Here is a 121,896-nt window from a genome sequence, read left to right as displayed (position 1 = left end):
AATCCAAACTCTTCTTCTTCTTCTTCTTCTTCCCTGGGTGCCCACTAAGCTTTTCAGAAAGCGGCCAGGGCTGTTGTAAGACAGGGTTTGTTGTTGGCTGTGCTAATGCAGATTAAAGGGTTTTCCACTGGAGGGTGGAAAGCACCTGGGATTTCCCAGAAGTTGTTAGGAAGGAGGTGTTCAAATTGGCTCCATCTCATAGCAGATATTTTGCAATGGCGAGTTTCCACACACATCACCAGCCACTGAGCTCAGGGGATGGACACACACGCTGAGTTTGGCCCAGCTGAGCGAGCGATTTGGCCATCCCAGCCTTGTGGTTGGGGGCCACATTCAGGTAGCAACATTCCACAAGCACTCTGATGCTCGGGTACCTCCTAGTGTTCTGGGCCAGGGTGCCGTCAGACTTCCTTGCAGTCACATGCTCAACAAAACATTACATGTTTCAAAAGCCCACAAAGATAAACACCACTAGCACCATTTCTGGTTTTTTTTCCTGTTTGTTTCTTGTTTCTTTCAGAAAGAAGAATTGTTTCAAAAGCTCCGACAACATTGGCCGCGCTAACATTTTTTTCATGCAGAGAAAACTCTGAGTACTGTATTGTTTTGTCATTTGTCTTTACAACATAGGCAAGATGGCAAAATTAACACAAGAGGGCAACAGAAATGCTAACACACACACACACACACACACAGGAGAAAGAAGAGAGCAGCTGAGAATCCTCTGAGGTGCAGGGGTCTAAGCAGGCTCGCAGGGCCCAGAATGGCCTGTTGCATTGGGGCAGGAGTGAGTGGGGGTAGGGGAGATGGGAGATGGGAGGGCAAGGGACAGGACAGATGAAGAAATGAAGAGCGAGAGACGCAGAAGGCAGAAGGGGCCACATCCACCCCCTTCAATTGCAGCCAAGCAGCACAGCATACTTTGATAGGTCGGAGGGAGCAACCTTTTTGGCTTCGAGTCTACTGTGGGAGCCATCGCCCGTGCAGCAGAGATCCATGTAAACCTTGTCGCCTTTTGTTTCGTCCCGAGACACAAAGACACAAAATACAGCAGCAACATTTAAACAGCAAATAAATAGGTACCCATTTAGAGGTAATTTCCTTTCCTTAAAAAAGCGCCTCACTCCTTCCTATGTGTGCACACACAAAAAATTAACAGTGTACAATACTGTGTCACCTCCCAAAATTATAAGTATACATATTTCCTAGCAATGCAGTTTGCTGCCAACCCAGATGATGATATGCAACATCAATTTCAAATGGTTTTTTCTGCTACCTCCCCCCCTCCCACACCACCCTCTTTCTGAATACAAAAGCCAGCGTGGATTAAGCAATCTACCTGCCCGTTCCTTTCTATCCAATCCGGGGGCTGCCAGAAGCATCAATTCATTTATGGTACCTACATCTCCAACCTGCATTTCCCCCTGTGAAAAATGTAAAATACTGCTTGTTCTCAGTTCATTCAAAACAAACAAAACCAGAGTTATTATGTGCGTGAGAAGATTCTCCACACGATGACATTGCGGCCCTGAGGGAATGGTGCTGCCATTACTTTCCCCCCCTCCCCCCTTTCCTTTTTCCATTTATAATTGAATGCAGGAATTGGCAAATGGAGACACAGTTGATTTTGAGAGCATGTGGCTGGGTTGATGTGCCGCGCTTCAAGTGCACCCCCTGTTCACATTCACACAAAGGAGGGCTGGCACAGTCAGGCGAGCGTCGCTTCAGAGGTGGTCTGATGGCACTAGAAGGGGGTCCCCTCAGGCATGTCTGCAAGAGAAGGGGGGGCAGATAGGGGGAGGAAATTAAAAAGGAACTCAGGGAAAAGGTCAGTCTCCTTAAATACACACTTCGTGTCCCTAGAGAACGGTAGTTTTCTTAGGAAGGAGCCAGGAATCTGTAAAGAGGAATTTTTGGCACCTCACTGGACTACAGCTCCCACAATTCTTTGGCTGCCGAGAGCTGAGTCACTCTGAATGGTCATGGCAGCCCCTCGGGCCGACTGGGCAAGGCAGATGTTGAAATGAGATCACGCGTCGCTCTGTGGTGCAGAAAATGCTTACAGAGAGGTAAAATCTCTGGAAGCTTTGAAACCGTGGGGAAAATGTATTTAGGGGGGAAAACCTGAAGTTTTACAGAAAATGAAAAATAAATGTAATGTTTTCTTATCCTATTTAAACTTATTTTATTGCTTTAACAGTATAAAATGTATGTATGGAGAAATGCCCACCACCCTAGAATTCTTCCCAATAATCCATCTTCCACTATATCCATGCACTCCAGATGTTATGGACTACAATTCCCATCAGCCCCAGCCAGCATGGCCAGTTGGCCATGCTGGCAGGGGCTGATGGGAAATGTAGTCCATAACATCTGGAGTGCCAAAGGTTCGCCACCACTGCACTATATCCTTGTCACAGGAGCCCATCTGCAAATCTGTAGCTGGCAGAGAAAACTGGCACGATGACCAGGGGTGGGGGGTGGGGGGGTGGGCAGCAGGTAAGCTCACAATTTCAAGCTGTGGAGCTCAAGGAGTGGTGAAAGTGTAATAGATCATCCCCATGCTAAAAAGCTAGGAGTGAAGAAAGAGATTTGGCAACTGTGTGAAGATCAGGCTAGCTTGGGCTATCCAGAGGAGGAAGAAGACAAAGTAGAGGGAGAGAAACTCTGCAGGCTTACGGGAACGTCTTAGAAATAGAAACAGATTGCCTTCCACTGCTTGCAGAGGTGTTTGGGAGGCAATGCATTTTGCAAGCTGCTTTAAACATACTTGAAAAGCTGGCCGTCAAACAAATAAATCTAGACGGAGAGATGTCCTGGCCGCCCAGGCCCTCACCGGGATGCCTTGGACGGCCCATATCCAACCGGTGCTCTATCAGTTGCATTGGCTCCGGGTGGGAGACTGAATCAAGGGCGAGCTTCTAGTACTAACGTTTAAAGCCCTGAACAGTCTGTGACATTCATATCTGTAAGACTGCCTTTCCCCATTCGTTTTGCAAAGAACATTACTCTCAGCAAACAGCGACTTACTGGAGATCCCTGGCCCAAAAGTGCCCAGCTGTCCTGGACCAGAGCCACAGCCTTCTCAACTCTGGTGCTGGCCTGGTGAAATGTTGAGACAAGAGCCCTGCGGGATTTATCGCAATTCCACAGGGCCTGTAAGATGGAGTTTTACAGTCCTATAGCTGAGGACGGCAATGGTTCCCCACCCCAACTTAGCTGGCCTTTCTTCTTCTTCCCTTCCCTTTTCCACTGCTTATTGATCTTGTCAGTGCATGGGTACGGGGTGAACATAGCAATTTAAACTGTTCCTCCTTGTGGAATATGATATTTCAAGGTGCCAGGTTTACTGTTTTGTTGTTTTATTGTTTATTGTCTGTTGATGTATCTTGACAGTTCTGAGGCTGTCGAGATGGGAAAGGGTGGCATACAGCACTATTCAATAAAACAAAAAAAATGAACAAAACAAACCCTGGCACTTTTTTTTTTAGGAAGCTGCCCACTTACCAAAGCACAGGGCCATGGAGCTATACGAGTCCGTCATAGAGGGACAGCGCTTGTACAATCGAGGGGTCGGCCTTTGATCCCTCCTGGAACTCCTGCAGAGTGAGCTTCCCATCAGCATTCTGGAACAGAGAAGCAGAAAGGCAGCAACACAAGTCTCACAGAAAGGCTGTCCACCCCTCAATTTTCTGCTCGCACTGTCTTTCCCTTGGCTGCAATACTGGTTTTATTGCTAAATTGCTGTCATTTCTGGTGCCCCTGTTTGCCTAAACTTGAAGAAGAGTTCTGTGTGACTCAACAGAAGAAACTTGTGTGGTTCAAAAGCTTTTTATTTAGGGTCAAGGCCCAGCTAAAGGGACCACAGCATTCTTCTGGATCAATTTAATGAGCTTCAGGACACGGGGACAGAAATCAGCAATCAGCATAAGGGACCTTAAAGGTAAAGACCAGCACTGGGTCATTACAGACCCATGGAATGTAGTCCCATAACAAAATTTACTAGGCAGACTTCATTTACAGGGTGGTTTGCCATTGCCTAAGGGATCTTAGTATTGTAATTGCAGGGAATAGCAAGGGAGCTCTGGGGAACATTCTCCTAGCAGCTAGCTGTACAACTCCCAGTGAGGTGTCTGGCCAATTATACACTGCTGCTCTGCCCTGCAGCACGGGAACTTTTCCTTCGGGGAGGGATTTCCTTGCAGAGACGCCCTGTGATACGGCACTGCAGATCCCCGAGCCACCCAACGCCTTTGCAAGTGGGGTAGTTTAAACAATACGCAGGGAAAGAGGAATAAGAGAGTGAATAAAATCAACCGAATGGGGACATGGGCCATCAAAACAAGGTGGTTTTAACCTGAGCAGCCAACTGGGTCTTCAGTGGCCAACTGGAAGCTGTGCTGGGCAAAAGTCCCACCTGGCTCCATCGACTATCTGAAAACATTTGGTGGGTACCAGGTAAGGTGCTGGTGGACATAACGGTGCTCATGGGCACTATGCTGGGGGCGCCTGGTAGATATGAAGCATGCTGGGTTCATGACCCCCAGAGCTGTGTACTCTGATTGGCAGCAGTTCTTCACCCTTCTGAGAGTGGAGATTCAGGGAACTGCATTTTTTTTTAAAAGTCAACCTCTCTTCACCATCTGTGCATTTTCTAGATTCTTTTATCCTCCTGCAAAAAGCACTAAATTTTGGGGAAAGGCTGGTTTGACATTTAACTACACAAATAAATAGGACACACACACCCCAAATCATCTTTTTTTTAAAGAGCATCATGATGCAGAGAGTCTCTTCTGCCTCTGGCCCTACCTGTGGAAGAATGATTCTGCATTCGTAGCCCTTATAGAAGAGATCAACTACTTGAGGTCCTATGACCCAGGTCTTGGCCCTCCTACGGGTTTGATCCCCAGCTCTGCCACTTGAGCTGTGGAGGCTTATCTGGGGAATTCAGATTAGCCTGTATACTCCCACACACGCCAGCTGGGTGAGGGGGGAAGGGCAAGGAGATTGTAAGCCCCTTTGAGTCTCCTGCAGGAGAGAAAGGGGGGATATAAATCCAAACTCTTCTCTACTTCTTCTACCTTGCGAGTGAACAGGGGAAATGGATGGATAACTTCTACAGCCTTGGCACCAGAGTCTCTGTGCAAGGAGCAGCAGTGGCGTAGTGGTTAAGAGCAGGTGCACTCTAATCTGGAGGAACTGGCTCTGCCACTTGAGCTGTGGAGGCTTATCTGGTGAACTAGATTAACTTGTGCACTCCAACACACCTTGGGCTAGTCACAGCTCTTCGGAGTTCTCTCAGCCTCCCCCCCCCCCGCCCCGGGGTGTCTGTTGTGGGGGTGGGGGTGGGGGAAGGGAAAGGAGATTGTAAGCCTCTTTGAGTCTCCTACAGGAAAGCAAGGGGGGGATATAAATCCAACTCTTCATCATCATCATCAACTGGGCCAACCATGACCACCAGCCTCTCTCAGCAAAAGGCTCCTCTGCTAAACTAGCAACTGGTCAGGTTTTCACGGATCTCCAATGCCTGGAAACCCAGACCACCTGCGGTCTGCTGGGGATCCTGGATCTCTTGCTTCGCTTCCACATGAGCAAGTTGTCTTCCTCTAAGGCCCCTTCCACACACGCAAAATAATGCGTTTTCAAACCACTTTCACAACTGTTTGCAAGTGGATTTTGCTATTCCGCACAGCTTCAAAGAGCACTGAAAGCAGTTTGAAAGTGCATTATTCTGCATGTGCAGAATGAGCCTATGGGAAGCAGGCCCAAAGGTGATGTGGGGCAGCTACACAGCCAAGTCTAGCCTCACCTAATGGATCAGATGCAAATGGATCAGAGCAATGCATGGGGGGTATCAGCCGTGGCTGCGCGCATTTGGCTGACACGCCTCAAGGCTACACCTGAAACAACTTACTTTGTCCATCATGGCAAAAATCCGGTCCACCCTCTTCTCTGGTGTATTCTCCTCCTCTGGAAGCTCCACAGTATTGCCCTGTTGGGAGCAGGAGATTAAACCTGTCAGTAGAGGAAACCTGTCATTTTCTAGCATTCTTCCCTGCAGGCCTGGAATATCCATTCCCACCCCGACTGCTTCTACATCAGTCTCGTGACTCTCCTACAATCCCACGTTGCCCACGTCACTGTAAGGCTCTTACAGTGATTCCTACCTTCTGCACAGCTCCAAGCTCCTAAAGATAAAGGCATTCCCCTCTGCAAGCACCAGGTCATTACTGACCCATGGGGTGACATCGCATTACGACAGGGTGGTTTGCCACTGCGCTCCTCAGTCATCTATACTTTGCCCCAGCAAGCTGGGTACTCATTTTACCAACATCGGAAGGATGGAAGGCTGAATCAGCCTTGAGTCGGCTGCCTGAGACCAACTTCCATCTGGATCGAACTCAGGTCAAGAGCAGAGCTTTGACTGCAATACTGCAGCTGACCACTCTGGGTCACGGGGCTCCTCCCAAGCTCCTGGGTGGCTCCAAACAGGAACGAAGCAGCGGTTGAAGGAGTGATCAGAGAGTTAGAAGCAGGCTTAGAGGCCGCCTAGCCCAACCCTCTTCTTGAGCAGCAGTGGCGTAGGAGGTTAAGAGCTCGTGTATCTAATCTGGAGGAACTGGGTTTGATTCCCCGCTCTGCCGCCTGAGCTGTGGAGGCTTATCTGGGGAATTCAGATTAGCCTGTACACTCCCACACACGCCAGCTGGGTGACCTTGGGCTAGTCACAGTTCTTCGGAGCTCTCTCAGCCCCACCCACCTCACAGGGTGTTTGTTGTGAGGGGGGAAGGGCAAGGAGATTGTCAGCCCCTTTGAGTCTCCTACTGGAGAGAAAGGGGGATATAAATCCAAACTCTTCTTCTTCTTCTTCTTGATGTCGGACTGTTATTCAGCCCCAGACAGATGCCCCAGCCTCTGGTAACTGGTGCCATTTTTTAATTCTTCTTCCCTTCAACTTTACTGTAAGTTAAGCCCATTATATGTGGATGTCCTTGTTTCTGTCCAGCTGAGTCTCAATAACTTGGCTTGCCATAACCAGTCCTGCAAACTTAAATGCTCAAAGCCTACTAGCCCTAAGAAGTTCTACTAGCCCAATTGCCAGAGCATGTCCAAAAGAAGAAACATCTTTCCTAATTTACAAAGCTTCTTTGTCCATTTATCTGGAGGCAGTTTTTTCTCATCCCAGGTGACCAGTGGAGTGGCTGTTTATAGGATGTATAAAAACACACAGGGCTCAGGAGTCCCCTGGCCCTCTTTCTGGAAGTTAAAAGCCAGGAGAGTCACGGCCTGAACGGTCGCTCACATACTCACCACCATCTGGTAAATAGCGTCTACAATGTCCAGCATCTCATTCCTGGTGATGTACCCATCATTGTCCAAGTCGTACAGCTTAAAGGCCCCTGAAAGCACAAGGGAAGGAAACGTTATGGCTGGATGTTGGAGGAGGGAGGAAGCGGTCGCTGGTAGCAGATGGGGAGTGCAGACAAGTCCCCTGCAAGAAGGTGATGCACACATCACAGACTGCAAAGATGGGTAAGATTGGATGCAACCAGACAACAGATATCTCTGATGCAAAACTGGCAGCCCCTTTCAAGGGACTAGTTCACATGTGCATGCATAAGACTTCTGGATCCAGGCTGAGGCTGAACGCTCTGGCCCCTGCCTGGTGGAATGCTCTCCCTCCAGCTGTCCGGGCCCTGCGGGACCTCGGTGACTTCCGCAGGGCCTGTAAGACGGAGCTATTCCACTGGGCTTTTGGAGGGGCTGGCCGTGGCTCTATTGCCCCCCATTGAAACCGGAACTAAGCTGCCTTTTCCATCTGGGTAGGGCCCTGATTCCATCCTGGGCCCTGCCTTCTCCTCCCTTCTCTTTTGGCCTTTAGACCGGGGTGCCTGTGTGTGTGTTTTTACACAACCTTGTTGTTTAATTTGTATCTGTCCGGGCCCTGCGGGACCTTGGAGATTTCCGCAGGGCCTGTAAGACTGAGTTGTTCCACCGGGCCTTTGGAGAGACCGGCCGCTGAGGGTGCCCCTGCTCCCTCCTCTTTACCCCCATGGGCCCTAATACCATCAGGACCCATTATTTCGCATTAGGAAGGTTTTGTAAGGGCGCGGGCGATGGTCTAAGATACTACTGTTGTTTTAATTATATGCATGTTTTTAGCTGATGTTTTATCTGTACACCGCCCTGAGCCCTTCGGGGATAGGGCGGTATACTAAATTTAAATAATAATAATAATAATAATAATAATAATAATAATAATAATAATAATAATAATAATAATAATCTATTGTTTTAATTTTAATGCTGAATTTTAATGAGTTAGATTTAATGCTGAATTTTAATGAGTTAGATTTTATGTTGTATTGATTTACTGTTCTGGAAACAGTCATGTTGTGAGCCCTTCGAGGATGAGGCGCCCTATAAATTTAATAAATCAAATCAAATCAAATCAAATCCACTGTGTGTGACCGGATGGAGCGCAGCGGCTAAGACAAAGAGATATCTCGGGATACCTGTTATGCTGCTGGACTGTTCAATAACGAGACTCTGTGTTCAGACAGTTTCTTTATTATGAAGCAAAGGAATAAGCATGTAGACTTCTGATGCCAAAATTAAAGCATAAGCGGCACAGCGCCCTCCATTATACCCCATGCCATGCCCCCAAGTCACGCCACCCCACCCCGACTACTGTTCCCAAAGGGGGATGGCACCCCACCAGTCCTATGGTCCAGAGACAAGGCAGCCTCCCCTGGGATGAAAACAACCTCTATTCCACACCACTGATAGAACCACGACAGCAGGTGCCTCACGAGCTGATAAGGGAGTGCTCGGGAAGCAAAAGGACAAAGAGTGAGAAAATACCACACCCCCGAAATCTAGCCCTGCTGTATGCTTAGAACAGCTTGTTAATTATAAGTGCAGATGGGTCATGACAAGAGCAAGGTGCAACTCATTTCCCTCTGTTTATCTTCAAGGTCGTTTCCTTAACATCCCACGAAGTGAGAGTTGCTGTCGGTACTGTCCCAACGCTATGGACTCAATCCCTCATATCCTGCTTTACTGTTCGAGGTATAATGATATTAGAACCGATCTGGGAGCTTTACTACCTCTAGAATTTATGTTTCTCTCAGACAAACTAAAAATGTCTAAGCTATTGAACAGCCCTCATGTAGAAATTTCTGAAGCAGTTGCGACATTTTTAATCCATGTTCTACATGATATATCACAATGATCCTGTTTTTGTACTTGGAATGTATGGTACTTCTGGTTTATGCCTAATAAAGGTTTTTGGATTGGATTGGATTGTGAGAAAATACAACCACAGTAATCAAGAGGGAGTGTGAATGAGGGAGAGGAAGGATCCCACATCCCGGGCAGGAGACATGGCAGGATCAAACCAGACATGGGCTGATCAAGACAATGTCCACTGTGCACCCTGAAAGACTGAACACAGGAAGTGGCCTTATATGGAATCAGACCAGACCATCAAGGTCCGTGTGGTCTACTCAGATTATCTCTCCAGGGTCTCAGGCAGAAAAGGGACTTTTGCATCACCTGTGCTGTTATGCTCTTAACTGGAGGTGCCAAGGATTGAACATGGGGCCTTATGCAGCCAAGCAGATACTCTACCACTGAGCCCTGGCCCCGAAACCAGAGGTGGGATCCAGCAGATTCTCACCAGTTCCTGAGAGTGGGCTACTAATTATTTGTGTGTGCCGAGAGGGGGTGACTAATTGGGTCCACTTTTCCACCTCCACGCCCTCGCCTCCCCAAGAGGCATCCTGCCTTTGAACGTGAAGGTTCCATATAGCAATGGCGACTAATAATGGAACTCCCTGAACTGGGTTAATCCCTTCCAGGTACTGCAATTCATGGATTCTCAGCCTTTCGTGCCTTTTATCTCACCAGTCTCTATCGAAGAACCTGTGTGTTTCACCATTGCTGTGCTCAGATTTGTGAGTTGAGGCATTTTCTATAATGGGATGATGGTTTAGAAATGACCTGGTGCAAAAAAAAATTGGGGGGGTTGTGGTGGGGTGGCTGCCCATGGGGGGGGCCATCCAACTCAGGTTTTGCCCAGGGCTCAGGTTTGCCTAGGTACGCCTCTGCCCCCTTTGCTGAGGTGGGGCTGGCGAGGGAACCTGTTACTAAAATTTTTGGATCCCACCACTGCCCAAAACGTTTGGCCCCCAAATTTTTTGTAAATGCTGCCAATGAGCTTATCCTCCAAGCAGTGTAATTCTGCAGTCTGCCGAGGTCAAGCTGTAAAAGAGTGCCTGGGTGCAAGTGTGACGCGAACAGGGGCAACATTTAAAAAAAACACCTGGGGTGCATATGCTGGTCTTCCCAGATGCTTGGCTGCTGGTCTGAAAGTCAGCATTCTCCAACCAGAAAATTTCAAAGAGAGACTCTAACAGGAAATAGCTGATTCAAAATTCATGATCAGGTTTCATTGTACTGATCAAGGGCTCAATTGTTCTGGCACGTTTCTCAGACTCCAGAGTTGCTAAATTACTTTCTACAGTGATACTCAGGGCGTTTCCCCACTCTCCATGATCCCCCCTGAGAGCAGTGCACGGCATCCCTGGTGAGTGCCCGGGCATCCCCACGACCCCGCGCTCTGCGTGGGGTCATCAAAAGGCGCCGTTTACAAGAGCGCCAGGGATGCCGTGCGCTGAGGGCGTGAGACAGCAGCAGCGTCGGGGCGGCTGCGCTGTCGCTGCCCCTGTTGTGAGGAGTGCCGAGGGACACCGCGCTACTTGAGGAGAGTAGTGCAGGGCTTAAGGCAAGTGGGGAAAGGCCCTCACTCAGTGGCTCAGGAGCTATGTGTGGTTCTTTGGAACACTGTTCCACGTGGCACCCACTTCCTGTTCCAAGGAAGTCAGCAATTTGGGGTGTTGTGTGGTTTCCAGGCTGTATCCTCTGAAGATGCCAGCCACAGATGCAGGCGAAACGTCAGGAGAAAATGCTACTAGAACACGGCCATACAGCCCGGAAACCCCACAACACCTCAGTGATTCCGGCCGTGAAAGCCTTCAAAAAAACAGTCCGCAGTTTCTTTAGGACTTGGAATAATTTCAACATTATTACGGTCTCCAAGAGAAAACTCTTAAAAATGCAACACAACTGGCCCATGATGATTATTGGTTGCAATCATAGATCAACCAGGATTGGCACTGGGGACGATGGGAAGGTTTTGTCTGTGCAGCTCGGTTGACACTTGCAACTGAGTGAGGTTGAGGAACGGGACACACCACGATGTCAACCCACAGGTTTCCAATAAAGATATAATAAGTAAAATATATCATGATTGATCAACAACCCCAGCAAATCAATGGGCAGCCCCATCCAAACGGGAGGTGGGGGGTTGTGGCGCCACTGCAGGGGTGCCCCACTGCTCCCACAGAGGTTTCCAGGCAGAGTGGGGAGGCTCACGAAGCAAAAAAGCCCCCCTCCCCCACTGCTAAGAAGCCTCGATGGGCCGCCATATACCTATGCCACCTTTCAGGAGGGAGCTGGCAAACAGCTGCTCCTCCACTAACCATGCCCTACTGGCACCACCCCCTGGCAGTGGTAGGGGCCTTTGGGATGCCAGTGCAGTGTCCAAGTTGGAGAACACCCGACGTGCATTTCACTTCTTACACCTGGAAACCCTAAGGGATCAATGTTACCAACTGCAGCTACCTTAAATGATCCCTGTGTTTACCTGCAATATTTTTTCAACCCACAATTAATTGCGGGGGGGTGGGTGGGTCTGTAGGGGTTTTTTCCTGGCCTTCGGTTCATGAATTTTTGCCGCGTGAGGATTCACTTGACTGCATCTGATCTTATGGGCTCAAGCACAGAAAACCTTTTGCTACATCACATCTAGGATCTTAAGAACCCTTTCCAGGGATCAAAGGCTGGCGCAGTGTCCAGTGCTGCGTCCCAAAATTGGGGGGGAAGGGGGGCACCACAGCCGTTCAAGGTGAAGGAAAAGAGATCCCACCTAAACATCAGGGGAAAACTTCCTGTCTGTCATGGCTCTTCGACAGTGGAATGCACTGCCTTGGAGTGTGGTGGTTTTAACAGAGGCTGGATGGCCATCTGTCAAGGGTGCTTTGATTGTGTCTTTCTGCACGGCAGGGGTTTGGACTTGGGGTTTCTTCCAGCTGTATGAACCTAAGAAAATGGGGCTTACTTCTGAGTAGGCCTGTCCAGGTTTGCTTCCTAAATCTATCTGTCATCAAGGTGCCCCAGAGGTGCAGTGCTGAAACAGACCAACTCAGATCCCCTTTTCAAGTTCCAAATTTCACTTACATCGCAGTTTTTCATCCAGAGTTCCTCGAGAAGTGACAGACAGGGCCTGGATGAATTCTGAAAACTCAATCCTTCCATCCTGAGAAGAGAAAAGAATTGGGAAGCTGAAGAGTGACAAATGTCAAGCAAGCCAGTCAAACAAACTGCCTTTTTTGTGTTTTGAAAGCACAGGTGTGCTGTTGTTTTTAGAACAACCAAAGAGACAAAAGTTTAACTATCAAAAGGTTTGATAACAAAAAAAACCACACTCGTTATTTTGTGTTGTTAGTTTTTCAATATTTGGATTTTGATCCAATATTTGAAGGGGATAATCCAAACCTTAATCTTTGTGACACCTTGACCCATTTCTGCACAAATTGCAAAACAGGAAACACAGTTGCAGGCCCCGAGTATTTGCTAAAGGGAAGAGGCTTGCACACCCTCAATAGCGTTATCATAAGCCGTAATACGTATAGGGTTCTAGATTCTATATGGTTCTAGATTCTATAGGGTTCTAGAGCTACGTATAGGGTTCTAGATTGTAAGTTGTTGCAAGATAAAATATTGTAGACAATTATGATTTTCCAAAGTATATAGGATTTGGGGTAACACTTTTGCAATGCAAATGCAAATCACTCCCTGGACTGAAAAACCCCACATGCAATACAATGCAGTCAACCACACTTTTGCACAGCAAGTTCCACCCAAACACTTACTGATTGGTTCCCCAAACTGGGACATGGACAATATATACCCCACTAAACATTCCCCTATCACTGGACACAGTGTGTAGCACACTCCTCTCTATGATACACCTCTGAAGATGGCAGCCACAGATGCAGGCAAAACTTTAGGAACAAGATCTACCAGACCACGGCCACAAAAACCAATTCCTAAGAAAACCAACACATTAGCATGCCTCTCCTCCCCTGAGGGGGCTGTTTGTTACAGGCAAGGATATTTTACTTGGGGGAGGACTGAAACAATTATCTCCTTTGCTCTCAGCTCCACAGTTCTTGCTTGCTGGGCATCGAAACCCACATGATGGCCGATGAAGGCCAGCCTCTGCAGACAGCCTTCCAGGAGTGGGTGGTTAAGCTTACCTGTGATATGGCCTCATTGCTTTATGAGTTTATCTGCAGAGTCAGATTTGAGAAGGGTAGTTCACAAGGAGCTCTGGCCTGGATAAGCTCAGGCTAACCTGATCTCAGAAGCTAAGCAGGGTCAACCCTGGTTAGTATGTGGAAGAGAGACCTCCATAGAATACCAGGGCCATAACACGGAGACAGGCAGTGGCAAAAAACCTCTGAACGTCTCTTGTCGTGAAAGCCCTATGGAGTCGCCATAAGTCAGATGTGACTTGATGAGAAAAAAAATCACTGAAAACGGGGGTTTAATGGCATATGCTGTGATGCCCCTATTGACTGGGGTCTGTCCTGCTTTTGTGGCAAACCAAAGTTCCTATTTAGAATCTATTTTTTTACTTTTTAAGGACGCCGTCTGAAAATTCTGGTTGTGCAAGTTACTACGGTGGTTGTTCTATTAGGGTTCAGTACTCTCCCTGGCACCTCTTGAACTTAAGATCTCTGACCCGGCCGTGGGGGCTTCTTGGTTCGAGCGTGTGCACTAAAATGCCAGAGCAACATGTGGCACTTTGTGCACAGGTAGATTTTAAGTTGTTGCAAGATAAAGTATCGTAGACAATTATGATTTTCCAAAGTATCTTTAGCCAGAAGAAGCCATATCCTTTTTTGCTTTTAAATGAATGAAGGGCAGGTCATGCCACAGGAAATTAAAAATCACACGTAGAGTAGAGCCTCCTGCAATGAGTCCTGTTGGGCTGATAGCACGTCGAGGACAAGGACTATTATGTGAAAGCCCGGATTTTCATTTGCAAAATGTCACAGCTGTTCCAGTACTGCAGCACGGGGTTGAACTAGATCCCCTTTTCCTCCATCACTGTGTTGGCCCTTGTCCCAAATGGAGCCTCCAAGAATAATTTTAGGTCCACACAGATTTTACTCTCTTATGTCCCTTTTGAAACAGAGATGAGAGGATCAACCACCGGTGGCAGGAGGGGCAGCGTGAACTGGAACAGAGCCGGGTCCCGATTAGCACGGAGCTTTGCTGCTGTTTGCCAGTGAAAAGGCTTAATCTGATTGTCAACGTAAAAAAAAATGGTTTAACTCCTGCTGCAAATAATTCTGGAAGCTTTTTCTTGATCAGGGCGGGCAGTGAAGGAGCTTGCCTTGCCTCATGGACGTCTTCTGTCAGTCCTGTGAGACATCTTTTCCTACAACTCCCTGCTTTTCAGTAATTCACTTAATTTCCTACAGTCTGTAACCTGAGAGAAACGACCGGCTCCTGGGACTAGTCTCGGAGGCAGCAATTTCATAGTGGAGGTTTTTATTTGCTGCGCTTCTAGGTGAAAATCTGAAAGGAACTGCACTGTTTCTCATTTCTAGGGAGGGGGGTTGAATCAGCAAAGGTGCTGGCATTTCAGAGGATGCTTACTTCAGAGAATAACTTACTTTGTTTTCATCAAAGACATTAAAAACAAAGGTGGCAAACTTGGTTGGGTCTCCAAAGGGAAAGAATTGCTTGTAGATCTTTTGGAATCCGGCTGCATCCAGTTGCCCACTGGGACAGTCCTTGATAAAGCCTTTGTACCTGGGAAAGAAAGAAAGAAAGAAAGAAAGAAAGAAAGAAAGAAAGAAAGAAAGAAAGAAAGAAAGAAAGAAAGAAAGAAAGAAAGAAAGAAAGAAAGAAAGAAAGAAAGAAAGAAAGAAAGAAAGGAAGGAAGGAAGGAAGGAAGGAAGGAAGGAAGGAAGGAAGGAAGGAAGGAAGGAAGGAAGGAAGGAAGGAAGGAAGGAAGGAAGGAAGGAAGGAAGGAAGGAAGAAAGGAAGAAAGAAAGAAAGAAAGAAAGGAAGAAAGGAAGGAAGGAAGGAAGGAAGGAAGGAAGGAAGGAAGGAAGGAAGGAAGGAAGGAAGAAAGAAAGAAAGAAAGAAAGAAAGAAAGAAAGAAAGAAAGAAAGAAAGAAAGAAAGAAAGAAAGAAAGAAAGAAAGAAAGAAAGAAAGAAAGAAAGGTCAACCCATCAGTCCAATTAGCCTGGGGTCAAACGATACATGATGTTTGAATTAACTTTCAAGTTTTTTTCCTTATAAACAAAACCCTACACTGCTACCAATGTCAGCTGGGATGATGGTTTGTGGAGGAGAGCAAAGCCTCCCCCCACCCCCAACTGTTTTCCTGACCTGGAAAGGCCCCATAGAAGTGTTTCTTGCACCACTGGACATTCAGGGTCAGAAATTTCATTATTCACATTGTTTCAATACTGCGCTTCCAATGAAAACACTTTTGAGGTGACTCACAACATCCATTAAAGCAAGAAAAAAATAAAGAATGAGAGCCAGTGGCATAAAAATCAATAGAACAGCAACAAGTTAATTAGAAATGGCAATACTCCACCTTTGGGGGGGCAATAAACATCTAAAAGAGACAAAAAATGTCAAAAGCTGATCAAGGATCAACAAAAAAGTAGGATTATGATTGATCAGTATGTCTAGCTCAGGGGTCTGCAACCTGCGGCTCTCCAGATGTTCATGAACTACAATTCCCATTAGCCCCTGCCAGCATGACCAACTGGCCATGCTGACAGGGGCTGATGGGAATTGCAGTTCATGAACATCTGGAGAGCCGCAGGTTGCAGACCCTTGGTCTAGCTGCATGAGATCATGCCATTGTGCACAGCTTTTCTGTATGTAGCACTGGGATATGTGTTCCAATATGCACCTACCAATAGTGACTATGGACAACTTATTTTATTCATTTATATTTATTTACTGTATTTTATAGCCTGCCGAGACTCAACCCGGATCAAACCTCAGAGATTGCAGATAGCAAAATACATCCAGCAAACTATGCAACGGGTCTAGGATTAAAAAGTTGGGAAAGGGAAATGCGAAAGGAAAAAGTATGAGACACAAGACAGTGAGTCCATAGAAAAGATACACATTGAACACTCTTTTACTTTGGAAGGGAATACCAAGGTTTCCCTCCCAAAAGAAGTTTGCCTGGTGCCCTCTTCACACGTATTTAAGGGCAAGGTTTAGATTTTATTGCTCTACAGTTCCACACTGTCTGGATTCATTGATTGATTGATTCATTTTTTCCTCTTAACCCCCCCCCCAAAAAAAAAAACAAAAAAAAAACTGGCACAGCCTGTTTTTAATTCAATTGCCCTGAGCTGCCTTCTGGATCCAATCCCCAAAATGATGGAACGGAAATATCCGAAACAAACAAAACCTCGACCCAGGAAATTACAGGCCAGTCAGTTTGACATCTGTTCCTGGTAAATTAATCTATCATTAAAGATAAAATTATAAAACAAGTAGAAAAGCAAGACCTGCTGAGGAAGAGTCAGCATGGCTTTTGCAGAGGCAAGTCCTGTCTTACAAACTTACTAGAGTTCTTTGAGGGTGTAAACAGGCATGTGGATGAGGGGGAACCAGTGGACATTGTCTACTTGGATTTCCAAAGTTTTGACAAAGTTCCTCACCAGAGACTATTGAGAAAACTCAGCAATCAAGGAATAAGAGGGGAAGTCCTCCTATGGACTAAAAACTGGTTGAGAAACAGGAAGCAAAGGGTGGGTGTAAATGGGAAGTTCTCACAATGGAGAGATGTAGGGAGTGGTATCCCCCAAGGATCTGTTTTGGAACCGGTGCTCTTTAACCTATTCATAAATGACCTGGAAGTAGGGGTAGGTAGCGCGGTGGCCAAGTTTGATACCAAATTATGTAGGGTGGTGAGAACCGCAAAGGACTGCGAAGAGCTCCAAGTGGACATTTATAAATTAGGTGGGATAAGAAATGGCAAATGCAGTTCAATGTAGCAAAATGTAAAGTGATGCACATAGGGGCAAAAAATCCCAACTTCACATACACACTACAGGGGTCACTGCTATCAGTCACAGACCAGGAAAGGGATTTGGGCGTCTTAGTTGATAGTTCCATGGGAATGTCAACTCAATGCATGGCAGCTGTGAAAAAGGCAAACTGTATGGTGGGGAGAGGAATTAGGAGAGGAACTGATAATAAAACTGCAAAGATTGTCATGCCCTTATATAAAGCAGTGGTGCGACTGCACAGAGTCCGCACTATGAGGAGAGGCTGTAGCCTGCATGTGAGCTCCCAAAGGTATCTGGCGGGCCACTGCGAGTAGCAGAGTGCTGGACTAGATGGACTGTGGTCTGATCCTTCAGGCTCTTTCTTATGTTCTTACCCCTGAATCCGCAGCCCATCCTTGTCGAAGACCTTTTCCAGAGGGTGCGTGGCCAATGAGAGAGAAGAGCAGCCCTGTGGAGGTTCGTGCAGCTTCTGTGCATTTTTCGGCATCTATGAGCCACTGTCTCCCATGTCCAAACAGGGACAGGCCCTGGTTGTCATAAATCACACCCTAGAATCTGCAGCAGGGCTAAATCGAACAAGCATCCAAAATATTTATAATTCGCCCTTTTTCCTGGCTGTTACTTCTGATTTAGGTAACGCAGCAGCCAGCATTAGAATAATATTTACAGGAAAAGGGAACTTGATGGATGCTGCAGCTGTCATGGAGGGACTCTGGCTTACCTTGACCAGGGCATTGTCAATAAAAGTTTTTTTGTTGCACAGTTTTGTTCTTCCTAGGAAGACTCCTTTAGCCGGGCATTGCTCTTCTCCATATAAGCTCACTTACGGGGGAAACAGGCTGGCTGGCCCACCTATCCTCTGATGAGACGCAGCCTCCCTCCTGAAGTCAGATGATGTTTTGCATCCCAGGATTTGGCTGAATCCTTCAGATGTTCTGCTGATGGACGAGAGCCAAAGATCTGCCCTCCAAACTGCTGCTCCCACAGCTATAGTTTCAGAGGGTAACCAGGCTGGTCTGCAGGAGAACAGCTCAATTTGAGTCCGGTAGCACTTTACAGCTACAGCTGTCCTTCAGCAGGGACCGACTGTGTTAGAAAAACACTCTGGAACGCATGAATTCACCCCCGTGTGTCAGGTGTTCCCAGTTAACCCTTTCCAGAGGTCTGAAATCTAACAGAAAACAAGACTTCGGGGGTATGAGCTTTTGAAAGTCAAAGTTCATGCCTTGAAAATCTTGTTGGCCTTTGAGTTTACTTTTACTTTAATTCAACTTCTGTCTGGCCCTACCCCAGCCAAAGGCTGGGCTCAGAGCGGCTTACAAATAATAAAATACAGTATTCATCCTACAAGATACATACCCAATAGAAGTGATGGCAAACCTTTTTGAGACCAAGTGCCCAAATTGCAACCCCAAACCCACTTATTTGTCGCAAAGTGCCAACACGGCAATTTAACCTGAATATACTGAGGTTTTAGTTTAGAAAAAATGGTTGGCTCCGAGGTGTGTGTTACTCAGGAGTAAGCTTGGTGAAGCAACCGTGCAACACTTCAAATGGGTGAATCACAACCCTAGGAGGGTTTTCTCAGAAGCAAGGCCAGCTTAGATATGTGTGTGTGGGGTGTGTGTGTGTGTGTGATTTTCCGCTCCCCCTACATGACAAACTGTACCCGCGTGCCCACAGAGAGGGCTCTGAGTGCCACCTCTGGCACACGTGCCATAGGTTCACCACCACTGCCCAATAGTATACATCACTAAAAACAGCTGAAATACTGAGCCTGTTAGACAACTGTCTCAATACAAAAATGCAGAAGTTTGGTGCCATATTATTTCATATCTTTCATTTCTGACAGGTTTTATGTAGTACAAATAGCCACATATCCAGCTCCCATTCTTTTAGCTTGTTCAGTGAAAGGGAGAAGAAGGAACAGAGAGGGAGGAGAAAGGAAATAACGGGACAGATAAAGGTGGGAATAAGGGGAAAAGACAGATAAAATGAAAAAGGGGAGAGAGAGAAGGGGGAGGCCAGGCAGTTGGTAAGACTGTGGTGCCTCAACTGAAGGGCTCGGATCTAGTGTTCATCTGACCCACGTGGCACTGTGAGAGTCTCTCGACCCCGGACATAGCCTTTCCACAGCTCACAGTGGGCTACAAGTAGGGTTGCCAGCTCTATGTTGGGAAATAGCTAGTGATTTTGGGGGTGGAGCCCGGAGAAGCCAGGATTTGGGAAGGAGAGGGATGGTACCATGCTTAAGAATCCACCTCCAAAGCACCCATGTTCTCCAGGAGAACAGATCCCTGTACTCAGGAGGTCTGTTGCAAAAGTGGGACATCTCTTGGTACCACCTGGAGGTTGGCAACCTTAGTTACAAGGCCAGCAAACTGTCCACAGCAGGGGTCCCCAAACTACGGCCCGGGGGCCAAATGTGGCCCCCTGAAGGCATTTATCCGGCCCGCCAGGCATGGCGGCGATGGCTCCATTCATGTGCAGTGGGGGCTCGAGGGAGAGGAGGAACCGGCCCCAACAGCTGTTGATTGTAGTTACATGATGGCACCCCCAAATCTCCATGAATTTTCTGACCCAGAGTTGGAAACCTTACATGTGGCAACGCCTGCTCCGCCCTTCCCTCTCGGCTACTCCATGTGTTGCTCTCAGGCTTTCTGTTCCTCCCCACTCCCATTGGCATCAGCCAGGCTGGTGAATTGCTCGCTGGCTGCTAGGGAGGAAGAACCCAGGAAGATACCTGATCCTGGGTAAGATGGAATGCTTCATTGGGAAAGTTCTGCTTTTTTTTTACAGGGGAAGGTATTCCACAGCCTCCCCAACAATATTTGGAGCCCACCCTGTACTTGACATACTTTGGTCACTGTTCTAAAAATAGACCACGACAGAAAGGCTGAAAGGTGAAATCAAACATTTTACAATCATTTGTGCATAGGAATTTGTTCATAGTTTTTTTTAGTCCGGCCCTCCAACAGTCTGAGGGACAGTGAACTGGCCCCCTGTTTAAAAAGTTTGGGGACCCCTGGTCCACAGAATACAACCCACAATGCTTTGGAATGTTCCATGTGCATCACTCAAGCAGGCGTGGTTTGGATGGCAAATGGACAGCAAGATCCACGCAGTGGTGGTGAACCTTTGGCACTCCAGATGTAATGGACTACAATTCCCATCAGCCCCTGCCAGCATGGCCAATTGGCTGATGGGAATTGTAGTCCATAACATCTGGAGTGCCAAAGGTTCGCCACCACGGACCTAGGGGAAGGAAGAACCTTACAGAGGTAAACCTTGCTCACCCTCGGTAACCAGGGTATTATTTTCTGACACTGAGAAAATAATATTCCTGCTATCAGATTTTGATGATTATACATCTTGCAGACTGTCAGCATATGCCCTGACAGCAGAGGTATAGCAGGGGAAAATGGCACATGGGGGGAAATGGTGCCCCTCCGGCCCACTTACCTGAGCCAGCAGCAGCTCCAGGCAGCCTGGCAGGGCCTGGCAGGGCTGAGGGGTGCCCGGCTGCAACCTCCACTGGGCCTGCCAGGGTGGGGTCGACTGGAGCCCTGCGATGGCTCTGCTAGGTCGCTCCTTCAGCCAGCAGAGCCTCCGCCGGTTGAAGGAGCAGCCTAGCGGGGCCAGGGCTCGCCAAGGGGGGAAGGGTGTGGGGGCGATTTTCTACCCTCCACGTGACTGAACAAAGGCCTGGCAAGGGCATTTGTCCCCACTCGCGGAAGCTGCACCACTGCCTTGCAGCAAAGACAATAAGGTCCAATGTAGTTTCTATGACAGCAGTTGTCCAAAATGGATTTTATTGGTTGATAAGTTGTCCGGACTGTGTTTATTACCATGTTTCCCCGAATATAAGACAGTGTCTTATATTAATTTTTGCTCCCAGAGATGCGCTATGTCTTATTTTCAGGGGTTGTCTTATATTTCTGTATTCTGTTCGTCAGGCATGCTTCCAAACAAAAACTTTGCTACGTCTTACTTTTGGGGGATGCCTTATATTTCGCACTTCAGCAATACCTCTACTATGTCTTATTTTCCGGGGATGTCTTATATTCGGGGAAACAGGGTAATGTTTATTGTTTTAAGGCTGTTTATATTACTGTAAATTTTGTCTCATGATGTTTATATCCATATTATAAAGTGTCATATTTGTTGAAGGTAGTTTGTAAAGGCCTATGACAATATACAAATATGCACTATTTGTATGTGGATACTAAACATATATATTTAACATTTTTTAACTGGTTTAGTTAACTGATAAACATTTTACTGTAATTTATAATGCCAATAAAGGCTTCTGTCTGTCTTTCTGACACTGCACTGTACTGTACTGGGAGGGTGCTCAGAGCACCACGAAGGCCAAGTCCTTCTCCCTAGCTTTAAGCAAGACAGTGGAAATGCAGAGAGCTCCTTCTCATCATGCTGAGACTCAGAGATTTCAGTTTTCTAAGACTGGCAAAATCTTGAAGGTTGGCAGGGGCAAGCTGGCAAATGCCTGTCTCAGTAATTTTTTTTCTGCCCCACTCACTGTGAAATAACAACATCCTCGCTGTGTCTCTAGCGTTGTACTAGAAAAGGAAAGATGCTAGAAGATCTGAGATCAGATTTTTGCAGCATTGAAGAAGAAGAAGAAGAAGAAGAAGAAGAAGAAGAAGAAGAAGAAGAAGAAGAAGAAGAAGAAGAAGAGGAGGAGGAGGAGGAGGAGGAGGACGAGGAGGAGTTTGGATTTATATCCCCCCTTTCTCTCCTGTAGGAGACTCAAAGGGGCTTACAATCTCCTTGCCCTTCCCCCTTCACAACAAACACCCTGTGAGGTGGGTGGGGCTGAGAGAGCTCCGAAGAACTGTGACTAGCCCAAGGTCACCCAGCTGGCATGTGTGGGAGTGCACAGGCTAATCTGAATTCCCCAGATAAGCCTCCACAGCTCAAGTGGCAGAGCTGGGAATCAAACCCGGTTCCTCCAGATTAGATACACGAGCTCTTAACCTCCTACGCCACTGCTGCTCACAGCAGCTGCTGTGCCATCATGTGAAAAAGGGCATGAATTTTTTTCACTCTCATACAGTTTTGCTAATTGAATTGCCCCCCTCCTGGAGACATAAACATGCTAAGGAAAAAAGACAGGCAAAGGAGGAGTGCCTGTCTTTTTTCCTTTTCAGGGCTAATAACATGGCTTTGGATGTTTGGGTGTGTGGGGTGGATCCACTAGTTTACATTAATGAAACCATGTGGATGTAGGAGAGCAAAACACTGGATACGGCACCTGATTGTCTTTCTAAACTGCTGGGGAGACCTGATCGCACATCTTTTTCACCTCTAAGATGGGACAAGACATTTATATTTTTAACGTTGTTGGGAGGCAGAGGTTTCCAGGATCTTTTTATGGCTATTAGATACGATGCATAAACAGAACCTCCATGTACAGAGGCAGTACATTTGTAAACCACTGGGGACAAAAAAAATCAGAAAAGGCCCAGAACTTTTGTGTGCTACCCAGAGGCAAAGGTCAAGCCACTCGGCCCCATTCTGCCTCCTTGGTCCACTCGGTTCTGCCTTGCCTCTGGGTACAAAAACATTCAGGGATGATCGCTGCATTGTAAAAAATGATGGCAGATCTCATGCGCTCTGCTGAAGCATTCAGAACACAGCAGCGTGGCCAGGGCAACTTCGCCAATAAATCATCGTTATCTGTGTCTGCGAGAGAAGCCCACTGCGACTGAGCCCCTGCTGGCTTGACTCAATAGACATCACAGAGATGTTTGCCAACCGGGGTCGTGCAAAGCGACAACAGCTGCAGCACATGGAGTCACAGACATTTGCAAAGGTTTTCCTCATAGTGTATTTCTAATGCATTGGGTGTAATTAGACTACTAGTATTATTAGACAAATGGACCCACGACGACTTGTGTGTCAGGACCATGCCTGTCAGTGCCTAGATGTCTTGCTGTGTGGGAATTGCAAATGTTTTCCTGAAATGCTTTCCTGTTTCCCTCTTCCCTTCCTGGCAATCTCCCTGGCGCCAGCTCATCTGCGAGAAGGTGTGAACAGTTCCCAGGTTCTTTGAAGCTCTGTAGTACAAATGTTGTAGAAACTGTAAGGGACATTTGGTGTGGGGCGAAACAGGGGGGGTGGGGGTTGAAGGATATAGGTCCTGGATCTGAGCTCTCTAGCTCAGATCCTGCTTTCTATTGTTACTCTACGTGTTGCAAGAAATAAACTGCTTTGGGGCTTTCCTACAGTCTCTGTTATTTCCACGTTCGAGAGTCTGACGTTGTGGGGGGCATCACATTTCCCCATGCAATGGTAAACCAACTCCAAATATCCCTTGACTTGAAAACCTTACAGGGTTGCCATATGTCACAAGTGACTTGAAGGCAGAAGCATATCTAGGCAAACTGGCGCCCCGGGACAAAACCTGAGTTTGGCACCCCCGGTATGGGTGGCCACCCTCCCCCACCATGACCAAACAATGATTTTTTTCACCAAATCACAAAATACCTCCCACCCCCAGCAAAACATACATGGCTCTCTCCCCACCAATTCTCTTTCCTAATTTTATCCTCACACCAACCCTATGAGGTAGGTTATTAGCCTGAGAAACAGCTCCAAGCCAGTGCAAGTGGGTATTAAGCATGTAAATCTCTCACAAATCACTCCCAGCAAAACATTTACCAAACAAATGTCAGCATCATCTCTCACAAAACACTTCCAGTGGAATCCACCCCCAAACACCATCACTTTCAATGTTGTTTTAACTGGGGACCTCATATTCTCCATTTAAGTTTGTTGCCAAAGGAGGTGGATTTAAAAGGAGAATCTGGGGAAATGTGGAGGGTGCCTGCTGTCTTGTGTGCGACTGTTAAACACCAAACTTTCAGGGTATCTTTAGGAGACTCTCCTGATGATACCACCCAGGCTTGGTGAAGTTTGGTTCAGGGGGTCCAAAGTTATGGACCCTCAAAGGTGTAGCCCCCATCTCCTATTAGCTCCCATTGGAAACAATGGGGGATGGGGGAACTCCTTTTGGGAGTCCATAACTTTGGACCCCCTGAACCAAACCTCACCAAACCTGGGTGATATCATCAGGACAGTCTCCCCAAAAATCCCTGATATTTTGGTGCTGCTAGCCTAAAAACTGCACCCCTGCAGGCCTAAAACTGAAAAAACACAAAAAATACAAAAAAACACAAACGAATCTGAATTTTTTTGAGGGGGCCCCCAGGTGCGCGCCTGGTGCAATGCACACATCCTGGCCCCCTGGTAGCTACGCCTCTGTACACCATTCCTAACCTCTGCACTACATTGGCTCTCCTTGTGATAGAGACATTTGTAGATGGAATCTGAATTAGGGAGTCTGAATTTTCATAGATGAAAATCACCTTTTGGGCAGTGGACCCTGACGCATATGGAATCCACACCAGGGGCACCTCTGTCCCTTCCGTTCTACCACATGCAAAGGTATAACTGTTGGGCTGTGTCTTTTCTGTTGGTTCTCACCTGATTGCCTTTTTTTTTTTGCAAGGCTGTGTGTAACTGAATCCACTGTTTGCCGTTCTGCCGCTGTGTAATTGTGATTGTCATTTTAAATTGATTGTGGATTTAATTAATGTCATGTTTGTCATCTGTTGACTCTTTGTGAGCATCAACCATTATGTCTGAACGTTGGTGAGCACATACTGCAAGTAAATAAATCAGCAAGGAAGCCTGGGTGGGGGGTGGCAGTGCTCCTGCTCCAACCTCCCATGATTGTTTTAAGGATCAGGCAGAAGATGTGAAAAAACATAAACCAGGCTCTCAGCTCTGTCATGATATAAAAAACAATTGTTCAAAATGGTTCATCCTCTAGTCAGCAGAAAGCTTGCTCAACAACAAGAACTGGAGCCAGCCAGTCTGGGGGCAACCAGCAACAGTTAACCTTTAATATGACTGGTGAATTCAACTGTGACTCTGGTCCAATGAAAGGCTGTTGCCAGGAAAAGTACCCTGCTTGAATGTTATAAGAAGCTAAGCATTGTGTATACAGTATCACACTGTATTCTACTTTATTCAGAAGTATTCCTGTTTATTTAGACTTAGTCTAGTGTTATAGTCTTGCTGAAGTGTTCTGTATAGCCTTGTAGTATTATCTAATATAGTCTTGTGTAATCTTGCAACTGCTAAGTGAAGCCTTTCTGATTGGAAAGAACATGTTGCGTGGACAGTTTTCTTTTCCTAAGTGCTAGGAGGCTGCAGTGAGTGCAGGAAGACTACTAGACCTTCTTGTCTACTTTGAGTAGCTCCGCTTTAACTCTGCTGATAGGTTATGGGCCCAGACTCCAGGTCTTCTTGGGAGTAAGAGAAAAGACATAGTCCAAATTGTGAGCTGTGGTGCAGCAGTTTGGAACAGAGCTGAGATGGCATTTGCAGGAGCAAGTATGCCCTTCAAGCAACTCAATGCAAGCAATTACTTGCCCTGGCCTTGCAAGATGCAGAACTACTTAATAAGAGAAGACTTATGGATTGTGGTGGAGACAACTCCAGCAGCTGGTGATGCAGCTGGTAAGCGAGAAAACAAGACAGCCCGAGCCTCAATAGTCCTAGCTGTGGAGAATTCTCAGCTCCTGTATGTTAGAGACTCTGGAAGTGCAAAGGAGTCCTGGGAAGCACTCAAGAAAATGTATCAACAAGATACAGCTGGATCAAAAATGCTAACAGCCAGAAGATTGTACAACTGTAAGCTAAAGGCGGGTGAGTGCACATCTTCTCACCTATGCCAAATGAAATTGTTGTTTGCTCAACTAGAAGACCGAGGAATGACTTTTCCTGAGTCACATAAAGCCTACATAATCTTATCCTCTCTGGATGGAAGCTGGGATCAGCTAGTCTACAGTTTGCAGAGTGTTAAAGAGGAGGACCTGACTCTGTCCTTCATGACTTAAAAACTGCTTGAAAGTCAATAGCAAAGAAATTATAAAAAGGAAAGTCAAGCCACAGAAAGAAAACCAGAGAGAGCCAATCCTGGTAACAGACATCACTTTGATGTGAGACCTCCTGCAACTCCAGAGACAATGCCTGTCAAAGCCAATGCGGTGAGAAGGTGTTTCTCCTGTGGATCCATAGATCACCTAGCCCAGAATTGTCCAGATGCCAGAAGTAAAGCGGCGACACAAGGCCAGAAGGTGCAGAAATGGAGATCTACAAACTACAAGAAAAATGACCAGTATGAATCTGCTATGCTGGTGACCAAGGCTTCTGATGAGCAACAGAGTTCCTGGTTGATGGACAGTGCTTGCACAGCACACTGGGTCAACAACAGAAATCTACTCCAGGATGAGACTGCAGCAACCGTTTCTCACATGAGTTTAGAAGATGGCTCAACTACTGAAGTAACAGTGCAAGAGACCACATATGTGCCTTCCCTGGGCAAAAACTTGCATAATGTCCTGTTTGTTCCACAACTTGACTTTTGCCTACTGAGTGTGAGACGTTTAACTCAGGAGGGGTATAGAGTTGAATTTAAAATGACATGTGCTTTGTGAATAAGCGAAATTTTAATTGTGCAAAAGGACAACTGAAAGATATGTTATATCATATGATTCCCAAGGGTAGTGGGAGTATAAAACGACTGTCTAGTTTGACAACTATGTTCATGAACTGCACCATGTACTTGGACATGCAGGGTGGTTCACGATTAAGCAGCTAGCAAAGGTCTGTGATGTTGATGTAAAACCCTGTAAATACTACCTAGAATGCTCTGTGTGCAGTGGATGTAAGGTGAAGTCCTATCCTATACCAAAAGTGAGCAACAGACAGTCAGAAAGGCCATTTGCCTTGGTACATGCAGACTTGTCAGATCCTTTCACACCTAGTCAAGGGAAAGCTCAGTATATACTCTTAATAGTAGATGATTACAGCAGGTACTCATATTGTTTACTGCTTAAATACAAGTCAGAGCTGTGTGAAAAATTCAAAAACTGGGTTGCCATGATAGAAAGAAAATTTCCCTATAAGGTGGCAAGTCTACACACTGACCATGGAGGGGAATTAATGAGCAATAAATTCCAGGCTTGCTTGGAAACCAAGGGGATTGTGCACAGATGAACCAATTCTTACACCCTGCAGGAGAACAGAATTTCGGAGAGACGGTTAGGGGTTCTACAAGTGATGAGGGAGTGTATGCTCCAAGATGCTAAACTTCCTTTTCATTACTGGAGGGAAGCTGTCTGTGCGGCAACACACGTGATCAATAGGTTATGGAGCTCTAGCATAAACGAGACTCCCCATTTCATGCTGTTTGGGAAGAAACCATCCCTAAAATATCTAAGAAGGTTTGGAAGCTTTGCAAATGTGTTAATTCCCAGTGCACAAAGGCTGAAGGGAAAACAGAAATGGCAGCGATTAAGATTTGTGGGCTATGCTCAAAATTGTTAAGTTACAGATTTACTTTGGCTTATGGAAAAGTTGTAATCTCAAGAAGTGTGTAAAGATGTTGCTTTTTCCTTTCCCAGCTCTTGCGACCTTGGCAACTCGAGCATTCCTCGAGTTGGGCTGTGTGCCCGGTGAGGCAAGCTAACCTTGCTACTCCTTATCTATGTGTGTGAAGCTAGTTTTGAGTCTTTCATGGGAACCCCAATCTGGGGGCTCGAAGGAGGGATTCGGACTCGTAAAAGCAGTCTGTTTGTTTGGGAAAAGTCAGATTCAACATCTACGTGTGTGTATGTAGACTTAGAATAAAGATCCTTCCAATGGTTACTCTATTCTGGTCTTTCTGGTTCTCTGCACATGCTGAATCTCATACAACCTTCCTGCGTTGTGAACCCCTGATGTCGTCCAACATGCAGAGGTTGAAGCCCCATTAGATCTGAGAGGGGCCAGTAGCCAACCCCAAAGAAGAGAGGTTTGGTCCCCAGTCTCGAACATGAGGAACCTCGCGAGTCTATCTCCTAGTCACCCTCTCAAGCCTAGAAGCTTAGCCCGTGGTATAGCCTTCTTACACCTGAAGAGCAGGTGACTGAGGCTGCCAGGATGGCTAAGCATACGGTGTCCGCCCAGGCAGCCTAGGAGGTCCGCCAGGAGGTAATCTAATAATCCAAGGCGGAGGGTGTCGATGGATCGAGCCCCTACGTGAACAACATGTCTGTAGCGCCAACATATGGATTACAAACCACGATCATGGCGCTTCCTGAGGAGATGGGATTGTCCACCATTCATGGGAATACCCAAGAGTCCTTGGAAGTTCCTGGAGCTATCTGGAGACCACGCCGTAACCGAACACACTGGCAAAGTGGCGTCCGAAAGAGCCCGCGACTCCCGCCTCGAACTACTGAAATTGACTCTACCGTCAGCGGAGGTGTTTTACGACGAGCCCGTGCCTCCACGGCGCTCCGAGTCCAACGAGCCTTCCCAGATGACAGCGAATCCAGGAACTAACAGAAAGGGATGAGGAACTCCTCCGGGCTACTGCCCTTACTGACCAGCGACCGGTGCCAACAGCGCTGCCAGAAGGCGCAACAATGGAAGCCAGATGGAAGGACTGAAAGAAAACCCAGCGTGATTGGAATTGGGCTGAGGAATTGGAGAAGGAGCGGGGAAGCCTTCAGGAAGAGTCGACCAATAGCGCCAGTTGTTCCAGGTGAGATGGACAAAGGAGCGAGAGGCGGCAAATGCGGCGGTACTTACAAGATCTCACAGTCCATGATAAAGTTATGGAACAATCCGGATCGACCTTCAACATCAAGCGTGAATGTGTGAGAGAAGGTTACAAACAGAAGCGAAACAGCGGCAGCGGCACAGCGAGACTGGCGGAGCATATCAAAGAAGACGAGATGCCTAGAGCTGAAGGGGTTACCATGGCGTGGTGAGCAGAGCTCCTTGAGCGAGCGAGCCCTCCAACTACAGCGTGAAATTTGGTGGGGCGGCAGCCCCAGCAGCACCAGTGCCAATGGTTCCTGTGGCTAGGGATGGTATTCGATTGGCTCAGCCACCACCAAGGAGGAATTCAACAGTTGCGCCACGCTGCCGCACAGGCCCGATGCAAGAGGTTACCTTCGCCTATTCCGGCCGTTTATTGGAACAGCGTGAAACTGCCTTACTTCATTTGCAACTTGATGCTCCTTATGCTGGGTGATGACATGTATAGATCGAGGCGAAAAAAGTGCGATGATATGGATCAGTCCTAGATGGTGAAGCGTGTGGTTCGGTAGAGCTACATGAAAGTGGGGCAGATGGAAACCCACTCTGTAGCTGAGCTGCTGCAGGGTCTCTCCATCTTTGCTTCCAGGATCGGATCGAGAAAAAATAAAAAAAAGCGTTCATACGGTCAAGACCATCAGACAGGGCAGCAGCCCTTTGCTGAATTTGCCCTTGAATTCCGAGCAGCAGCCAGTAAACTCCTGATTGGCGGGCATTATGAAATCACGGTATTATTTCTTTGGAGCTGTAAGCGATGATATTGGCGGTGTTATAGCTCGTGACCTCAAAGCGATGTAGGAGAATGGATTACAATTCCGGGCGTTGATTTCCACCCGTCTCACCGTGCCAGATCGGGAAGCAACCCCTCAAAACCACCAATGAAACAACAGGCCTCGCTTGCCAAAAGTCCGGTACGACCCTGCTGAGACTACATCAGACGCCGTCGCGGTTGGGTCTGTGTCTTTATTCTGCGGTCCGGGTCACCTGGCTGCCAACTGCCAAAGGCAAAACTCCTACCAGCTCCACCAGCACCCAAACGCCAAGGCTCCACGCCAGTCCGGACCGAAAATACAGCAGGGCACTGCAAAACATGGCTTGAAAGAGGCGAAGATGATGATTTCGTTGATCCCACGATGGGGGGGTGAGCCTATCGTCGGCCAGCGGATGGAATGCTGCGCCAGATGCGGTGAGTGTGGTACCCCATCATTTAATGACTTCTCTTGCCAACCCTACCAAAAACACGTGCATACTAGCACGTGCCCTAGTTGACTCTGGTTGCTCTCACTGCCTGATGAAGGGCATCAGGTGGCAAACAACTTGGTCTGGAAGCATAGCATTGGTCAAACCCATTACCTTCACCCAAATGGATGGCAGTCCATTGGGACTGAAGAACCCTTCGTTTTAGAGACAACCGGTGCTTCTGATGTGCAGAACATTGGGGAGTGGCGCAGTTTCATTTTAGCCAGTGTAAAACACTATAGTTTGGGAATGCGGATTTGTTATCTCCTTGTGAACCCGCGATACTATGGAAGCAGCGCATTGTCGGTTACCGAACCCCGTCGCGAGGATCACATGCATGAAGAACCGCACAAGAACCTCAGAAAATCCCTACCGATTCTGATCCATGTTAAGCGTTGGGCTGCCAAGTTTTTTTGTGATCCAGACCAGACTTGGAAGGCTTTTAAATTACTTCCAACCAGTGGCCAGGTGCTGGCGCCTCCTTAACCGCTGTCTCTTTGTCACCACAGTCAATTGAGTTCGGGACCTGAAAATTTTTTGATAAGTAAGCACGGCACAAGTTTGTCATCTTTATTTTTTTTTTCTGCAGAGGCGGCTCCTAAAGCTTTGTCGAGGCATCTACATACACCACAAGCGGTACATTGGATCAAGTGTTTCAGCTGGAGTTCAGTGGTGAGCGCCAGTCTTAAGCTTAGTGAAATGATTCCTGACAGGCAGAGGACCATGGAAGGCGGTTTTGCAACCCGAAGGCTCTTACCCACTGGTGCGTAATAAATCAGTCAGAAGGTAGGGCAAGCTTAGCAAACTGGGAATAAAGAGTCGCGATAAAAATTAAATGAAACCTAGAAGCGACTGAAGTTCCTTGCTTGAATTAGTTGAAGACCAATCCTGCGGCCTTAACTTTAGCGGATCCATTTCCAGACCTTCAGGTGAAGTCGATAACCCAAATAATCAATGGATGACTGATGGAAGCAACGTTTGGATAATTTTGCATAGAAGTCGAGGAGCCGTTGCAACACTGAGCGGACCAACTGTTAGATGTTCCTCTAGGTTTCTTGATATATCAGAGCGTCTAAATACACCACCACATACAAAAAATCCTGTAGCACTTCATTAATGAGAGACATGAAGACTCCGGAAGCTCCAGATAATCCGAGGCATTACGAGATATTCATATTGGCCAAATTTAGTATTAAAGCTGTCAAATGCTCTAGCCTTACGTGATGCGTGCCGATATGTATATGCTTCACGTAGATCGAGTTTAGTAAAATCGTCCTTTACGAGGGCATCAAGCAGATCCTTGATCGGGAAATGGATATTTATTTGACGTGAAACTACGTGAGCCCTCTATATTCGGTTATACAACCCTAAGTGTACCATCCTTCTTCTTAACAAAAGAACCCGACGCGGCGTGGGTGCTTTAGTGGCCGCGGATGAATCCACGTTTTAAATTTTATCCAAGAGGCTGGTAGCTTGGTTCCTCTACCAGGCTCATTCTATAAATCCTACCCAGCAGGGCTGGCACCGGGTACCAGGAGAATCTTGCAATCAGTGTCTCTATGGAAATTTAGCTGGTCACACTCCTGTTCCTCAAAGACTTTGGAAAGATCCCAATAAACCTGGGAACTCCAGCTACCATCAGACGGGTGACACTTACGTTTCTGATGGATTCAGAATCGGTAGGATTTTCTGAGGAGTTCTCAGGTGGTTCCCTTCATGCATGTGATCCCCGCGCGAGTTGATAAACCCGGACAATGGCTGCTTCCATGGTATCGTGGAGTTCATGAGATAACAACCAAGGCATTCCCAAAACTATGGGGTGTTTGGCATTGGCACCAAAATGAAACTGCGTGGCTCCCAATGTTCTGCATCATTGAGAGCACCCGGTTGGGTTCTAAAACGGCCCAGACCCCTTCAGTCCCCTAATGGACTGCCATCCATTTAGGTGAAGGTAATGGAAGCGACCAATGCTATCGCTCCAGACCAAGTTGCTCTGCCACCTGATGCCTCATCAAACGTAGAGAGCAACCAGGAGTCAACTAGGGCGAGCCAAGATATCTGTACGATATTTTTTTGCGGGGTTGGCAAGAGAAGTCATTAAAGTGATGGGGGCACCGTCACTCGCATCTGGCGCCAGGTCTCCATCCGTCGGGGCCGACGATAGAGCTCACCCATCGGGATCCTCTGAAATCATCATCTTCTTCGTCTTCAAAGCTGTTTTGCAGTGCCCTGCTGTATTACGGTCGGACGGCGTGGTGGAGCCTTTGCGGTTTGGGTGCAAGGGCTGGAGTAGGAGTTTTTTTTGTTTCTTTGGGCAGTTGGCAGCCAGGTGACCCGGACCTCCACAATAAAGACACAGACCCAACCGGCGACGGCGTTCCGATGTAGTCTCAGCGAAATTCGTGCAACCCGGACTTTGCTTAAGCGCAGAAGGCGGTTGTTTAAGCTGGTGGTTTTGGAGGGTTGTTTTCGGATCTGTACGGGTGAGGCAATTTGAAATCGCGTTCCGACTGTAATCCATTCTGCGATCATTTGAGGCTCCTTTCCCAATTTTGAGCGGCATTCAGAGTGGGAACACGTTCATGCCAACTCAGAAGTATTTCTACTTTCCTTAACTGAGCAGCCAGCAGGTGCTGAAGTTAGTGATCAGAACACACCAACTTCCCCAGATCAAGGTCACTCTAATATTCCTAAAAATATGAAGGAAAGAGAGAGGAAGAGCAGTTCAGATACTGAAAAAGGGGAAGAGAAACAATATAGTGTGGATTCCAGGGGATGGGGCGGTTTATAAATCGAAACAATAAATAAATAAATAAATACTAGGTTTGCCAGGTCCCCTCTGGCCATTAGCAGGGGGTGATGGAATAGTGTTGTCCACTTGGGAATCTCCTGGAAATTTGGGGGTAGAGCCTGGGGAGGACAGGGGACTCCATGGGGTGCAATGCCACAGAGGCCACCCTCCAACACATCCATTTTCTCCAGGGGACCTATCTCTGTTATCTGTAATTCCAGGGGATCCTCAGATCCCACTGAGGGCTGGCATCCCTGATATATACCTTCTGCTCTGGGTATCAAGGCCATCAGAAGCTAGGCCTACGACCACTAAGAGCAGGGCTTACTCAATGGCAACACTCATTCTTTAGAAGAGGGGTCCCCAACCTTCTTGAGCTTGCAGGCACCTTTGAAATTCTAATTCAAGGTAGTGGGTGCCCCAACTGGTTCCCTCAGGAGATGGAGCCAGGCACAAAATGGCAGCCAAGAAGGAGAAGGAGAAAAATTTGGATTTATATCCTCCCTTTCTCTCCTGTAAGGAGACTCAAAGGGGTTTACAATCTCCTTGCCCTTCCTCCCCACAACAAATACCCTGTGAGGTGGGTGGGGTTGAGAGAGCTCCGAAGAACTGTGACGAGCCTAAGGTCACCCAGCTGGCATATGTTGGAGTGCACAAGCTAATCTAGTTCACCAGATAAGCCTCCACAGCTCAAGCGGCAGAGTGGGGAATCAAACCCGGTTCTCCAGATTAAAGTGCACCTGTTCTTCACCATTACATCACGTTGGCTCTATCCAACTCTATCCAAAAGTAAGGTCATGTAATCAATATTTCAAGCAAAGTCTGTTTAACAGATCTGAACAGCCTGTTTAGAACTATGTTCTTGCATGCACACGTCTTCTCTACTGTCATGCTTGTTGTGATGAAGCTCTAACAAAAAGGAAAAACCTACCACAACAATGACTACCAAAACTTATAAACTGACAATATATTTAGTACAAGAAAGAGCACTCTTAGTACAGATGTTTTGAATGCCCAGCCCTCAAAATATTTGGAATCATGCAACAGCCAGTTGAAATGCATAGGCTAGAACAAAAAAAAATTCCACTATGGTCAGGCTATAAAATTTGTGTTACTGACCACCCTGCTGTGAAACAAAAGTGGACCTGGAAAGCCCCGTTAATGTTAATTATTCTGAAGAAATTGTGACTGATATACCTTTTTGGCACACCTTTAGCCAGGCTGCGTTTGAGGCTGTTGCCCCAGGACCAACCGTAGTCTTCCATTCTTATTGTCTCTTCTCTTCAGTGCGCTCCTGACATGTTTTTCTTTGTCTCTTTGTATATTGCTCACTGTTTGTGTATATATACACTCGATACTCATATGTGCATGTCTTCTGGTCTTCTGACTAAATATGTTGTATTAGATACAGTACCTTGTACTAAATATACTACCTTGTTTGTTTATAAGTTTTGGCAGTCACTGGTGTGGTAGGTTTTTGCTTTTTGCTAACACCCAGTTCCGCCACACTTGCTCTCTTTATTTGTTTTGTTGTTGTTGTTGTTGATGAAACAACATTATTAAAAACCTGCCAAGCTGATCAGGTCTGCAATGGCGAATCGAAGCCCTGCTGGGCAAAACCTCCATGAAGCTCCGCAACCTTCTAAAAATACTCGGCAGACACCATGTTGGAGACTGTTAATCTGGAATCCCCTTCCTTGGGCGCCTGCCAGGAGCCCTTGCTGCTGGCATTTACATGATGTGTTTAAAAGCACTTGAGTGGTTAGTGGTTTTGTTCAAGTCCTATCACAAGCCAGCAGCATAAACATAATAAGGCTGCAGTCTTATTGTTACACTCAGTTTTTGGTATTTTAATTGGTTTGTGCTGTTTTATTATAAACGGTCTGAAGGGCTGGAGATCAGGCAGGATATGAATGAATTAGATCAAGTGAGCAGCGCTAACGGGCAGCTGCCATTTCACACAGACATCCCCTAGCAGTGCAAGAAATGACTTTTCTTCTTTTTGCCAGCCCTGGACACAACATTATTATTTCTTGGATTTATTATTAACATTCTGTCTTTCACTCTGACATCAGTCTGCCCCATCTGTCCTAAGACCAAATGCTTCAACCTCTGAGAAGTTGGAGTGTTTATAATCATTCTACAATGCTTCCTCAGCTAAGCCAACGGTGGCTGCCGAGAGGGGGTGGGGTGGGGGGCTGGATGCCAGAGCTCTTGTGACCAACAGCTACCCTGTTTCTCCAAAAATAAGACAGTGTCTTATATTAATCTTTGCTCCCAAAGACGAGCTATGTCTTATTTTCAGGGGATGTCTTATTTTTCTGTGTTCTGTTCGTCGGGCATGCTTCCAAACAAAAACTTTGCTACGTCTTACTTTTGGGGGATGCCTTATATTTCGCACTTCAGCAAAACCTCCACTACGTCTTATTTTCCGGGGATGTCTTATATTCGGGGAAACAGGGTAGTAGCTTTAAATACCACAGTTTGCACTTCTCTCTGGAGGCTTTTATTTCCTTTTCTCCATCTGATTGAAGAGGTAAGCCAGCGAAACCACTATTTCTTCCTTATATACTCTTAAAGCCTATTGTATACTATTTCTTGAAATGCCATTACAAGTTTCAATTTAATTCAATTCTTCCTTATATGTGCCCTAGTATAGGTGGTATTGCCACTGTTTTCTACCACCTTCAGTCTCAGAGAGAACAGTGGGCTATAAAAGAAGAAAGAAGAAACCACCATGGCACTTGGCAGGTCTGAGAGTAATTTACCTGGTCGTGGCAGGAATTTGAACCATGGCCCCTTCCAGGTACTTATGTCCACCTCATACATATAGACTCATGAGTCATTAAAGACAAATGTTTCTTTTATTTCTGAAACTATGCCGACAGACCATATTTCATGGCAATGGCTCTGCACCCTGGTTTCCCACCCCCAACAGTTCCCAGTATAACTGACCCATTCTCCCAACCTTGCTTGAGCTCTAGTGCCTCAAAGACACCCTAAGACATGATCAAAATAAAACCTTAAATCCATTCTTATCATGAAGGTCAAAGGACAGGAAAAGCTATCCATGCTACAGCTCTGACTCTCTCCTCCCAAGGCAGAATCTGAAATAGAGCAGACAAGCAGGGCCCAAGAAGGACAGAGACTGATTTCTTCTGAAAATTGTGGACCTCAGCCTGCTTAATTCAGACCATTCCACTTTTCACAGAGGGGGGTAAGTGATGGATTTGAACATGCTCTCATTTGCCAGGAGAAGGGAGGTGAAATTGTCTCTACAACAGAATGCGGACCTCCTCCACCGCCCACAGCAAGTGGCTGAATCTTGGGTGAGAAAAAGCTGAGACAGCCGCCCCCGCCCCCCCCCCATCTCTGCAGCACTCAGAGTCCTGTAAGGCTCAGCAAGGCGGCTAAAGGAGGGGAACGCTATGAGCACGTGAGCCCACTGCGGGAGGTGCCCCCGAGTCAGCAGCAGGAGTTTTCAGACAGTTTCTGTTCACAGGAAATTTCCCCAAAACAATTTCTTTGCCATTTTGCAAAGGATCATATGGCCCAAAATGGATACTGAGGCGGTGTACCTATGCCACTATGCAGAAACAGTCTGTGGAAAAAAATCCTGGTGTAGGGGAAAATATTATGTCAAATTTTCCTTGATATGCTAGTTTTAGTTCAGCCTTCTTTCTGATATTCTGGGGGTTTTTTTACATCCCAGGGTAGGTTTTGTTTTTTGGGTACAGAAAGCAACGTGAGTTTCCACCTGCAACCAAGGTCTACAGTTTTGGCATCCACACTTGGGCCTTCATGTAACCTCCAAGTACAGAGAATGCCTGCCCTGAGACTAAGAGGATGCATGCAACACTTCTCAGCAGTCGGCTTGCCAACCTCCAGGTGACCGCTGAAGATCTCCTGCTATTTCAACTGGATTCCAGGCTACAGAGACCGGCTCCCCTGCTAGAAAAATGGCTGCATTGAAAAGCAGGCTCTGTGGCGTTATGGCCCACGGAAGCCCCTCCCTGCCCTCCTCAGATCCCAGACTCTCAAAATCTTTGGGTATTTCCCAACCCAGAGCTGGCAACCCTACTCCGCAGGGACTGGAAGCAGCAGCAGCAGCAGGCATGCATGTTGTTATCCAGTTACATCAGAGAGGAAGGTTTTCTCCAGCCCTCACTGGAGAGCCAGTTTTAACAGTTTAATAGTTAAAGAATAAGCTCTACTGCCGTGGTGGTGGACTATGGCACTCCAGATGTTCATGGACTACAATTGCCATCAGCCCCTGCCAGCATGATGGGAGTTGTAGTCCATGAACATCTGGAGTGCCATAGGTTCCCCACCACTGCTCTGCTGGCTAAGCCATGAGCCTTTACTTTATGAGATACCAAGTCAGACCACTGGTCCTGCAAACCTGTTTGTTCCAGTCCTGCGGTTCCCAATCCTTTTGAGCCAGTGGAAACATGCAGGGGGCACTACAGTTAACATGACTGCTAGGGTGGGTTGCAGAGGCACAGTGGGAGAAAATGGCACCCAGGGAAACACCTGTTCCGGGGACCTCGCCCCCCCCCGCCCCCACTCCTGCGCTCCACTTAACTAAGCCAGTGGGAGCCTGCCGTGGGCCGAGGGGTGCCCGGCAGCAGCCTAGCCAGGTTACTCCTTCGGCTGGCAGAAGCTCCGCCAGCTAAAGGAGCAGCCTGGCAGGGCAGGGTCAAGAAGAGAAGTGTGAGGTGATTCTCAACCCCCAGCCACGTGACCAGCTGGTGTGCACCTGGGGACGTGTGAACCCCCCTTTTCCCTGTGAGTGCTCCGCTTCTGGTGGGTTGGGTGCAGACACACGCAAAATGGCTGCCGTGGCAGCTGGGGACAGTCACAAAAAGGCTCAGCTTCTTCCTATGATGGAGGCAACTGTTTCCGAATGGAAGCTCTCTGTAGACACTAAGTGACGGATGCTTCAGAAGCAGGCCTACGAGAGGTGGCAGCAGGACCTGGCCTCAGGACCTCCTGCAGGCCAATGATGAACTTGGCCCAGCACTGATTATTCTGTCTGGCAGCAGCTCTCTCAAGAGTCAACCAGATGAGTTTCCTCCTAACCCGAGATCCCTCAATAACTGGAGATGCCGGGGTTTGAACTTGTGCACCAAAATGGCGTCTATCAGATCGTGTGGGAAAAATTAAGAGTATTTTAAGGTTGATCTCCTTTCAAAAAAATCCACAGACAGAGCTAATGCACATGGTGAGAGAAAGCTTGAGAGAAGGCATACAGAGAGGAAGTTAAAAATAACTGAGGTGGTGTTGATAGTTTGCAGTCAAATGGAAATACAGGGGAGGGCGGGATGCCCCCAATAAGCATGTGGACCTCTGAAAAGAGATCTAGTATAATATGTTTTGCCTCTGTGGGAGAAGGAAGAGGAACTCGATGCAGGAAAAATAGCAGCGCAAGCTTGGCACACTCAGATTGCAGGGAAGACCTGTGGGCAGAATCTCAACCCCAAAACACTGATGTGTGGCGACTGAGCATGTCAGTGTAACATTTTTTTTTTCAGATTGATTCTTCTGCAAGTACAGGTAGGTAAACAAAATTCAACAAGATGAAATGTGTGCACACAACCCAGTTTACAGGGCAATGCTAAGCAGCATTGTAACCTTCTAAACCCACAAACAGGCCTACTTATGTACTCTATGTGCTTCTATGGAGCAATCAATGGCCCATTATGCAGGGACTGCTTACCTCGGGACTCTTCTCTGTGCAGTGGGCTTGCAGTGGGCTCTCCTGATTTTTGTCTGTTTACACACAAGGAGACACTTCCTCCTAGGTGTGCAGTTTTTCAGCAGAGAATTCTCCTGGCCTGGTTCTCTTAACTCCACCCATCAATTTATTCTTAAAGGCACTGACCTTATTACAGGGGTCAGTGCTATCAGTCACAGACCAGGAAAGGGATTTGGGTGTCTTAGTTGATAGTTCCATGGGAATGTCAACTCAATGCATGGCAGCTGTGAAAAAGGCAAACTCTATGCTGGGGATAATTAGGAGAGGAATTGATAATAAAACTGCAAAGATTGTCAGGCCCTTATATAAAGCAGTGGTGCGACCGCACTTGGAGTACTGTGTTCAGTTCTGGTCGCCTCATCTCAAGAAGGATATCGAAGAGATAGAAAAAGTTCAGAGAACGGCAATGAGGATGATTGAGGGACTGGAGTACCTTTTTATTTTTATTTCTTTTTATTTTATTCTCACTGTGTGGTCTTTGTCAAGACACAGTATCCTGATACCATTTAGGTTTGAGGCCTCTCCTGTGCCAGGGTTTGGTTATCCAGATGTAACACATAACCTTAGTTAATTAAAGCTAGCCTGTTGTACTACCTACCTACCTGAGATTAAGCTTCCTTAGCAACTGCTAGCTACACCTCATGTTTAGTAGCGCAATCCTATACAGATTTACTCCAGCCTAAATTTGCTGAAATCAGTGGGTTTAGGATTTGAATAACTCTGCATAGGATTGCACAGAATCCCCATGACTTACAGTTAAACATGTCCATACTGCGTGATTGTTTGTACAGTTAAGCACCTTTGCCCCTCTCGTTTTCTGCTTTGGCTTTCTATCTTTAAAATGGGCCATACAAATGACCTCCTTTACCAAGTTGTTGAGAGTCCCAGCCAAATAAAAGGCAACAAGGCACCTTAAAAATTGAAAATGCTCAATAACGGCTCCAACGCCCAGGATATCCGGAATGTCCAGAAGGGAACAATGGAGGGAAGGAGGGAGGTTTCTGCTCTTCGAAAAGGCTCCCCCCTTTTCTAGTTGTTAGTTAATAACCTCCTCCATTCCCCCATCCCAGCTCTGGGAATTAACCCTCCACCTTCTCCAAAACAAGCTGTGCAGGAAATATGTCCTTCCCACGTCTTGATGGAAACCTGGCCAATGGAAAACAGGGAAGGAATAAGCAGGGAACACAAGCAGAGAACCAGGAGATCGGGGGCGGAGGTGGGGGAGAAGAGATTACCAGGGAATGTTATGCAACGGGGCCACCCAAATCCGTCAAGCAACGATTGAACAGTTCGTGCTGAGCATAGCTAGGTGGGGAGGGAGGGAGGGGAGGCCAAGGAGAAAACAATGAGAAATGATGGAGGGAAGCAAATTTTATTGTTTTTCCGATTACTGCAGCCATGACTCAGTGAGGACGGCAGAGGGGCAGTAGGCAGTGATGCATTTGGCAACCATTTGGGTGGCGGCAATAGATTCTGTGGGGCTTTGCAGCCAGGGTGGCAGGAAAGTACATTTGGAAGGAGAAACTCACACAACCCACCCCTGGTAAAATTACCACTGGGCAGATCTACACTGCATGGAAGTGGGCCTTTTCCCATCCGTTGGTTTTATGGCACAGAATTTTCAGAACACTTCCAGGGAAAAAAGTATGAAAAAGGCACCATCGTCTCATTCGCCTGCCAGTTCACAAGCACATGCCACAGAAACACTAATACCTCACTAGGGGCGATTCCGAACACGAGTAAAATAAGGTTCGACCCAGTTCCCTGAGAAGGGTACTGACCTAGGTCAACTCCATTGTTACTCCCCACAGCAGCTGAGTTCATCCCACCAGAGCTGAGCTCAGAGGGCGGGATCACCTCAGCGCCTCTTCTGCTCTTTGTTCCCAATTGGCTGTCGTGTTACCATGGGAACGTGTACGTGCGTCCGGTTTTTTTAACATAACGGCAACATAGCCACAAATCAGTACTCTATATAGATAAAAGCAGAGTGTAAACATGTGCGGTTTATATGTATGTCCATCGCTTCATATACAAGAAGGATTTTTTAAAGGCGCGCTTTTCTGCGCTGCGAGTCTTTCGTTCTGAGCATGCCCAAAACACTGAACTGTGATTGGCTGACCGGAGGGAACAGTTCCTCGATGATTCCCCACTTTACTGGCTTCGACCTGAGTTCGAGCTAGGTTCGCTGAAAAAGTTGTACCTTCCTGGTGGAGTCGGAAATTGACAGTTTGGGGGGGTGAGGCTGGGACAGAACCGTCTTGAACTCAGCGACTGTGGGGAATACCTAAGTCGAACCTAGGTTGAACCTAGGTCAAACCTGCCAGTGCGGAATCGACCTAGGGTTCTAGAGCACCATCCAGAGCATCCGGGATCTTGCACCCTTGGGGTTTATATTAGAATAACCTAATCATTTTTAGTCCATACTAGGCACTCCTGCTGAACTTTCTGGACAAAGGACAAGATGTTTTGGCTGCTTTTTTGTCATGGAAGTGACTTGATCTTTGTTGGTGACACTCTAGCATTTAGTTAAACTCTATCATTAAACTACAGAGTGCTGGCCAAATGCTAGAGTCGCCAGCGATGTCCATCTCTTCTGGTCGTGCTGGAAGTGACGTTGACACATCACCAGTGATGTAATAATGTCCTCTAAAAGCCCCTCCCCCCATCCCTGTTGTGAGTCTTCCCCTGGTTGTCAGTCTAGAACTGGCAACCCTAATGGGAATTAAGTTTTGAGCACAGGACTCCCTGGCCACGTCTATCGACCACTCATGCAGGACATAAGGAACAGGGCCTCGGTTCCCTTTCTCTTTCTCTCTTGCCTTTTTCTCCCATGCTATCCTATTGCTAGGCAGAAGGCAGAAATGTGTTTTAGGTCCAACACACACAGGCAAAGCAGAAAGTTTTATTTTATTTATTTTTTATTTATGCCACCCTTCCCAGCTGCCAACTTACCAAAAGACAATAAAACCATAAATTAAATGGTGGCTAAAAAGTCTAATCTTATATACACTAAAAGTCCTGACCTTAATGCTATCCCAACCATACCGGAAAAAGGCCCCAGAAGGAAGGGTAGGAAAGAGGGACGGTAAGCGGTAGCTGCCTCAGTCTCACGCTTGGTGGAGCAGGTCTGTCCGAACTGCACCAGGAGACTGTCCCGCCGGCACTTCCAGGAGATGGAGAAGCCAGACAAGGAAGTGGTGGCCACTGTTTGTGGTTGCCATTGCTTCTCCCTTGCCACAAGGGCAAATAAATGGCTGCCCCCCTTCTAGGATGTGCTGCTTGTGGCCCACCCCTCACCAGTGGCGTATCTGCCTAGGGACAAGGGGTACCCATTGTCCCTGGGCGCCACTCTTCTGGTCACGTGGGGGGGAGTAGGTGCAGGAGGTGGGCACCCTAGATCTTGCCCATGTCCATGGTGACATGGGCGGGGTCGAGGGCAGTGGGGGCGAAGCCTGGGGGCATCAGGGGGCAGAGCTAGGGTGGTGGGGGGCAGAGCCTTGGGGGGTGTCCTGGATACAATTTGTCTCCGGGCGCCATTTCCCCCTGGTACGCTTCTGCCCCTCACCCAATCTCCCCTTCTGGTGGGCCTTGGCACAGCTCAGTGATCTCTGGAGAGACATCCTAACTCCCTGGAGGAGAAGAGGAAGAGGAGTAGGCTCCATCTCTGCATGTGGTGAAGCCCCCACCAAGGAAAGGAGGAGAGGTAGGAAGGCCTAGTCCTTCCAAGGGAGTCTGACGCCATCGCTGCCTTCTCTGCCGTTGCTGCTAGGGCACAAGACAATTCCCAAGACGCAGGGACCCCAGCAACTGTCCACTGGCACCTGATGCAGTCCATGCCTGCCATTCAACACAGCTTTCCATTTCTGTTTGTTGCCATATGAGGCTACAATCTTGACAAAAGATTCGGGGTGGAGAGGTCACAGAACCCTTTTTGCTTTGGGCCTTTTTTCTGCAGAGAACTCCTCAACAGCAACAGAGACCGGCATCTTTTCATCTCTGGGAGAAAAGCAGCCGATGGCAGAAAAATGGCTCTCTAGGAAAGGGATCAGCACCCGACTGCTTTTTCCCGTGGCTGCTTTTTGTTAACAAAACCCACGCTGGAGGTATCGTGTTATACAGACAGTACAACAGTGGACATTCCTCTCTTTCCTCTAAAATATGTATCTACAAGAGCCCAGGAAAACTCAAAATGTGCAAACAAAAACAATTTCTTATCTACATCCAATTTGGGGTTTCGCACATTCCTAAGTAGTAACGGAGATTTGAAACCTGCATAAAACTCTGGTTTATTAATCATTTTGTGGTTGTGGAAACGGAATAACTGCCCATATAATCTGCATTCATATGTGATGGATAACTGGAGTTCTGCACAGATCCAAAAAGTTTATCTTTGCTAGAAATGAGGGAGCTTCAGCTTTCGAAGTGGGGGCTCCATATTGGAAAAAAAAATCTTCTCCTTGGGTTTCTCATGGGAGTCTCTTCATATGCTTACCGCCATGGAAATTTACCATCATCTAAAGATCAGACCAGGAATACCAATCTCTCCTGAGTGCTGCACAAAGCTCCTGTTCCCCTCTATACTTTGGGATCACGCCCCTGAAATCTAGCCCTGCTGTATGCTTAGAACAGCTTGTTAATTATAAGTGCAGATGGGTCATGACCAGAGCAAGGTGCAACTCATTCCCCTCTGTTTATCTTCAAGGTCGTTTCCTTAACATCCCACAAAGTGAGCGTTGTTGTCGGTACTGTCCCAACGCTATGGACTCAATCCCTCATATCCTGCTTTACTGTTCGAGGTATAATGACATTAGAACCAATCTGGGAGCTTTACTACCTCTAGAATTTATGTTTCTCTCAGACAAACTAAAAATGTCTAAGCTATTGAACAGCCCTAATGTAGAAATTTCTGAAGCAGCTGCCACATTTTTAATCCATGTTCTACATGATATGTAACAATGATCCTGTTTTTGTATTTGGAATGTATGGTACTTCTGGTTTATGCCTAATAAAGGTTTTTGGATTGGATTGGATAACTGGAGTTAATTTCACATTGATAATAAACCAGATTCATATACATTTCTCCTTATATACAGTTAAGTCTGCCTTTGGATTACAACCACTGCCCCCCCCCATCCCATGTTAGTGCAGCCCCCATCCCAGACCCTTCCTGAGAAAGAACAGAACGTGCCCATTTTACCATTCAGCTCTGTGTGCTGGCTGGCTGGTTACCCACAAAAAAAGGGGCTGTGGGTGTGTTACCGCGCTGCTCAGGATAACACTTTCCGTTCCAGAGGTATCCCGCTCTCGGCAGCGCCCAGGAACCCAAGCAAGACCCGACAAGGCTTGGATAAATAAAAGTGATTTATTGAGATGCTGACCTAAGTGTCAGCACCTCCCTTCCGCACAAAACACTGCGCTGCCTAGCAGCCTTACAACACCTTAAGTACACTTTCTCCCGTCGGGAGCCCGGGAGAATCAAAGACAGCCCACCACCATTCATTAACAGAACTCAAAACAACCAATCATTCATTTGCAAGCATGCAGAAGGAACCAATCAGAGTCCGGATAAGCATTCCCTTCTTTGAGTTTTAGCCATGAGTAGAGGCTGAGCGATGACGTGTCTACCACTGGCGTGGAAAACACAAAAGCGTTTCCCCAGGTGTCCGAGGTCAGGGAAGCAGAGGGTGATGACGCAGATCTTCCTTATCTTGCCTGCGTTGGCGGGATTAGGCAGGGCGAAGCGCTTCGACTGAGGTCTTCCCTTTGTCCGCTGCGTGCATCGAGACCTATTACACGTGAATAGGATGTGCCCAGGTGGAGCGGAGATGGCTCTCGCTGCCCAGCAGGCTAAGGAGGGTTCCATACAATCGCAAATACAGGGAAACTTCCGGCAGCAATCCTATTTTCCTACCTAATACAAAACCAAGTTTCTACCTAAATAAATACAAAGCAGGAATAAACTCCTCCCAATCGCTTTTTTTTAATTCAGACATAGTCCGAGCTGGGGATTACTCTCCTGGCCTCGGGCTCGCTTATCAGGGTGGGATTTAAAAAAATTATGATGTCTTTCCTTCCAGCAAAAGAAACGGACTGGGTGTTGATTCTTCAGTGTCTAATGACATGCTTTTTAGTTCAGTGTGGAACAATGAATGCCTGCTATTGCAATGAAGGGGGTGCACACGTAGGTATATAAGCAAGCATGTTTGCAAAAAGATCCAAGAAAATATTTCTGCGGAAGCGGACAGGAGCAGCCGTGGAGGCCGGCCGGTGCTGGATTTATCTTGCCAGGGCAGATGTCTGTGGAGATCAGGACAGCAGGAATAGTGTTTGATGGTGGGGGGCTACATGAGGGACACAGGCTTGCAAACAGCCCCCTTCCTGCTCATTTGTGGCAAACAAAGATAACCTTCAGGTAACCAGGAGGGAAGTTCTTGAAATGTGATCAGAATTTTTCTTCAAACTGCCGATGTCCTTCAAAGAATTCACATTGGTCCACGTGGGCAGGCAGCTGTGTATTTTTTTTGTGATCCTCTTGCTCGGAGACTGGTACGCTAAGCTGACCAGGGGAACTGGGTGTGTAGACTCCTTGTATCGTATCTTGAGTTCATCTGCCATTTTGTGAAATGTGATTGTCTCTTCACACTGCCCAGAAACCCACAAACTCCCCCACCATTTCTGCACTTAATTCCCCTTTCATTTATTAATGGCTGTATCCTATCCTGTCCTTTCAGAAGCTCAGAGCAGAATATTTGGCTCCCCTGCCTCTTATCCTCACGACTTCCTTTGAGCTGGGTCATGTCAGAGCCCTTCGGGGATAGGGCGATATATAAAACTAAACAATGAATGAATGAATGAATGAATGAATGAATGAATGAATGAATGAATGAATGAATGAATGAATGAATGAATGAATGAATGAATGAATGAATGAATGAATGAAGTCTTCTTCGCCAGGAAGAACTGCTACGTTTCCAGCGGGGGCTTCAAGTAAATGAAAGGAAAAGCCGCCGTTTCCTCATAACAGAACTCTCTTCTTGGTCAGCCTCTTCTTTGTATGTGTAAGTGCTTGAGAGCCAGCAGGGTATACTGGTTAAGAGCGGCACAGTGTAATCTTGAGAACCGGGTTTGAATGGTGGACTCTCATCTGTTGAACTGGATTTGTTTCCCCACCCCTCCACATGAAGCCTGTTGGGTGACCCTGGGCTAGTCGCAGTTCTTCAGTACTCTCTCAGCCCCACCTGCCTCACAAGGTGTTTGTTGTGGGGAGGGGAAGAGGAGGAGTTTGTAAGCTGCTGTGAGACTCCTTATGGTTGAGAAAAGTGGGGTATAAATCCAAACTCTTCTTCTTCTGACATGTTACTTGCAAAATGGTGTAGTGGTTAGACAGTTGGTTTAGAATCTGGGAGACCCAAGTTCAAATCTACACTCATTGATGAAGTTCACTGTGATAGCGGAGCCAGAAGTGATTTCATTCCATTTCTGGTCTTGTTTTAAATAAAGATGGAACTGTGTTTTATTTCTGTATAAGTTAGGTAGGAACAAACTGTATTAGATAGAAAGTAGGAATTATAGCTATTATTTGTGCCTGCATGGAACCTCCTTGGCTCAAGGGAGGGATCCACCCCTGCTCCACCTGGGCATGTCCCTTTCATTTATGCAAAACCCTGAATGGGCCGTTGACAAAAGGGGACCCTGAAAGGCGCCAATCAATGCCTAATCTCACCAGCAGGCAGATAAGGGTGCCATCATCGTTAAGTTTCGTTTCCTGACCCCAAGCACCTAAAGGACTCTTTTGTGTTCTTCCCGCCAGTGCCTACAGTCATCGCCTCGCCCTGCCTTTGCCATGAAATTCAAGGAAGGGACTGCCAGCTGGACTCCTGGTGGTTCCTATGTACCTGTAGATGTATGATTGGTTGTCATGTATTCTGTGAATGAATGGATGTAGGCTGTCCTGTGTTCTCCCGGACTCCTGGCGGGAGAAAGTGTATTTAAGGTGTTGTAAAGCTGCTAGGCAGCGTAGTTGCCGTGGTGCGGAGGTGCCGACACGTAGGTCAGCATCTCAATAAAACTCTTTTATTTCACTATACAAGCTATTAGCCGAGGGTCCCGCTTCTATTCCCCCCTAAGCTGCCGAGAGCTGGTTGGTCTGGAGCTATTAAAAGTTACCATGCACCGCAGTAACAACTGGACAGGTAGCCACACCCTTTCAGCCTAATCTACCTCATAGGGTTGTTCTGTAGATTTAATGGCAGAAGGGAGGAGGAAGGGTGGTGCAAAATTCTACTAAGGAAATAACTAACGCCAGAAATCTCTGCCCTCGATAACAGCAATAGGGTTTCCTTTTAAGTTCAGAAGCTTTCTGCTGATTGGCTTCCTTTATTTATAACCTTGGTATATCATTTTCTTTTTTTAAAAAAACTTAAGAAAAACTGGGGAACGCAGGACTGTGAGAGAACGAGCCTCCACCCCTTCCTTCTCCAGCAGCGTGGCTGCTCCTTGACCGAGCCTGAGAAAGAAAAGGTGGGTGACGGCTTTCAGCCCCCTCCCACACCTCTTCTCCATGCACAACATGGTGCTGATTCAAAGAAGCCCCGCCTGTGTGGGGGGAGCACAGAACACGCAGCGCTTGTGCAGTCCAAACTCCTGGTGCCAGTCACAAGGTCTCTGTAAAGTGAAAACTGGCCCCGTCTCTTCTTCACTGCTGCACAAGCTCTTAAGAACTCGACACGTGGCCAAGAAGTGCCTTCTGCTTCCCTTTGCTATGGTGAGAGCAGCAGTGGCGTAGGACCGTGGTGGTGAACCTTTGGCACTCCAGATGTTATGGACTACAATTCCCATCAGCCCCTGCCAGCATGGCCAATTGGCCATGCTGGCAGGAGCTGATGGGAGTAGCAATCCATAACATCTGAGATGCCATAAGGTTCGCTCACTCCTATAGGAAGCGATTAAGAGCTCATGTGATCTAATCTGGAGGGAGCAGGAGTTTGATTCCCAGCTCTACTCCACCTGAGCTGTGGGAGACTTACCGGGGAGATTCAGATTAGCCTGTACACTCCCCACACCACGCCAACTGGGTGACCTTGGGCTCAGTCACAGCCGAGTATCAGAATCTCTCAGCCCTTCCCTCACAGAGGTGTTTGTTGCGAGGGGAAGGGCAAGGAAGTTGCTAAACCCTTTGAGTCTCCCTTCCAGAGAGGGAAGGGGGGGGTATAAATCCAAACTCCTCCTCCTCCTCTTCTTCTTCTTCTTCCTCTTCCTCTTCTTCTTCTTCATGGATGTTGGGAGCAAAGCAGCTTGATAAAAGCGGGGAGGGGGAGGGTTGCCAAGCAATCAGGAAGGCGGATTCCGCATGGGCCAAAAACAGCAGTGTGAAAACGATCTGAAAATGATATAAAATGGTGTAAAAGGGTTAACACGTTTTTCACATTGCTTGTTTTGGCCCATGCGGAATCCGCCAAAGGCTGTGAGTGGGGATACGGGGGCGGGGGGGGGGCGGCACTGCCACATCACTCCCAGTAAAAAACAACAACAGACCGCTTGGAAATGACATAGGTAGCTCTAGGAATTGCCAGAAACACTGTGGTGAAACCGCAGAATTTTTGGCAATTCCTAGATCAGTGGTGGTGAACCTTTGGCACTCCAGATGTTATGGACTACAATTCCCACCAGCCCCTGCCAGCATGGCCAATTGGGAATTGTAGTCCATAACATCTGGAGTGCCAAAGGTTCGCCACCACGGTCCTAGATTTACTGTATGTTTTTTTTAATCAGAAGTGGCCTGACACTGCAGCCAGCATTGTGGGAGGTTCTCCCGGTGTAATTTCGAGTGATGGCAGGCATCAGGTGAAAGCCTTGGCCAGGGGACCTGGAGGCCCTAGACGGGCAAAGAGGTTGGCCTTCAGTGTCTTTAGCTGTTCTCTGCCTCTTTCCAATCACCTCTCTCTTTTCTTCTGGCAATAGTCAGCTAATGCTTGCCTACACAAAAACATATCCTAGAACACATCGGGGAGAAAATGGATAGTTGTAGGAAGGGGCACTCCATCACTGCACGGCCTTCTCTGGTTTGAAGGAGTGTGTTCTCTACGGACAGCCAAGAATAATCACAAGTCTTCCTAATCTGCTGTTTGGCATGACTCCACTGACCTCCGAAAAAGGTTTCCTTTAAAGACCTGAGGGGTGGGAAACGCTGGGCTGGCTTCCGTAGCTGCAAGTAACATTAAGCACATCAAAAGGTTCCTTAGCTTTCAATTCTCATCTTTGCAAGAACTGCGTCACCTTTTGTGCAGCAACAAAATCAAAGACAATCTTGTGAAATCAATATTTTTTGCCCCCATGATTTTTTTAGCTCGAAGTAGCCTAAGGAAGCCTATAAAATCAGAGTAAAAGGAAACCTGATCGATGCAAAATGAAAACCAACACACACAAAGAAGAATACGTAGCCAGCAGCAGCTATCAATCCTAAAATCCTTAAACAGCTGTGAAAAAGTCAGCAAAGATAGGTTTATTCATTTTTTACCCCAGGGGTACCCTTTCAAATTCTGAGAGGGGGTGGTAAGAACCCCAAATTGTGACTCTTGCTCACATTATACTCAACTGTTCAAGATATGTGGGTATTAGGAATTTCTCTCCTGAGGTGGTCCTAGACAAATCTGAAAGAGACTCTGACAACTCTGTTGTGGAGCTCTTGTTAAATAATACAGATGTTGTGCTCTTGGAAAAAGTAGCAAAATTTCTTTTACAAGTGACAGAACTTTCTAAAGTAGCGACCAATGCTAGATACAGTTTCTCTGTCTGTGTTTTGAATGTACTCTTGATTTGTACTTCACAAATGTCTGGTAATGCTCTGGAGCCTATTTTATATGCCTAATAAAGGTTGTTACGGCTCATTCTGCACATGCAGAATAATGCACTTTCAAACTGCTTTCAGTGCTCTTTGAAGCTGTGCGGAATAGCAAAATCCACTTGCAAACAGTTGTGAAAGTGGTTTGAAAACGCATTATTTTGCATGTGCGGAAGCGGCCGTTGTTACGTATTAACTCCAAATTGTCTGCCATAGGAGATGGAACCAGTCCCCAAATGGCTGCCACAGGAGGCAGAGCTGAACGGAATACCATCCTCCTTACACCTCCTGGGAAGAAGGACATCTTGAGGGGGCAATTGAACCACACATGCACTAAGCGAAGTCCAGGTGCTTTCCGGTCTTCCTGATCCTCCAGTAGAAAACCCTTTCATCTCAAGGAGGGCAGCAAATGACAAGCCCTCCCTTACAATAGCCCTGCCCGCCTTTGGAAAAGCTCGGTGAGGGCAAAGTACTGGTGGGCACCAATGGGGTTCATGGGCACCACACTGAGGAACTTTGATGTACTTACTGAGAACAAGGTGGCATACAATTAAAAGCCACAGTGTTTTTTTTAAAAAATTAAAAAGAAGCCATTAAAAAAAACCAAGCCGTCAGACATAAACAGCACGAAAACTATCCATAAAACAGAAGCAGGCCACTGAAAAACTGATGATAAAGCCCCCGAAGTAAACCTCTGGGTATAAAGATGTGTTTTAGCTGCATGCCTCAAGGAAAATAAAGTAGGAGCCAGGCAGGCCTCAAGGGGGAAGGCATTTCGAAGGTGAGGTGCCACCACAAAAAAGGCCCCATCCAAAGAGAGCCATTTGTATCCCATCCTTTCTCTGAGGAGCTCAGGTTAACATATGTGGTTCTGCCCTCCTCCATTATTTCCTCACAGCCACCATGAGAAGCAGGTTATTCTGAGAAAGACAAGAGAGAGCTCCTGGCCCAAGATCACTCAGAGAGCTCCATAGCAGTGCAGGAATTTGAACCCAGGTCTCCCTATGATACACTAATCAGGACTCTAAACACATGAGTGGTTAGAGCAGTGTTTCCCAACCTTTTCGAGGTCAGGGTACCCTTGACCTCACTCTTCATATCTCCCACGGTACTCCTGCCGCACACCTCCACCTTCCCCTCCCATTGCCTGCTTGCCATTACACACCCCACCTTCCCCTCCCAGGGGTGAAGGAGTAGCACTAGGAGGTTGGTGGTGGCTGCTGACCTTAATGGCAGGCCCTTCTGCCCCATGGAGCCAGCTCCATGTCCCTTGCTGGCCGTGGTGGGAATAATCTACACCACAAAAAATGAGAGGCGGTGAGTGGGCGTACTCTTGATGCGTACCCCTGGGACATGCTCACGGCACCCCAGGGTAGTAGGGAACCCTGGCTGAGAATGGCTGGGTTAGAGTATAAATAAGCCCTGGGCTACCCACTGAAGAGTGGAGGCCGAATCAAACCCACAATGCCATGCTCTGGGCTTTCCTGCGCTCCCAAAGAATCACTGCATATACATGGACCTGAATATGAGTGTCTTGTCCCAGGAGCTTCATGTCTTGTACAGGCAAGAGAGAATAACAACCAAATGAGTTAGCCTTGAGGGACTTCTGGTGACCCAGCCTCTTTGTACAAGGTTTAGGTCAGTGATTCCCAAGTGATACCCCCAAGGTATAAAGTAAACATCTCCTGTGAGCCCTAAAGATCAACTTACTCTCTGTGCGAGTCAATGTTCTGGCTTGCCACTTCACAGTCAACTCTACCTATATACTGGATTTAGCTGCAGCATTCACTCACACTGGATGCACACAACAGAATTATCTACCCTTGGATGAGCCTGTCTAGAGCATCTCTGCATGAGTCACTGATCCTATCTTTACAGTAAAGCTAAAAAAGGCAATTCTTGCTTATGGGCAAACCTCATCAAGTGCACTTAAAATTGTCAGTCATAGACTTAAACTACTTGAGACTGAGGGGCTTTAGAGTTCTGTGCAGCACCCAACGCAAAGTTAGGTCTGAACACGCGAGTGACGCAGTGCTGCAGTTTAACAGAAACAGACTAAATGCATGCCATGTAAACTATACCTAGCCATTGGCTGGCCTGATGCAATATCAGGGAATGTTCATAAGCATGCCAACAGTTCAAGGGGAAAGATCAGCCATGGAATGTTTGCTGACAGTGTAATGCTGTGAGTGAAAGCAATGCTCAGCTGGGCTGCGTGAAAATCTTCCCAAGGATCCCGAGGAGGAGGAGGAGGAGGAGGAGCTTGGATTTATATCCCCCCTTTCTCTCCTGTAAGAAGACTCAAATGGGCTTACAAACCCTTTGCCCTTGACCCCACCCCACCTCACAACGAACACCCTGTGAGGTGGGTGGGGGAGTTTTGAGGAAGTTTCGCTGCAATGCTGATCTGACTAGCCCAAAGGTCCCTACCCAGCTGTGGTGTGTGTGGGGGGAGGTGCACAGGCTAATCCTGAATTCCCGGATAAGCCTCCCACAGCTCAGGCTGACAGAGCGGGGAATCAAACCGGGTCACCTTGCTCTTAACCACTGCACGCCTACACAGCCAGTGCTCCCCTCGCCCACTTAACCACTACGCCACTGCTGCTATGCCACTGCAGAGAGGGTGGAGAGAAACAAGGCCCAAGAAGGCAGGGTCAGCTGACCCACAAGAGCCGTGAAAGGCTGGGTGGAAGTGCAAAGAGGCCAGGAGTCAAGATGGAAGCCTTGGAAGAGACCAGGAGGGCCCTTCCACATGGCCGAAGGAGGAACGGTGTCTTGGTGGGAAGAGAGACAAACAGGGGGAGGCAGGCAAAGTTTAACAAGCTGATTCAAATGGCCTCAGGTCCTCCACCTGCTTCCCAATCAACTCTGGCCCATTATGCATGGAGCACTTCCCTCGAGGCTGTTTGCTCTGCAGAGGGGCTGCAGCAGGGTCTCCTTGTTTACATCCAAGGAAGCGCCTCACTGCCTGCTGCACACCTTGCCAGCCCCAACTTCTGGATCGCTCCTGGTGGGTCACAACATTGCTAGTTCTTTTTTAAAATCCCTTAATTTTTAATAGCGATATTCTTCATATTGCTATTGGACGATTCATTATTAATTTTGTTTTTTTGGGGGGAAAGCTGGCCGTCGATCCCCTGGAAATACCAGCGAGGAGTTGTGGTGGGGGTCGGGGGGGGAAGAGACTGGAAGGAGTGGAAACCCCTAAGCTAGGGAAAACATTGGGGTTTGCCCACTCTCAAGAACCGCAGGGCTTCCACTGTAAGTGTGAGCAGGCCTGCAGTCAAAACTCTGCCTTTAAGGAGACATGCCCTCAGTGTGGGGCAGAGCACCAATGTATAATGGGCCTCTATCTCCTCTTGCGATCAGACCCTGGAGCCTGAGCCACCCGTCTGCTTGTTGGAAGTCCAGCCTTTGCCAGCAATGGCTGCAGCAGCACGGCACAGGAACAGCAATGAGATCTGAATTACCAGATGGTCACGTTTTGCCAAGTTTACGATTGCGATCCGATCTGGCCACTCCCTCCCATCGCTCACATGCTAGCACTGATGACTCACACCCCCATCCCGTGGTGGGATTCAAATAATTTAACAACCGGTTCCCGTGGTGGTATTCAAATAATTTAACAGCTGATTGTTTACAAGCACCATTTTAACAACCAGTTCTGCCAAAGTGGTGCGAACCTGCTGAATCCCACCTCTGCCCCCACCCCACCGCTAGCATGTTTCTGCACCAGATTGCAACTGCTTCCAGAAGGGTCGCCTCTCGCTCCCAGATAGCAGCTGGCCGCCTTCCAGGAAGACACAGGGCTCTGCAAAACCAGGCAACCATGCCAGATTGTATACTATGTCCTGGAGGCACGACACCCTTGAGACAATGCAAAGATTAAAATAACAACAACAGCGCTAGATGAAGAAGAAGAAGAAGAGTTTGGATTTATATCCCCCCCTTTCTCTCCTGCAGGAGACTCAAAGGGGCTGACAATCTCCTTGCCCTTCCCCCTCACATACAAACACCCTGTGTAAGAAGTGTCAGGTGGGAGCTGAGAATGCTCCGAAGCTGTGACTAGCTTAAGGTCACCCAGCTGGCAGGCGTTATTGATGGGAGTTAGCGCGGGCTAATCTGGAATTCCCCTAGATAAGCCTCCACAATTCAAGCGGCAGAGCTGGGAATCAAACCCGGTTCCTCCAGATTAGATACACGAGCTCTTAACAACCAAGGACCCAGAAGGAAATGGAATGATGGGGAAGTGAAAAACCAACCTGGAACCTATAAAGTCCTATCAGTAACAAGGGAGGATCTGGGAACACACAGAGTGTGATTTAATCACTGCTGTACAATGGCAGGATCCCTTGCATATGGAAACCGGGCACAACAGCAGAATGGTTGGGAACAGCACATACAGTTGCCAACTACAAAGTGGAGTCTGGAATCTCCTGGAATTACAACTGACCTCCGGACAAAAGAGATCAGTACCCATGGAGAAAATGGCTGTTTTGGAGGATTGGTTCCAAAGCGTTATAACTGACTGTGGTTCTCCACTCCTCAAATGCTGCCTCTTTGGGCTCTACTCTCAAATCTCCAGGAATTTCCAACCCAGAGTTGGCAACCCTAAATAGCAAAGAAAATCTGAATTATGGTGTTGTGGGTTTTCCGGGTTGTATGGCCATGTTCCAGTAGCATTTTCTCCTGACGTTTCACCTGTGTATGTGACTGGCATCTTCAAGATGTTTCAGAAGTGGAATCAACGCATCTTATTAATTGTTGTAAGACATCTTGAGTTTAGAAGGAAATATTTCTGAGAAAATTTGATAAAGGGAGTTTTTTGTGTCTGAAATTAATGGGATATCCCTCCCCAGATTCAGGGCCACTCTCATTTTCCTGGCTTTTACTGATACCACCCAGGTTTTGTGAAATTTGGTCCAGGGGGTCCAAAGCTATGGACTCCCAAAGGGGGTGCCCCCATTACCCATTGTTTCCAATGGGAGCTAATAGAACCCTGGTGGTGAACCTTTGGCACTCCAGATGTTATGGACTACAATTCCCATGTTACCAGAATTGGGGAATTGTGAGTCACAACATGCTTGATCTGAGTGCCATAAGGTTCACTCACTACTATAATAGAAGATGGGGCTGCTACACATTTGGAGGAGGTCTGCTCCCAGTCGGAAGAGAGCACGCCTTTGTTTTAGCCGCATGAGAAAGGGTCCCAGAGTTCGACTGCCACTGGCATCTCCAGTTAAAAGGATCAGGTGATGATAAAGAAGAAAAGTTTGGATTAATATTCCAGCCAGCAATGAATTATACAAACCTAGCCAGAAAAGTAAGAACATAAGAACAAGCCAGCTGGATCAGACCAAAGTCCATCTAGTCCAGCTCTCTGCTACTTGCAGTGGCCCACCAGGTGCCTTGGGGAGCTCACATGTAGGATGTGAACGCAATGGCATTCTGCTGCTGCTGCTCCACGAACATCACCTGGTCTGTTGGAAGCATTTGCAATCTCAGATCAAAGAGGATCAAGATTGAGTAGCCATAAAATCGAGCTTCTCCTCCCGCTAAAATCTGTCCAAGCCCCTTTTAAAGAGCTATCCAGGCTAGGTGGCCATCACCACCTCCTGTGGCAGCATGTTATTCCAAACGCAATCACTGCGTTGCGTGAAGAAGTGTTTCCTTTTATTAGTCCTAATTCTTCCCCAGCATTTTCTGGGCAATGCCAGATGCCCCTGGTTCTAGTATTGTGAGAAAGAGAGAAAAAAATTCCTTCTCTGTCCAGCATTTTCTACCCCAGGCATAGGGTACCATCTGTACCACTTTCGCTTTGGAGCAAAACCCCTGATGATGCTTTTTTTAGGGGTGAGCATGCGGCTCTGTTCTTCCCCCAACATCTGGATGAGCCTAACAAAGCCCCACAGACAATGACATGCAAATCCTGATGTCACATTCTCCTCTTCCTCTCTGTTGCTGGGCCAAGCCAAGGAGACAGGTCTAATACCAAATCCAACCTTTGGCTCTCAGTTTGGCTCTCCACATGGGAGAACATAAGAAAGAGCCTGCTGGATCAGACCAGAGTCCATCTGGTCCAGCACTCTGCTACTTACAGTGGCCCACCAGGTGCCTTTGGGAGCTCACATGCAGGATGTGAAAGCAATGGCTCTTCTGCTGCTGCTGCTATACTGAGCACCCTGATATGCTAAGAGCATTTACAATCTCAGATCCAAGAAGGATGCAGATTGAGTAGCCACAGATGCGACTTCTCCATGGGTTGTCCACACACCAGGGGTGGGAACCTGCGGCTCTCCCAGATGTTCAGGGAGACTACAATTCCCATCCCAAACTACTCTGTTCAGCCATACGGGCCAATTGGCCATGCTGACAGAGGCTGATGGGAATTGTAGTTCCTGAACATCTGGAGAGCCGCAGGTTCCCTACCCCTGGTCCACACCCTTTTTAAAGCTATCCAGGTTAGTGACCATCACCACCTCCTGTGGCAGCATACTCCACGTTTTCTAATCTTCAAGGTCTTCAAGGCACACATTACACCACTATCTGTCACAGTTGACTGAATAAGAAGGGAGAGACTCCTACAAAATATAAATAGAGATGACTATCGGTTACAAACTGCTTACTGACATGTGTACTATTTTTTGTTATGACCTTTTTCTAAAGTTCCATGTTAATACTCAGTGAAAAAGATGAAAGACTTTAGGACAGACTTTTCCCAACCTGGAAGAAAGATCTGAGATGTTCCCCAGCAAACTGGCAGAGTGTGCACTTTGCAGGCCACCAGACCCAAGTTTGAGCCCTGCCAGCCTCAGTCCCTCTGCTTGCAGAGCCAACGCTATACCTTTTTCAACGTAAAGATGACAGGAGATCTGAGAATTCCTCTGTCATTTCCTGGACCATCTTTGTTCAAGAATGCTCCATTTGGGTCCTAGTGCCTACCTAGTTCTATGTCCAAGACACTGGGAACCCAAACGGACCATTCTAGAACAAAGATGGTCCAGGAAATGGTGGATAAATTTTCAAATCTCCTGTCATCTTTATGTTGAAAAAGGTTTAGCTAGAGGAAACAATGCAAGGCTAGATGGAGAGGAACTTAGATGGAATGGAAGTTATTTAACAAAGTTTACCCTGTTTTTCCAAAAGCTTGAAGAAGATAATAGGCAAATAAGAAAGAAAAAAAGAAAAGAAGTATTAACAAGAGCTCTGAATTGCCCACTGTTACAAAACAGCTATTAAAATACTTTTTATGGCTTTCAAATGTTTCCATGTCCTGTAAAAACTATTTTTCACACATTCTAAAATAGAAGGAAAAAGGGCAGAGGCGTAGCAAGGGGGGGAAGCGCCTGGTGCACCGGTGCGTCCTCCGCCCCGTCCCTCCCTGGAACACCCCATCCCGCCCCACCACTCCCCTGGAACACCCTCGCCACACCCTCACAGGGTCGTGCACCTGGTGCGTCTCGCACACACACGAACCCACCCCCTTGGATCTATGCCGCTGAAAGAGGGCATACACTTCAGGGAAAGCATGAAAATGTAATTGAAAGGATCCCCTCCAAAAAGAAAAACTGAAGTGGCATTGCATTATCCCAATACAGGTTCCATACATACATAAGCCTTTATTGGCATAGTCAGCAAAAGTTACATAAATCAGGAACAATTGCATGGATACATGATAGATAAAAGGCCCCACGGGGAGCGCAACAAATACGTTCTACTGGGAACTCTCAACTATCTCCGCAATGAAATTGGCGATCTCTTCACAAAGACCGGGGTCCGAGTAGTTTAACAATAGAGAAAACCTAATCAGATCAGGCAGCCCAGATTGAAAGAAAAAGTGTAGGTTGGTATATTTAGATCTGATGTTATCAAATCTGGTGCAGTGCAAGAGTTGGTGATCTAATCAGGTTCCTAATCTCCAAAAGGTTCAGAAAGTTTGTGAAATTAAGTATAATAATTCCTATTTTGATGGCCCCTTATGTATTACTCTTTACTTTAAAAAATAGTTCTGTGATGCAGCTAGCCTGTGCATCTATTCTGCTAGCAGAGCCATTTTTCCCTTTTGGAAAAAAGTGTTTTTCTGCCAGCAGAAAGCACTTCTACCAGCAAAATAAGTCCAGGCCCTCTATTTCACTTCACATTTGTCATTAGCCTGGTTATTTGTGTGAACTCTTCCTTCTGCCATGTGGAGTGACTGTCTACCTTCAAATGTAATGCCAAGAATAAACCCTGAGGCTGAGAGCCCCCAGGAGTGTAAACTTCCCTCTACAGCTCAGATATTAAAGATTTCTGCATTCCAAATGCAATCCTGGTTTATAGGCAAGAACCACACTGCAAATTGTAGTTCAAATGAAATGAAAAACAGGGGCTTGTTGCCATAGTCTTTTTTCTTATGTAAGTTTTTTTCTTATATAAGTTACTGTAATTGCACGTTTGCAAAGGCTGAACAGACAAAACTTTAAAAAGACTAATTTATATATAACTAGCGGGCCCGGCCACGCGTTGCTGTGGCTCAGTCTGGTGAAGTGGAAAAGAAAGAAAAGGGGAAGCGAACGGTTCGAACATGTGTCATTGCACAATGCTTGCAAGGGAGGGGAGGGGCAAGGACCCCTTCCTCCCCTCCCTCTCTCCCATTCCCTTGCATGGCACCCCGCCCCATCCCTCCCTAACGTTACCCTTCCTCTGCTAGGGTGGGTGGGCCATGTCCAGGTGGTGGACCCTGTCTCTTTCACTCCCTTCCCTTGCAGGCAAATTACCTAGCTTAAAACACGCTGGGAGGCATGAGCTACGTTGTGTTCAAATTTCAGACTGTTTGGTCCAGCAAACCCCCGGACCCTCCCTCACTCCGAGTTCCTTCTTTTTTATGGTGGCAGCAGAGTAAAAAGAAGATCCCTGACCACTAGCCTGGGATATTCTGGGTGGCAAAGGAAACCCCACTGGTCAGTTTAGTGGGAACCTTGATTGTAGGCCACACGTCCTGTTACAACTGGTGGCTAGTGGTGGGATCATCTCTCTCTCTCGCCCTTGAATATAAGTGTCCCCGTTACAGCCTGCTTAAACCCACCAAGGTGTCGAAAGCACCGGGCTAGGAATTGTCGGTGGTGGGGTGGGAATGGAGGAAATGGTTGCTGCCTCCCCCCTGAAAGGCTCACAGGACCCAGAGGCATATTGGGGGAAATGGTGGCCAGAGACACACTTCAGGGGCGAGGCTCGGGGGCATGGCCGCCTACCGCCAAGCCCCGCCACCCAGTCTCTGTGCAGGCCGAGCCCCGCCCCCCTGGCCTCCATGCAGGCCAGCAGGGCCTGGAGAGGGCAAAAGCCAGCCTGCATAGAGGCGGGGGCAGGGCTCGTGGGGGGGGGTCGCCCACCGTCAAGCCCCGACCCTGGTCTTTGTGCAAGCTGAACCCCGCACCCCCTGGCCTCCGAACAGGCTGGCAGGGCCTACGGAGGGCCCTGCGGGGGGCGTGGCTCAAGGCACCCGGCACCCCCCACATGACCAAAAGGCATGTGCCCAGGGATATGGGCTTTGATTCTTAATAAGTTCATAACCTTGACCTAAATCACACCTGCCCTGTCAGAGATTCATCTGCTTGGCAAAGAGGTCCTTGCCCCACTGACAGTGGCTGTTTCCCACTTTTAAAATGATGTCGGCTTCGTCTGGTCCAGGACCTTTTTAGCGTGAGGGTCGTGTTCCTGGGCTTCCCCACTGCCTGAGCAGCGCCAGAATGACCCGCTCTGAGGGGGTGCAAGAGCAGCAGAGTCGGGGCGGCTGTGTTGTAGCCGCCCCTGTAGTGGGGAGTGCAGGTGGACCCCGCACTACTCGGCGAGATTAGCGCGCAGCAAACAGTGAGTGGGGAAAGGGCCTCTGTCGGCCTGGTCCCATCTTTTGTGAACAAAGATCTCATTAGGTGTCCTGCTTGAAGAGTGCCAAACTAGGTGAAGATACGAACGAAGCAGGATCTATATTTTTTAACTAAGTATGGCTAATCTTATCAGATGAGGGGCAGCGGGTGCCTAACCCTTTCCTAATTAAAATGTCTTTTTCTGTCTTTCTCTTATCCACAGAGAAAGCTGCGTTTCTACCTTTAGGGTGAGGGAGATAAAAAAGGCCCTGCTTCTTTTCTCCCACGGTTGGGAAAGCAGCGAAAGAATAGCCAGGACAATTATCTGACAGAAAAGGCTTCACACACACACAAATGAACACACAAACCCCTGCGGTTGCTCCATCAGATTCTCAGTAGCTGCATTTCAATAAAAAGACGAGAATTGATGCATTCCTTGTCATCTCGCCCTGTTTGGCTCACCTCTTCCTGTTTTTCTTTCTCACACATCCTTTATCACATTTTCAGGTGCCAGATCTCCACATAATCCCCCCCCCCGCCCCCGCTGCCTTGTTTGTTTCTTTGCCAAGGCTAGATTTCACTCCATTGTAAACTACAAGTTTCTGAATGGCGCTAAGAAAAGCTGCCTCAACTTCCCCTAGCTGAGTCACTTCGCAAGACTGCACTTCCTGAGGAGGGCAGCACACGTGGGCAGTTCAGCCAAGCAGGTACGCACAGCTCACTTTCCCATACACACAGGTGAGCTCACAAGAATCCAAAAAAGGGGTACTCACCACTGCTGTACTTCCTTCTCTGTAACTGGAAAAGAAACAAGAGAAAAAGAAAAGATAATAAGGGCTAGTTCATCCATTCAACCCCCTCACTTGACTTCCAAGGACACTTCAATGGTCTAGGCTGGTTCACACATGCCAAGAATCCTCTGCACTGGACTGCTGGCAGTCAAATATTTGATGCGGCCTCACCAAAAAGCACTACCTGACAGGTCTGCTTGTGCAGTTATGGCTGCGATTGATGGGCCATTCACACAGGCAAGTCGTCATTCGATGCTCTGCAGTCCTCCATTCATGAAAACGCGGATGTGTGAACCAGCATCCTAAGATGTATCTACGGAGGCTTTTCTTGGGGTACCCATGGCCCTCTTTGGGTTTGTTTCAGGCAAACCCCCTGACCCCGCCCCCCACGGTTGTCTTCAGCTAAATCTGAACTCTGTTACCTTTTCAGCCTTTTCAGCCAGAAGGCTCCAAAGAAAGCTACTTCTGGCACACGCAAAAGTTTGCAAGAGACCAAAGGAATCTTTAGATATCTAGCACATCTGTATACAAAGTCACAGCCCAATTCTCCAAATTTTGAAAGTGGCTTGCTGAGTAGCATGCACGTGCATACACATAGTTTGAAAACCAGAAGAAATCTGTCCAGCCCCTGGGGCTTCCGCTGACTCAAAGCATTGCTGCTTCAACCTCAGTACTGTTTACTCAGAGACTTGGGTTTCTGAGTCCTTTAACAGTCAAAGAGCCATTTGGACCCGTTTTCCATGGGAAAAGAAAACACTTGGAGCCGCAAATAATTTTTGACATTTTAAATAAAGATAACACTGCATATATTGGGTTTTTTAACCTTTTACTCCGCTCATTCTGAGAAGCGCAAGGATGGGGCCAGCGGCTCGGCTCATGGAGCCACAGTGCAAGGGCAGAAGAGCTGCATGCGGCTCTCGAGCCGCAGATTCCCTACCCCTGGTTTATGGGTTTCTGGCTACTGAATCTAAATTCACTTTTGTTGTGATGGTATGGGTCAAGACACCTCACATTCAAGCCCTAAGCACACTAGCTTACATACGTGCCATCAAGTCACAACCAACTGGGGTGGTGTGTGGTTTCTGGGCTGTATGATTCTCTGAAGATGCCAGCCACAGATGCAGGCGAAACGTCAGGAGAGAATGCTGCTAGAACACGGCCATACAGCCCGGAAACCACACAGCACCCCAGTGATTCCGGCCGTGAAAGCCTTCGACAATCACAACCAATTTATTGCAATCCCAAGGGCTTTCAAGGTAAGTAAGAATCAGAGGGGGTTTGCTGTTGTCTGTCAATCTCCTGGACTGCTCAATGATGAGACTTTGTGTTCAGATGATTTCTTTATTAGGAAACAGCATCGGGAATAAGCATTTAGACTTCTACTACCAGAACTAAAACATAAGCAGCAAAGAGCCCTCCATCGCCCCTGACTCCCAGTTCCCAAGGGGGGGGGGTGGCACCCCACCAATCCCATGGTCCAGTGACAATGCAGCCTTCCCTGGAGGAGAAAAAGAGGATCCCACATCCCGGCCGGGAGACATGGCGGGATCAAACCAGAAATGGACTGATCAGGGCACTGTCTTCCCCCATACAGCTTTTTTTTTGGTGGTCTCCCATCCAAGGACCAATACTGCTTAGCTTCTGAGATCAAGCTGCTATGCCCTGGGCCTTTTACTCCCCCAGGGCCATGGGAGCAAATCTCATTGGAAACCATTGGGCTTCCTTCCAAGTAAACTGGTACAGGCTTGTACTGCTAACCAACCAATTAGATGGGTCTTGATTCACAAATTGAAGAAATATGTTTAAACATGTATGGACAGTGTCTTAACAAAGGAAACGGATTGTTGGATTATTTTTTTAATTTTTTTATTTATTATTAGTTTTATATACCACCCTCCCCCTGAGGGCTCAGGGCAGTTCACAACTGGTTAAAACATACATTAAAACATAATTTAAATACCAATTACATAAAAACAGAACCCATTAAAAAATGTGGACGGCATCTGGCTACCCCCCTCCCCCCCTTGGAATCATTCAATGCAATTAGAAGCATTCCCTCCAGGGTGAGCAAGTGGGGGAATGCCTCTCCTAAAATGATGTTAGATATTGCTTCTTGAATGGCGTTAGATTGCTTCTTGAATGTGAGAGAAAGGGGAATGCCTCGGGTCCAAATGGCTCTTTGGACCCTGGCAGAAGGCACAGCCAGTCAGCACCTGGAACAGGTAGCCTGAGCAGGCTGGATGAAGGAAAGTGTGGCCTGTGGTTGATCTTCCCCAAACAGGGAGCTGTAACAAAAGGTGGCACGTGGGCTTCAGGGAGGAGGATGAGGGGCTGGGATCCAATGTGCCACGAGGCCCAGACCCTGCCACCCCACGAGGGATTCTTTTCAGCAGCAAATGTCCACGTCACCATTCTGAAGTGCAGCTATAACGGCCAAGAAGGGTTCGTGGCATGGAGCCAGAGAGGTAAGCCAAGCGGTGCGGGTTTCACACAGCTGGCGTTTGTTTGCAGGAACATGGAAGATGTTACAAGAACACCAGCCACATTGTCCCGTGGGGAAGAGAGGCTGTGCAACTGAAAATCAAAGGGATAAAAAATAATCTCCACATCTCTGGAGATAGGAGAGGCCTCCTTTTACTAGGGGGGAAAAGAGCTGCACGGGGCAGGAACTGGTTCTGCTGGAGCGGATCTTTGGGTTGGCCTTTGGACAGGAAACTATGGAAGGTTAATTTCAAATTCAGGAGTAAATCTGACGGGTTCAGCTATAATGTTGGTGGCCTGGAGTGGGAAGGCAGGATACAGAAGAGAGCTCCTGTTAGGGAACCATTTTCTATCAGACTCTATAATTAATTAATCCTCCGTGTGTTTTTCTTTCCCTCTGCTATTCCTACTGGATGGGTTCCGAGCTGCCACACTTCCGCTGTAATGACTGTCACCACACCTCACTAAACTATTTTAATTCATTCTGCTGAGCTAATGAGTCTGTGTCCCTGACTGATTCCGCTTGGCCCACTGAACTCAGACTTAGACCTGTGCCGCCCGGCGTCTGCTCAGCTCACTGCTGCTGTACCACGCCCTCCCAGCCATTTGCAGCGGCGGTGCCAGAGAGCAGAGGAGGCCCTTTCCTCACCGCAAATTACAAGAGGGTTGCAGCCGGGATAAACGAACACAGCACAGCCCCAGGCCGTTCGCATGGCCGTCTGTCTGTGGAGGCGCGTCTTAAAAAAAAAACTCACCGATGCACAACTACGCCAGCCAGCATACATGCTCTACTAAAGTCAGAAGTCCCTGTGTGGCTCCGCAGATGGGAGCCGGAAGGTAAGCAAAGAAAACCCCAGCCGCATAACGCACCTTTCAGCCGTGGCCGTTCGCTCGGTTGTGACTCCAAGAGGCGTTTAAACAAAAGAATTGCACATATGATTCCTGTAGAACCCGGGGGGGGGGGGGTGCACGGAGCAGACTCACATTAGAAGCAGGATCCGTGCAAAGTCCCCCCTAACCCAGGTTTTATCCTGCCTTTAACCCATGTTCACTGGTCCATGCGGAAAGGGCCAGAGAGTGATCTACCCTGTTTCCCCGAATATAAGACATCCCCTGAAAATAAGACGTAGTAGAGGTTTTGCTGAAGTGCGAAATATAAGGCATCCCCCGAAAGTAAGACGTAGCAAAGTTTTTGTTTGGAAGCACGCCCGACGAACAGAACGTAGAAAAATAAGACATCCCCTGAAAATAAGACATAGCGCATCTTTGGGAGCAAAAATTAATATAAGACACTGTCTTATATTCGGGGAAACACGGTAGCTGTTCACTCTCCTGGAAAACTACCACGGGATTGCAAACAGGAAGGGGTGGAAGCTCTACTGCTGTAAATCATTAACACCCAATAATTAGAAAATGTCCAGAAAAAAATTGGAGACTCTAGCCAAAAGAAGACTCTACGCCCATTTCCTGTGTCCAATATATCACACTGGACTGGGCTTTAGATTGGCAGCCACCAATTCTTGTTGTCTTGAATGATTGGGCTGGATTGGATCTTACCAGATCAGCAGTAGGCTGAGGCAATGAAATCATGTCAATTACATCAATCCCCCTCTTCTAAATCGGACTTTCTTCTTTTCCTTTATGAGGAAACTGAGGCTTGCGCGCTATTTTGAAGCCCAAAGTAGTCCACTGCGTAGGATCTTACGGATGTGTTCCACTGATGGAACCCCGGACCTTTCCATCGATGTAGTCAGAGGAAAGCAACCCCGCTAGTGGAATGGATCCAACCCCATATTTGTAAGCCAGCTATTCAAAATCCAGAAAGGACCCCAGTGGAGTTATATCTCCATTGGCAAAGTAAACAGAGTTATCACCTGCAGAAGCTTCTTTAGAACATAAGAACATAAGAACAAGCCAGCTGGATCAGACCAGAGTCCATCTAGTCCAGCTCTCTGCTACTCGCAGTGACCCACCAGGTGCCTTTGGGAGCTCACGTGCAGGATGTGAACGCAATGGCCTTCTGCGGTTGTTGCTCCCGAGCACCTGGACTGTTAAGGCATTTGCAATCTCAGATCAAAGAGGATCAAGATTGGTAGCCATAAATTCTTTGTAGAGGTTGAAAGGACTGGCGTATCATTCTTGGGCAAATGTGTGATTTGTGAACAGTTTGCAAGAAGCCACGGTTGCCTGTGTGCCAGCCCCATCGGCCTCTGTGCCCACGCGCGCTCCTTCAGTAGACTTCCCCCTTTCCTAACCACCATTTCACAATCTAGGCTATCACTTTGGCACCCCCACTGATCCAAGGAAAGGGTTTGAGTTCTTTTGATGTCAGTTGCTTTTCATCCCCCTTTCTATATTAATCGGGAGCTTCAGACCTGAGCTTTGCACAGTGCCCTGAGTTTCTCGCTCCCTCCACCTCCCACGTCCCCTCCCCAACTCTCTCTCTCTCTCTGTTTCCTACATGACTATTTTTAATCCTTTTCCTGCCAGGCACGTTCCTATTAGCAGTTAAAGGAGAAATCTCTCTCCTTGAACAACTGAAAAGACAGGCTGAGGACAGATGTTTCTCACAACACTTGCCTGACCCCCTGGCCAATTGGTGAACCTTTGGCACTCCAGATGTTATGGACTAAAATTCCCATCAGCCCGCCAGCATGGCCAATTGGTGAACCTTTGGCACTCCAGATGTTATGGACTACAATCCCCATCAGCCCCTGCCAGCATGGCCAATTGGTGAACCTTTGGCACTCCAGATGTTATGGACTACAATCCCCATCAGCCCCTGCCAGCATGGCCAATTGGTGAACCTTTGGCACTCCAGATGTTATGGACTACAATCCCCATCAGCCCCTGCCTGATGGGAATTGTAGTCCATAACATCTGGAGTGCCAAAGGTTCACCACCCTACCCTGGACTGTAGATCTGTCTCAGGGCAGAAGTGGATCACAGCAGATCTCCTTCACATGGGCAGGTGGCAGAATAGCCTACAAGGGAGGGTGCCCACAAAATATACACGGTATCAGCAAGCACACAACTTGAACCAGGAGTCCTGCAGATCAGACAGCTTGTGCCATTTTGGTTGGACCTCTTTGTGTGAGGTTCAGGCCTCTCTGGGCTCAGAAAGAACACTCAGGCACAACACCATTCCTTGTGGGTCAAAACTTCTGGACTGCCCAGGTCTGTTATAAGGATCTGGATCTTGACCGTCTGCTTTTCTTGGTCAGCACAACAAGAGGTTCTGCCTGCTGCTACTGCAGTTCCAGTTCAGACCAATGATCTTAGGGCAGTGGTGGCGAACCTATGGCACGGGTGCCAGAGGTGGCACTCAGACCCCTCTCTGTGGGCATGCACAAACAGAGTCCCCCCACACACACACACACACACACATCTAGGCTGGCCTGGGCTGCTGGGCTCGATTATTAGCATTAAACCTAAGACCTAATTTTGGGGAAGCAGTGTAGGTAACCCTGTTAAGCACTGTTAAACCCCACTGATTTTCATGCAAAGAACTAAAGCACGATCCTTTACCTGGGAGTAAGCTCAGTTGCTGGCAATGGGGCTTGCTTCTGAGTAAACTCTCCATGGTCATGATTCACCCATTGGAAGAGTTGCACGGTTGCTTCAAAGCAAAGCCACCAACTACCCACCAAGCTTACTCCCGAGTAATGCATGCCTCGGAGCCAACTGTTTTTTCTAAACTAAAACCTCAGTAGTCAGGTTAAATTGCCGGCGCTTTGCAATAAATAAATGGGTTTTGGGTTGCAATTTGGGCACTCGGTCTCGAAAAGGTTCGCCATCACTGTCTTAGGGCCTCCAAGCTGGAGCTGCCTGTAGCCTGGTCTAAGCCAGGTGGGAGATGGATGAATAGTGGGTAAGATCCGGAAGCAGACTTCTAATGCCAATGGTCCCAGCTCCAGTCCCTCAGGGAAGAGGTGCTAAGGATGACCTCTTCTGTCTCATGCCCAAAGAGTAGCTGCCAGTCAGAACTGACCGTACCAAACTAAATGGACCACTAGCCTGACAGTATCCTATATTCAGACTGCGCCTTATTCTCGTTCCACTTTCTCTTCCAAAAGCATCACAGACACTCCTTGATCATGTTGAAACAAAGCAAAAATGAGCTCAGCTGGAACAGTTCCAAGCTCCTGGTTGCCGGGGCTTGCAAAATTTTGATGCCGGCATCTGATGTTCTGAATATTTTCCTTGTTCTGCCCAGAGCTGGCTTGAGGTTTTTTTTTTTTTAGTTATTTATTTGCATTATTTATAGTCAACCTTTCTCCCTGAGACTCAAGGACAATTAGTGTAATATTTAATGCCAGGAATTATATATATATAATACATATATATGCAGCCTTGATGTACCATTAATCCCAAAAGGCACAAAAACACACCCTTGGGTAGACAGACATATGTCTGTTACATGCTTTGCTTCAGCTCCTTTGTCTAGCCAAAAACAAAACTAGTAATTCAATTGTAAATTTTAAATTGGCAAGAAGAACCGGGCGGTGTCAGAGAGATAAGCATGCCCCCCTTCGTTCACAGTTCCCCGGCACTAACCATGACAAAACTGGGATTCCAGATATTTTTTTCCCCAGGAGGAATTTTAATTAACGCCAAATCAATATGTGTTTATTACTTAATGGGGAGGGTGTGGGGAGACGTCAAGCAGCAGCTTTAACCCAGGTTACAGTCTCATCGACAGAAGAACGGCAGAGGGAGGGAGGGAGCGAAGCAACTCTTGCGCATGGAAGGACAACAGATGCATTTAGATGAGTGATGGATTGACACATGCCCAGCGAAGGGGAGGATTTTCTGCAGTGGAGGCAGCCACGCTACAATGGCCACATTTGTGTTAGCCAATGGGATGAAGAAGCAACATTTGCTTCATTGCGATCGCCCCCACCCCTGCACTTGACTTTCTGGAGATAGCAGATGCACGAGCAGTAGCAAGCATTTCAGGAAGAAGCACTCCCAAGCTGGCTGGTGGAGGGCGAGAGGGTCACAAGAGTCACAGAAACACAACTCTGGGAAACAGGACTTGGCCTCCCTCAATCTCAAATCCTCCACTCACTGAAAATCTGAACTGATGTCTGATATTAATGCTAAGCTTTGATGATAACATATCAGCTGTTAACAAAAGGACCCATCAGTCTGAAGTGGCTTGTATATTTACCTGGGTTTCTGAACAACTGAACCCATCATTACATTCATTCTCTGACCAAACTGGATGCCATTGGCTGATCTGCTGTGATGTCACAGCAGTTTCAGCTCCACTGACTTACCTCCTCTGATGTCACAGAGCATTGAGACAGTCATGAGTAGCTGGCAGGGTTGGAGGTGGGGCAAGGAAGCACGGAGGACTCTAGATCTGGAATTCTACAGATAACCGGCAGGGCAGCTCTACCACTAGACACAGATCACCCCAGGCAGCAGTTTTGGGGGCCACATTGAAGGCTGGCAAATTAATTACCTTTTTCATTATATCTGACAGTAGAGTCAAGTTGCAGCTGACTTATGGCGAGCCCTGGTGGGGTTTTCCAGGCAAAAGAAATTCAGAGCTGTTTTGCCACTGCCTGCCGCTGCATAGCTGCCCTCGCACTCTTTGGTGGCCTCCCATTCAAGCACTGTTCAGGGCTGACGCTTCCCAAATGCGATGAGGCTGAGCTAGCTGGGGCCATCCAGGTCAAGGTGCAGACTCCCCTGTTCAGATGTGGGCTTCTTGTATGAAGAATATTAAAAAGTGGAGGGCAACTTTAGAACTCAGTCTGTGAAACCTGCCTTCTCTGACACGGAGCTACTTCCAAATTAACAGCATCACAAGAACTCTCCAGTATTGTGACTCTGCCTAGGTCAGGAACGGAGGAGGACTCCGGCCTCAAGGCCAGAGTAGAGGGAGGGAAGATTTTGCTCCACATCTTTGAACAATTCAATGCAGCATTAGGGAGGAGGGCTTTTAAATCAGGCTGAGCAAGCAGAGATTGGGGAGATGAGATTTTAACACACACACACCCAGGATATTTTCCCTGCTATTTGCCCTGTGGGGAAAGACACTGTCTCCCTCGCATTACTTTCTCTTCCCTCCCCTCACCACTTCTGAGAGAGAAAAAAGTGGGAGCTGTGATTTCAGATTTCCTGGTATCTCCTCAATTTTGGCTGTCCAAGCATCGCATTCCCTACACGTGCCAGATACCTACTTTAAAGGGGAGCAGTAGATGATGCCCTAAGGCAGTGATGGCGAACCTTTTCGAGACCGAGTGCCCAAATTGCAACCCAAAACCCACTTATTAATCGCAAAGTGCCAACACGGCAATTTAACCTGAATACTGACGTTTTAGTCCTGCGTGCCCCCCCCAAGTCCCGCGCGCACAACTCTGCACCTCTCTAGCATCTCCGCCTCCTCTGCCCCCCACTCGGGCATCAGCCACCCAGAGCACAGGCACCAGGCCCATCAGCCGAGTCCTCCCTGCTTGCTGTGGGGCACTGTGCCCAGAGGCCCAGGCCAGCCTAGATGTGTGGGGGGTGATGAACTCTGTGCGCGCGTGCCCACAGAGAGGGCTCTGCCACCTCTGGCATTCGTGCCATAGGTTCACCACCACTGCCCTAAGGGATCATGATGCACTCCTAAGGGAGAGGACATGATGCCCAGCAGCTCTGAGCTATGAGAAACAGGTTTCTTGAGGGGGAAGCCTGAATCCTCAAGTTCAATAGAAATCATGGCAGTAATTCTTGCTCAATTCATTAATAGGATTATGTGATGAGAAGATCAATTGACGGATTGATCTTTCACCTAACTAAAAAGGTGTGCTAGATTGACTGGGCAGATGCTTTATCTACTAAGTGTTAGCTGTACAAGAATTTATAACTGCTGAAGAGGGCAGACATCATTTTTGAAGAGGCATTCTACCTTCTCGCTCACACATGAAGAAATGCCTCTTCTAAGAGGAGGCCCGCAGCAATTTGTGCATGTCTAATCTTAAAAAGTGTGCTTCCCCCTGAAGGAGGGGAAATAATGCTGTGGAGGTGGCGTGGCCCCCACGCCAACATAAATGCCACTTGCACTAGCGTAAAGGACATTTATGATGCTGCCAGGACACATACACCAGTGCTGGGGATAGACTGGGAATGCAACCCAGAGGCACCTGCACAGAGCCTTCACAGCAGCACAATTCCAGCACCAAACAAGGAGTTCTTGAGCCCACGGGAGTTGGCTCCCTGGGACCTTTGGGCCAGGAACCCCACTGTTTCTCGTGCAAAGTTATGCCAGCAAAAGCTGTGTCTCGGTCCACAGAGCTGCATTATCAATTTGAGAAAAAGTCCCCCGTCCCCCCATTGGAGCAGCCTGCCTCCAGTCACAGTTAGCTTTGGAAACTGACCAAGCAGCTGACCAATGAGGTGACAGCGAAAGTCAGCCAAGCCCCCTCAACAGTGTTTATTAATGGGGCCGCTCCCGCTTCAGAAACATATTTTTGGACGTACACACCTCCCAGCAAGTAAGATGTATGGCCTGTGATCCCGTCCAACAGCCATGGAAGAGCCAGAGAGAGCCAAGTCACTCTCTTGCCAGCTTGGGGGGAGGGGGGGCTCCTAGCAAGTCTGCAGCCCCTCACTGGTCGGCCAGCAGGGAAAATCAGATGGCTGCCCCAACCTCTGGGCAGCTGGACAAGATGGATAAGTTCCATGTCATGACAGGCCTGTATGTGAACCTACAACACTCCTTCGTCTGGGAGGTGTAACCCAGTGGTGGGATCTGAAAATTTTAGTAACAGGTTCCCATGGTGGTGGGATTCAAACAGTGGCGTAACGCCAATGGGGCTGGGCGGGGCACGATGGGGGCGTGGCCGGGCATTCCGGGGGCGGGGCATTAATAATTTCTCTGTTACTGTAAAAAAAAAGTTCCTAATTTCCAGCCAGTATCTTTCTGTCCATAATTTAAACTCATTATAGCAAGTCCTATCGTCTACTGCCAACAGAAACAACTACTTCTCCTCTAATTGACTGCCTGTCAAATACTTAATACTTTCAAATACTTAATTTTGTTTCTAGAAATCAAAAGAAGGAGACTTTCCTTAAACCAGGAACTTTACCATATTACTAAAACATGTTTTTAAAACAGCCCAACAGGGAGAATGATCCCGTTTTCTACCTTCGCTAACCAGCCACATAGGAAACAACAGGACTTTATGATTTTTGAACCTAATGGGATTTCTAACGGAAAAGTGGACCCAATTAGTAACCCCCTCTCGGCACACACAAATAATTAGTAACCTACTCTCGGGAACTGGTGAGAACCTGCTGCATCCCACCTCTGGTGTAACCACCCGCACAACGGCTGCGCCTAGGGGCCAGGGGCCACCAGACAGAAAGACCGCCAAGAGCTGGCCCCTGCTGGCTGGGATCCTGCCCCTCCCGGTGGTCTTTCTTGACATCTGCATATGCTGATGGGCTGGAGTGGCTGCAACAACTGGGGCAGAGGCCTTGCTCCGGACAGCCCCTTCTACAGTCCACGGCCGGCCGGCCGGCCAGCCTGGGTGAGTCGCTTAGGAGATTGGTCTGTGCAGCCTGTTTGGGAAGGGCACCCGGCCAGGGGCTCAGGGCGTGCCCCTGTCGAGCTCTGTGCCTTCCAAGCACGGAGGACCCACTCGCAGGAGATGGGGACTAAGATCTGAAATGCTTGAGGGAATCGCAGTCCCTGGGAGTCTTCGCCACGTTTGAGAATGGTGAGTCAGGCAGGCCCCTGGTAACCTCTCCAGATACAATGATGACCCTGAATACTCTTGCAGGAAAGCAGGAGTTTGACACTCAGGATGCGTTGCTGGGGAGCCCCTTTACCTGTGAATGCTGGAGCTGTGATACACCTCTGAAGATGCCAACCACAGATGCAGGCAAAACATTAGGAACAAGATCCACCAGACCACGGCCACACAGCCCAGAAAGCCCACCACAACCAGTTGAATCCGGCCGTGAAAGCCTTCAGCAATACATTAAACAAAACAGACATTTCCCCTCATGTTTCCCTGGTGTAAGCCTGTACTAGTACAAAATGGTACTCCAGCTCTGGTCAGAAAAGAGGCCCAGCCTCAAATTAACACTCTCTGAGCCTAGACAGCTGACCATGGGGCTTTCCCCACTCACCTTCTGCTGCGCGCCGCCCTTGCGCCCCCTCAGCGCGCAACATTCCTGGCGCGCTCTCGGGGTTCCCCACGACCCCGCGCGGGTGCCGTTTCTTCAGTGCCAGGAATGACGTGCGCTGAGGTGGTGCAAGAGCGGCAGCGTCGGGGCGGCTGCGTGGTTGCTGCCCTTGCAAGTGGGGAGCGCCGCTGGACCCCGCGCTACTTTCCCGGAGTAGCGCGCAGCAGAAGGTAAGTGGGGAAAGCTCCCATTTCTAGCATGGAAAAAAAGAAAGGCTACCCTTTAAGTGGAGGGCATACACAGGACAGGATGCATCTGAGCGATTCCATCACCCTGTCTCCATTCACAGAAAAATGCACTACCCTTCACACATTGCCCCCACCATCACCGACTCCTCTGTATTCCCCCTCAAAAAAGGTAGCTACTCCCTGGTTGGAAACACTCAAGGTTCCCTTCTCGAGGGAGGCCAGGGGTTGCCCAGCTTGATTAGCTTAACTGACGTTCAGAACAGAAGGTGAGAGAAAGGAGGAGAAAGACGCAGAACAAATGACCTGAATGGTGTCTGGGGGTAGCTTCCGTTTCTGTTTTTTAAACACCAATTCATTACCTTCACTAACAGGCCAAGGAGCGTGGGGGGGCAGGGGCGGTCCTTTTTCAGAACCTCACTTGTACACCCCAGAACATTTACCCTTACAGCACGAGAGGGCATGGTTACTAATTAACAATCGATACGTTTAATAAATTGTCGATCTTATTTTTTGTGCTCATTTTTATATGGACACTGTAAAGGGGTTTTTTTTTCTGTTTGTTTTTTTTTGTAATATATGTAGCTGAGCACTGAGCCACGGCCTCTCTTTGGGTCCCTGTGGAGGAGAAAGTAAAAATATAGTAAATAAATGAATTCTAAATATACACGTGTGCTCCGATTCACTGTGGCGCTACTCTGGGAGCCAGCAACTGCATACAGCAAGATCTGAACCCTCAACCTGTGGCTTTAGGAAGTCGTGTGTGAAGGATTCAATGGTGTTGATGGTGAAGTAACCTTGAGTGCATTCCACAGCCCGGGCGATGGGCCAGATGCATCGGCGAAGACTTTATCTTTGCGCGGGAGATGAAGCCTCTGTTCCCATGGGAAGCAGGAAGGGGGGATGGGGTGCCTGGTATTATAACCTGTGCTTCTGGCGGGAAGTGTCATTCCTGCCACTGCGTGTACTTGAGCTTTCTAAGATGTCTTAATAAATGGACTTTTACTACCAAAGCCTTTTATTTCTGCGTCTATGGAATTCCTTACATTGTGGCAGGAATCCTAATTCATCTATATTCCTGTGCAGTGGACCTCTTGTCTTGCGATGGAGAGGTTGAATTTTACTGCGGAAGGTGCGGTAGCCCCCAAAGAGGGCTCCGACCTTTCCCTTCTGGATCTGGAGGAACCAGCAGGAGAACGGGCCTCGCTGGTGGCTCTTTCCCGTCCTCGTATCAGCACAAGTCTTCATTTACTCAGTTGGAACGAGGAACGTGACGACGACCAGGGGGACTTCCAAGAGTCGTTTGGGGAGCTGTCTATGGATCGAGCGACTGTGGATCGGATCTCTACTGCCGTTCTCAAGTGTGGATTACAAACCTCAGATGCAACCTGTCATGGAGGAGACGGGCTTGACCACCTTTCATCTCGCGGCAACCCAGGAATCCATTGAACGATTCCTGGACTCATATTTTGGTGATGCTCCCAAAGAACCACCGTGGCACAGCACTGGGGCCCGTCCAAAGGACACCGGGACTCAACCTGGAATTGGGAGGTATCCGTGCAGCTTCCCAATCGGACCCCCCCCCATCCCGGTCCGGGCGCACGCTGAGGTGCCTCGAGGGAGCCACCGGTGGCTACAGCGGCTACGGTGTCTCCGAGGGCTCGCTTCCTGATGACGAAGAGTCTGAAGAAAGCCTGCATTCCCAGCCGGACCGGTTTCCTCTCCCAAGCAGAGAAGACTGGGATGAGGAAGTAGGGCGACTTCGAGATGCCCAAGCGGCATGGAACCGTGAACGCCAGCTATGGGAGGAGGAACGGGCACAGTTGCAGCAAGAGCGCGAAACCCTGCAGAGGGATCGGGAACAGCAACGCAAAGAAGTCCAGCTCGAGTTGGACCGTGCCAAGAAGACGGCTCCATGACTAATATGCCCAGAATCTGTCAGTCCATGATAAAGTCCTGGAACAGTCCAGACTGGATTTACAACGGCCTTGGCGTTCAGGCTCTCGCACCAAAGTGAACTCACTGAAGCCCTTAAACGGGACGAACTGCTTAAATTAGAAAAGCTGCTTTGCATGCGGCACCAAGATGCATTGACTTCGCAAGGAGAGGGAGCTGGCTGCTTTGGAGAGAGGAACTAAGGAGGCAGCAGACCAGGGGTCAAGTTGGAACCTATGCTGTTACTGATCATGCCGGTGCCCTTGCCGGGGGCCACGTACCTGGGTCCTGCCACCCAAACGCCAGCGGCACCGCCAGCGCCACCGATTCCAGCCCCCCCTGTACAACAGCGGGCTGCCCAGCCTGCTCAGCCAGCGCAACCACGGCCCCAGCAGGCGCCAAGAGCCGTCGAACGGGGCTACTTCCGGCCCCCGATACCAGCCCGTTTGATGGGACCGCTTCCAAACTTCCCTACTTCATCTTGCAACTCAATGCCCACTTGGAAGACTATGATGATCTATACCGGTCTGAACGCGAAAAAATACGGGACATCGGCTCAGTCCTAGATGGGGCGGCAGCCGACTGGTTCGTGACTGTTTTGGATTTGCAGGATGAGGACTCTCGCACAGGGCCGCATTCCTCCAAGCTTTGCGGTAGCCAGTCTTCCAAGATCCAGGCGCCGAGAATGAAGCTATCCGCACCATCAAAACCATCCAGCAAGGCAACCGCCCGTTTGCAGATTTTGTCCGGTGAATTTCGTCTCGCGGCGGCTGCTCGACTTCCTCCTGAGTGGCCTGAACGCGATGAAATGCGAATACTTCTCGGATGCTGTGGATAGCAGCTTCACGTGAAGCGGTGTTTTTAATTCGGGTTCCTCGTACCATTGCAGATTGGATCCAGTTGGGGTCTCAAGTGGCGTCTCGTTTGGAATACGCTTCGTCAAGGAGGCCGCCCACGGCCGAAAACCACTACTGTGTCCACCAAGGCAAGCCCAGCCGCTCCTACCGAAACCACCTCTGAGCGCCCGTCGCCGACTTGGGTTGTGTCTTTACTGCGGAGGGCCAGGTCATCTAGCCGCCAACTGTCCCAGAAGCAAAACCAACCGCTCCAGCTCCGGCGTACTCCGTCTGCCAAACCACCACGCGGGTCAGGGCCGCCTCCCACTGGCGCGTCCAAAGCGGTGACCGCAGGCGACCCAGAGGAGGGGGAAGCAGCTGATTGGCTTTCTTCAGCCCCCATGGACATGGGCCCGACTCCTGGCGCGGTGAGTGAAGGCAGCGCTCCCATTACTGTTCAAGCATTTCTGGCCAACCCCGCTAAACACACTCGCATTATAGCCTCGGCCCTTGTGGATTCCGGCTGCTCCCACTGCTTAATGCGGCCCCAGGTGGCAGAGGAGCTAGGTCTGGCCGAATTCCCCTGGCTAAGCCCATACCATTCACCCAAATGGACGGCAGCCCCTCGAGGAAGCGAAGGACCGGCCCAATACAAAACACAGCCGGTTCTCCTCCGTTGCGCCGACCATTGGGAGAAAATTAGTTTCATTTTGGCGCCAGTGGCCAGACACTCCATAGTTTTGGGCATGCCTTGGTTATTGTTACATGAACCAAAATTCATTTGGAAAGAAAGGATCCTAGAATTCACTGACCCTCCTGCGGTGAACACATGAATTGGGAAGAAAACCCAACGTCTCCTGGCCTCCCCTCTCTGGCTTCCTCAGTGATTGCTCCGATTCTATTGACATCCCACCTGCATATCAGGGATCTAGCCAGAGTTTTTCAGGAGCAGGAATGCGATCCATTGCCACCCCACAGAGACACTGACTGTAAAATTGTCATACAACCAGGGGCGCAACTGCGCAGGGGTAGAATCTAAAGCAAGAGTCCCAATGAGGAGAAGGAACCCGTGCTTTCTTAGACAAGAACCTTGCTTTCGCGGTTTCATACGGCGGGCTACCAAACACACGCACGCTGCTCCCGTTTTGTTTGTCAAAAAGAAAGATGGGTCTTTACGGCTTTGCACAGATTATCGAGGTCTCAATGCGGTCTCCCTGTCCAATAAATATCCTTTGCCTTTGATCAAGGACCTTTTAGATGCACTCGGCAAAGGACGGCATTTTTACTAAATTAGACTTGAGAGAAGCTTACTACAGAGTCAGAATTGCTGAAGGATATGAACACCTGACTGCGTTTAATACAAAGTTTGGACAGTTTGAATATTTAATAATGCCATTCGGGTTAAGTGGGCCCCCGGAGCTTTCATGGCCCTTATCAACGAAGTTCTCCATGATTTACTGTACAAGGGAGTTGTTGTATATTTAGATGGCGTTTTAATTTACTCGCACACTATAGAAGAGCATGAGATATTGGTCCGAGAGGTATTGAAACGCTTGCTTGACAGCTCTCTCTTTGCCTAACTCTCCAAATGCTGTTTTCATCAGACCTCCATTGACTATTTGGGTTACCGGATCTCGCCCGAGGGCTTAAAATGGATCCTGCTAAAATTGGCGCAGTCCTCCAATGGCCTGCCCCACCAACCGCATAAAAAGATCTCCAGTCGTTTCTTGGTTTTGCTAATTTCTATCGTGATTTTATACCCCAATTTGCTGAACTGACTCTGCCGCTCACAGACCTCTTAGGCACTAAGGGGAAAGATTCACTGTCCGCCAAGCCGGTGGCGCCCCTTGTCTGGGCTTAGGGATGTCAAACAGCCTTTCAACTGTTAAAATCTGCGTTTACCACCGAACCTATCCTAAAGCACCCCAACCCAGATCTCCCGTTTGTGGTTCACGTGGACGCCTCGGACAAAGCACTCGGGGCAGCCCTGTTGCAGAAAAAATAAAGATGGTAGACTGGTTCCGTGTGCTTATTTGTCTAAAAAATTCTCTGGTGCCGAACTCAACTGGACTGTGGGAGACAAGGAGACTGCGGCCATCAAAGCAGCACTCTCCACTTGAAGCCACTGGCTGGAGGGCTAAGCACCCTTTTCAAGTTTGGTCGGATCATAAAAACCTGGCAGCTCTTTCCACCCCCCTCAAGATGTCCGGAAAACAACTTCGTTGGGCCGATTTCTTTTCTCGTTTCTCTTTTACAGTCCATTTTTTCCCTGGGAAAACCAACAAACTGGCTGACGCGCTGGCTCGCGCCTACCCGAGGAGGGGGTGGAGCTGCCTTGCGAGACATTCCACGCACTGTTCTTTCCCCCTCCCAATTGGGGTTGGCTGTCACCCGAGCTCAAGCGTCCGCCTCCCCTCCACCCCGTTCCCAGTCTCGTCTCTCCTTTCCTACGGGAATTGGAGGAGGCGGGGCTGCATGAGCTAGCCGACTGAAGGGGACTCCCAATTCGCGCTTTGGAGAATGGAGTTTGGCAGAGGGGAATGTTGGTCACGTGCCTCCCCTCATAAGTTCCTGAAGCTTGCCACGCGCATGCCCGGTCTGGCTGGACATTTTGGCTTTTGAAAACTCCCCTGCACTTAGCCCACCGGCAGTTCCTTGGTGGCCGGCGCCGAATGCGCCAAAGACATTGAGAGCTTACATTAAAGGCTGCTCGGTTTGTTAGAAGCCAAAACCATCCCGGGAAAGCCCCATGGACTGTTGAAACCTCTCCCGGTAGCTTCCCGCCCAGGAAGTCATCTCCATGGATTTCATTACAGATTTGCCCGAAAGTCGCTGGCAACCCGCCTTGGTTTTATGGGTGGTGGTAGACTTATTCTCCTAAAAGCAAGCCCATTTTATTCCATGTGCTTCCATCCCCTCTGCTCCTAAGTTGGCACGGCTGTTTATTCAACATGTTTACCGTCTCCATTCCGCCCCCGTTAAAGGTGGTCTCCGACCGCTTTGACCCCAATTCATCTCAAAGAAGTTCTGGAAAGCGTTTTTGGGGTTGTTAGAGACGCCCCGACACGTCGCCGCCCCCTACCCGCGTTCAAAGTGGCCGGTGAGACGGAGAGCACGAACAGAACCACAGAGCAGTATTTACGTTGTTACACCAACTACCACCAAGACAATTAGTGCGAGCTTATTCCGTTCTTGAATGCGCCTACAACAATGCGGTTCATAGTAGTAGCACAAAGAAAACCCCCTTTGAAATTGTGTCTGAGTGGCTCCTTCCACGCCCGTTGCCACAACTTCACATAGCAGCTTTGGACCCCCCAGAATTTCAACAGTAGATTTCATCCCTAGCCGAGGGATGGAAGTCAGTCCAGACCGCCCACGGCAAGCAAAGGACTCCCAAAAACTGCAAGCGGATAAACACGGCTCCAGATTTCCCTCTGCGTGTAGGCTCCTGGGTGTATTTATCTACAAAAAATCTCCAGAGGCGTGCATAAATTTTTCCAAACTTGGCAAGAGATTTGTAGGACCTTTTCAGATTACTAAAGTGATTAATGATGTCACTGCCAGCAAGGTTGCCTAACTCTCTTAGTAACATCCATCCTGTCTTCCATTCCAGCTTGCTCAAAAGGAGGCTCCAGCTTCCGATGCCTGGCACGACCATGGAGGCCCCCTCAAACTATTATTGATGTGCCACAAGCACCCCTCTGAAATTGACGCTATCCTGGACTCTGGCTTTGTCGCAACCGCTTGCAATGTTTAGTTTCTTGGGTGGGATATTCCTCTGGGTATAATCAATGGGTTTATTCCGAAAACATTGAAGCCCCCACCCTTATTGCTGCTTTCCACCGCGCCTTTCCGCACAAACCTGGGGGAAAGGGGTTTTCTTTAGGGGAGGCAGAGTGTAAAGGATTCAATGGTGTTGATGGTGAAGTAACCTTGAGTGCATTCCACAGCCCGGGCGATGGGCCAGATGCATCGGCGAAGACTTTATCTTTGCGCGGGAGATGAAGCCTCTGTTCCCATGGGAAGCAGGAAGGGGGGATGGGGTGCCTGGTATTATAACCTGTGCTTCTGGCGGGAAGTGTCATTCCTGCCACTGCGTGTACTTGAGCTTTCTAAGATGTCTTAATAAATGGACTTTTACTACCAAAGCCTTTTATTTCTGCGTCTATGGAATTCCTTACATTGTGTCACTCGGCTAATGAGCGACACGATCTTACAGCATGGATAGCCCCATGCACAACAGGTCATAACCACTCTGCTTCAACTCTCCAGCATCATTGATGAAGCTTTCCGGCAACGCCCCCACTCACCGCCCCACATTTAGATCTGCACATATGGGTGGTGGAAGTCTAGAGTCTGGGGTCCACCATCAGTTCTCACCTTCTGACACCTGCACTGACCCATACAAAGCTCCCCTCCTCTCAGAGGTGTATTGGGGGGGAACACCAGCTCCCGGTGCCCCCCCTGTGCTCGGGGGCATGGCTCGGGAATGGGGGCATCTCAGATGGGCATTGCAATGTCTGAGCCGCCCCTGCCCCGCTCCCCTTCTTCCGAGCCAGGTCAGTGAAGAGGAGGAGGGAGGCGATTTTGCACCCCCTTCCCGGTTGTGCTTGGGGCCATTTGACCCCCTCCTCCTGTCCATGTGGGTGGTACGCCACTTCCTCCTCTCTCCTACCTTCTCCACGCACTGCAGGAGTCTCAGAGGAGGGGGGGATCTTTATTCAGTTATTTATTACATTTGTACTGTTGCCATATGTTTTCTTCTTGGAGATTACAATGCTCATACAACACGTATGGTAGCTCTATACCTGACAACCATTTTAAAGTGCTAATTTATTCCCATTTTATTACTTTTAACTGTATTTTTAAAATATATATATATATATTATACCAGTACACTAAACTAAATTGGTTCATTATTATTTGGCACAGAATCAAATTTTTAAATATCAAATATGACACATAAAACAAACGTAGAACTTCTTATAAAAGGTAGGTATCTTCTCCAATCTGTCTAATATTCGGCATGGTAGGATACCTATTACTGTATTCTTTTGCTTTTAACTTGCTAAACAGATCTATTTTTATTACAATTTTATATTAGATTGTATTTTTACATTGATGTGTAGGGGTATTTACTGTCATTTGCCCTGGCTATTTCTTTTTTTAAAAAAATCTGAAGTGATTTGAATCCCTCGAAGTCAACCGTCAAGTCATGTGGACTATTTCCTTGCTGCTGAACTATACTTGAGACTGCAGAATGTGTCTGTGTAAATCCTGATCTATCTATGCCTATTAAAGGTTAATAAAGATAAAGATATTACATTTGTACCCCAAAGGGAACCCAAGGCAGCTTATTTTGTTCTTTGGGCAAAGCGAGCACATCTTCTTTCACTGTTTCATCCTCAAAAACAATGCCCAATCACTGCAGCCATCTTCAGAAGCCCTTTTCTACGGCTCAAGTGTTTTTAGGAAGTGAGTGGGGCCAGCAGGGCTTGGCTGTGCTGATTTTTCAAAATGTTGTGTTGGCAGCAGCTGCCACCCCAGCACACAGAACTTCACAGTGTCATGGAAGGTATGCTGTGGCAGCCATGTTGTGGCTGAGCTCCCCATGCTGTGTCTGTGCCTGCAGACTCAAAAAAGGTTGGGGACCCCTGCACAATAGAAAGGGGGCCATCAGGAAGGACACCGTTAGGGTCAGGCAGTGGTGGGATCCAAAAATTTTAGTAACAGGTTCCCATGGTGGTGGGATTCAAACTGTGGCGTAGCGCCAATGGGACTGGGCGGGGCACGATGGGGGCGTGGCCGGGCATTCTGGGGGTGGGGCATTCCTGGGCGGGGCTGTGGCAAGGACACAGCCGCTGCACCGGTCCTTGGGTGGGAAACGAATGCACGCAGGCGCAGGCTGCCACGCACGCCGGTGCACCTCCTGCTAGACTGCTTCCAGTTCTGCGCGCTACTGCTGAGAGGAGGGGCGTAACTAAGGCAAAAATCACGTGGCAAAATCACCCATTAGTAACCCCCTCTCGGCACACACAAATAATGAGTAACCTACTCTCGGGAACCTGTGAGAACCTGCTGGATTCCCACCTCTGAGGTCAGGCGAAGACAGATCAGATGGCATGGATGCAGCTGGAGCCAAGTGGGCCTTTCTCAAAACTACAATTTTCAGAACTCCACTCAGGAAACCACAACGAGGACACACGGTTGTATCCTAGATCTTGACTTGCAGAACTGGCCTTTTTTGCGCAGGAGCACATCTGTCCACAAATATCTGTTTCCACCACATGTCCTACCACTGAACACATCCAAAGAAACGTGAAGGTAACTACTTCACACAATTATGCAAATCAAATTGGAAAGCCTTTCTTGGGCTCTGCCACTTCACACTGGGGCGGATTGCGGATTTTAATTCTCCCTTACAAAAAGAAAGCTGGCACAACCCAGAGAAATAATCTGCACAACGTTCCGAGCGACATTATCTGAAGAGAATTCCACTTATTTTCCACAGATTAGACTGAAGTGGTACAAGCCGGGGGAAGTTTTCACACTTGATTGTGCAGTTTGAATATAAACTTCCCTACAGGTGGTCTTTGAAATGCTGCAGATTTGTCACAAAAAAACCCATTTCACCCATATTCAAAGGACACAGCAATTTTTGCCACTGGTTTAGGAGCTGCAGCCAGTTTTGGTATGTGAATTTGGGCAAACAATTGCCTCGCCTTTTCTCCAAAGAGTTCAATGATATCTTTTTACCCTCCCCAGCACTCTGTGAGGAAAACTGGGCTGAAAGAGAGTCTGACCCGTGGCCCCCCAGTGAGAGTCATGGGTGAGTGGGGGCTTAAAACTCTGTCTACCCCAGTGATGGCGAACCTTTTCGAGACCGAGTGTCCAAAACCCACTTATTTATTGCCAAGTGCCAACACAGCAATTTAACCTGAATACTGAGGTTTTAGTTAAAAAAAAACAGTTGGCTCCAAGGTGTGCATTACTCAGGAGTAAGCTTGGTGGTAGTCAGTGGCTTTGCTTTGAAGCAACTGTGCAATGCTTCAAATGGGTGAATCATGACCCTAAGAGGGTTTACTCAGAATCAAGCCCCATTGCCAGCAACTGAGCTTACTCCCAGGTAAAGGACTGCGCTTTAGTTCCTCCCATGAAAATCAGTGGGGTTTAACAGCACTTAACAGGGTTACCTACATGTCGTGCCCAGTGACCCAGGTCAGTCTAGATGTGTGGGAGGGGGTGGGGGGGTGATTTTCCACCCCGCCATGATGAACTCTGTGTATGTGTGCCCACAGAGAGGCCTCTGAGTGCCACCTCTCGCATCCGTGCCATAGGTTTGCCATCACTGGTCTACCTGGTCCTGGTCCGGCATCTTAAACATGACACAGCAGCACATCAACTCTCTTATAATGGCTTTTATTAGGTGTCAATGCTCAGATTAGCTAGAATTACTGTAGTGACGTTAAATGCCCCATTTCTATGATCAGAGAGAGCCTCTAGCTGTATATCTCTTAACCCTTCAAGATAAAATAATTCCTGGAGGGACCATATAACATGTAAAGAGATCAAAAGCAAGGGAGGGGATAGTATCTCTGGAAAGCCCCTATTGGGAGCAAGAGATGGAACAAGGATAAGGACAGAAGGGAAGGTTCTTCAAAGGAATTGATGCCGACATTCTGGCTTCTTGCTGAGAGGACATGGAGCACAGTGGTTATGAGCAGGTGGACTCTAGAGAACCAAGGTTGATTCCCCACTCCTTTACAGGAGTGGTGGACTCTTATCTAGTGAACCACATTTGTTTTTCCACTCCTACATTTCTGCTGGGTGTCCTTGGGACAGTAATGGTTCTCTCAGAACTCTCTCAGCCCCACCTGCTTCACAAGGTGTCTGTTGTAGGGAAAGGAAGATAGACTGTTCCTGCTATTGTACGCTGAGGCAGCTCAGAAACTTTCAAACAAGGGAACAAAACCTCTTTATTTATCCTGCCCTTCACTCAGATCAGTGGTTGCTCCTCCATTAAAAAAAAACCCACTATGGATTAGGACTGAGCCAAATTATAGATAGATAGATATTTATTACGGCCTTTTAGCCAGCCAACAGTTCAAAATCAGAGTACACGTGAACACACAGCACTCCATCTATACAAAAATATAATATAAATTGTAAAATCCATTATAAAATCTATTGATAAATAACATTAACTTCAGGCATTATTACAGTCCTCGTCGCACAGTACAGCTCTTTGTCTTAATAAGGAATTACGCTTGTTGTGTACCAGTATACAAAATTTAGCTACCTTCTGTGAAATGGCGGAAACACGATCTTCTAATAGCATTCTTACAGAATTTGTATCTGAATTTTCTATGAATGGATATACATGATGAGTTAACAGTGGTTGGATTAACAGCTCCCTTTCACCTTCATGTAACTTGCAATGCCAAATTCTGAGCCAAATTCATTCTGGGAGTTCAGGATGATTTGAACCCAGGTCTTTCCAGCCATAGTTTGGCACTCTAACCTCTGCACTATGCCACACAAGACCTGGAATATATTGATCATGTTGCAAATCATACTACCTTTTTCGGTGTACATTTAAAAATGTAATCTGTTAACAGTTCACCAAGCCAAAGGGCCAATGTTGTGCAGAAGTTAAGAGTGTCAGGCTTAGATCTTGGAGATTCAGATATGGAAACTTGCTGCATGATCAGTCACATACTCTCAGCCTAACGTACCTCACAGCTCTGCTGTGAAAATAAAATGGGGGAGTGGAGACTGACGTAACCTGTTTGGATCCCCACTGTGTATAAAGGCAGGCCAGACATACATGCTGTCAAGATGCAGCTGACATATGTCAACTCCAGCAAGGGGATTTCAGGGCAAGCAAGAAGGAGAGGTGCTTTCATAGAACCATAGAGTTGGAAGAGACCCCAAGGGCCATCAAGTCCAACCCCCTGAATGCAGGAACACCCAATGAAAGGCTTTGCCATTGCCTTCCTCTGCAGAGTCTTTCTTGGTGGTCTCCCTTCCAAACACAAACTCTGCTAACCTTCTAAGACCTGACCCAGTTGTGAAGCTTAGGGGGCCTGGGGAGGCAATGAGCCCTGGGCGCCACTTCCTAGGAGCAAACAGCAGGGGAGCCGCCCCCCTTGCAACAGTGCTCCATCCTAAACTCTGGGGAGTTTGGGGCAGTGGGCAGTTGAATATTGCCAAGAGGGGACCACCCCACCACCAACCTTCACGTGAAGATTGGGAGCGGGGCCAGCCTGGTCCTCACGTGGAGGTCAGGAGCAGCAAGGGCCCATTTGAGCCTTGGATCAATCATGCTTGATCCAAGCCCAGCTGAAGCCAGGCTCAAATGGGAACTTGCCGCTCCTCACCTCCACGTGGGGATCAGGGGCTGGGTGAGCCGACTGGTCCCACTCCCGATCTCCACGTGGAGATGGGAGCAAGCAAGCCCGGCTGGCCATAATCTCCATGTGGGTGGGGCGAGGCCACCAGCCCTCACTTGCACCTCGCCCTGAACTCCCTGGGTAGAATTCGGGCAGGGCATAGCTGAGGGGGAGCCCCGGACACTATAAGAACATAAGAACAAGCCAGCTGGATCAGACCAAAGTCCATCTAGTCCAGCTCTCTGCTACTCGCAGTGGCCCACCAGGTGCCATTGGGAGCTCACATGCAGGATGTGAAAGCAATGGCCTTCTGCGGCTGTTGCTCCCGAGCACCTGGACTGTTAAGGCATTTGCAATCTCAGATCAATGAGATTGTTATTCTCACTATGTTATTCTTGGCTCTATCATGTTGCCTTCCTTCAAGGTAGCACAGATATGAAATAAATAATTTAATGTTGACATCTGGGTCCTGGGAACAAAAAAACAGATTTGAACAACAGGCAGAATTTTTACCCTCAAGTCAAATATTAACAGCCCAGAAACTAGGAACCTTTAGCCACAGAGCTATGTGATCCATATACCCCAACTACTCCCATGCATGAAATCCACAAAATGTTCTGAATGGGTCTTTTCACCAAGGTAACACTTTCCCAATTAGGATTTCTGAGGTAGAAGGTAGATGATCATTCCAAAATAGCCACTCCTATATTGTTGAAATTCATTTTTATCTCGGTTGTGGTCTAATGATTTTTTCTCTCTCATAAAATACCCAGTCATTGCTGGTTAAACATTAAAATGGTGGGGCTGGGGGGGGGGGGGGGAGGAATAATTTACTCAGGCCTCATTCCTTTCTTACTGAGGTGAAAAATTTATGTTTGGACCTGTGCCGCTTTAGACTTCAGGTGTAAGCTTATGTGACTGAATTCCCCTCTGGACAAAAAAATACCCTGGATACAGAAAATGGGTATCTCACGTTAGAGCACAGGTGTCAAACTCGCGGGCCTCCAGATGTTATGGACTACAGTTCCCATCATCCCCTGCCAGTATCATGCTGGCAGGGGATGATGGGAACTGTAGTCCATAACATCTGGAGGCCTGCGAGTTTGACACCTATGTGTTAGAGAATTCCTCCTAGACTTCTCCCTGACTTCCTATTTTTCTTTGTGCATGGATTTATTTATTTTTGCAGTCATGAGAATCCATTCGGAAGCCGGACTGCCCAAACAACAGGTTTATCCACTCCGATGAGAACGGGACAAGAATTCTAGCCTCTGCCTGCCATTCCCCAGATTTAAGTACATATTGTTAAGATTTGCAGGCACCGGATTTGATGCCGGGATGGGCTGTGGGTGCCTCTCCGGCTGTTATCTGCCACTCAACCACAAATATATGACAGGTGGAAAAGTGTGTGTGGGAGTCTGGTGGGGGCATGATGGAATCCGTATTATGCAGATCTGATGACTGAACACCTATCACATTTTTTAAAAAAAGTAAATCTTCAACACTGGTAACGATACCTGGGTACACTGATCAAACACAGGACCCCTGATTGTATAGGGGACACAGAATGGATTCTAGGACCTGCGCAATCTAATTGACATTTCCGTTGCTGTCCCAGAATTTGGAAAACAGATGGGGCAAGATTCCATGCTCGCAAATGAAGTTAACATTTGGCCACAGCCAAACACCCCACCCCAATACTACTAAAATGTAGTACCACACATAAATGTAATGTGCCATATTACGTTCCACATCACTCCTTCTAACTTATTTGTTTAAAATACATATATCGCATCCCTCTCCACAACTACAGCTGCCAACTTCAGCTTGGAAAATTCCTGAAGATCCCAGGGAAGGGAGGGTTTTTGGAGGGGAAGAAGAGACAAAGAAGAGTTTGGATTTATACCCCCTCCCCTTTCTCTCCTGTAAGGAGACTCAATGGGGCTCACAATGTCCTTTCCCTTCCCCCACCCCCACCCCCACCCCCACCAAAAACCCTGTGTGGTGGGTGGGGTTGAGAGAGTTCCGAAGAGCTGTGACTAGCCCAAGGTCACCAGCTGGCATGTGTTGGAGTGAACAAGCTAATCTGGTTCACCAGATACGCCTCCACACATCAAGTGGCAGAGTAGGGAATCAAACCCAGTTCTCTAGATTAGAGTGCACCTACTCTTAACCACTACACCACGCTGGACCTCAGCTGAATATAATACCATAGAATTCTGGCTGCAACATTTTATCCAGGGAAATGTCATCTAATGATCAGCTGTAATTCCTGGAGATCTCTAGCCAACCATTCCAGAGGTTGCTCACAAACCTTCAATAAGACGATTAATTAATCCACATGAAACTAACAAAGCATCAAAAAACGGGCCCAAACCTGAGCTCCCACACACAGGCCTCCACCTTGTCTAATGTAATTCACAAATTCAAATTGAATCCCATGATCCTATTGCAGAATACCAAAAAATCTGCCATGCACTGGAAACTAACAGGGCCTTTTCTAGTGAGAAAGCCGAACCAAAGCATGGGATAGGGAAGGGCAGTTGGAAACATCTTGAGGTCAATCTCAAAAGGTCATGTCAGTGAGAGATGGAGAATTATTCACAGAAGACTCAGACAGGATGGGAGGGAGATCAGGTTTAGAACACCAAGGGGAAAAAGAATGAGCAAAGTTAAAGCAAGGAGCAAGGACGTAGGTAAGGGGGGGGGGTTCCCGGGTTCAACCCCCCGATTACATTTCGAAAGCTGTGCTCCCCCCCCCGTTTGTTTGTTTTTTGTATTTTTAGTGTTTTTTCAGGTTTTGGCCTGCAGGGGGCACATCATCAACATTTCAGGGATTTCAGACTCTCCTGGTGATACCACCCAAGTTTGGTGAGGTTTGGTTCAGGGGGTCCAAAGTTATGGATTCCCAAAGGGGGTGCCCCATCCCCCATTGTTTCCAATGGGAGCTACACATGTGAGGGTCCATAACTTTGGAGCCCCTGAACCAAACTTCACCAAACTTGGGTGGAATCATCAGAAGAGTCTCCTAACGATACTCTGAAAGTTTGGTGATGCTATCTTAACAACTGCACCCCTGACAGCAGGCACCCCCCAAATTTCCCCAGATTCTCCTTTTGAATCCCCCCCTTCAGCATGGATTGAAAGGGAGAATCTGAGGTCCCCAGTTTAAACATTGAAAGTGGTGCTGTTTCAGAGTGGGTGATAATGTTGTTTTAACTGGGGACCCCAGATTATCCCTTTAAGGAGGATTTAAAAGGAGAATCTGGGCTCTCTAAACACTATTGAAAGTGATGTTGTTGGCGGTGGATTCCAGCATCACAGCGGCTGCCAATGGGGGGGGGGGGGCGGGAGCACAAAACTTAGATTTTGCATCGGGCTCCATTTTCCCTAGCCACGCCTCTGCCCGGAGGGGAGGGCAGAAGGGACTGCCGGCTGCTGGCTGGGAGCCCAGCCAGTGGGGAGGCGGGGCGGGGGGGCAGGGCGGGGGGGGTCTGCTGTCCCTGGCGTTGGACAGCTGCTTTTATAAGCACTGAGGGTGGAGGTGGGGCTTGGGAAGGCATGGCCATGCCCCCGGGGTGGGTGGCGGCGTGCCCCCCTAAACCCACCCCATAAAAAATCTCTACCTACGTCACTGGCAATGAGCAGAATCTATTGTTTTCTCTCAGCAGATGCTTCGCTTCACAGTGACTGGCCCAGTCTACCTATGCAGCAGAATGAAACAGTAGAAGCTTTAGGCGGTAGAGTGAGCTGTGCCACAATTCAGAACGGTCGAGGACATTAGATTAAAAAGGGAAGAATGTAAGAAAGAACTATTTTAAAAGAAACTTTTTTGATCAGCAAATGTAGATGAAAAGATGACCAAGAGCTATAATGAAAGCACTGTAATTAAACCAATCATTAGAAATACATGTAATAAGTTCCATATATAGATGTTAAATGTACCAATTTAACTAATTTAAATGTACTAAATTTACTAACAACTGCTAATTGTTCTTGTATTTTGTAATAATAATAAAGTCTTTGATTTTTTTAAAAGGATGCTGATTAGACAGAACATTAGTATGTTAGATGGGGGAGCAGTAAAAATGGAATGCTCAGTAAAAAAAAATGGTACGGTATCGTGTGAGTCAAACTCCCAGTAAGTAACAAAAAAACCCCCAAACAAACTAGAACATCAGGGAGAAAGAAAGAAAATAAAACATTATTTCAATATTTATCAACGGCGGCTAGGATTATGTTAGCCAGATATTGACGTCAACAGACAATTCCTTCGATAATAGACTGGAGACACAAAGTTATGGATTTAGTTAAGATAGCAAGGCTTTCAGGATATGAAAAATTGGAGAATAATGGAAAATTCAAGAATTTATGGTTATTATGGATTAAATAGATTGAAGACAAGTCAAAACAAAAATATGTGATCTTGGATATAATTTAAGAAATATAAAAAATAATAGAGGTATAAAATAATTCTAAATAGAATAAAGCAACAAAGGTTGTGGAGAAGTTGGTATGTAAACGCGGAAGCTCTTTAAATTATGTTAAGATGGAAAACGGAAAATTGTTTAATGTATCATGAGTTTGTAAACGGATGATTTATTTTGAATGTAAATGAATATGTATACAACTGTAATATAATAAAGTAAATTTAAAAAAGGGAGAAAGATACTAACACCATGCTCTCCCTTTACTATGCTAGTATTCTGCTTGCAGGGAGTTACTTAAGGAGGTGAGCATTCAAAAACTATGATAATCTCACCTGTAGTCCACTCTACTACCGCAAGGCTTCACCATTTCATTCTGTTGTATGGCTGAGCCAAAAGAGAAAGTTTATATCGGACAGAGAAAGCTCTGCAACCAAAGTGGTGAGAGATGCAACCAGGCAAGGAGCTCATGACATGGCTCAGGGTTGAAGGAGGCCAATAGCCTCCCGCAGAAGGAGAGGTGGCTCAGCTCCCAGAAGATTCACAGTTGAAGTAGATTTGAACACTCCTCATTTAGCTCCCCACAAGAGAACTCTAACATAGAAAAAAAGAAGATACGGCATGCTCTGCCCATTATATTCTTTCACGGCACGTGCACATATTTCTTGTCCATCCGGGTTGTGATCCTGTGAACACCATCCACACACATGTACAGCTTGAAGCAATTGCCAAAGGGATATCTGTCAACCTTTCTCCATTTTGATGGTCTGCTACATCATCTGCTCCATCAAAATGGAAACAGACTCCCAGAAATGAAAACTCCCTGCAGTCTGCTTGCTCAGGCTCCTACACATTTAATTCCAGCACTCTCAACCTCCTCCCTCCTCTCCCCCACCCCACATTAACACAAAACTAACAAAACAATGAGGATTCTCTGAGAGGGCCCTGAGCCTCCAACTGGGAAGCACGGGTGTGCACACCACTGCAGAGAGCCGCAGGCAGTTTTGATTGGGACAAAGCCAGTGGTGGGATCCAAAAATTTTAGTAACAGGTTTCCATAGTGGTGGGATTCAAACTGTGGCATAGCGCCAATGGGGCTGGACGGGGTACAACGGGGGCGTGGCTGGGCATTCTGTGGGCGGGGCATTCCTGGGCGGGGCTGTGGCAAGGACGCAGCCATTGCACCGGTCCTTGGGCGGGAAATGAATGCACGCAGGCGCAGGCGCAGGCTGCCACGCACGGCAGTGCACCTCCTGCTAGACTGCTTCAAGTTCTGCGCGCTGCTGCTGAGAGGAGGGGCGTAACTAAGGCAAAAATCACGTGGCAAAATCACCTAGTAACCCCCTCTCGGCACACACAAATAATTAGTAACCTACTCTCGGAATGCCCCGCCCCCGGAATGCCCGGCCACGCCCCCGGAATGCCCCGCCCAGCCCCATTGGCGCTACGCCACAGTTTGAATCCCACCACCATGGGAACCTGTTACTAAAAATTTTTGGATCCCACCACTGGGCAGCTTGCTGCATTAGACTACCGGCTGGCTCGTGTGACTTCAAGGACAGTCCCTGCAGGTGGGATTTTGCCCAAATCAAATTGAGCATTTTTGAATCTTGAACAGTCCTCAAAATACATTCCTCAGCCAGTGGAGGCAACGGCTCCCTAACAAGGAGAAACAGGTTTCTTTCTAATTCTGTCACTCCCATACAACAGAAGCAGGCCAATAACAGACTCCCCCCAGCCCCATTTCACTTGAGGACAGTATCAAAAAGTTACATTAATTCGCAATAAAAATCTCTCCGGGGCTACTAAATATTTCAGGATCCAGATAACTGCAGGTTTCAGAAATGGATGTGATAGGAAAGCGCGGCCGAGAACGCGGGCGAATGAGGCAGTGGCAGGCTTTGGGTTTCCGTAGGGAAGCATGAAGGGAGAAAAAATATTCCTGGTGGAACTTCCTCTTCCTCCAGTTTAAGGGCAGCAAGATGCTGGGGCACCAGAGATTGCAGAAGTGACATGAGCAGAGGCTGTACACTGCGGGAGGCGATGCTGCAATATGTGTTCAGAGAAAAAAACCCACCAGCATAGGAATTAAGCATAAACAGCACAGAACCAGCCAGACAACATACAATGAACAGCTACATTTGAGTCCAACAGCACCACAGAGACCAACAAGATTTTCAGAGTACGAACTTTTGAGACTCAAAGTTCCCTTAACCAGATATGACAAGTCACCAGTGGATGCAGATCTAGCTATTCTACCGCAGACTAATACAACTGAAACTATCTTCATGGAAGAAAAAAAATGAATGAATGATTCTGGCAGAGAGCTTAGTCAATGCAGATAAACTCAGTTTAACCTAGTACAGAAACGCAAATTGCTGAGAAAGAGGAGGCCAGACACAGAAGTGCAGATTATATAGGCAAAGGGTGCCAGATATGCAGCCCTGACATTTCGGTACCTGAAGCAGAAAATCCCCCTGAGTAAAAATATGATGATACATTAAGGTTTAACAATTTGCTGCTCTTTAACGATGCCTAAAACCTGCTCCGGCGGAGGTGGCCTGCTTCGGCCTGCCAAATGGAGTGAGTGATGATGAGCTCACTAGTCAGACCGATCTCAGCCCGGTAAAGTCCTCCTCTGCTCGAGACTACCGGAGAGCAACTGCCAGATGGCTTGACAGCTTGACTCAGTATTTGGCGGCGGCGGCAGCAGCAGCAGCAGCATCAAAAGCTAGCCTGAAGCTACGTTCCAAGAACCTCTGCTCAAAACCCAGCCTGCTCCATTTGTGACGTTCCTCCGCTCCGTGGTGGAATATGTGTGGGGCATGCGTCAGAGCCCAAACTATGCCTTTGTAGAGCGTAGTGTGCTCAGAGACAGTGAGAATGATGCATTAGCAGCTCTCCTCCTTTACACACAGAAGAGCCAAAGCCTAATCCCTAGCATAGGGATTGAAAATGGGGTAGAAAATGTTGACAGAGATAAATTTTTCTCTCTTTCTCACAATACTAGAACCAGGGGGCATTCATTGAAAATGCTGGGGGGAAGAATTAGGACTAATAAAAGGAAACACTTCTTCACACAATGCGTGATTGGTGTTTGGAATATGCTGCCACAGGAGGTGGTGATGGCCACTAACCTGGATAGCTTTAAAAAGGGCTTGGACAGATTTATGGAGGAGAAGTCGATCTATGGCTACCAATCTTGATCCTCCTTGATCTCAGATTGCAAAGGCCTTAGCAGACCAGGTGCTCAGGTGCAGCAGCCGCAGAAGGCCATTGCTTTCACGTCCTGCATGTGAGCTCCCAAAGGCACCTGGTGGGCCACTGTGAGTAGCAGAATGCTGGACTAGATGGACTCTGGTCTGATCCAGCAGGCTAGTTCTTATGTCTTATGTTCTTATTGCTAGTTAGCAAAAAAACACAGAATAATGGCCACTCCAGAGCAGATAGAGCTGGGCTACCTGAACCGATGGCATAACTGTCTATAGACATATTTATGTATTTATTTAGAAAATTTGTATCCGCCTTCCTATGCTTACAAGGGCCACCAGGGCAGCTAACAATTTAAAACGTACATGTTAAAAATCAAATTTTAAAACCATTAAAACCAAGCCCTTCCAAAACACACAGCATTAAAAATGAAAAAAACAAAATTAAAATATACATGAAACACAAAAAGGCAATTCAAACATTAGTGAGGAAGGACGGATCATGGAGGGAACACCAAGCCAACAATTCTTCATCCACTGATGAAAGACAGTAACAGAAGGGGGCAGGGAAGTCCCCCAAGGGAGAGTTGCCACTATTATTGGTGCCACGACCAACAAGGCCCTCTTCTGTGTTGCCACCTGCCTAATCTCAGATGGCGGGGGCACCCAAGACAGGGCCTCAGAAGATGACTGTAGTGGTTGGGTAGGTTCACAAAGTAGTAGGTGGTTCTTAAGGTATGCTGGTCCCAAACATATAGGGCCGTGGTGGCGAACCTTTGGCACTCCAGATGTTATGGACTACAATTCCCATCAGCCCCTTCCAGCATGGTCAATTGGTCATGCTGGCAGGGGCTGATGGGAATTGTAGTCCATAACATCTGGAATGCCAAAGGTTCGCCACCACTGATATAGGGCTTTAAAGGTCAAGACCAGCACCTAGAATATTCAACAACTTCTTCACACTTGGATCCCAGCTCCCCTCCCTCAGCCAAGCAGTTTTGGGAACCCTCTCTGGCTGGGCCATGACGTTGCTGTGCCTGCCTAAAGGTTGGCACAGATGAAGCCCCAAACGGAAGACACTGCGGTTCCCACATAACCCTGAAGCCTGCCTCCCCTACGCAACACTCTCCTTGGGAAACAACCATTTGGCTCCAAGCACTATGTCCTTGCAAAGGTCCCATTATTTTAATAGAAGGGTCTTAACTTACAGATTTCCTCTGGGGGTGTCAGGGAGGTCACGTGCCCCCCCTCCCCAATGCAGACATATCAGCCACCCATGTTCTGTTACTCTTTGCAAAATGCTGCAGCTCCTTTTCCCCAGAGGGAACCTGGAAGTGGACTATAGGCAGAGGTGGGATCCAGCAGGTTCTCACCAGTTCCCGAGAGTGGGTTACTAATTATTTGTGTGTGCCGAGAGGGTCTGCTTTTCCGTTAGAAATTCCATTAAGTCCAAAAATGATAAAGTCCTGTTGTTTCCTGTGTGGCTGGTGAGCGAAGGTAGAAAATGGGATCATTCTCCCTGTTGGGCTGTTTTAAAAACATGTTTTAGAAATATGGTCAAGTTCCTTGTTTAAGGAAAGTATCCTTCTTTTCATTCCTAGAAACAAAATTAAGTATTTGAAAGTATTAAGTATTTGACAGGCAGTCAATTAGAGGAGAAGTCGTTGTTTCTGTTGGCAGTAGACGATAGGACTTGTTATAATGAGTTTAAATGATGGACAGAAAGATACCAGCTGGAAATTAGGAACTTTTTTTTTACAGTAAGAGTTTTTTACAGTAACAGAGAAATTATTAATGCCCTGCCCCAGAATGCCCGGAATGCCCCGCCCCCAGAATGCCCCGCCCAGCCCCACTGGCCACTGTTTGAATCCCACCACCATGGGAACCTGTTACTAAAATGTTTGGATCCCACCACTGACTATAGGCTTTTGCAAAGCCGCCTCTTTGGCATGAATTCAGCCAGAGATAGTTTTTAGAACAGCGCTGATTAATTACGGTGTGGCGCACTCCCATTTAGCTGATCAGCTTGGCAAATGGAGGCCTCCAACAGATTTTCCTTCTGAAATGCTGTTTGCAAACGGCTGCCGAGTAAAACACACTGACGGTCCCTCAGATAGGCAATACCAAACATATATCTCTATCCTCGGTCATCATAATGGTTCGAACCGTGCTCTTTTTTGCAGTTTGAATGGGCTTTTGTTTTGTAGTTCCAGAAGCACTAAGCGTTAAAAAGAAGAAGAGTTTGGATTTCTATCCCCCCTTTCTCTCCTGCAGGAGACTCAAAGGGGCTTACAATCTCCTTGCCCTTGCTCGCTCACAACAAACACCCTGTGAGGTGGGTGGGGCTGAGAGGGCTCCGAGAAGCTGTGACTAGCCCAAGATCACCCAGCTGGCGTGTGTGGGAGTGCACAGGCTAATCTGAATTCCCCAGATAAGCCTCCACAGCTCAGGCGGCAGAGCTGGGAATCAAACCCGGTTCCTCCAGATTAGATACACGAGCTCTTAACCTCCTACGCCACTGCTGCTCCTTTTAACCACCCCCCTTGCTGGGAAAGAGCAGGATAAAAGTCATACAAGTAATAACGAATCTATCCAGATACCATGATCCTTTTCAGAGGCCTTTCTTTCTATTTCCCCAGCTGTATGAAGTGAGACAGGTTGTCATAAAACGCGTAGAATTTTCTACAGTGGTGTGCTGGTCTGTGACCATAATAATGGTTGACTTGACTTGCACAGTGGTGCCAAGGCTGTGGAACCTCTTTGCAAGCGAGGTCCACCTCATCTACTCATTGATGTGTGTGTGTTCGACAATACAGGTATGTTGCTACATTAGCAGTGGGAAACAAAATACCCCTCATGGCTTTTTTTAGTTTTGTTTTACTACAGGTAGCTTCTTCCAGCCTACTGGCATTTGGGTGTGGGGTTGTGCTTTGGTAATGTTATGCATTTGTTATCTGTTGTGATATTCGATGAATTAGTGTCTCAACAAATAAAATTGTGATATCGGGACACTACTGAGCATCCAGTCCTGGAATGGGACCACTGGGACCACTTTTCTGGCCAAGTGACCTATGCAAATTGTAATGAGAAGAAGAAGAAGAAGAAGAAGAAGAAGAAGAAGAAGAAGAAGAAGAAGAAGAAGAAGAAGAAGAAGAAGAAGAAGAAGAAGAAGAAGAAGAAGAAGAAGAAGAAGAAGAAGAAGAAGAAGAAGAAGAAGAAGAAGAAGAAGAAGAAGAAGAAGAAGAAGAAGAAGAAGAAGAAGTGGTGTTTGGATTTATATCCCCCCTTTCTCTCCTGCAGGAGACTCAAAGGGGCTTACAATCTCCTTGCCCTTCCCCCCTCATAACAAACGCCGTGTGAGGTAGGTGGGGCTGAGAGAGCTCCGAGAAGCTGTGACTAGCCCAAGGTCACCCAGCTGGTGTGTGTGGGAGTGTACAGGCTAATCTGAATTCCCCAGATAAGCCTCCACAGCTCAGGTGGCAGAGCGGAGAATCAAACCCGGTTCCTCCAGATTAGATACACAAGCTCTTAACCTCCCACGCCACTGCTGCTCCATAAACATGAGGGTGTTTATGATTGCGAGAAATGGGCACAGGAGGTAATTTCCATGCTCTCCCGAGCCCGTGCCACTGCCAGTTTGTATCTGTACAGACCCTCTGTCAATGCTACAGAGGCTTGGCTTGGATCTGGCCGGTGGCAGCACTAGCTCAGACAGTGCCAGCTGTATCTTAGAATCATAGAATTGGAAGAGACCCCAAGGGCCATCAGGTCCAACCCCCTGCAATGCAGGAACACACAATCAAAGCACTCCCAACATATGTTCATCCAGCCTCTGTTTAAAAACCTCCACAGAAGGAGACTCCATCACTCTCTGAGGCAGTGATTTCCACTGTCGAACAGCCCTGACGGTCAGGAAGTTCTTCCAAATGTTTAGGTGGAATCTCTTTTCCTACCCCTTGAATCCACTACTCCGTGCCCTAGTGAGTCTCTGAGGCAGCAGAAAACAAGCTTGCTCCCTCTTCGACATGGCATCCCTTCAAACACTTAAACATAGCTATCATGCCCCCCCCTTGGTTGAGGTGACAAAACACCTTGAACAATCTCTAGCTCCACAGAGCTCTGCACCACCAGTTCTAGTTGGAAGTGGCTCCCAGCGTTAGCCCTGCATCTCAAGACCTTTTATTCGTAGATGCTTGAGACTGGACCAGATCCTTCTACAGGAAAGGGCTCTAACACAGCCCCCTCCCAAATCTTCAAAGCCACCGGTGTTCTTCTGCCACTGGGGCAATCTCCTATTCTGCAAGTCACAGGAAGGATCGAGCCAGCCGGGGCCCCTGCTCATGTGGGCCTCAGAAAGACAACTGAGTTAGCACAGGAGAAGTACGTAAGAAAAACACTCCATATATACTGTCGTCTTGTTATTTTTAGGTTCTTTTTATCTATAAAAGACGCAGGCATGTCAAAAAGGATCAAAGCAGAGAAGGATGCACACAGTACTCTTGGGAAAGATTAGATAATTTCCAAGTCTCATCTTTCATTACCGCTGTCTGCCACACCCATCTGCACAATTCATATCTGCAGGCAAGAAAGGTTGGAACAATGTTCTAGCCGGAAACTTCCCAGATGCCGTGTATCCATGTTTCATAAGAAGGCTGCCTTTGGAACTCTCTGGAGCTTGTTTGTACCATAAATATTCTCAAGTTGTTAGTATCTTAGGACAGGAGCTTTGGAATAACAGCCATGTATGTATGTCACCCGGAAGGAAGAACAGTGTTGCATTCACTCAACATTTTCATGGGAAGATCTTGGGCATCCACAAAACACGCCCTTTGGCTGACTGGTGGATGTTGGACCTCAAAAAAGAATGGTGTCAAACCTTGGATCTGGAAATCACGGAAACTGTAGATTTGTTCTAAAGCCTTTAATTCAAAGCATAGGCAACATCGTAAAAGAGGAATCTGGCGACTCCCGCGCAAACTCACTACCTATATCTTGTTGCCCCCTCCCACCGAGCCCAACGGCTCCTACTCCCCTCTACAAACTACAAAGCATCCACTACAAAGCATTGCGAGCCTAGGAACAGTTCCCACCTTCCTTTGATAAGATCTGTGTCCGGGAAACCCTGGGGCGCCAAGGGGAAGACACCGGGCTTTTGCCCCACATCAAAGGATGGTACACCGCCTCCCCCTGCCCTATCATACCCTTATATAAAGCCGTGGTGCGGCCACACTTGGAGTACTATGTTCAGTTCTGGTCACCACATCTCAAAAAGGATATTGGAGAGATAGAAAAAGTGCAGAGAAGGGCAACGAGAATGATTGAGGGACTGGAGCACCTTCCTTATGAAGAGAGGCTGCAGCGTTTGGGACTCTTTAGTTTGGAGAGGAGACGTTTGAGGGGGGATAGGATTGAAGTCTATACAATTATGCACGGGGTAGAAAATGTTGACAGAGAGAAATTTTTCTCTTTCTCACAATACTAGAACCAGGGGGCATTCATTGAAAATGCTGGGGGGAAGAATTAGGACTAATAAAAGGAAACACTTCTTCACGCAACGTGTGATTGGTGTTTGGAATATGCTGCCACAGGAGGTGGTGATGGCCACTCACCTGGATAGCTTTAAAAGGGGCTTGGACAGATTTATGGAGGAGAAGTCAATCTATGGCTACCAATCTTGATCCTCTTTGATCTGAGATTGCAAATGCCTTAACAGTCCAGGTGCTCGGGAGCAACAGCCACAGAAGGCCATTGCTTTCACCTCCTGAACGTGAGCTCCCAAAGGCACCTGGTGGGCCACTGCGAGTAGCAGAGAGCTGGACTAGATGGACTCTGGTCTGATCCAGCTGGCTTGTTCTTATGTTCTTATGTTCTTACCTGCTGTTTGGCACTGACAGGCTCAGTCATGACAAATGGCAAGGCATCTGGAGAATAAACTGGTTCCGAGAAAACCTAAGTCTTTGGTCTCTCAATGTCTTAGCAATATTGAAATGCAGACTGAGACCACACAGATCAGTCATTGCTTACTAGACCTATATGACAATCATTAAGTGCTGTACCTTATGATTCTTGACAAATGTATTTTCTTTTATGTACACTGAGAGCATATGCACCGGAGACAAATTCCTTGTGTGTCCAATCACACTTGGCCAATAAAGATTCTATTCTATTCTATTCTATTCTATTCTATTCTATTCTATTCTATTCACTTCTCCCTAACCATACAAAGTCCTAAAATCATGGTCAAGAATGTCTCCAGCACGTTACGTCTCTGCCATCTTCCTTTCTAAGTTTAGGTGGGCCTTCTTCAGAGCTAGATTTGATACCCCACCATCTGGTGTCTTATATGGAAGATTTCATAAGCAGCCTTTGGGGACGCATTGGTGTCTATGCAGCACGAATGTGATAAGAGTCGATCCCGCATATACTTCTTAACTGCAAATTACACACTGATGTTAGAAACTGTCTGATTTCTCCTTTGATACTTTTGATTTAAACAACTAAACTTAAACAACTAAATTATTCTCCAATTACTTTTTGATTAAATTCCTTCTTGATGGTAAAGATGCCAATATTTCATACTCTGTGGCTAAATTCTGTTTTCTTGTATGCAAAAAAAGGAATTAGTTGGTGGGCAAAGGCTCAGATTCTTAGGTTTCATTTAATGACCAAAAAAAATTCCACTATTGCTGTAGACCATGGGATCTTTTGGCTGTTAACAATTAATATCTTAACTGTTTTTGTTTTACTGTTCCTGAAGTAACATTAACTTTTTATTGCTGAAGTAATGCTAATTTATTAATTACTGGTCTAAAACTATAAATAAAGGTCATTCATTCATTCAAAACTACTAGAATTCAGAGGAGGGAGCACCTATGAAAGGAATGGGCAACAGATTCAGGACAGACAAAATAATTTCTTCACACAATGCTTAACTGATCTGTAGAACTCACAGACACAGGATGCAGCCATGGCCACAGGCACTGGTGGCTTTAAAAGGGGTTAGACAAATTCAGGAAAGATAAGACCATTAATGGTTATGGTTAAATGGAGACTCCATGTTTAGAGACAGTATACCATGGTGGGGTGTTGTGGGGTTACCGGGCTATATGGCCGTGTTCCAGTAACATTTTCTCCTGACGTTTCACCTGCATCTGTGACTGGCATCTTCAGAGGATCTGATGATAGTAAAGCACTTGCGTTACTACCATCAGATCCTCTGAAGATGCCAGCCACAGATGCAGGCAAAATCCATCATCTCTGAACAGATGCAGGCGAAACGTCAAGAGAAAATGGTACTGGAACAAGGCCATACAGCCTGGAAGCCACACAATCCCCCAGTGATTCCGGCTGTGAAAGCCTTTGACAATACAGTATACCATGTGCTTAAAAGGGGTGGGGGACGGAGAAGGAAGCAATCAACAGGCATCACGAAGCCATGGATTAGCCAAAGCTAGTATAAAGGAGAAGAGTCTGGCCTTCTGCTCTTGAAGGGTGAACTCTTGCATGCCCTCTAAATTTCTGCTTTAACTACTGGGCTCAGGAAGCCAGGTAGAGAGAATGCAGCCTCCAGATCTGGATTCAGGCACAACCAGCTATGTGGAGATTCTGTTACTCAAAGTGGTGGGAGTTTGTCCCTTTTTAGAGACTCTTGGCTCAGCAAAAGGTTGGGCAAGCTCAAGATGTTGGTTGCCTACGTTTTACAGAAGTCAGCTTTTGCAAGAAGTTCCACAGGAGAGTGAATAAAGTTTAATAATTTTATTTACATATAATGGGGGGACATAATAATCAAGACAGCAGAACACGCACACAGTCCTCACAGTGGTGGCGAACCATGCTGGAAGGGGCTGATGGGAATTGTAGTCCATAACAAAGGTTCGCCACCATGGCCCTAGGACATAAGCAGTTGTGCCAAAGGTTCGCCACCAGTTGTGCCAAAGGTTCGCCACCATGGCCCTAGGACATAAGCAGTTGTGAGGGTATACATCTGGAATAGATGAGGGAATCTGGGGAATAAGGGTTGAGTCACCTGATCTTGGAGCAGAATGGTCTGATGAGAAGAGCTGAGCAACCCACACTTAGCTCTGGCAGAAAAACAATGCACTGTGGACCAATATCACAGACAGAGAAGTGTCCAGAGAAACTGAACAAAAGCTACTGGGTGAGGGGGATTCTTATAGGGGAAAAGGGACCATCAGTGTTATGCAGAGTGACTCTTAATTTCCCAGAACAAAGAGGAGCCTAGCCTTTCCAGGAAAAGACCAGAGACAGATGTCGACCTTAATGGTTGGGTCATTCATCTAATGTGTTGAGGCTCGGGAGTGCCTGAAAGGGGAAAAATTACAGCTATAGAACAATGACAAAGCAAATGTGGTGATTGTTAGAGAGGTATTAGTCAGAGGAAGAAGCATTAGGTTAATACAACTCTGGGTAGGCAAGCACATTGCAACTGAGGCTGCCTGTGTCCATCTTTTCCATCCCGGTTGGGCCTGATTTTTCTGATACCATCACGGGCCCTCCCGCTCCCTCCCTCTCTTTTTGGCCTATAGAGCGGGTGCCATTTTAATTTTAATCTTAATTTAATTAACGATTTGATCAACTGTGAAACTAGTTTTGCTATTCAATTTATTTATTGTATAGAACTGCTGCTTGAATTTTAATTGGATAATAGGTTAAGTTTTATGCGATTGCTATTTGAATAACAGCCATTCTGTGAGCCGCCTCGAGCCCTTCGGGGATGAGGTGGCCTATAAGTCGAATAATAAATAAAATATGTAAATAAATAAAATTAACAAATCCATTGTCTTTACAGGGTGCATGGGCCAGGGCTGGAGATGGGAACATTCTCCTGGACAGGAGTATTGTATTCACTTAATCTCTGCAGGAAGGGTATCAGAAAGGCATTAGGCTAAGGCTGATTTGGAGAGGGCAAGTTTTGACTTACTGCATGTCCTTGTGGCTACACCGAGCTCATGCGGAGCATCGGTTCCCCATTTTGGCACTGCACTACTAGGCACCCCAAGGTGTTCGAAGGATGGGTAGGGGAATTATAGTCTTAAAACAGAGCCGCATCCACTCACTATCTGTCGGTCTGGCAATAATTCAAGGCATAATAATTTTCCACAACTAACTATATATAGTTATCCCTTCTACCCCTTTGATATATTGCAGGTGGGTGTAAAAATTTAAATGGGAATTTTTTGGAAAGTTTTGCAGCAAACGACACACGAAGACCATCAGATGACACAAAAAAGTTTAGAAACTCAGAAATGCATAAAATATATGCACAGTATTGTATAATATCAACACATTTTACCTTTTAATACCATAACTATACACAATTTCTTTTTTAAAGTTGAAAGAAAAGAAAAAAAATCAGACTTCTTCTCTGGTACGAAGGAAATTTTTACGCAGATTTCCAGATCGCAGTGGGCACCGCACCCGACCCCAATGATGTGTAAGGGATAACTGTATAAAGGTTCTGAAGATTAGAGTCCAAACCTGTAAAGCAGATTAGAGTCCCTATATAGGAGAAGGCTAGCGTGGTGTAGTAATTAAGAGCAGTGGATTCTAATCCGGAGAACAAAGTCCAATTCCTCACTCCTCCACATGAAGCCTGCTGGGTGACTTTGGGCCAGTCACAGTTCTTTCATAATTTTCAGCCTATGTGGAGGCAGGCAATGGCAAACCACCTCTGAACATCTCTTACCTTGAAAACTCTACAGGGCTGCCATAAATCAGCTGTGACTTGACGGCACATACGCATACATAACCCAAACCTAAAATTATCTTATGAATATACCTGATGCTTGCAAGCTGAATCATGAGCCAAAATAAAATTCTTACTCTCTTTAAAGGTTAAACATGGTACAATCAAGTTCCAGTCCATTTACTTTAGTAACTGCATTTAAATCCCATCTTTCACCATGGAAGCCAAGAGAGGAGGTCTTCATACTGCAACCAGAGCCAGAGCGGCTGAACTTCATGATCCTTATCTGGTACCCAGAGATTTAGAGAATCTTCTCCCATTTCCATAATGCAAAAGCAGCAAGTGATAAGCCCTGATCTCTTCAGACAACGGAGTCTCTTTTGCATCTAAGCACCTCAAGCGCATCAACAAACTCAGAGGCTCCAACAGTGATTCTGTACCAGTATTCTACACCTTACTAGTGAAGGGGAAAGTCTAGTACCCTACAATTCACTACAGGATAACAGGCAAACTCAGAGTCCACATCAAGGCTTAATCATCCAGCTTAATTCTGCAGGTATCAGGCTTCCACAGTGCTTGACCCAGACAGTAGTAGGGAAAAGTTAAGTTCTTCAGGACCTGGGAAAGCTCCCTAAGACAGATGTTGCTCTGCCAGTGGTCTGGATTTCTGCAAGATTGCTTCACAGCTGACATCTAGCAGGAATTCAAATGGGCGTGCACTTGAATGCTGCTAGTCGGCCTCCAAGCGTCCTTTCTGCCTTTTCTAAAGGGAGAAGCTGTCTAGGTGGTAGAGCTCTCTGGTGCCTCACTTGAGGAGTGTGGCCCTCCAGGAGGAGCAGGGGTAGCCATTAAATCCTCCTCCAGCTCTGCCCTCAACCTGATCTTAGGCCCATTTGAGGGTCTGTGAGATCCCTGAGACAGATTCCTGCTGATCCACACATGTATAGGTACCCCACGTGTCTGCATTCTCCCCTGCGATGGAAAATTCCCTGAAGTCCGAAAGAGTAGCTAGCCAACATCAGCTTCCTTCCCAAGTGGCTCGTTTGCAACCAGCATTCAGTCCCTCGCATGCATTCCAAACTGACAGAATCCCAAGAACCCTATAATGTTTGCTTTTCCTGATCATCAACTGCACCCTTCACCGATGTCCCCTGTGCTCTTCGCAAGCCTCCTCAAGCAACGGACTGTTTTTTCCAGCTTGATCACCACTGGGCCATTTGACAACTGAAATTCATCACTGCAAGAGAAGGTGAATTGACTAATGCAATGAGAGCATCCAAACAACCCACAGGAGTTCCGTGTGCTGCGCAGCCAGCAGGGCCACTGCGTGGAATCTCGGCAGCTTTTGCAGGGGATGATGCTCTGAGTCGGAAGTTCCAGACTGGGAAAGCAAATGGGTGAGGAGCCTCCCAGGATCCACATTGAGGGGCTCATGGGAAAACGGCTGACTTCCCAGTGGGACGTCCTGACAGCAGCTCAGATCCGATAGCCCCAGGACTCGAAGTTTGCAGGTAGATCCCTTTGGTACTCAGATGGATCATCAGGTCTCCTCATCGTCGCGCCAGCATGGCCAATTGGCCATGCTGGCAGGGGCTGATGGGAATTGTAGTCCATAACATCTGGAGTGCCAAAGGTTCGCCACCACGGACCTAGGTGATACCAATTCACTCCAACAATTCAAAACCTTCTCAAGATACGCTTTTGACAAGATGGACAAGCACAGCTAGGAAAGAAGAGCTAAATTCACTGCCTGGGAATAGAGAGGGCACCCAGGAAGCAGCAGCAGCACTTTCCCCCACCCTTCCCAAAAGATTCTGGCGTTTCTCTCGGGCAGACTGGGTTGTTACAACCATACTGAGGAAGATCCCATCAAAGGTCTGAGGTTCGATCCCCACCACCTCCAGCTGACAGGGCCAGGTGGTTGGTGAGGCAAAAGAGCTCTACCTGGTACCCTGAAGAGCGGCTGCCTGAGTAGACAGTCCTGACCTTGATGGACCGATGGTCTACTTCTGTATAAGGCAGCTTCATATGTTCATGTGACCATGTTCTCCTGTGTGCACGTATGAACATGCAGCCTGGGTGTGCCCGGACATACGAGCAGAGGGGCTCTTGACCTTTGGCTCTTAGCCTGAGGGCCTAACCCAGAAGGTCAGTCTGCAGGGAGAGAAGACCAGCTGCACCATCAGAAGCCTTCCCTCCCTTTCTTATTTGGCTTGTTATGTCTTCGTGTGTGGTTCGTTTTCCCTTAGGGGTGGGGGAGAGAAAAGCAGAATAAATATAGGCCAAATAAAGAAAATCCAGGTATATGTCGAGCCCTTGACCCCCACAGAAGCTGCTCCGTTTAGGCCCAGTTAGTGGAGGCGGCAGGCACCACCATCTCACCCTCACACCCTACCAGTTGGATTCGAACCCTTGAGCACAGGCCCCTTGGCTTGGAGTCTACCAGTGCAGGTCGCCACCTCTGCTGCAAGTTGGCCCACTGCATCCTCCTGGGCCTTTGAATTCATGCCCTCAACACCCTGTTGCTGGATCTCCAGAAGAACTGGTTGCCCACTGCTGTGAGGCCACTGATCTGATCCGGCAGGACTCCTCTTATGTTCTGAGGTTGTTATGTTGTCATTGCTGCTGGTGTAACCCCCATGCTCAGAATGGGTTGACCCAGTAAGGGGTGGAGACTCAAAGCACCAAGAGGCTGCAGAGCTCATGTAGTTGGAGGAGACAAGGCTACCAGACTCGGACCTTGATTGTATAAGCCCTTAACACCTTGTTAAGGTAACTGCAATGTTGTTGGGAACTACTGGGACGGTAGTTGTTGTTTTTGATATGTTGTAAATGTTGGAGTTTATTGTTTCAGGGTTTCTTTTTGTGGTTGTAATGGGTGAGAGTTCTCCTGGAAACCTTCATAATGTTGAATTCTGTTCATCAAGCCACTTGCAAAGAAGAATTGGACTTGGCAGTATCAGTAGACTGTAAATATAAGGACTTGAAAATGCAACCTGAACAGGAGCTTGAAGTGTGATGTTAAATGTTGATGTTATATGTTATATGTTAAGAAAGTAAACCATTTTGTTTTTAAAATTTGTTGTTGCAAACTCATTCCAAGTTCTGCCCCACAGAACCCACAGATAGAGGTTACACTGGCTGATCCCGGCAGCCCTCTAGGATGGCAGGCCATCAAGAACTGTTCCAGCGAGTGGGAAGGCCAGTGTGGCCCTGGTTACAGGGGACAATTTAACTGAACAGGAGTCGACAGCAACACAACAGTCCATAAACATATACGAACTCTCAATGGCATCTGCTTTCTGAGGCTCCTCCACGGCACAGGTTGGGGACGTAACCTGGCACCTTTTGCATTCAAAGCCGATTCACTCCACCTTCTTCCTTAACACGGCAAATCATATTAACAGAAATGATGCATCACCTGACTCACCCCTGCTATGACCTCTCCAGAGCACTCTGTTCAGGTGTGGGAAATGCTACCTTTCTAAACAGGTTAGAAAGAGCTCCAGGCAGGGTGGGAAACATGAGAAAGGGTCTGGCTGAAGAGCAACGGCTGAAGGGTGGAGGATGTTTTACTCAGGCCAGGGAAATAAGCAATGAGTACAGATTACATGTGCACGGCACCGTTCAAAAAGGAGGGGGTGAGGCATATAAAATAGGGTTGTCATATGAAATAAAATGGTAAAATCTTAAGCTAAACAAACCTCTCTGTATTCCAAAGTCACTGCAATAAAATAAAATTGTAATCTTCCAGGGTTGTACAACACAGAGAAACTTGTTTGAACAACACAGAATCTGGGGCTCATTCCGCACATGCAGAATAATGCACTTTCAAACTGCTTTCACTGCTTTTTGAAGCTGTGTGGAATGGCAAAATCCACTTGCAAACAGTTGTGAAAGTGGTTTGAAAACACATCATTTTGCGTGTGCGGAAGGGGCCTAAATTAACCAAACTGCTGTGTGTAGCCAACTTGGTCTGCTGCTGCCATGCAAACAGAGAGACTTGTGTGAGGCACCTGAAAACTTAAATTGCATTGCTTACATCAAAATAAATTCATCAATTTTAAAGTGCCACAAGACTATCATTTTGGCAGCATCAACAAAACATTATTTTGTTTTAAAGTTTGCACACCTACCCACCCGCTCCACTTTTGGGGCAGGCATGTTCAACTAATCCATTAACTGTCCAAATTATACTTGTTCACTGTATATTTATTAAAAACATTTATTAGCAGTCTTTCTTCCTTACAGCTTACAACATAGAAAAAAACACATAAAATAAAATGAATTTAAAAAATTAAAACAAAATTTAAAATGACAGCTCAGAACTCACAGTAAATGTAACCAAATGCAATCCTAAATAAAACCCTCCGGGGATGGGGCGGTATAAAAGTTTAAATAAATAAATAAATAAATAAATAAATAAAATTGCCTCCCAAAGATCAAATGATTGGTGGGACAGTCAGGAGATCCTCTCTTTGTGATCTTAACTCTTGACAAGTAACCTTTTCAAATTAGAAAAGTTAAAATTGAGACTTCACATTTTTCAACTAAATCCTCTATTTTAAATCTACATCACATCCCTAGATCACCTGTGCAATGCTTCCCAGCTGGCCTCAAGAATTAAAGTGAAATCTGAAGTCCTACGTAATATAGCCAAACCAGAGGCGTAGCAGGGGGGGGAAGCACCCGGTGCACCGGTGCGTCCTCTGCCCCCGTCGCGCCCCAGAATGCCCCCAGAATGCCATGCCATGCCATGCCCCCAAAATGCCCCCACAGGGGCACGCACCCAGTGCGTCACGCACACTCTTGCCCCGTCTCTGCGCCAAACGCAGTATGGAATGAACTTTTGGTGCTGATTCCAATTTTATTATATATGTGAAATAAAGATCAATTCATTTTAGTTAAGATCTTAATTTGCTATCTTTACTTAATACCTGAGTCATAGTTTTATAAACAACAGCGAACACACTCAGTGGAACTTACCATTTACATTTCCACACTGAGGAAGACAACAGAGGAACTAGAGAGAACAAATGATAACTCTGAGCAAATGGAGTTATACAAAAACCTATTTATTTAACACAGCTTGCACTCTTAGCATTCCTCCTGAGACAGCTTCCAAAACTCAATATAAAAAAGGAGAAAAATCTCTCCAAAAGGCAATACAAGAGAAATGTTAAGAGTACAACCAATGGGCCAAATTTTTAAAAAACCAAAACGTTAAAAGCACCATGAACAATTTAAGGCAAGAACACAAGTTTGTCCATATAAGAACATGGGACATGCCCTGCTATATCAGCCCAGGAGTCCATCTGGTCCACAGGTGTCAAACTCGTGCCCCTCCAGATGTTGACTACAGTTCCCACCATCATGCTGGCAGGGGATGATGGGAACTGTAGTCAACATCTGGAGGGGCCCGAGTTTTGACACCTGTGATCTGGTCCATCATTCTGTTTCACCCAGTGGCAGACAAATACAGGGTTAACAAATACAGGAAAAGTTTGGATTTATAACCTCTGCTTTTCTCTACTTTTAAGGAGTCTGTTTTAAAAAATATTTTTTTCAATTTTTCCATAAATAAAAGAAGGGAATGATACAAAAAAAGAGAAGGGGGAAAGAGGGAGGGATGCAGTAGGAACAACGACAGAATCTGCATCAACAGCTTGTTAAACTGGAAAAACATCAATTACATTCGAAATAAAAAAGAGAGGCTTAATACATAAGTTTTCCAACTTCTACATATTATCATACTCATGTAAATAATTCATTTAGAATTATTTGTGATTGTCCATATGTAATAAAAAGCTATGTATATTAAAGAAACATTAATTTGTGTTCATATACTTCAGTTATATTAGCAAAGCATAAGCTTAGTATTAATATGCATAAATAAATTATGAAGATGATTCCCATTTTGCTCTTGGATTATATCAAAATCTTCTATTCATAAAATTAGTCAGATATAAAATTGCCATATATAGCTACATTTAAAGTATCACATATAAACATTCTCTCATGTTTTCTGTACAATTCTGTTAGATGAGAAATTCAAATTTCCAAGTAAAGTCAACAAAACACTTTCTACATTTAGTAACTATAAAATAACTTCTTACTACTGTTGTAATAAACTTAACAAAAGGATACCCAACAACATCTTTGTATTATAACATCTCCGTTTTAAAGACCCACCCAAATATTAAACTTTGATCGTTATGAACATTTCAGTGTAAATTAATATCCAAATGTTTTGTCTTTTTACAAATCTATCACATATACCTTTAAAAAATGAACCAAGTTTTCTTAATTTTCTCAACAAGTACTCTTGCGGTTTTATTATTGTTAACTGTTAAGAAAAAGTGTTTTATAAGATCATTATATCATTGTATCTTTAATTTTAAGACGTGACTAGTTTTTTGGAGTCCCAGTATATACATAACTTTAATATACATAACTTTGTTATCTTTTTGAAAATCCAGTACTTATGAAGAAATAAGTCAATTTTTCATTTTTTTGATGTTTTTACAAATCTTTTACAAATGTTTTACAAATATAAAAAAGTAAACCAGGTTATTCATAACATTCTAATATATTCTTGAATATTTTATTAATGATTTACTAATTGCTATAAAAAAGTATCTAGCAACATAATTGTTCTATAACACCAATAAATTTGGAACCTATTTAATCCTCGGTGTTCTAGTGGGGGTCTGTGCAAAAATTTGTATCTAACACTTTCTTGTCTTTTTAGAAACCCATCACATATGAAGAAAAAATGGACCAGTTTTTTCTTATATTTTTTATCCGTTTTCTTGCTGTTTTCTGGATGATTTTTGAAATTTTCTGGAGGCTTTTCTTTGTGATCCAGATTTCCTGACGTTTTTTCTCTAGAATCTATTCTTGAATCTTTGAAAGAAGCTTCATCTGTCAGACATATTACCAGCTCTTTGACTTGAGTCACCATTTCTGTAATTGTATTCGCTGCACATAGGGACAATTCTGAAGCAGATTGAATTATCCAGTAGTAGGCAGTGAATCCTGAACCAATTCTGCAACTTTATACATTATCAAAAAAGTTCTCACAAGTTGAAATGAATTTCTACAGAATCTTGCCAAATTCTTTTTAAGGTCTCTTTTGCTTATTATTTTGGGAGTTATCTGGTATTTCCCCTCTTCCTTGAACTACAGCTCTTACAGCATTCTGTATTCTTTTCTCATAACTGGTGAATATATTCCAGTTGAATCTGGGTTATTTTTACTTTGTCTAGTATGCTCTTTTGGATTCCTCCATTAATTACTGATGTTAATTCCAATTAATATTCGGTGATTCCCTCTTTACGTCTTTACTGCCTTTGAATTCAAAGATCTTATGGATCTTATATTATCTGAGGCAGAAGAGTTTGGAATCCATTCAGTAGCAAAGAGTCCCATAAGCAGCTCCACTCCAAAAGATGAAACAAATCTCAAACGATGGGTTATAGCAAAAGGATATCTCAAATGTTTATAAATCACTCCCAAAGTTTTCAAACTGAGAAGAAGTCCTCATACCTCATTATGGGAGGATAAATCGGCTTTGTAGGCGGGCATCCATCTTGAATGTCTTGAGACTAAGGCTGTTTCCGCATGGACAGATAACAGTGACCCAGGGACACTAAAAACTGCGTCCCTGGGGAGGGGTTCACATGGCCGACGCTGCTGCATCGCAGCAGCGCCAGCCTCGCCACTCCTGAGCAGCGTGAAGGCACTGCTTCCAAACCTCGCTCCCTGAGCAAGGTTTTTCAGAAGCAGCGTCTTCCAACCGTGCAAACGGCAACGGATAGAAGGCACCATTTCCCCCCATACCGTCGTGGAACGCCGTACCTCTCTTCCTGGCTTCCGGCGCGTCGCAGAGGCCAGGGGACACGCCCCCCTGGCCTGCGACTCCAGAGCTGCCGCTCCAGCCTATGGGGGGGGGGTGTCCCCTGGCCTCTGTGATGCGCTGGAAACCAGGAGGAGAGGTACAGCGTTCTGCGACAGCACAACCTGTGCGAAGGCTGCACTGCTGCCTGCTGCCTGTGCGGTCCCACGCTGAAAGGGCCCTAGAGTTTTAAAATCCATTTATTATAGTTCTAACAACAGCTTCTCTTTCTTTCTTGGTAGAGATATCTTTTTAAGAAAGAAATTCTTCAGTGTTCAAAATATTTTTTACTGCAGATCCAATAAGAAAACTGAAACAGAAGAAAACAAAAGTAGGAAGCTTAAAAGATATGGGTGATGGTGGTGAAGAGGCAGCCGCTTCTGCCAAAACAGCATGCTTGCAGTCACTGATCCTGGATTTCATCAGAGCTAGTGGTCAAAACAACCGAAACCAGCCCACCTGTCGAATTAAAGGTCCTCAAGAAAAAATCGAGGGGGCCAGAGTTAGACCTAGTCTACTTATTAGCCCCTTTCAGTGAGTGCAGCCAGGAACTAACAAAAGCTCAGACTGAACGAGATGCCAGATCTCCTGAAGCCTACCTTTAAACATCTCAAAGCAGCTTACAATCGCCTTCCCTTTCGCTCTCCATAAAAGACACCTTGTGAGGCAGGTGGGGCTGAGAGAGTTCAGAAAGAACTGTGACTGGCCCAAGATCACCCAGCAGGCCTCGTGTGGAGAATCAAACCTGGTGCTCCAGATAAGAGTCCACTGCTCTTAACCGCTTATACTACATGGGCTCTATAGAACATGGAGACCACGGCCTTCCTCTGATGGTGACACCTAGTATTGAAAAGTTTAGTGTCTCTAGACATGAAGGTTCCTTTAGTCATCATGGCTCATATTGGCAGACCTCTCCTCCAGGAATCTCTTTCTAAAGCCACTAATCCTCGTGGACATCACTACGTCCACTGCAGCAAAGTCACAATTTAATTACTCACTGAGTGAAAAAGAAACCTTTCGTTTTTTAATCCCTCATAACCCAACTTGAAAACAATGATCAGAATCAACAAACAGCTTGGAATGCCAGACAAACCTGCTGTGCGGAAGTTGTTTCACAGCTGGGGTATCACCCCCAGAGAGGCCCCGAATCTGGCACTTACTTCAGTCAACAAGGGGCCTTTCCCCACTTACCGTAAGCCCCGTGTTACTCTCCTCATGTAGCGCGGGGTCCCGGGGCACTCCCCACGACGGGGCAGCAACAGCGCAGCCGCCCTGAAGCTGCCGCTGTCACGCCCCCTCAGCGCGCGGCATCCCTGGCGCTGGAGAAAAAAGCGCCTTTTGATGACCCTGTGCGTCGTAGGGATGCAGAGCAGCGCGCGGCATAGGGGGGATCAGGGTGATATTTCACTCCAACAAGGACCCGAAGAAGTTTCGATCATTCTCTCACTTTTTAATCCTCGCAACAACCCTGCCAGGTAGGTTAGACTGAGAGTGTGGGATTTCCCAAAGGTCACCCGGTAAGCTTCAATGGCTGGGCGGGGATCTGGACCCGGGTTTCCCAGCTCACACTCCACTAAGCACGATACCACATCCGCATGGGCTAAAATTCTGCATAAGAACTGGGTGTGTGAAGGGTGCCAGAAAGGGATTTGGCCGGGGGACGGCAGGAGCCAGCCTACAGGGAGGCAGGAGGGGGCAGGGCGGGGGTGGGGCTTGGCGGCACGCAGCCCAAGAGCCAGCCTGCTGCTGCAGCACCAGTCTGAGCCCCGTCCATCCTGCTGGCTCTCTGGCTCCTGTAAGTGGGACCGGGGGGGGGGGGGGGGGGGCGTGGGGAGATGGTCATGCCCCTGGGTGCAGTTTAGCCCTGGTACAGTACTGCCTGCATGGCAGAATTGGTGGCGGGAGCTGAAAAGAAGCAACACTCCCACAGATCAGAAAGGACGAGGGAGGGTTCCAGAGCCCCTATACCAGTGATGGCGCACCTTTTTGAGACCAAGTGCCCAAATTGCAACCGCAACCCCTCTTGTTTATTGCAAAGTGCCGACACAGCAATTTAACCTGAATACTGAGGTTTTAGTTTAGACAAAAACAGTTGGCTCCGAGGTGTGCGTTACTCAGGAGTAAGCTTCGTGGTAGTCCGTGGCTCTGCTTTGAAGCAACCGTTCAACTCTTCCAATGGGTGAATCATGACCCTAGGAGGGTTTACTCAGAAGCAAGCCCCATTGCCAGCAACCGAGCTTGCTCCCAGGTAAAGGATTGCGCTTTAGTTGTTCGCATGAAAATTAGTGGGGTTTAACAGGGCTTATCAGGGTCACCTACACTGCTTCCCCAAAACTAGGTCTTAGGTTTAATGCTAATAATCAAGTACAGAGGCCCAGGCCAGCCTAGATGTGAGGGGGGGGGGCACTCTGTTTGTGCCCACAGAGAGGGCTCTGAGTGCCACTTCTGGCACCCGTGCCATAGGTTCGCCACCACTGCCCTATAAGGACTTCTGATCTTACTGTAAACTACTCAGTGCAATGCCCTTCCATCAGCCGTATCAACAGGGAGATTCACTAAAACCCCTTACCGTCAAAGGCTATGCATATGCAACGGGAATTGTGTTGACTCTATAGACCACATTTTACTTTATTGTCCACTTTACACAGCACCCAGAGTCAAATATTTGTCGCCCCTGCTACTCAAAAAAGAGTATGCATCTGACTTGCACAAGATTACCTTTCTGTTGGACAGCCCCGGTAGTGATGCAAACGATGCAGTCACCAAATTTTTGGATTTGTATATAAAACAGCGCTTTAGGAGCAAATCCTGAACATCAGCCTTCTCTACCTGTACATTTATTTTAGCTTCCCTCTACTTGGTTAAGTGGATCTGTGTATATAATGTTGTTATGCCAATGAAGGTTCTTTGTTGTTGTTGTACTCAGTGCTAGAGGGCAGGCTTTGCATACATGAACATACATGAAGCTACTGAACATACTGAATCAGACCACTGGCTCCGTTGAGGTCAGTGTTGTCTCCTCAGACGGGCAGCAGCCCTCCAGCTCTTTCGCCTCTTCTCCCGCTTGATCCTTTCTTCACTGGAGTTGGGGGGGCTTGAACCTGGGGCCTTCTCCATGCCAAGCAAATGCTCCACCACAGGCCCACGCCCCTCCCCAATACATATACATGTGTGTGCGCGTGCACGTGCGCGTGCACCTATGCATGTGGATACACATATTTTCCTAAATTCAGTGCTAATAAAAACACTCTCAAGTATTAGCTCCTGTGTCCCTGGAGAGCCTGCAGCCACTCCGACAGCCCAGCAGTCTGCTCTGGGATAAGGCAGCTCCACGCGTCCGTGCTTTTATGCCCCGGCCGCTTTTACACGGCACGTCCCAGCTTCAATTTCTGCCGGTAAAAAGGCCTTGCAAAACCGGGCTGGGAGAAATCTCTGACCAAGAGCTTGGATGAGGCTCTGCTAGTCAAGCTGGACTCTAGGACCGCGGCTGGAGAAAGGGATGTATGTTGTGCACCACCAAGTGTCCCAAATGAAAGTCTTCCCACACCTGCTTTTCAATGTGAAGTTAACAATTCGGGGGGGGGAGGGGGCTTGCTGCTGCTGGCACCCTTCGAAGGGGACTAGATTATGCCTCACAAGTTGCTAGATGGACCAGTGCTTGGATTCACTGCAAGCCAGCCTTACGCACTCGTTACTCTCTGCATGTGGGGCAGGTGACTCGCAATGCGCTTTGACATGCTATTTGCTGCCAGCCTCCTCAAAAAGCACTGCTGGCTTCCGAGACTGTGCATTGCACCAGCGTGTGGTTAACGCATGAACCTGCGGCGTCCTCATTGATTGCCTTTTTGGGTAAGCGAGGCTGCGGGACTGCAGCAGTGACAGCAGAGAAAGGGGCGGGAGAGGCAGCGTTGCGCGCACCTGTGTCTGGATACATGTCCCGTCTCCAGTTGCTTTGCCGTGCCAAAAGCACCCCCTGCGCGCTTTCAAGGACACAGAACTCCACACACACAAAAGCCTCAGAACGCTGCCTGTTCTCCTTGCCACCACCCCTGAAGAGCAGCAGCGGTGGGCCTTGTGCCAACCTGCTCAGGAGGGCTAATCAAGTGAGACCGCAGAGCACGCTATACTGGGAGGGAGGGAGGGAGGGAGGGAGGGAGGGAGGAAAAGGAAGGAAGGAAGGAAGGAAGGAAGGAAGGAAGGAAGGAAGGAAGGAAGGAAGGAAGGAAGGAAGGAAGGAAGGAAGGAAGGAAGGAAGGAAGGAGGGAGGGAGGGAGGGAGGGAGGGAGGGAGGGAGGGAGGAAGGAAGGAAGGAAGGAAGGAAGGAAGGAAGGAAGGAAGGAAGGAAGGAAGGAAGGAAGGAAGGAAGGAAGGAAGGAAGGAAGGAAGGAAGGAAGGAAACCCCTTTCGAAAAACAGATCAAGCTAGGAGAAACAGCAGCAGAGAGAGGAAAGAGAGCAGGAAGGCTTCATTAAAAGAGGTCCCTCGTGGAGTGTACTACACAAGAACAGCCCTTTGGATCAGATTCCATGATCCATGAAGGCCAACCATCTGTTGGCGCCTGCCAGGTACTGAGAAACCCACACGCAGGGCTGTCTGTCCCCAGAACCTGGCATTTAAAGGCATGGTGCTTCGGTACATGGAGGTTTCATTGATGCATCATAGCCAACTGCTGTTAAGACATTTCCACTCTGGGAATGTATTGAATCCCACGTGAAAGCCAGCTAAGCTAGTGGCCCTTGCCCCCTCTCACGGCCAATCAGTTCCAACGGATCTCTCTCTTTCCCTATTGCTCAACCAGAGGAAAATCTCTCTTGGTCTCTCTTCATACTAAAAGTTTGTATGGCAATGGCACACATGCACACACCCCTGACATGAAACTTGAGTGCCATCACATTCAACCAAACTGACATCAAGTCTTGTCCCATGAGGGACAAATTCCAGCTCCCGGCTCTTTCCTATTTCTATCCCTTCTTCCTTCAAGGAAACTCAGGATGCTACAGATGGTTCTCTCCTCTCCATTTTTATCTTCATGCCAATCCTGCGGAGTAGGTTTAGGCCCATCTGAGTGGGCAAAGAATGCTGAGCAGGGAATTGGACCCCAATCTCCCTGGCCCTCTTCTGGGACACAAACCACTATACCAAATCGGTGACCAACCCACACTGCTCATAATCTAGTCATGACTATGTGATCAGCTCATATGGCAAAATGGGCACAACTTCAGGATCGAATATGGGAGACGTGTGTACAACCCTCACGTAGTCCTAAGGCTTGCTGGATGGCCTCACGGGATCACTGGAGGACGGGAGGATCATGAGCATTGCCTTGGAGGAAGACTGGGATAAAAATGTAACATTCTGCTTGAATAATTGTTCCTCTTTTGCAGATTCTGTTTTGCATTTTCAAGTTCTGAATACTTTGAGATTTTAAAAAATAAATGTATCCTAGGTTATATTTCCGGGCTCAAGGCCACTGTGCTGAACAAGGGTGAGCGTAAGGGTGATTCGGGGCTCTGAAGTTCACCCCCACCCCCCCGATATCTCAGATTCACTGGAAAGCCGCCCACTCTTGCTTTTAGAATCTCACCCGGCATTCTGGTTTAAAGGATGCCATCCCAATCAATAAGGGCTAAAACCCAATCTTTAAGAATGAAATCTCAGGGAGCTGAATTCTCATGACCACATTTTGTGCTGTTATCTACACAGCATGCTTTTGAACGCTGCAGAAAAAGCGTATCTGCAAAGAAAAAAAAATCTCCAGATAATTCAAGAAAGTGAGCCAAGCTACATACAAAAAAGGGGGGTGGGAGGAATACCCACCAGAGTCTATTTTTTCCGAGGCAAAAGGTCCTCCCAACCCTTTCCGCCTGAGCTAAAGTCACCCACCCCCAGTCTCTGCTCAAAGGAAAATGCAGCGCAGCATAAGACCATGCTTCAAGAGACAACTAATTCTTCTCCATGACAGCACCCCCACCCCCCACCCCCCACAAATCCCATCTGAATTCCAGGCCAGGAGGGAGAAACAGAGGCCTGGAAGGATGATTTTGACAGTTTCAGAGGGAGGAGGCAAATTCTTCAGGTAAACTTGCTTTGGGGGAAACGAGCGGGTTGGAAAAGGATCTGGGCTGTGCTGCCTCAATGTTACCTCATGTTAAGTTCCCCAGTAATTTTGCTTCCTCTCTGTTCCCTCCTCCTAATTGTTAAAATATTTACCTGTGTCTTAATTCCTTCAATGACATGGCCCTTCTGGGGAAGGAGGGGGAAGAAAGTGACTCTTCGTGTTTTGGATGGGGAAGGGAACTCTACACCCCCAGGAAGAAATCCGATAATAAGTCAGGAGGAGGCAAGCAGTTTCTCTCCCCACCCCACCCCCGCTCGCCTCCACCACAGACCCCCACCCTGGGAGATGCTCGGGAGGATGTCGGGTGCTCCTTGCAAGCCTCTCGACATGACAGGGCGCATGAATCACCGCCAAACGCGCCAGCTCCGGGAGAAAGACAAATACCTTCTTGCCCATTTGCAGCCATAGAAATAATGACACCCCAGCCAGCTTTCCCTCTTGGCCGTTAGTTTCTCCATCCTGTCCCCATCCCCACCCCTTTCTCCCTCTAAAATCTGCAAGGCAGATGCCAGGGATAACCGGTGCCAGGCGCGAGCATGATCCCCGCCAGCGCCCACGCCTTCCTTCTGCTGAAGTGGCACATGTGCAGCCCCCACACCGCCCTCCCCCGGAGAGAAAACCAGCAAAGATCACTTCCTGCCATCACAGTGCAAAGCTTTCCCCCCCCCCCGCCCCCAATTCCCCACTGCCCAGGGAAGGAGAGGGCGACACAAGACACAGTCGTCATCCTTGGGAGAGAAAAGAACCAGGACTTACAGTATGTCTTTCTGGTGAGCTCTTCCACAACTTCAGGCTTCAACTTGCTGTTGGATTTCCCCATGGCGGCAGGGCGGATGCGTCCTCCAGACTTAAGAGCACATCAATGTTGACAGACAGGCGCTCAGTGGAGAGTCCTGTGCATGCAGCTGGGGGCAAATGAAGCGGCGCTCCGGTTTGGAAACCGGGCGGAATCACCCTCTTGCAGCAGAAGAGACCAAAAAGCAACACCAACCCGACCCAGGAGGACCAAGGGCGGGAGGGCCAGGCAGGGAGCAGAGAAAAAGAAGGGGGGGCGGGGGGGGGCGTTTTGTGCGCTGAGCTGCAATCCGGCGTTCCTGGGGGGGTTCCTTGCTGGGGAAGGGGGGGGGGGCGAGCTGCCTGGGTCTTCAACCGAGCATCAGCGGGCAGCAAAGAGCCATTCTGCCCGACGGAAGGGGCTTCTGGGGTCTGCAGGGAGGCCGAAGGCGGCGGGGCCACAGAGACCCCGCGGGAGCCGAGGACGCCCCCGCCCCGCAAGCGAAGGGGCTCGGGAGGAGGACGCCGCTGCTGCTGCTGCTGCTGCTGCTGCCGCCGCGCTGGCCGCCTCTCCCCGGCGTGTTGCCGCCGCCGCCGTCGTCCCTGGTTACAGATCTGCCTGCTCTGCTGCTCCGGCGGCTTTAAGCAAGCAGGGACCTCCCTCCGCCGCCGCCGCCGCGATGAGACTGAAGGTGTTAACCGGAACCTGCCACTCGGAGGGGCGGGAGCAGCTCTTCCCTTTGTCTCCTCTTGGCCCGGCGTTTTCCGTGCAAACCTTTGGAGAAAGAAGGAAAGGCAGGGAGGTCCTCAAATCAGTGCAGACTTCTCGCCGAATGCATTGGTGCCCCCCCCCCCCCGCCCACTCCCATGCGAGAAAGTAGCAAAGGTGCGCCCAGTGCTACAGAGCTTGGTGAATACTGACATTTAGGAGTAATTTTTAATATTTGGGGTGGAGAGAAGGTTGGCAAATTGTGAAATTCACCTAGAGCTTTGCTATATGGCTTATTTTGCTGTTTCCCAAAAAGTGGCTGGCTGGGCACGCTGCACAGGGCAAAGCTGGAGACTTCCCCAATGCTTTCTTTCAACAGACAGCACAACTTCACCCTGGCATATTCCATGCATCAAACGGCATTCAATGCCTTTCTCCCTTCCCAACTTGGTTAATATAGTTCTGCCCTAACAAGAGTTGCCAACCTCCAGGTGGAGCCCGAATTACAACCAATGTCCAGACTAAGGAGATCGGGTCCCCTGGAGAAAATAGCTCCTTCGGGCAGTGGCCTGTATGGCATCGTTCCCTGCTGAGGTCTCCCTCCTCCCCAAAGCCTGCCTTACCCAACTCCACCCCCCAAATCTGCAGGGATGCCCCAACACGGAGCTGGCAACACTGCCAGGGAACATGGATTTCAAGTAACTCTAGACTAAGAGCAACATTTTTTGTACTAATTGGGCATTGTGGGACTCACACACACACATACACACCAGTTTGAATCGCTATAAACACCCAAACAAGCTATCAGACTGTGGAGATGTTTAGTTTTCACCCCAGTATCCAAGGCCAGGTTGGGATGGAGTAAACCAGAGGTGGGATCCAGCAGGTTCTCACCAGTTCCCGAGAGCGGGTTACTAATTATTTGTGTGTGCCGAGAGGGGGTTACTAATTGGGTCTGCTTTTCCGTTAGAAATTCCATTAGGTCCAAAAATCATAAAGTCCGGTTGTTTCCTATGTGGCTGCTTAGCGAAGGTAGAAAACGGGATAATTCTCCCTGTTGGGCTGTTTTAGAAACATGTTTTAGAAATATGGTCAAGTTCCTCGTTTAAGGAAAGTCTCCTTCTTTTGATTTCTAGAAACAAAATTAAGTATTTGAAAGTATTAAGTATTTGACAGGCAGTCAATTAGAGGAGAAGTAGTTGTTTCTGTTGGCAGTAGACGATAGGACTTGCTATAATGAGTTTAAATTATGGACAGAAAGATACCGGCTGGAAATTAGGAACATTTTTTTTACAGTAAGAGTTTTTTACAGTAACAGAGAAATTATTAATGCCCCGCCCCGGAATGCCTGGCCACGCCCCCGTCATGCCCCACCCAGCCCCATTGGCACTACACCACTGTTTGAATCCCACCACCATAGGAACCCGTTACTAAAATGTTTGGATCCCACCACTGGAGTAAACTCGCCAACTCCCAACCTGGAGACAATCCCAATTATTGTAATTTCCAAGGTAGCTACTGACTGCTCTGGGCTGAAGCACACACAGGCAAGCATTTCGCCACACAAACAATGTGGAGAATCCCTATTTACTCTGAAAAGGGATGGGGACAAATCAACTTTTTCACTTTTCCCCAGTCTGAGAACTCGGCTAGTTCACATGTGCACCTTTGATAACAGCACTATCAAGTGATAGTTTAACCCTGCGAGTGTGTTGCCAACAGATTAGAAAGATATACCGTATATACCGTTTCCCCGAAAATAAGACATCCCCTGAGAATAAAACGTAGTAGAGGTTTTGCTGAAGTGCTAAATATAAAGCATCCCCCGAAAGTAAGACGTGGCAAAGTTTTTGTTTGGAAGCATGCCCGTCGACCAGAGCATGCAGCTGTGGAGCAGAAAAATAAGACATCCCCTGAAAATAAGGCATAGCACATCTTTGGGTGCAAAAATTAATATAAGACACTGTCTTATTTTTGGGGAAACAGGGTATGAAATCTACTGCAAGTCACCTGAACAATGAATGTCTAGCACTGGCTCATTTCAAGTGTCTCATCTATTTAGTTAATTGAAATATTCATATTCTGCTCTTCTAGAATGGTGTTGGCTGGTCATAATAAAACAAACTGAAACCAGAATTCTTTTGTCAGATCTGCTTCAAGGCTACATGAGCCCAGATGTTGCAGGAAAACAGAAAAGGAGAGAATGCGGCACTGGGCAAAGAATTCAATCTCCTGTAAACCTCAGCTTTGATTTTTTTCTGAAAAAGCCAAGTTTCTAGCCCCCATGGCTACAAAAATACTCTGGGAAGAACACGGGCTGCACCCACAGCGCCTTACATTCTTCTCATTTGCATTTCTCCCTGAATGTTGGACTTCACATGATTTGGTGTTCCTTCTGATGGAGAACTGATAATTCTTTTCATTTATTATCTTTGGATTTTATGCAGCAAGGCTTTGCTCCAGATGTTAGCACTTCCTCTGTCTCTTCTAAGTTACCAAGGCACACATGTGTACTGATAAAACACTGCAAAAAAGCAATTTTGCTTCAATCATATCTGCATATCATATCCAGATTGCTTTTATCTGCAGTAGTAATACAAGGGAGGGGGAAAATACAAAAAAGCAGATGTAGTAGAAGAAGAGTGTGGATTTACACACTACCTTTCTCTTCTGTAAGGAGACTCAAGGTGGCTTACAAGCTCCTTTCCCTTCCTCTCCCAACAACAGACACCTTGTGAGGCAGGTGGGGCTGAGAGAGTTCTGAGAGAACTGAGACTGGCCCAAGGTCACCCAGCAGGCTGCATGTGGAGGAGCAGGGCAACAATCCGTGCTCTCCAGATAAGAGTGGTAGAATGGGGCAATCAAACCCGGTTCTCCAGATTAGAGTCCACCGCTCTTAACCACTACACCACTAGACATGCTTCCTTTGTAAAATTAGTTTTAGATATTCTTTTTGTTAAGCCAAAATTAAGAATTCCTCAGTATAGGGTAAAATTGTGGAATTAGATCCTGAATTCTCAGCTATGGGCCTCAAGGAAGTCCATACAAACAATCACCTTCCTTCTTATTTGCTCCTTTGTAACTGGTATTCAGAGGTGGGCTGCAGTAGATTCTGCACAGGTGTAGAACGTTATATAAACTGCGGGGGGTGGGGGGCGCTTCTAACAGGTCCTGGTCCCAAAACGAGTTTATTCCCCTCACCCAGAGATTTTTGAAAATTGCTAAACCGACAATTCTGGACCAACACAACAGGTAGGAGGCGCTTTATTTCCATCCCTTCCACCTGTTTACTTTAAGTTCCACCTTATCTACATTCAGGGAGAAGCTGCCTGCCGCCATTCGGTGCAGGTCACCCAGCAAATTGTGGGCAGACTCTCTGAGCGCCTGGCAGGGTACAAAGTCCCCCCAGCATGTTTTCTCCCCATGGAAGTCAGTATGACTGATCTACAGAAACATGCTCGTTATTGCCTGGTGGTTGCAGGGAGGTTCCTTGTCCTTTTTTTTTCTTTGGTGTGTTGCCCATGCGCAACCATGCAGATGCAGTCGCTCCGATCGTAGGACAATTGGCATGGTTGCGGGGCTTCATTTCTGTAGGCCTGTGCAGCGACATACGTATGTGTTGCAGGAAATTTTAAAGAGAGAGAGAAGCGTTTCCCTGCTAAAGCGCGAAAGCAATGAGGATTGTTTCCACTGCCTGAACAGATGAAGGGCAGACATGCAAATGGGAAAAAGGGAAATGGGTTCTTTTATAACGACTGCAACCTGTTATATATACACTGTGCAGAACCCACCTGCTTCTGAAAATGTACGTTCCATTCTTAGTCAGGAATTCAGGATAGACAAATCGTTTAGCTAACCTTTTATAAGAACACAAGAAGAATTCAGCTGGATGAAATCACAACTCTGTTTATTCCAAGATCCTAATTTCCCAGTGCCGGCCAAATTCCTGCAGGAAGCCTGCAATATGGTCACAAAACCAATAGTTTCCCTCCACTGTTTTCCCTGGCAAATAAATGTAAAGTACCTCCCTATAGCCATCATGGTTAGACTCACTTTATGTGTATCCGTCTAATCCCCTTTCAAAGCCATTTAAGCTAATGGCCGTTGCTCCATCCCATGGCAGTGAGTTCCACATGTTCACTAAGTACTGCATGAAGAAGTAATTTTTCTTTGTGCCCATCAACTTCATTGGATGCTACAAAGCTCTGATATCACAGGGATGAAAATGGAAAAGAAGACTCCATTTTCTCCACACCATGTATAATTTTATAAACTTCTATAATAGCTCCCACCTTTAGGAATTTTTAGGAATGCTATAATAGCTCCCACCTTTAGGAATGTTTTTTAAAAAATGACAAATTTGTGTGTTATGGTTAGGGAAGAAACACATGAAGCAGAGGCTCTGATTTGATTCAGGTGTAAACATAGACTGCAGGAGGTGTAAACATAGACTCCCTGCAACCACCTTTTAGCTTTAAAAAGGGCTTGGACAGATTTATGGAGGAGAAGTCAATCTATGGCTACCAATCTTGATCCTCTTTGATCTGAGATTGCAAATGCCTTAGCAGACCAGGTGCTCAGGAGCAGCAGCAGCAGCAGAAGGCCATTGCTTTCACATCCTGCATGTGAGCTCCCAAAGGCACCTGGTCTGCTAAGGCATTTGCAATCTCTGCGAGTAGCAGAGAGCTGAACTAGATGGACTCTGGTGTGATCCAGCTGGCTTGTTCTTATGTTCTTATGAGGGAAACATACTTTCACTTGCAAAGGATCTCAGAAAAAGAACTTTTGGAATCTGACTGGAAAGAGGCATAGGGTAGCCAAAGCAGTAGCTCTTCATGAGATGCATCCTTTGTAGTTGGAATATTGAAGATCACAGACCATTGTTTTCAATAACGTATGCAT

General features: G+C 47.4%; 1 protein-coding gene across 1 annotated transcript; it reads right to left on the bottom strand.

The window, feature by feature from the left end:
* Window positions 1-480: 480 nt before the first annotated feature.
* On the bottom strand, window positions 481-116,526 carry NCS1 (neuronal calcium sensor 1). Its single transcript, XM_048513144.1, has 8 exons — window positions 116,268-116,526; window positions 60,119-60,143; window positions 14,814-14,952; window positions 12,304-12,382; window positions 7,312-7,400; window positions 5,915-5,992; window positions 3,508-3,626; window positions 481-1,770 (listed from the first exon to the last, which is right to left on the bottom strand). The coding sequence occupies exons 1-7, from the start codon at window positions 116,329-116,331 to the stop codon at window positions 3,528-3,530; spliced, it is 573 nt and encodes a 190-aa protein (XP_048369101.1). The 5' UTR covers window positions 116,332-116,526; the 3' UTR covers window positions 481-1,770; window positions 3,508-3,527.
* Window positions 116,527-121,896: the final 5,370 nt, after the last annotated feature.

This window comes from Sphaerodactylus townsendi, linkage group LG12 (genome assembly GCF_021028975.2).
Source record: "Sphaerodactylus townsendi isolate TG3544 linkage group LG12, MPM_Stown_v2.3, whole genome shotgun sequence".
In the NCBI taxonomy this organism is placed as follows: domain Eukaryota; kingdom Metazoa; phylum Chordata; class Lepidosauria; order Squamata; family Sphaerodactylidae; genus Sphaerodactylus; species Sphaerodactylus townsendi.
This window is presented reverse-complemented; position numbering and strand designations above follow the sequence as displayed.

What these genes read in the sequence shown, in the direction of transcription:
- NCS1 (XM_048513144.1), bottom strand. Translation starts at nt 116,331, where the DNA reads ATGGGGAAATCCAACAGCAAGTTGAAGCCTGAAGTTGTGGAAGAGCTC. An exon ending in GCTCACCAGAAAGACATACT is followed by an intron (nt 60,144 to 116,267) that starts GTAAGTCCTGGT and finishes TTTCTTTTCCAG; the next exon opens with TTACAGAGAAGGAAGTACAG. An exon ending in TCTGGATGAAAAACTGCGAT is followed by an intron (nt 7,401 to 12,303) that starts GTAAGTGAAATT and finishes TTGTGCTTTCAG; the next exon opens with GGGCCTTTAAGCTGTACGAC.